The 144,179-nt window shown below is 37.8% G+C and overlaps 1 protein-coding gene across 1 annotated transcript; it reads left to right on the forward strand.

The window, feature by feature from the left end:
• Positions 1–25,510: 25,510 nt before the first annotated feature.
• KLF12 (KLF transcription factor 12) lies at positions 25,511–117,150 on the forward strand. Its single transcript, XM_053455408.1, has 6 exons — positions 25,511–25,625; positions 72,199–72,285; positions 92,074–92,605; positions 96,541–96,679; positions 104,656–104,813; positions 116,864–117,150. Exons 2-6 carry the CDS (start codon positions 72,220–72,222, stop codon positions 117,043–117,045), a joined length of 1,077 nt encoding a protein of 358 aa, XP_053311383.1. The 5' UTR covers positions 25,511–25,625; positions 72,199–72,219; the 3' UTR covers positions 117,046–117,150.
• Positions 117,151–144,179: the final 27,029 nt, after the last annotated feature.

Consider the following 144,179-nt stretch of genomic DNA (forward strand, 5'->3'; position numbering starts at 1 on the left):
TAAATGCCCATGGGGTGTCTAGTTTTTAAAAATGTATGATTTGATGGGGAAAATTGAATTGGCCCAGTTCAAAGATGTCCTAAAAATAGGACATGGACACAGACTGACCAGATGGCCAAATTCCCCCTTTTACCTCCCAAATAACCCAACATACTCAGGGGATGTAGCTGAACACATATTGAGGAGTTGTTTGACAGTAACATATGCCAGGAGCTGTAAATTCATACCAAAAGTAAAATGTGTCTGAAAAAAGTCGCAAAACAATTACTACCACAAAATTTGAGTACAGCTGATAGTAGACTTAGAATTGGAAATGGCTAAAATACCAGTATTTTAAATACCCTGGGGTGTCTAGTTTTCAAAATTATATGGTTTGATGGGGGTAATTGCATTGGCTGGCTTCAAAGATGTCCCAAATAGCACAAAAGGGCAGAATGACCAGATTTGATAAAAATGGTTTTGAAATAGCGAAACGCTATAATGTGCAATAACGTGCTATAACGTGGAAAAAATGTGAAAACATGAAAACACTCGGTATTTCTAAACTCATGACAAATAGTATAATGTATTTAGCAGGTTTTTTCAATAGCTTTTGCAGAGTAAAATACTTTTCAAGTAAAAGTCAGAAAAAAACTTTATAGTTATATGGTACAATCTAAAGAAAGCCCTTCTTGTCCTTAAAAAAATAGTAAGTAAATATATATATATATATATATATATATATATACCGTATTGGCTCGGATATAGGCCGCCCCCTTTTTCTTTAAAAAAGCACCAAAAAAACATGCTGCCACTCTGTCCCCCCCGAGATATGCTGCCACTGTCCTCCTCCCCCCCCGAGATATGCTGCCACTGTCCTCCCTCCCCGAGATACGCTACCACTGTCCTCCCTCCCCGAGATATGCTGCCACTGTCCTCCCTCCCCAAGATACGCTACCACTGTCCTCCCTCCCAGAGATATGCTACCACTGTCCTCCTCTGCCCCCCCCCGACTTACCGGAGCAGACTCCCGTGTGTCCCCCGCCGGCCCCGCCGGCCCCGCAAGACACCCGGGAGTCTGCTCCGGTAAGCGCTTAGACAACCTCCCGTGCCGGCACCCCCCCGTGGGAAGTGCTGGCAGGGGAGGCTGTCTGAGCGTATCGGGGAGTAGGATGCAGGTCCCCTGCACAGCTGCGGGGGATCTGTATCCTGACCCCGCTGCCTGCCCGGCGCCCGGGACTGCATGTCCCGGGCATCGGGCGCTAGACCCCGAATATAGGCCTATATTCGAGCCAATACGGTAAATATATAACTTATGTGGCTTCAGTAAATGAGAAAGAAGAAAATTACACTAAACATGAGCACCGCAGAAATGTTAAAACAGCCATTGTCATGAAGGGTAGATAAAATCAGCCATTTTTTAGACAGACCTCCAAAACATACATATGTAATCCTAGAAATGGTAAGCCAATATTTGATCTAAATGTATTAGTCCAAGGGAAGATGGAGTCTTTATTCATGGGCGATGCCTTTCATTGGACCAAGAAAGAAAAATATAGTGTCACATAAGCTTTTGGAACCTCACAGGTCACAAAATAATAACAGATAAAAGTGTAAAAATAACAAAAAGGGCTTATCTTTATATGATGTTTGCTAAAAGACAACAAATACATATGTGTGTTATTTTTTTGTTACATACCTACCTTTTGTCTCTGTGAGGTCAACTCAGCTTGCATTGCAAAACCTCACTCAATGCATTGTTTAAATATAATGCGCAATGCAATCCTTTCTGAGAAAAGATTCCAGTAAAGGGAAACTTATTGACATGACGATATTCTAGTAATGCAACATCTTTTTGGCAATATGACCGTATCATTTAAAGTTATTTAAGGTTATCATTACACAGTTATAGGATAATGCCATCTACTGGAGATGGACTTAAATCCATCAACATTTTAAAATACCAACTAAGACACTTTGTTATAATAAATTGCTGATTATCTTTATATAATTATATGTTTTCCTACAGGGATGTAAAACACTTATTGATATAACATTTAAAGGACACGTCCGCATTTTACTACATATTATAGGTGAGCATCAAATTTAAACCTTTGTTTTTTAGAAGGGCCCATTATAATGTCCTCGATGCATTTGCGGTAGTGATCATGTCTGCATACTCATCTTTAGCCAAACATCTCCAGCGCTGGCTTGCCCAAGAGACTTGCACAGTCAAAACTGTTGTGAAATGCTAACAGAGGTAAAGAGTACATATTGAAGATTTGCATTGAATAAATATTGGTTTTATTTAATTGTGTTCCAAGATACTCCCAGATAATCGTGTGACAACCCAGAGGGCAGATTTTTTTTTAATGTTCTCAGACAGTTGTCCATATTTGTGCTCTCTTTCCCTAGCCTGAATCCAATAACCTAGAATATGATTATATCAGGTAAGTGAATCACGGATTTGTCAGGCCTGTGTTCTGTATTTCTTTTTCTGTGGGTTACCTCTCTATATGAGCAACCCATTGTTAACGGGGCATTCCTAGTGGCAGCTACCCACTGAGACTTTAAGGTCATGCTGATAATTTTTGCTTTAGAACTGTCATGTTTCTAGTTTTTTTTTTCATTTTAAATATGACATAAAGACATTTTAAAAAGCCTTTCATTTTATCGGTACTTATTCGACTACTTATGTGTCTAGACTCCCATCTAGAAATAAAAAAAGGCGAAACTAAGACGAAAGAGAATGTTCCATAGGTTATTAATAAGCCGAAATGTCCTTGGTAGGCCAGAGCTGTTGGAATCTATAAGATATAGTAAATGTTCTCCATAAAAGCCATTTTGCTATTGGCCACAATTAAAGGCCAATGATAAAACTATGGCTTATATATTTTTAAACATTTAATGTTATATTTTAGAGGCATAAAAAATCTCATATGACCTGTTCTTTCTTTTGATAAGAATAACTTGTACCAAAGGTGTGACATTGACAGCTACAATGTGAAAAGCTACTTCTGCTTAAGAAGCAACATTGTATTTGTTATGATGGCCTAAACGTTACTGCGTTCAGTCTAGAAAATGATCTGTTCTACAATCAGAATCAATATTTCATGTTCACTTCTAAATATTATCAAAGAAAAATACCAGGGAATCAGACCAGATAAACATTTCGTACTGATGTTAAAAAATGTCATCCACAGAAAATGCATTACTCTGATTTGAAGTGTCATGTAAAATAGAACAAGGAGCTCTGTGAATTACACTGAATAACATTTATTGTGGCAAAGAAAACAATACTTTTAAGTGACACTAAAATAGGAAAATGTTTTGTTTTTTGCCATGTCCCAATACAGCCCAATGCTGGAGGTTAACGGGCTGCTAGAATCTTTAATTAATTATTAATTATTGTTAATATGAAAACTTTCCCATGCTATGTAAAACATTTAAAGACAAATACAATTATTAAAGGGACAGTTCCAGTCTTACCAATTGTTAAATTAGACAAACTAAAACAAAGCAGAAGGTACTTTAATATGCACCTTTTATGTTCTTAATAAGTTAAGAGATAAAGCCTACATTTCAGTCCCATTGCTGTCAGCTTTTCTCTTTTCGTAATCGTTTCTGCTGCTCATTCAACCACTCTTGAGCAAACCGCTCCCATTGATTTTAAATGGAGTAGCAAATGAATCATAGTGATCCTGTCTGACCCATCTAAATGGGTGCACTTAGACGACCTGGAGGCTTTGCAAAGCAGGTAGGCAGATCATGTATAAACTGTTATAAGCAGGAGAATCAAGGGGCTGGAGCAAAAAAATGAAAGATATATATAGAGATTGAGTATTCTCATGAATCCCTCTGTCTATTCACTAAAGGAGACTTTGTAGGAGAGTATTCACTATACACCATAAAAGGCCAACCCCAGTGAGCTTCTACTGCAGAAAGAGCTTGCCTTGTTCTATATAATGTATAGTCTAATCAGCGGGGCTTATTCAAAGCCTCCTTACCAACTATACTACGCATTATACAAGGACAGCTCAGACCTTCTTGCTAGAGAAACTTACAATGAACAGTGGTGTGTGAGAGTTAAAACTTCAACTCTTCTGCCAACTTAGCCTTTAGAGAATAGACGTGTATGTATCTACATGCAACAAAAAACAGCATACCGTTAACACTTAGCTTTGATATGCATAAAAGTCCATTTGTAGATTTTAGTGGACCTTTAAGAAATAAAGAAATTAGTGATAAATTAATTGGGACCAATATAGGGAATAAAACTATGGTGATCCTAAAATAGAAGGATCTAAAAAACACAAATGTTCAATCCATAAGAACAACAGAGCTGTCACCCTTGGAATAAAGTAGAAAGAGAGACTTGTGCATGGCTTGATTTCCCTCTAGCAATATAAATGCTACAGCTTAATGATAACCGTACTGTTTCCTATATCAATCTCTTTTTTTGCCAATACGCCTCCTATAAAATTTTTTAGTGTTTGCATAAAAGGGATTTTGAGGCCATGTAAGGAAATATATGCTATTGAGATGGACTTCAAATAAAAACTATAGTTTACAGTGTATTTTATTATAATAAGCGTTTGCCTTTCTGATCCTACCATTTCAACACACATTTATATAGTGTGTACAATGTACTTACTGTACTTACTTACTCTAAGTTGCAGAACCAGATAAGTATTCACAGTCTAATGTTAAATTGAACCCTTTTAGTCCCTCTAATGCTATATTGACACATTCCATATGAGGTTTTATTCATTAAAGGGTGAGTAGCCAGTAGAGTGTGCAGAAGAATTTTGATTGGCCAACTATAGTAACTTTCTAAACTGAAGGTCTGAGCTACAGTAGCCCTGTAGAGTGCATAAGTCAGGAGACTTTGAAGAAACTTACAAAGACATTAATTAAGTAGTTGTATTTTATCCAACTTTGTGGCCCTTTCCTGTTCCAGCACGACTGTGCCCCTGAGTTAGGTCCATAAAGACATGATCAGGATAGCAGAGACTGGGAATTGCATTGCCCAGAGACTAACAACTGTTTTGATATTGTGCACAGGTGATACAACCAGTAACCATGTATGAGGTCTGAATTAGTAAGGGGGGCAACCTCCCTGATCTGTCATAGGCCCGCTCATTAGCCCAAGTGTCTGGACCTGGGCTAATGGCTAATGGGATTTGGGGCCCAGGTAACCCCTTTGTGGTGATTGTGTCCTTTGACCTTGTTCCAAACATTAGGGCCTAGTAGTCCTTTTCTGTAGATCGGAGACCTCTTCTGGAATGCATGATCTCTTTCCAGGCTTTAGGACCTGGTGGGCATGGGGCTGGGTATTTAGGTTTGTAGTGGACCCCAAGATTTGTGATGGCGGCCATGCTTGTGCACAATAGAAACACCTGTGGTCCATGAATATAAATCTGAGAACAGCAGCAAAGTACCGATAGTTTCTATTTATTGATGAGATCTAACAACACTGAAATCACTGGGTTTTGCCTGTTTCTATTTGCAGCTATTAAGCAGTTGCCTAGAGCCCTGCATTGGATTATATAGCCCCAAAGAATGATGGGGAGACTCCTATATGAATTTCACACAAAATCTGACAAATATTGTATTACTGTAATATAATAATAATAAAAAACAAATCTGTGTTCCTTAATTTATGCATATTATTTTTTCTATTACACTTTTTTCACAGGACCCCTAAATACCCAGAGGCAGCCTTGCTGTCCCTGAAGAAATATTAAGATTTATTACCCAGGCCAAGTCACAATTAAAATGTCTGAATACCCAGGCCATATATATTCTATTGCAGTGGATACCACATTAGTTATTCCACTCATTGATTTTTTTACAGCCAATATAACATGAAGAATATCAACCGTGACATGCTTCTCTATTGCAATTAGGTGGAAAAAGTAACTGTAGGTTAAACTAATTAACAATTAATAAAACATTTTCATTCTCTTAGAGACACGTAGGATGAATTGTTTAACAAAAATAGTAAAGATAATGTTAAAAAGGGATGCCTGCATTTCAGCTTTTAAGAATACCCCAGTAAAGCATGATTTCAGACAACATATGCAATTTCATGTGTATTAAAGTGCCTTTAAATTAATGTGTTTTTTATTTTCCTTTTTCCCCAAATACATGATAGGATTCACCAGAAAAAGCCAGGTAGCATAAAGGCAACCGGATCTCCCCTCCAGTATTGTCAATGTGTGGATTCCAACAGCAAGCCAGTGCCAATGGGGGCTCACATAAGTTTTCCAGGCGGTCTAACTGGAGCGAAGTATGGAAGGGTTAACACCTTCTGGGTCAAAGAAGCTCAGTGCCCCCTCCTCTCAATGACAAAAACTAACACATACAAACATTAACACATACTTAACATACACACACGCTTATCTTGTGCAGAACATGAGCCTGTCTTCAGAGCAGCTTGCACACTTTCTGTTACATGAACCTATTGAGCACCCCCTCCTTCGGGCCAGGCCTATTTGTAGTATAAAGACCAGCTGGGGGGGGGAGTACTTTCACTTTGAACTTCAATCTTTGCTGAATCCTATTCCACCCGATGTGTAGCAGCATCCTAGCAATTTTTTAGATATGTGCGGCAGCTACTCCTACTTGATTGATGTCACATTTTCAGAGGATGCAGAAATGTTATGTAACCCTGCCTGGTTATTTTTTTGAGTATTTATTATAGTGTGCTGAATAGTGGAATTGCAGGGAAAGTGTGAATTTTGGTCTTACTTGTAAAGTTTTCCTGTAAATCCCAGAGGCAGGGAAAAGAATAAAGGGCACACAGCTTCCCCCCAAAATATTTTGTATCTGTGTTTTTTTATAATATTGTTGTTGTTTTTTTTACTGAGATTCCACGTTTTTATTTCAAAAATAAACTTGTCCTGTGTTCAGGGCCAAGCTCATCTTGTGTGCAGAAGGGATCTACCTGGACACAGAATCCACACGAAAAAACAGAATTCACAATTTTTCTCTCCACGTGGGAACTGGGGAAGAGAAGAATTACTGATGGGTGCTCTGTGTGTGTAGTGTAAAATAAACAGAATGTTGTACAAGTGTGAGACAAGACTTTAATTGGTCATTTTATTAACTTTGCGCTTCCATCATGTTTATTTTCATTCCTGGAGGATTTGGCGCAGATAATTGTTTTAGTCTTCAAAATAACATTTCTAGAAATGTATCTTGACTACAATCAGGCAATGTAATTGTCAGGTTCTTATTTTCTTCTTCTTTTTTTTTTTCTTCAAGGAAAAAAGTAGTTTCTGAAAGGAGCAGGGTTACTATAGCAACACCCTGGCCTCTTCCTCTTTGCATCTCATAGTGAGTAATAGTGTTGATTCCCGAGGCTGGGTGGGTCTGGGAGGAGGCAGAGGAAGGTTACTTTCTACTTAATTAATATGCAAAACCACTTCCAGCATTGCTGCATAAGCACTAAATAAGTGCACACAAAGCTAAGCTTAAGCAGAAAACAAACATTTTATGTACTGTTTGTCAAGACTGTGACAGTTTGGCTTAATTGTTTATGTGAAGCTAAATATTATTTAACATATTTTACTGCGCATGTAATAGAAATTTGCAATGCTGCAGGGTATTTTAGCAAAACACAGAAACGCTCTTAAACCTGCACATAGAAGGCAAACTTTCCTAACTAGTGTATATACATATATATATACAGTATATATATATATATATATATATATATTATACCTCTCAATATTTCAAAATGTGAAAGAGGTACACTTTTTTTTAAATCTCGCGGAACTCACCAATACAAGCAATTGCACTTTAAAATGTCGCACTTGCATCGCCACTTAAAACACGATTCGTTTTTGTTGGCACAGTCACGCATATTAAAAATAACCAACACATTGAATTGAATTCCCATAAGGCTCAGCCAGACGTACTACTTCCATGATGCTGGCTGAGTGTCATGGGAAGTGGAGCAACAGTAAAGCTGTAGATGCTAGCTGTGAACTAAAATTCCTATGATTCTCAGCCAGCCAGGTGTCCACCATAATGCTGGCTGAGCATCATTGGAAGAGTAGTCCACATCAGCAGAGACCCCTACACACTACCTTTACACACACCTGCCCATAAACACACATATATACATACACTGCCTTTACATACACATATACTGCCTTAACACACACACATGTACACATACACTGCCCTTACACATACACTGCCCTTACACACACACATCTACACGTACACTGCCCTTACACGCACACATATACATGTACACTGCCCTTACACGCACACATATACATGTACACTGCCCTTACATGCACACATATACACATACACTGCCCTTAAAGAAAAATATATACACATACACTGACCTTACACACACACATATACACGGACACTGCCCTTACACACACATATACACGGAGACTGCCCTTACACACACATATACACGGACACTGCCCTTATACACACACATATACACTGCCCTAACACACATATACACTGCCCTTATACAAACACATACATGTACACTGCCCTTACACACACACACATATACATGTACACTGCCCTTTGATTTTGGAATCAAAACATTTGCTACTGCAACATTTGTTAGATGAAAAAGTTCCATTTTATTCAGTGGAACAAAACAGTGATCACATTATTCTTCACAATATTCTTGTAAGAAACTTTTATTTCTTTATTAATTCTGGCATATAGGGGGTTAAAAGGCATATCATGGGACGTCCCACGTCTCAAAAGGGGTGGGACGAAGAGTTGAAGCACAGCCATTGGGCGTTATGCTGCGTGCACTCCAGCCCCTTTAATATCATTAGGTGCCGGCGGCCGGAAGAGGCTTTCGATCTCGCTCGCAGCCGCTCAGCGGCTGTTTTGAATGTTGGTCTGCCAGCTGCCCAGCCCACCGGGACATTTCCCGGTGGGCCAGTCCAGCTCTTCCCTCACCCTTTCTCTGCCCCTGAAGAGGATGGGATGGCGAGACAGAGACCCAAAATCGGGACTGTCCCGCCTAAATCTGGACAGTTGGGGGGCATGATATATACATACAGTATATATATATATATATGTATCCCTAAATAACAGTACAATAATTACACTCAATAATCATCATAGAGTATAAGTGCAACAGTGGCCATCTTCACAATCTCTAAAATGCACTAATTTTCTTTACCAAAAGATCTCTTTATGACAGACTCATAACAAATCTGGTCTCAGAAGGTGACAAATGGCACTTACCCCGCCCTCTCTCACCTGGCATTTATGTCGATGTTCCCTGGTCCTCCGTCATCCTGCTGGGTCTGCTGTAAGTCAGGTAAGGGTCCTCTGGCATCCCAATGCAGTGCTACCCAGTCCAATACAGCCAACATTCGGCAAGTCTCTGCTCCTCCTATATGGACCCACACCCAATCTTGGCAGGAGACCCCCTGTGACTCCTGGGACACTATTTAAGATGCTGACACCTTCAGTAAGGTGCTGAGTTGTTTCTAGTCACTGCAACATAGAGTGTATTATGTATTTTTTGTCTACTTTAAGTCTTGCACTAGCCCTGAGTCCCCATCTCCCTATTTGGCTGTATATTTGGTTTGACCCGACTAGCACTGCAACATAGAGTGTATTATGTATTTTTTGTCTACTTTAAGTCGTGCACTAGCCCTGAGTCCCCATCTCCCTATTTGGCTGGATATTTGGTTTGACCCGACTAGCATTAATGGCTCACGTCTTTTGCATTACGCTCTGACACTTTGTACGTTAACACGTTAAGCTGTTGCTGACCCTGGCTTGTTCCACGATCACGCATTGATACCTGTTAACCTGTTGCTGACCCTGGCTTTGTCCACAACCACCTATCTGAAAACTGTTAAACTGTTGCTAGCCCAGTCCTCTCGCTGCTCCTTGGGATTCCTTCTGGTCTAACAACTAATCTTCCAAAAGGTTCCAGTTCGACTATTCCAGGAAGGATCCAGTGTTTCCTTTGGCTGGCTAACAGTGACATTAAACTTTTTGTCTGAGCAGGAAAGCAAGAAAGCAATATTCAATAGAATTAGGGATGAATTGCACAGGGTGCCTGCACAAGATACATAGTCAGCAAAATTTGACCACCTATGCTACAGGGAATATAAAAGCTTGAAAAAACAAGATTGCTCTTGAACTATGGGATTTGAAGAACAGGCAAGCACACCATTTTACGTTCTATCACTTATGACCACAAAAATGATGTATCCCAGTGATTATTGACACCAATTACAGGATTTAGCCCAACATGCATCATTTACAACTTTGCTCACAATACTGACAGGACCAGCCTATTCATGCAAATTAGAGGGTTGAACATTTGTTTTATGTCAAATGCTACTTTACAGCTGTCATCAAAGATCATTTCATCAGGATCCCTCTTAGCAGCCATCGAGGTAACTTACAAGAATTTCACCAACGTGGAGCCTACCTCAAATTCAGTCTAATTGTAGGTTTCCTCATCTTCACCAGCAAGCACCACAGTTAACACACTGATAAAGACATATGCCCTAGAAAAGACCATGGGTGCCTCAGGGCTTGCCTTGTACATGAGTCTTGACACATTTCACAATGTCACCGTGGCATGCTCTGCCACCACCACTTGTGAGACTTCTCTGGATCTTATACCCCTGTGGTAGTTATCATATAATCTATGTTTCAGATCTGGCTCCAAGTTCCCTAAATTTTGTATCATCCCTTTTGTCTATTCACATGAGCTAAAATAGCTTGAACTGTTTTATAGTAGTTTTGTAGAAATTAATTTCATTCTTTGTATTACGTTGCTCTGGTCAATAAAACGGAAATGAGAAAAAAAGAGTCTACTAAAGCAGACTAACAGAGCCTAATGAAAACAATGGAATAAATGATCACAACTCATAATACAAAGTGAATATGCACTTCATCTTTGATCCAGTGTTAATTGGAGTGTGGCTTGTGCAAAATCAGTGGAAGCATTTCATAATTTACAAGGATCAGTTTAATCAAATATATCTGTTGTACCATAGACTTGCCTTTTTTCACCACTGTATGTTTAATCGTGTAAAAAAGCACATACACCTTTAAAAAGTTTTTTTTTTCAGTTTCTATGGAAATAACCATCCATTTGTATTACCTGGCAATTAAGTGTTCCCTTGTGAAATTATAAATGCAACAACATTTTACATGATTCCAAAAATGATTTCTGAGAAGGGTTTGGGCATTCAACATCATTAGTAATTATGTTTCTAATACTGCAGTTAGTTACAAAAGTGTTACATTCAGCATAGAATGGTGGAACTAGCCTTTAATCCTGGGCCAGATTGTGCATTAAACATCATTTTATACAGACTCCCCTTGAAGCATCAGCACAGACCGTGTGACAGCCAACGGCATAATGTCTTACATATAAAAATATATTCTGCCAAGTTCAAAAAAGTAGGCAAATGAACTGGTCGAATTAGTACAAAGATTACATTGGTTGCTATGGTATTAAGACCACTTACAAATTTTGCACCAAACTAGCTTTTTTTTGTTATAAATCTGAATGTATCTTACAAAGAAATGTTACACATTTAAAGGTTTAACAGGCTATTAAACTACTAAATAGCTTTCGATAAATGAGCAGTAGATCATGTGATTTTATGTAAATCTGAAATTGTGAGCATTCCTTTGAACTGATTTTATTATTGTTGCGATGATCAGCATCATCAAAGGTCATGCTGTTTACAGAAAGTATAGCATTTTGTCAGTGGCTATATTCCAAAGAAATGTTTAGCTAAGGAAGTAGTGACACACCAAGATTGCCTTGAGGAACATTACAGATCCTAAATATACTCTAGCAGCTGTCATGAGAGGCTTCAGAGAGCATAAACCTGCTTGGCCTTTGAATAAAGATAATATTTTTAACACATCTGTTTATTTTTTTTTTTTTGCTTCCCTAACCAAATAATGCAAAGCAATAACACAGAAAAGTTGTATTTTATAACCATAAGCATAGTTTTATAATAAGCAAATATGAACAGAAAATAAAAACACAGTTATGTGAATTTAAATCAAATATATTTCACATCTGAAATATTTCTGTACTTTTACTGCAATAAATATTTGAAGAACTCTGGCATAACTGTTATAGGGATACAATAATCATGTACTGCATTTGTGCTATACAAGCACACAAAAGTACCATTAATACCAATAACACACACACACACACACACACACACACACACATATATATATATATATATATATATATATAAACGCAATAAAGAATCATTGCTTCCAAGAGGATCCATGACAAGCCATGCAAGAATTACATATGGGACATATGAGTATACAGTATATGAGCTATATAGTTGTATATACAACTATATGAGCTTGTTGGGCATCTTATTCTAAAACCATGGGCATTAATATGGAGTTGCCCCCACACATGCACTTGTCACCATAATAGCCTCAACACTTCTGGGAAGGTTTTTCACAAGATTTTGAAACATCTCAAATTATCTGCAAACCACCATCTGAAACCACTACATCCGCAAGTATTCACCTCATTTGGACTTTGCCAGATCTGCAAGCAAGTTTACTAATTCATATTTTGTGTTATTATGCATGTTTTCTTATATATGTACCAAATATGTATTTTTGGGACATTGTTTCTTTTTTATCCAAACGTTATTTATCTTGATTCCCAACTCAACTGATATATCTGGATATATTTGCTATGTATGTGTTAACTGCCCCAATTAAATTGTACAGCGCTGTGTAATTTGTTGACTCTCAATATTGGCACTCAATAAAGAAAAGGTAGTAATAATATATACACTATATGGACAAAAACATTGTGATACAACCTCTTAATTATTGAACTTCAATCAGACCCATTGCCACAGGTGTATAAAATCAAGCCTCCAGCTATGCATTCTGCATTTACAAACATTTGTGAAAAAAAATGGGTGGTTCTGAAGAGCTCAGTGAATTCAAGCGTGGTGCTATGATTGGATGCCACCTTTGGAATAAGTAAGTTCGTGAAATGTCATCCCTGCTAGATATTCCACAGTCAACTGTAAGTCGTATTATTGGAATGTGGAAGTGTTTAGGAACAGCCAAAACTTGAAGTAGAAGACCACGTAAAGTAACCGAGTGAGGTCACTGAGTGCTGATGCACATGGTATATCAGCACAAAAACTTTGCAGCTGGAGCTTCATGGAATAGGTTTCCTTGACCGAGCAGCTGCATGCAAGCCTCACCAAGTACAATGGCAAGCATCAGATTGAGTGGTGTAAAGCACGCCGCCACTGAACCCTGGAGCAGTGGAAACATGTTTTGTGGAGTGACAAATCATACTTGTCAATTTGGCAGTCTGATGGGCGAGTCTGGGTTTGGTGGATGCCAGGAGAACATTACCTGCCTGACTGCATTGTGTGGATGAGGAGGGATAATGGTATTGGGCTCATTTTTCAGGGCTTGGGTCCCTTACTTCTAGTGAAGGGAAATCTTAATGCTTCAGCATACCAAGTAATTTTGTATTATGCCTCCAACTTTGTGGGAACAGCTTGGGGAAGGCCCATTTCTATTCCAGCATGACTGTGCCCCAGTGCAGAAAGCAAGGTCCATAAAGACATGGATGGTTGGATGAGTTTGGTGTGGAAGAACTTGACTGGCCTGACCTCAACCCCATCAAACACCTTTGGAATTAACTTTAATGGAGATTGCGAGCCAGGCGTTCTCATCCAACATCAGTGCCTGACCTCACAAATGCTCTACTGGAATGAATGGGAAAAAATTCCCCCAGAAAGCCTTCCCAGAAGGGACCAACTACATATTAATGTCTATGTATTTAGAATGGGATGTCATAAAAGTCCCTGTTGGTGTAATATATATATATATATATATATATATATATATATATATATATATATATATATTTCTGTAATAAGTTTCCATTGTGAAGCAAACAGTACATACTTCTATTTGTGTTCTTGACGTATTCTGGTTCTTTGCTCCTGCTGTCTGGTTGGAAATATTCATTACCTCTGAAGTGTATTCTTATCTAATACAGTGTAAACTGACAGCTAAAATGCTAATGTAACTGATAGATTGAATGTCTTGCATTTTTACTTATGACTGCTAGTTTCCTGTGTATTCCTTACATTTGTCAAAATTATAAATGATCTGATTCAGATTTACTGCTTATCTAGCACGTATCTAGCAGGTTACCATTTATTTAACAGACAAATGTGCTGTGTGATTATCCTTACAACTGCGCATTGTTGCTTCTGAACATATTTACTTGTATCAGATTAGGATATTCAAGTCAAGTTCATTTCTTCTGACATATTGATTTTGTATTTATTGATGTTGATTTTTTTAAACTGATTTATTTAAAATAAATACGGCAGTCTAAACTAGACTAGCATATATGCCCATCATTAAAATAATGGCTGCTTTTTTTATCTCACTCTTCTTTTCCTTCCATCCATCCATCCTTCTTTGTCTCTTCAGTTGCCTTGCATGGGGTGCATAGACTTGAAGTATCAGTTCCAAAAAAATTGAATCCATAAAATGCTTATAATTCTCATGACGGTAATTATTTCTATAGCTTGTACTGGAATGAGGAATTATATTTTACAGTTCCTGTTTTAAAGATTTTATACCTAAGCAACTCATTTTATTCTTTTCTCTGAAGAATTCTATCACATAAAACAACATTTTTAAGAGAGTTTGAGTAGTGCTAGGAATTGTGTTACTATTGTTGTATATAGTTAAAAAGTGTTAGTTTCAGCACAGTAGGTGGAATAACAGGTATAAAATGATTGTAGAAACTCAACCAAGATATAGAAAGGATTAAAAAGGCTTCACTGAATGTGTTTATTTACGGGACGAAGCAAATGTATTCCGTATCACGCATCAGTTCTGGTACACCTGAATCATATTGATTATCTGTAAACTGGCTTTCTCTGTTAAGAATCATTGTGATTCATTGTGAAATTTAAATAATGTAATTAACAGTTCTGAATAAGCCTGTTTTTTAAACTTAAAGCCTTGGTGGACTTGGTGAAAGTTTTAATTTTGGGTACATAACAAATGTTTTCATTGATAACCCTTCTCAGCCCAGAAGGGAGACATTCAATATACTAATTAGCTATCACTTAGAACAAAATTGGAATGATATTTGCTCGGTAAACCAGTTTTCACCAACTGGAATTTACCCCATACTTCAAATAAAATTTCACTTTTATTGAAACAGCTAGAGGCTGGTTGTAGGAAGAGATCATTACAATCATCAGCCTTGTCTAGTCTATATGTATTAGTGTGATAGAGCCCATCTTAAGATCACAAGTGAGAAATGCAGTTTATGCACAACATTGTCCTAATTTGATCAATGGTTTGTTAGGACTCTGAATTGCCCCTATTATTAAAGACAATTTGGGGAATTGGGTTGTTACTGTATTTCTATACAATCTCTATATACCGTATTGGCCCGAATATAGGCCGCACTTTTTTCCCCCACCTTAAGTCTTTAAAGTGGGGGTGCGGCCTATATTCGGGGTCTAGCGCCCGACGCCCGGGACATGCAGTCCCGGGCGCCGGGCAGGCAGCGGGGTCAGGATACAGATCCCCCGCAGCGGTGCAGGGGACCTGTATCCTACTGTCTGATACGCTCAGACAGCCTCCCCTGCCAGCACTTCCCACGGGGGGACTGCCGGCACGGGCATTTTACATCCCCCCCCCGACTTACCAGAGCAGACTCCCGGGTGTCTTGCAGGGCCGGCGGAAGACATCTACGCAATACGCGTATACAACTTCCGGTGCCGGCACTTCCGCTGAGTGCTGGCACCGGAAGTTGTATACACGATGTGCATAGATGTCCCCCTCCGGCCCCGCAAGACACCCGGGAGTCTGCTCTGGTAAGTCGGGGGGGGGACAGAGTGGCAGCATATCTCGGGGGGAGGACAGAGTGGCAGCATAGGTTGGGGGGGACAGAGTGGCAGCATATCTCGGGGGGAGGACAGAGTGGCAGCATATCTCGGGGGGGGAGGACAGAGTGGCAGCATATCTCGGGGGGGAGGGACAGAGTGGCAGCATATCTCGGGGGGGGAGAGGCCAGAGTGGCAGCATGTTTTTAGGGTGCTTTTTTAAAGAAAAAAACTTTTTCTTTAAAAAAGCACCAAACTTTTAGGGTGCGGCCTATATACGGGGGCGGCCTATATCCGAGCCAATACGGTAATTAGAAATTGTGGTTTAATCGTTTCATTTGTAAACAAATTTGAATATTGAGCTCCAAAATATTGCCAATTTCTCATGATTTTTCCAGCAGGTAAACTTGAGAGGCACCATGGCCTCTTGCCAGCCCCCCCTGGTAGCTAATAAACATACTAGAAAACACACACATTCACCATATCAGACATTAACTAAAACATCCTCATTCTAACATGACACCTATCACATCACTCCCATCACACATAACACCTCATTTCCCCACATCTCTCACACATCATTTTCATCACACCTATCACACACAATACCTCACTCCCTCACATATATCACACATCACACTCATCATATCTATCCAACATCCTATCACACCACAACTATCACACGTCACTCCATCACACTTCCCACTTGACACCCTTACCTTACCCACAGACAGCTGAGTGAGCCCCCCATAATATTACAGCAGTTCACTTCACATCATGCTACGTGACCCCACTATATGCCCATCTCCAGGAGTGGGCTAACAGACCGGCCCAGTTTTAAGTCTTCAATTACATACAAAATAGGTACGATACATGCTGCAAGATTCTAAAGTACTAAAGAATAGGTTGTGAGTGAAATATAAAATATGGCTAATACAAAAAAAGATTTAAAAAAAATGGAGTATTGCCCAACATCAATTACAATGCATGCACAGATGGCATGAAGTACTTATTAAATCTGCTTAATTTAGACCACTATAAATACTTATCATGCTAAATATAGGTAAAAGTTAATGAGCCCTCAGGGGGATACTGACAAAGATCCTCCTGAGATCCAGGTCTTCAGCAATATATTATTTACCATATGCACTCTAGCAGATATAAAATAACGCCTTAATTAAGCATTGGCTGGCATCTAAAGACTCAGGCTCACACACGTGAACAGAAATGTGTAAAAAAAATATGAAGACATAAAGACATTCTTTTAGGCTAAAGATGTATATCAGATGTAAAGGGTTAATCCTCAGAAGCATTTATATGTTGTAGACTCTCCTATGACCTGTTTACCGTTACTGAACCTCTGGCCTATAACATGGACAGATGGACTCTGTATCTGCTCTAATTGTCCAGACCTACTTAACCGAACCTGATGATGGCATTGAAATCTAGCCTGGCCCAGTACCTTAGCACAAAATATTGAAATCCTCTGAGGTTCCCATTTTTCAAGCTTTAAATGCACTCTGACAATGCATCTATTGAGCTAGATGCCTACCTCATGGCTTTCTAAACCCCTCCTGTTACAGTAAGTCCCAAATGAGAAAAAAATCCCTTTTTATATATTATTTAATTAAAAAAACATTTCTTCCCATGGTTTTGTCTCAGTAGCCAGATTAAGCAGTCTCTACCTTCTATGTCTTACACTCACTAAGCAAAAATGAACAGCACACCCCGTTCATTCGGTATCATTTTGTTTCTTTATGCTTGGCCATCATTTTTCTGTACTATATCTATTGTACCCCTTTAATAGCACAACAATAAATTAATAATTTACAATGTAAATAATGGAAAGCTATACTACATGACATTTAAAAATTCCAATACATGAATGATATATCAACCTGCATCCTCTAATTGCCCCACAGTATCCCCACATGGTCAGCCGGAATACTTGCATAGATGTTAGTGGGGTAAAATCAACATTTAACTCTATTCTTCCACATTCTCAGCAAAACATCCTATTTAATTTTTATTTTCAATTTTATTTTCAATTATTATAGAAATACACCTGGTAGAAGATGGCCAAGGTAAATATTTTCATAGTACCCTCCTGATTACAAAGGGATTTACTCTCTCCAATTAAACAATACAAATCATTAAATATTATAGGATCTGAAATATAAGGAAAGAAAGCTATATAGAAAAACTAATTCTGCCAATTGTGAAAATGCACCATGCATTTTCTATTGTTTGTTGGGGGCAGGCCTTCCTCTTGTACGTTGGGTTACGTTTTTTATCTCGAATATATTTATACAGATGGTATTTTTGGCCTGCTACCCTAAACTGGTATGGGAATGGTCATTTCCATGATGTTTGACCAACCATGAATATTAACAATATGAAAGCATTCTGCTTTTCGACCCTGCTGTTTGCATATGGTGGATATGGCCAATTTCATGAACTGATTATCATGAGCAGGTACACTGTCTGTGATTTTAATACACTGACTAACCTGACCCCTGATCCATCCATTAATGGCCTTTAGGAAAATTCATTCTTCAAAGCTTCTGAAAGACGTAAGTGTTGGCTTTTAATAAAAGTTTTTGGCAGAAGACAATCTTTTATCATAATATATCGGCCCGGACTGGCCATCGGGCAACACCGAGCAAATGGATATGCCCACCAGCATGCTAAAAAGTAGCTTGTGGCCTCACATATCCAGCAGTCATCCACACCTACTTCATCCGTTGGCTGCTGGCCTTAAAGTGCCAGGGCCGCCCTGTGATTGCTAGTCTATCTCTGATAATAAAGGATGTTTTAATGTTAAAGCTATGAATTTAGAGCTACTGAATTTCTGGAAAAAAAAACAGTGTGAATTAAAATGGTTTATCATACACAACATCTTTGAACTGCATCCACATTCATTCCAAGCAATTTAATCGCATATTCCAAACCGACTCTTAAGGACATCTTTAAAATGCAAGTGCTATTTAGAATGACATGCATTATGATAAATATCATCAGTGCAGTTCAACATTTCCTCTAAGTAAGCTAAGCAAGTAGCTAATCAAATCATTATGCTCACTGATTTAATCTGAGTTGAATATTTAACAAGAAACACTGTTTATGTCAAGCACAAGACACATATTTTAAATGGGATTGGGATCATAAAATGTTAATTTGATTATTTAAAAATATCAAAAATTAATATTTTAATTTAGTTTAAGCGAGACTGATGTGACAAGAGTCAAGGAAATATTTTAATGCTGTAAACTCTCTTCATTCTTCAGTGTAAAAAATAGTTTTAACCATATGTTTTATGCCCACAGCTGTTAGCCTGAATGATTTTTAATTGGACTCTTAACAAACTGACATTTATTTAGGTGTTTCAAAGTGTAGCCATGAATCAGATGTCCTGATCAGCATTGGTACATATATACAAAATGAAAATGGTTAATTTATTGGATAATACATTAACACTGTGACAAATTAACTTTTTATCTTTTTGTTAAATGGGAAACTCTTCACACATCTTTTGCACAGACATTTTCAAAAAAGTCTGCTTGTACTCATGTAAGTGCTCCTATAAGGTCTTTTGAGGTAGGACATCAGTTGAAATACCTTTTGTAATCATGTCAAAGTAGCATTGTCAGGCAATTTGAGAACAAGATGTCTCCTGAATGCTAAAAGCGTTACCAGTGCCAAATTGCAGCTAAGTCAAATATTTCAATGCACGCTGAAGATATTTTCTGAATCCAAATCATTTTCATCCAAAGATCAGACCTAAAGTGACCATGCCATCAGAGGACCAGCCTATGAAGTTAACATCATTACGAAATATAATAGCATCTTGATCCACAATTTAAACCCCAATGAGCCTGGGACATCCTACCCCAGTAAGCAAAATCACAGTCAAAAGACTATGGGCAAAATGCAGCCTTAATAGACTGTGAAACATAGAAAAATTGAATTTGATGGCAATAAAGAACCATTTGACCCATTTAATTTGCAAATGTTTTCCTGAAATAAAGACTCAGATCCTTGTTCTTGTCTTGGATTCATGATACCTTTATACCTATCCCTATACCTGTACATTTATGTACCACCATTTCTATGAAGTTAAACTTCCTTACATCAAATTGATAAGGCTGTTGAAAAAAACGAATCTAAACACAGGGTTGTTGCTACGTCTCCAAAGGATCCGGGGCCAGAGCCCACAGTAGATTGGATAGCAGTAGAGTCCGCTTTGGGAATGTTCGCTGTGCATACTGCACATTTATCCACACAAATATGTGCAAATATTTATAAATTAACAAAATTCTAACTTCTTCGCTTCCTACAACCTTTGTGAAATATGGAATATATTCAATATTAACTCTATAATATGTACATAAGGATTTTCCCCAGCATCCAGATTGCACCCACAAGGTTTGCCCCAGCACCCAAATTGCACCCAGATTGCACCCACAGGAAATGCCCAGATTGCATCAAAAGCATTTACCCTGCACCCACAGTGGTCTCCTCTCAGAGTCTGAGGTCTCTTCTTGATCCCCTCCTTTCTTATTATCTCTTATTTTTAACACAGCTCTCCCTTTGCTCTTTAACTCTCATCTACCCTCCACAACAGTACAACATGGTCACCTAGGATGCATCCTCCTTATATATATATATATGAATTGTTTTCTCATTTATTTAAATTCATTTTGCACTATTTGTATCCACTGCACGTATCTACCCTGTTATGCTGTTTGTGTACCTCCAATGGTAGCCTGCACATAACTAGACCAAGCTTATGTGTTCTTCCATATCTTGGCTTTCATTACATATATACAGGATTTCACCTCTTCCCTGATCTCCATGAATCTACTATCTCTTAAATGTTCCCATTTTCAATGGAGAATACAAATTACTCATTTTATGTTGTATTTACATGTTTAACATCTACATTCAAAAAATCAGATCCAAAAACACTTTGAACTGGAATGATCTGGGATTTCTCAAAGTTGATTAACCAACCAAGATGCTAGAATCCTACAATTGGTAATGATGAAGCAAAGTAGTCTAATTCTGAAGGAGACAACCCAGTCTTTTTCATGCCCACCCCCAGCGCAACCCCTTTCCCAATCCCTCCCCTGCAATAATTATATTAGTGTGGCTGCTCCATCCCTACCAATGGCACTTTTACCTATTGTTTAATACACCATAACTTCCTCTAGATTGTAAGCTTGTTTACTTTTTATGTCCTGTCTACCCATTGTCCAGCGCTATGGAATTTGATGGAGCTATATAAAACAATAAATAATAATAATAACTGTAAGATTTGTCCCAAAATGGACTGCTAAGGTTAAAGAAATTAAACTTAAGCATCAAAATTTCAAAGTCTCTTGTGGACTATTTGGCTTTGGTAGAAGAGGTGTGAATCAGCAAATCTTTCTTTGAATTCTACTATATGAACAGAAAGAAAGTGAACACCTGACCACCACTTCTATATCAGCATGTTGGACATTGCATTCAAAAACCACGAACAATAATATAGAGTTGGACCCCCTTGTGGTCCCAGACCATTGTCCCTCCTCCACCAAACTTTACAGTAGGCATTACTAGCGTTCTCCTGGCATACTCCAAACCTAGATTCCTCTATTAGACTTCCAGACAGTGAAGCGTGCTTCATCACTCCAGAGAACACATTTCCACGGCCCCAGAGTCACTTGGCATTGTACATAGTGATTTTCAGCTAGTGTGCAGCTAGTGGAAGCCCATCTTATGAAGCTATGCAAAAAAATGGAACGGGAGCTCTTCTTCAGAGTATAAAAGGTAAGCTTTATTTTTCTCCAAGCATGAAATTGTAAGGGCTTTCACGGGCTTTGTCAAATGACTGTGTGTCAAATGGCCGTCTAGTACAAAAGACAAAGGTGACCATTGTTATCCTTGTTTCCAAGTACCTACCCAGAATCCCTTGCATGGTGGTACAATTTTCTGTTGGAAAGCAAGTCTTCTGGTTTGTCTGGTGGATGCAGATGAATGTTTAATAATGCCTCTGCTATTACCTATTTCTTCGTGGACGGTTTCCATAACACAACAAATATAGAATAGCATATATATATGAAAAAAAATGTTCTGCAGTTACCAGGAACACAGTGACATTGGTCCCATTACCCCATCATATACAGTCACCATTTTTTACCGTTATCCCACAATTAAAAAGCAGAGGGGATTTTTTTTCAGATACAGAAATTAAGATTGGTACTGGATATGATACCTTATCTAAAACTAGAGCATGAGAGAAGGGATTCTTGCTCATTTACATCATATCACTTCAATTGTAGAAACCCTTGCAATGCAAGGTTGTGAAGGTTATGGCATGAGAGATGCTCCCAGAGTATGATCCTCCATTTTTATTTACTTATATCATCTGGAGGTCACCTTCTCCAACAGTTTGATCAATCCTGTATGTTTGTGTAGGAATATGATGCTGATGACATAGACATGTTGTGTTGGGCGGGTTGGCAAACAGCCCGAGGTCCAATGGGTCATATAATGTCAAAAGCATGATAAGAAATATAGCATATAAAAGTCACCCAATGTTTTACATGCAAAAAAATGAGATCCAGTACGACATTTTTTATAAAACTCCCATAAAAGTCATAACCCTTGTGAAAAGTGTGGAACTTGATTCCGAAGAGTAAGAGGTTCCTCTGCATTATTCTAAATAAGTCCCATCTGATGTCTTTCCAGGCACATTTCCATTTTATAGTCTGAGGAAGCAGTTCGCATTTTTAGCAAACCCGTTCTCTTTGTCTCTTTTATGATTATATATTTTTCTTTGAATAGTACGTAACCAAATAATACATTTGTTTGCCTATAGCAAGTGAAAATGAGTGTCCACCTCGACGTAAGACACTAATGAGCTGATATGGGAATTGAAACAGATCCCCATGATTCAAACTCAAGGGCAGAATAAGTGTTCTTATCAACAGAAGTAAAGTAAAACCTGGACCAGTACACTTCATATTTAAGCACACATGAAGAATACAAGCGTGTTATGCATGAGCACAAGATAATATGACATCTGCAGAAATTGTCTTAATTACAGGTATATTAGTCAATATGTTTTGGACATTTACGAATTTAATTTTTTGTGAATGTTTTGAACTGAATCTGCAACTCGCAGTTAACTCGGGAGATTTGACACACATAGGGTTAAATGAATGCAGGCTTGGGAAGGACCATTCTGGGTGTGTATTCTCAGCATCCTGGGTCGCCATGGCAACTGCAGTCTTTCTGACATACTCCTCTGCAGCTGCAGATCCGAGGCACATCGAGTTTTCACTTCTGAATGCAGCATTGGTCTCTCTGGAAGCAGTCATTAGTCTTCTCTGGAATGGAAACTGCCTCTAGGGAAGGCTCAATTGTATTGTCTTCTAATTTTGGAATTTATCAGACACCCCATACCGCGTTTCACTCCTTTACCTAACCACAAGCTTTCAAAAAATCTAAGGAAACTGTTACGTTACCCTGCTGTGAAGCGCATAGTAAAATAGTATCATTTGATTAGAGGAAATCGCTTAATCTAATATAACTTAGTTCATGCATCTAATAAACAGAGTTTAAAATTCAGAAACTATACACTCAAAATCAGTTTTCAGGAAACATATTTGCTTCTGGTTAATGCTTACGGTCAAATGAATAATGCTGGAAGTGGATGTGCATTTAAAAAAAATAAAAAATAATAATAATAATAATAAATAATAAAAATAATAAAATAAATTAAATAAATAAAATAATATATAAAACCACCATCCACCAATTATATATATGTATATGTATATATATAATATATGACGGTTGCATGCATATACTTGGAGATGTCTAATCCACGATACTGCTTGTCTCCAGTCACTTTCCTTTACTGCTCGTGAAGGAGATGTGGAGCTTAGAAATGATTCTAGCCTGCCCAGTTTCCTTGGTAGTTCTGGGCGGAAAGCCAAGGTTGTGTTAGGAATGTCAGGGCCCCAAATGGGTCAGACATGTGCAGGCTCCTAAGTCACTAGAGAGTGAATAAGGCATTTCAATAATAATGGATGTGGCCCCATAAGGCTTGCAGGAAATGAATGTAGGTATCATGGCCAAAGTGCAAATATGCGGAATGCAGATCTGTATCACAGTGAAAAAGAGTATGGAGCTCGGCTGCGTGGGGCCCATGCACGCGTCTGCTTAACCTGGCCACAAATGCCTCGGTGTCCCATAACATGAGAAAACATTTATGTGTTACTAATTAGCAGCGTGGTCGCAACTATTAACCTGTAGGGTAATCAATTTAATGATGCTTTAACACTATGATATATATTTTAAAGCATTACATCTCAGTGCTGTGTCCAAAACGTAGATACCAGCAAACTTTTTATTTCCAGTGCACTGAATCAGAAGGGTCCCGGGCAGCAGAGCTTACAGTCTTTCTATATATCTATAAAGGGCAAGGTATGGCTTTGATATATATATACACATTTATTTTTACTTTTGTTCAAAAGTTTGGGGTCACTTAGAAATCTCCTTGTTTTTGAAAAGAAAGTGCCCATTAAAATAACATGAAATGGAAGCGGCTGATTTTTATTGGAATATCTTCATAGGCGCACAGAGGCCCTTTATCACTCTCATCACCCCTGTGTTCCAATGGTGTGTTCTGTTGGCTAAATCTAAAAGGACAATTGATCGTTAGAAAAGCCTTTAACAATCGTGTTACAAAATGTTCTTGTTTTCCATGACAACAGCTAAGGCGGTTGTGTATATTTATCATATATATTATTAAATTGGACCAGAACTTGTGTTATATATATATATATATAAATTCTATGAATCATTACTTTGTTCTTCCTTGAATGAAACGTGTATGCATTTCTATTACAGAGTCCATTGCTGTGATGATCTAGTCTTTGCTTTGCGTTGACTTTTTTTTTTTTTATCTATTACTCATATACATCCTCAGCCCTCCAAATGTAATTGTGATTTAGTCAGTGGGAGAGCAGCAATCATCTCCTTATAGTTACTTTCTAGCGCAATATTTCATTATCACTAATCATGATCTGCAAAAAAAATATACCGGTATATTAGGAAAAACTGCTTCAAAAATAGAATATTATTCTACGGGAGAGCAGCCTTGGCATCCGCAGGCAAATAACACGGGCTATCTGTAGGTGTTCCCTCTTACTCCTTAGGGTGGGAGCAGGGTGGGTCTCACTGGCCAAAAGGGGGCTTCCTAAGGGCAGCTTCGTTCTTAATCTCCCCAGATATAACATGCGGGATTCGTGTATTTTTTCTTTTTTTTTTTCTGCACGATTGCTTGTTTTACATGGTAGCCGATGCTGCGGCGATACGGATATTTTTGCACGTCCGGTCTGTATGAATTAAGGCAGGCGCGCGAGCCTCCCAAACCTCCCTTGCTGGGGGTCCCTCCCGTGTAATTCGATGCATGCTGGTAAGGCTCGCTGTATATTGTCCTCTCTTGTTTATGAAAGCCTCCACCCACTGGCCCACCCTAGATTTAGCAGATCACGTGATCCCGGTAAGTCATTTGCAAGTACAACAGTTCTCTGTGTGCCCCCATTCATTTCCTGAGAACTGCATTGAGCAGCTGAGGGACTCTCTGTATGTGTATGTGAGTAAAAGGCACAGACAGGAGATTCTGTGTAAGGCAAACGAAACCCTTTCTACTGCTCTGCAGCTTCTGTACAGGTCTGTGACTATTCCATTTCTTATGCTGTTCCATCTAACACGGTTTATTGCCCCTGGCCAGTCATCTATCTGTATTGTTCTTATCTGGTCATCTGGATAATATAGAATTGCAAGTGATGGATTGCACGTTGTGAAACATAAGTAAATTGCATCGATCTTTTATATAGAATTGTAAAAAAAAAGATGCGATCGCTGCTGTGTTAGGTCAATGGGGTATTTAAATGTGAGTATACCGCTAGATGTGTGTATCGGTCCATGCTGTCATTTGCACAGTGGCTTTAGTGACATGATCTGAAGGTGGGGGGGGATCAGGGGCTGTCTCATTAAATGCAGATTATTTGGAATGATCAGGATACTTTTTTGTTGCATTCTTTTCTTGGAAGTGGGGGTTGCAGTAGTTGATGACTTGCTTGTCCTAAGCAGCGATCCCTGCTCTACCTTGATTATTGTCTGCATGGTCATGATGTAGGAGCTGTCACTCGAATCAGCCTTGGTGTCTCATAAAAGTAGTCAGAGGGCTGGCCTATGGCAGTAATTTTCAATTAAGGTGGACCTAGCTGGAGTTGACAGGGGGTGAAGTTTGCATGTTGATTTGCCATAGACAGTACTGAAGTATCAGCAGTACAATCTGCGCTTTGTAATGAGACCATTGAGTCCTGGCTCTAGACTCTTTGCTGATCTAAAGTGCCTGTGTGTGTATGTATCTTCCTTTTATTAAATACCCATATGTCCAAATAGAACATATATAATTACAGGAGAAACACAGATCGGGACTAATAACAATCATGATTATATATATATATATATATGTATGTTTCATTAAACTTTGTTGTTTGCAAATGCAGTCATCGTGAATTAAATTTAAAATAATGTTACAAAAAAGGTATGTGTATGTATAGTGATATAATGTAGCATAATAACAGAGCAGTATAAACACAGTATATACACTCACACCTCGCATTGCAGCAAAATACATAATGTACATCTGATAAGAGATCGGCACAAAATCGGGCTGCTAATAACCCCAGCAAGCTGCATGGGCTTTGATCTGTGGCTAAGATACTGTGCGTTTTCATAGCCAATGGTGACATCACAAATATTTACCTCTGTGTGGTTTCCCCTCAACGCACAAAGCTGTGTAATTGATGATGTCATTTCAAGGTAGCTACTGTAAATTTTGGGACTGACCCTAACCGCATTGCAATGTAAGTCACACAAAGAGCGGATTCTATGTGCGCTTATGACCCAGTGTTTCTGTAAAATAAATATATTTTGACCGCAGCACTGAATGGTACGGCTCGCATTTAGCCTTTAAATGCTGCGTTCAGTTTGAAGCATTGGCACAGAGGAATCTATAATCCTTAATGGACATAAAGCATAGCTGTTCAGTTGGTCAAATAACTGCAACTATGGAGACCCTTAACCCATCAGACATTTCTGGCTAATGATCTACTAGAACCAATGCCTGTTGATAGCATGATTCTGTCTATGCTATAATTTGCTTCTTTCCGGATCAAACATAAAAGCTCACTTTACAGTGTAGACCTCCTAACCCCAATGCAGACATATGATGGTGGTACAGACGTCACCCATCTAAGCCACTTCAGGATGCCCCCTTCTGCTAATGCTTTGCGCTGAAATCCGATCGGTTATATATTTCTGTTGTGTCTCCGTATGATGCAGAACTGTGTGACGCTATTAGGTTTTGACATATACAGTCATATTGATGAATTAGGTTTATCTGGGTTACCGTAGATTTCTCTGGAAGACGGTATTTACAAAGAGTACTTCTATTTATAAAGGACCAGCCCTATGTCTGATGTAATGTTTGTTATTGTTTATCACTCAGTGTGAAAATGTGTTTTCCCTCATGCTCTGTGCTGGCTGATATGTTGGCTTTATTCACGTTCCGATTAATAAATGAAACCAGAGCGTAATAACATGCTGGGATCTTAAGAAAAGCAGGTGCGAGTTTACATGATTTGTAAGTGATGAGAAATGATATCACGGTGATTGAGGTAGCAGAACCAGACATGGTGTTCCAGTGAGAATATCATGTTTTCAACCCTTCAATAACATTTATATATAATGTGTTCATATATACTAACAATACAATAATATTGTACAGCATTTGCTGTTTTTTCCCAGCTGTTCTAAATTAAAGAGCCGCTCCAACCTACATAGTTTTCAGTGTGTTTTTCGGTATTAAAACATTATTTTAATAATGGGCGGTCACATCATGATGACTTTTCCTTATATAAAATGAGGCATCCACTATTTGATGTTGGCGTCATTGCTCACAACCCTCTCATACGCAGCGGTACGTTTACTAGAATGTAAATACTAAAATTAGATTGTCTCTTATAATAAAATAAATTAAATAGGTTAGCTTGTATGCTTTAGTATATAAAAATGTGCCGGAGTCCATTGATAGATGAACGCCAATGTGTGTTTAGAAAGTAAAGTAAATGTAGGTTCTGGAATGGCCCGTTAAGAATTCTGAATGAATAATAGGTACAATTATTTCCATTGAGACTGTCACTTTTTTTATTTGTGTTCATTGTTCTGAAATGCTAGTGTTTTTGTTTTTTTTGACAACCGTAGAGTCTTGCGTTCTTGTTTTTACACAGAAGGTGTTTTCAATAGACTTATGAAAAATGTATTTGTAGGTAACCAGAGCCAAGATTAGATTTAAAATAACTTGGAACCTTTAATACCATCAAAGTGTCCCTGTTTAGGAAGGACATTCCCTCTTTGGTTCTCTCCCATTCCCTATATATCCCTGGTTTCTAGGTGCTTGGAAAGTTGGTTGTGTACGACGGTGTTCTACAGCCCTAAAAGTCACAACACAAAATGTTTTAACACATTCATTTGTCAAAATGAAGTATATTATTGCTTGCTTAATAATAAAAATAAAAAAAGGCTATGAATCGATTACAACATTGCATTAATGGTTTTGCAAAAAGGTATTCCCTCTAAACACACTCCCACAAACAAAAGTCTCCCACTTTGACAATTTAAAATGTTGTGATATATACATGTAGTAAATTCAGGCCATTATTAATGCTTTCCTGAAATTTCAGGTATTTTTGCCAACTGCCTTGAAGTGGAAGTCATTTAAAAGGATTGCCACTCTCTCGATGGCCAATGCAAACCTAAATGACCTAAAAACAAATCCGCATTCAGTGACGCATCCCAATTTGTCTTTAAATAAGCAACCTCAAGTGTTGAAGTATAATGTAAAACCCGCAGTTGACACATTTTGACTCGCCTCGCCTTATAGCTTAATTTCATTTTGTATCGTTGAATATACTTGCGTAAGTAGAAGAATATCACTCTCTTTTCCTGAATATCACTCTCTTTTATACTTGCATAGGTAATCTGTTTCATTAAAATATACTTTTAAGTTTAAAGTTCCAAAATTAAAGCAACTCCCAAATACAAAAATGAAGTCAAACAAGCCAATCCAATTCAACAACCCAGCATTACTGATTTTTTTTTCTATTTATATTTCCTTTTTAACGATGTAGCCGATATTTTTCTACCTCAGAATCTGTTATAGGTAATATTCAAGCAAATTGACATTTTTTTTATTGTTGTACTGTATACACATCTGCGCAAATTGATTCCTATTTCCGCGTACAATCCCCGTTGAAACATTCTTATACAAATGATACGCGTTTCCCAGGACTGAAAAAAAAATATTGAGCTAAAGGAAGTTACAAGAACCTTCTTTAAAATTAAAGAACAGCTGCAGGAGGAATGTTTGGTGCTCTATGGAGTACATTGATAAAGGCATTGAGAGAGGCATAAAGGATGTGAGTATATCATGTTTACCCAAATGCACATTGGAAGTTTACTTTGATGGCAAAATCATTTTTTGGGGGGAAACTCGCTATGATTTAGCTATATGTTGCACTCATGATAATTTACTTGCTATGATTTCCAGTAGACTTTCCATGGCAATTAGCTTGCTTCAGAGTTCTTGGAGATCCTACAATTTAGGGTACCATGGTAGAGTCCCTCTAGAGGACTATTAGCAGTATCTTCTCTAATATATTTAACATAGTTACTAACCTCTCCATATTCATTTGATTAAATGGGGTGTTCGGTAATTAGCTCAAAAAGAGTATGAGGTTTGCTTTTATTACACAAGTTTTCTATCATTTTGATATGTTTTGTTATTCAAATACTGTGATGTTCGGGAGAGAACATAATTAAAATAACTTTCCTAATCGGGTGTCATGGGTCTGTTTTACGAAGATTGGTACTTGCCTGCCATTACCTCCTTCCATCCTTCTCCACACCTGTACTCCCTACAACGAGAAGACTATTTACAAAAATAAAAAAATGCTGCGTTTAAGCTGTAGCCCATTTAACAAATGTCCTGCCACAGCTATATTCTTATTGAATGTCCTACAATAAGTTGTCACAAAGGACAAGGAGGCAAAAACTATGGGTATGTTATATTGTATGTATGCTCATGTACACCATAAAAATTACAAAACTAGTAAAATGTGAGTAATGAAAGGTAATAAGTTAGTCTGTATCAGCTGTACATTCAGTAATAAATACAAATATACAACCTGGTGGCCAGTACAAACCATTAGTCCGCAAACTTTTCCTGCTGTGAAGATTTAAACCTGAATTGATCCTTGGTCTTATCTTAGATTCATTAGCCGTATACTTGTTTCAATTTATTAAGAGGAAACATAAATATTTACAGATTTTTTTTTTCTTATTCTCTTCATTATAATGCTAACCAACTTCAACCAGAATCTAATTTCAGCCAGTCTTTATGTGGATTGTTGCTATTACTTGGTTTGTATCTTGTTTTTAACCTATGTTGTGTAATATGTAAGCCACGAACTTGTCACCTCTAGTAACTGTTAACTGGAGGAGGACACAGCAAACAAGGTGAAAGGAAGAGTAAATAGAAGCTACTGTGGGTTCACATTCCCTTAGATAAAGACAGTCGCCCAGGGTAAAATAGCTCAGTATCACATAAGCGTGTTGTTGTAATAATAGTAACAATAGTAGTTTGAAAGATAATTAATTCAAATCTGTAAGTGGATATCTTTGGTAATGTCCACATAAAAGGAGCTGTAGCTGACCATACATGGTGGGCCATAGGTTGCCAGATCCATGTTTAGATTCAAACAGTATTATGTTATTTTACTGGACTTGGATTTCTGTGTCTGATCTTATGCTGGAATATTTTCTTGCATCTGTTGATGGGACTCCATACACCCTCAAATATTAACCTTTACTTGTGCTTTGATTAGGCTGTGTCCGAGGCTGTCTTCAGATTTTGTTGGAAGACCGCTAAGGGTTTTTGAATATTCATTTTGCTCAAAGTTTTACTAAGTCCGATATAAAATTGCATAGTGGAGGTATCAAACTAATGCATATTTTTATCTCGGCATCTTTAATCTGACGTAACCTTAACATTGAAAATACTGAGTGATGTCGGATGAAGTTGTAGTTCAGCAGATGAAGAGCTGATCTTAATACTTGGTTTACTCTTTATATTACATTCATTTCTATAGCATCAGCAGATGTAGCACAAGTTACAATTGTGAAATTATGTAACAAATACACTTTAATATAACAAAAACACGCATCAACCCCTTCATGACAATTGACATGCCAGGCACGTCACAGAAAAACTTCCTATTGGTGACAATTGACATGCCTGTCACGTCATGACTTTAAGTGGGTATAGATCGCTTTCTTCACCCCAACTGTGTTGCTGAAATGCCTTGATAAAGAGGCATTCAGTGACACCGAAAACAAACCCCAGGTCGCACTGTGAAAAAATTGCAGATTAGATGAGCCATTTGGTTATTTTCTGCCATCGTTATGTATGTACTATTTTCTTTCAACAGAAAAAACACAATTCTGTTAACATTTTCATAAATATGGCCCACATTATAGTTAACATTATACTTTATGGTAATAATACTTTGCCGATTGTTATGATAAATGCGGTAATTTGAACACATGAGTATTTACATTACATGCAGGACTGGCCTGGGAATGACGTGGCGCCCTAGCACATTAATGCCAGCGGCTGCCTGATGATGTAATTGCGGATGACGGCTGGATATGCGTGGCTGCCACTGTCTGCATGGTGGAGTGGCAGATTGGGTGAGTGTGTGGTGATGGGCCAGCAGCCCACCGGGGATTTGCCTTGCGTGCCAGATGGCCAGTCTAAGTCTGATTTACATGAAACATTTAAAGTCCGCTCACAAATGAGAAAGGCATTGCCTCCTTACTGTTTGTGGCACTTGGAGATACAGAGGACCATATCTCCCTATTAAATAAAAATTTGGATTTAGTTCAATTTTCTACGTTATCTGTAAATCCTTCCCTGCAGCCAAGTGATCTGTTTAACACAAGAGGCATGTGCCTTTTCCAGAAATAAGCTGTTGTGTTACCTGTCTCACTATATCCATACTGTAACCTCTACAATGACATAAGTACCCAGGGGCACACTATAGCGCAGAAGAGGCTAGAGAATAAATCACTGTTTAAACATCTTCTACAGATAACTAACCTTTCAGACATGTGCAAATATAAAAATACGCAGTTTTTTGGGGGGGTAACCATTCAAATTTTAAAACTGTCTTTATTTAAGCTCAGCTGAGCCTATTAGAGGTGGTATACAGAGTAGAAGAGGCATATTCAAAATGTAGACAAAGTGATATGCAGTCAGAAATCCACGTGGACACAAATACACGTGGTAGATGCGATGAGCGACAGTAAGGCATGAGAAATATGTATTGAAGAATACATGTGTAACATGTATCGGAGACAACTACAAACAGACAAATAACATCTAGCTTCAAACCCAACAATTGTAGTTAACTGTTGCTCAGGTGTGTCTTGTGTTTACTCTTGTGTTGTCTTACAGACAATCTCATCAGTCATGAATGTTTTTAGATTGTATTTAGTGTATTTGCTTGATTATAACAAATGCTCTGAAAAATACCCCTTCGTCTTATAACCAGACCTCAAATGAGGTCTGACTATGAGACTAAGATCCAGATCCCCCGCAGCGATGTAGGGGACCTGGATCCTCCTGTCTTATGCACCCCATTTAACAGCTCCCCCCCACACTTACAGGTGCTTCTGACTCCCTGGTGTGTAGACGTCTACGCGATTCGCGTAGGCAACTTCCGCTGCAGCCGGAAGGAGGTGCAGTTAGCAGCGGGGGTTGTCTGCGTCCATCTCGCAGACCTTCCCCGTCTGTCAGAGAGGAGAGTTCTCTCTGACAGCCGGAGGGTGTGTGGCTTGGATTAGCCTACACTAATGGTGTAGACGTCTACCCGCTGCCCTGACTGCACACCAGGGTGTCAAAAGCACTGGTAAGTTTGGGGGGAGTGTTAAATGGGGGGCATAATGTATTTCTGTAGGCAGAGTGCTCTATGATATGCCTTTTAACCCCCTTTATGCCGCTCTGCCTCCTGAAATGCCTTATACCTCCCTATATGCCACTCTGCCCCATAATATGCCTTTTAACCCCTAAATGCCAGAGTGGCATATAGGGGTATAAGGCATTTCTGGAGGCATAGTGGCACATAGGGGGTCAAAAGGCATATCATGGGGCACAATGGCATATATAGGGTTAAAAGGCATATCATGGGGCACAATGGCATATAGGGGGTATAAGGCATATCAGGGAGGCAGAGTGGCATATAGGGGGGTATAAGGCATTTTTGGGGCAGAGTGGCAAGCCTGGAGGCAGATGTACATAACTGGGGGGCAGGTTAGAAAATAAAAGGAAATTTAAAAACAATTTTTTTTTTTCTCAATCATAGGTTTTTAATCTTTAAAAAAGTTTACATGAATTAACATTTATGAGTAAAATGTTTTTCCTATAGGGTCGTCTTATATTCAGGCTTTTTCTTTTTTTTCCCTAAATTAATATTCAGATTTTGGCAACCTACCACTGGGATGAGGTTTTTCAAGGTTTTTTTCTGAATGACAGTTGAAGACATTAGTGCATCTGCCACCGACACAGATTTTAGCATCATTACATTTTTACGTGGTCCCATTCTTTTTTTATTACCAGTCAGATAACAAATAAGTTTTCAAATTTTACTGGTTCAAATTTTTAAACAGTTTTTACTTAATATGTCTTCGGAATATCCCTTAAAACCTATTGACAAGTTAAAATGGCCATCGATGGTGTACCAATAAAGCTGAACTTTTGATACATCGCATATTGGATATTTTATTATCCAATCTAAACACTTCTACCTTGGTTTATTTGTTTAATGACCTATTAAATGTGGTAGCCCAATCTTAGATCACGGAAAGCACTTTGCTTGTGGTGGCATTACAATGTACATTATGGGTGAGATAGAATCAACATGACAAAGTATATAATTTAATAGAAACGACAGACAAATTAGATTTTCTTTTATGCTTCTGAAATATGCTTCTCTTCTCTCACGGCAAGTTTTAATCATCTCTGGGTTGGGATCATTAGTTGATTAAGTTGAATGTGTGAGTGTATTTATTTCCATTGTGTGCACCTCGGAGTATATGTGGCTTTTCATGGCCGGTGGAGATAATGAGATGGAAAGGCAGTAAGAAGGGAAAGTGAGAGAGGATCTTCGGTATCCTATTTCCTGCTGCTATTCTTCAGAGAGTGTTCATTTCACCTTCTCATTTGTTCGTAACCACTGGAAATAGATCTCTTTTTAAACGGAATGACTGGTCCTTAATGAAGAATGGCTTTCTCATGGTGCTAAAATCTTCACTTGTTTTATTCTGTGTTAAACTAATAGAATATAGACGCTTATGGCACGTTTCAGCTTTAGTCTTTACGCTTCATACTTTTTACTGACATGATGAAAATGGAGTTTGCTGAATATTCATTTTGCTAATTTAGGTATATTCCCAGGTGGGGTCAGGATAGAGGCAGGAATATGTTCATCATGAGCACTTATTCTCGAAATCGGAAATGGAAATATTTTTTTCACTTAACCCTCTAGATTCCAATGCTTTCTCAACGCTAGGTTAAAAATATGTTGTTAGAATCATAGCACAATGACTGCACATTTTTATGTATGACCTATAAGGAACTCGTCTGGCATAGACAGCCTTTCTGATCCCTCTAGTTCTATCAGTATGAATCTGTAGCACCACAATACACTGATCCCATCTTCGCCACATCCATAAAACCTCACCTTTTTCACTTTATTCACTAAACAATATGGTTTATTCACTATAGGGAGAGTTGTCAATAGAGTTGTGGTTTTTAACTCTCCCAGGTCACAGTTCATTATGAAGGGCCAACACCAACAAGTTTTCCCAGCGTTAAGGGCTTAGCTGTCCTGTATAATGCATAAAATGTGTAAGCAGATGCATTTTACTTGATATACATTATACAGGGCCAGCCAAGCTGTTCCTGCAGGAGAAGCTCACTAGTGTTGGCTCTTCATAATGTATAGTGAATTCAGGGAATTGAAACCACAATTCTCTCTTTAGTGAATAAATCTCACCATGTTGTGTTGCAAAGAAAATGTTCATCTTACCTTTATATGTATGAAATGACATCATTACCTAAACCAGTCAACAGCAAACAAGAAGAGAGACGTCTAATAAAAATAAAGATGAATAATACAGATGGAGAGAGCAGAAAGCTAAGAGAGCTGCTCCCACGGTATATACAAGTGAAATTCTGATGCAACTATTTCTTATTTAGTTTATTGCTTTATTTAGTATATGCAGCTGTAAAAATGTAGGACTTACAAAGTGATGTCTCTAGTGTTTGCCTCCTGTATAACTTACAGGGTAGACAATCCACACTCAATGGAGAGTCCATTCGTTATTTTTTGTTGTTTCCTTATGATTTAATATTATCCTCATATTCAAAGCTATGGACCAATGGTCTAGTCCAGTGGTCTTTAAAAGGGAAGTAATACCCAAATATATGTTATGGTATGTGAGAGTGAGCCATATATCATTTTACAGGGTAAGTAGAGGCGATCTTATAATAATTTTATAGTTATAAAAAAAAATGTTATTTCTAGCAGAACAGACAGGTCAGCAAAAGCACCCCATTCTGCCACTGGAACTGCCCCAGGTTATTATGGTTTGCAACTGTAATTTACTTTCTGTAACATTATTGTGCATACATTTTTTTTTTTCTCCATAAGAATAACTTACATTTCAATAATCCTAAAATGGTTTTCAATTATTAATTTTCCTGTTAGAAAGGAATAATAATTTATAATAATTATTGTATTATTATTAGTAGTATTGTTATATAATTATAATTAAAAATATTTTTTTCTTTAAAGAATTTTGTTTCTAGTTTCCCAATATGTGGTCTATGACTAACAAAACATTTAAGTATATGACACTGTAATGAAAGGGGGGAATGATGATCTCATTGAAAGCCCCCCCGCCTTCAAACCTGGCTTGTGAGTCATACAAGGTTGTATGAATCATGTAAGATTATTTGCACTGTGGAAGTCATATAGAACTATTGTTTACTGGATGAGTTCATAATATATGTTCTTTATTATTTTTATTTTTTACTTGAAACCTTTATGATATGTCTTCCCATCACATCTTTTGTTTGGCTTTGCTCAGAAATATTTTGGGATCATACTGTTGCATTGCACATACTGCCTAGTCTGGAACTTTTTCATATCTTTTGAACACTTTTATAGGGAATGACAGATATTTTTTAAAAGTCCAAACAAATACCCAATTAGGGTAACCCAGAGTATGTATAATAAAATAGAAGGTTCTCACCTGGAGGCTAAGCAGCAAAGAGAGAGGAGGAGTGACCAGATGTGGAGACTTATATAGACCGTTATGTTTTTCCTGATTGGTTGTTTTCTTGTATTCTTTGTTAACTGTTTTGCTGCTGGAGGTTAACAGTAAAGAAGGTTTATGCAAAATATGAAGCCTCCTGTCTTGCAATAAAATTCTAGATTATAAGATGACAGCAGCGTTCTGTGTTTGTTGTTTAATGTAGGTGGATCTTTGTGATCTGTTATTCCATTATATACAGTACTGCTTTTCTGTAGGGTTTTCGCAACAATACTGTATGTTGTATTGCTGTGTGTGACATTTACTAATTAAGTGTGCGGCCAAATAAAGTCACAAGTACAGTTGCGGCATATAGAATTTAACTAAACTAAGTTAATATTTTTTCGCTGACAAATGACCAATACACATGCATTTTTTTTCCTATAAAAAAAAGATATTCCCTTGATAATGGAAAATCTAGGAAATAAAGAGAATGCATGTAGTGTGAACGAAGCAGTTGGCACCATAGCTACACCGGCCCAGTTGTGCCCTCTTTACTGTACAAGCCACCTGGGTCCCACATAACGCATGCTATTTTACTGCTGCATTCCACAGCCCTGGAATACTTTCACCTAGTTTAAACGGGAGCTGTTACACCTTTTGGCAAAATTTAAATTATTAAAACTACCTATTGCTTTGGAGCATTTTCCCCCTTCTTGGCAATCGGTATAACCGTTTTGGGGACATTTAGTTTCACTGAAAATGACATAGGTGGCAGGCTCATAATTATCTGATCTATTCCATATTCTGATATGCGCTTCCTTGCCCTCACCCCCTTCAATGGGGTTAACCCCTTCAGGACCGGGATTTTGATACTAACGTGTCGCTAAAGGACCAGAGCCGTTTTTGTGTTTTTGCCATGTCTTTCTTCAACTGTAATTTCTCTCTTATCAATTGGTGCACCCACACAAATCATATATTGTTTTTTTCAGCACAAGTAGGGCTTTCATTTGAAACCATATTAAGCTGGGTAGTACATTGTTTTGTTTGAAATAAACTGGAAAAAGTGGGGAAAAAATGAAAAAAAGCATTTTTTTACAGTTTTGTATACATACAAATTGTACACACATTGAACCAATGGGAAAAAATTATCCCAAATATATTCATTAAGTTGTCCTGATTTGGAAACCACCCAACATGGCCAGGATTTTTATCTATTTTGACCAGTATAGGGCAAATATTGCAAGGCATGCATTACATTTTTGAAATGTAATTTTTTTCAAATTTGGCATGGTAGTCTAATAACTGCAATAGTTGTCACAGATACTGATTATCCCCCCAAAATTATATGTTTATGAACAGTAGATAAGTCAAGGTGTACAACTAGGGTCATTTTGACACTTTTCAAACAGGGATTTTTTCGCCAATTGCTGCCAAAGTTTGAGGTATTTTTATATTTTATAAGTGCAACAGTGGAAGAAAGCACCACATTTTGTTCACCAACATCCCATGAGTCCAACAAGGCCTCACATGCATGGTTCATGCATTTTTTGAGGAAGCTATGAGGGCAAAACTGGAACATGCGCATTTACATTTTTTAAAATATTTTTTTTTATCAGATTACTTGTAAGTGACAGGTTTAGGCCGCTGACATCAATCAGGGAGACCGATCAATAATCAGCGACTTAAAATGTCACCGACAAGTGATCAGGTAATAATTATGATTTTTTTATTTATTAATAATTTGTGTTTTTTCATAATTAACCTAGATGACCCCTCTCTCTTTGTAGAGCAGGGTCATCCATGGGCTGCCATAATGATCCGATCACTCCTATTGGCTAGGAGCGATCTGATCAGCCCAGCCCAGCATTTGACCTGGAAGCACCCTGGACTTTCAGGTCAGTGCTGTTATTTTTTTTTAATTATTATTATTTTATTAATTTATTTATTTATTTTTTATTTTTTTTATTTTTCTTTATTATTATTATTATTTTTTAATTTTTTTTTAACTCTTTCAATGCTGATGCTCCATTGAAGCACAGCATTGACTGATATTTAGTCCCCACAAGCTTGTGGGGACTAATATTAACCCCTGCAATGCTGTGATGGGGGGTCATACACAATCGCAGCATTGAAGGGGTTAATTGAGGAAGAGGGGGGGGTAGGGGTTAACTGAGCAAGGGAGGGGGTGGGGGGGCTGGTCTCCACACTCATGTGGAGACCAAAGAACCCTGTCTCCCTGTCCCTGAAGCTGCCTCTGGCGGCTGGGACACAATCTCCAATAGACTGGAGATTGTAGGGGAGGAGTCTCTCTGATCAGTCCTACAGGACTGATCAGAGGACTTCTGGGGGGTCGTTTTTGCTGTTGCTGGTCTGCCTGGGCTTCCAGGCAGACCACCAGCAGCAGAGCCCCCTACAAAACGGCAATTAACCCCTTCAATGCCGCGATCGCGGCATTGAATGCCGCGATCGCGGCATTGAAGGGGTTAACGCTGCACTGACGCTCTCATGGAGCGATCAGGCAGCAGGGGGGTGTTGGATCAGGCCCCCACACTTGTGTGGGGACCCATTCAACACCCCCCCCATTCCCTGAAGCTGCCTGTGGCAGCTGAAACCGCGATTGCAGATTTTTCTGCAATCGCTGTTTCTGCCTACAAAATCACTCCGTGGGAGTGATCGTAGGCTTGGGGGCGGGCTTAGACAGGCTGTGCTGTCTGCCCAGGAGTCCTGGGCAGACAGCAGCAGCAGCGCCCCCACGATCACCGCGATTGTGGTGATGTGGGGGCGTTTTTTGGAGGAGACGTACCTGGTACGTCCCGGTCTACCGGTGACTGTTAACCAGGAAGTACCAGGTACGTCCCGGTACGGAAGGGGTTAAGATAGCTGGCCTAATGGTATAGACACAAAGTGGCCAGTACATTGCTTACTTTAATCTGTAAGCACACTCACATAGCGTGCATATTTATTTAGCGCGTTGAAGCGAAGGATTTGAGGAAATGCAGGAATTGCAAAAAGCGACAGATCTGATTCAAGCATATGCTACTATAATAAGCTCAATTATAATTTAATGTGGATTTCTATGTTTTAGCTACCGTAAATGTATCAACAGAAAGAAATGGCTGTTTCATATAAAACTACTTCCCGAAGTGGACTTAATTGACGCATCTTAATGGATCCGTATATTTAATAATGGATTATGTATTAATTTAATGCAAACATACATTAAAGCAAACCTGGCAAGTGTAATGTTCCTTTACAAGACCAGACACTGTCCCTAAACAGGGTCGCTTGAGAGATATACTCCATAGTCCATCAGAGCTGCAGCAACACAATGTCATGCTATGCAAACAACTAGACTGGCCCTGATGGTATTGGAGGTGTCAGAAGGGACGTATTGGCATCAAATAGATGGTAACTCGTAAGGCCTAAATAAATAGGGTTCTATGAAGTCCAATATAAGGACCATTTTTTTAACCTATTAGGTTGTTTTCTATCTAAAATCTTCACGATCAGCTAATAAAGGGGTTAATGTTTTGGCAAGGTTTCCAGATATGGTAATATATTTTATATCCCTCAACCTATCGATTGTACAGTTTCTTCCACTTCAAAGCTGATTTGATGGTGTGTGTATGTGTATATATGTGTGTAAATGTAATATATACAGTCCAAAGTATACAATTGCACACCAACCTTGAATTATCGGCCCGGTGCCAGGTAGCTGCAGCAGCAGCAACAGTAATGCATATAAATTCAAAAGATAGTTACCGGCACTCATAGGACTTGTTTTAAAAGATTTCCTGAAACTCCGTTTTTCTGGTTATATATATATATATATATATATATATATATATATATATATATATATATATATATATATATATATATATATATATATATATATATATATATATATATATATATATATATATATATATATATATATAAAATATTCTGTTATCCCTCATTCTGGAAATGTTCCAGGCAATAAACCTTGTTATTTTGTTTTCTTTCCTGGAATGATCTATAACCAGACATACTATTCCTTTTGGGTCCTTACAAGATACCGAGTGTTTGTTGAGTTAGCTGTTACTACCCATGCTTATTATATGACAAAATCAGATGAGACTGTTATATCCAGAATATTTAATGATGGTTTAGCATACCAACTCCAGATAGGCTATTGTCATCAAGTTTACCCGTGATCTTGTAGTTTTTAAATATTCAGTCTGGCTCATCTGTATACGTTTCTGTGACAAAGGGATCTATTCACTAAACTCAGCTTTCTATGCGTTTAAAAAAAAAAAAATATTGATACTGTTATATATAATTTTTTTATATATATATATATATATATATATATATATATATATATTTTTGAATCTGTTAAATTTGTTTCAACTACCAGCAGATTCTGTATGCATTCAATTGTTAATGGTCTGTGGTTTTTAGTTTTAACAACCATACAACCTAAATTGAACATTATCGCTCCATTATCCATTGTTAAAATGTTATTTGCCACATTGTTTCAATTTAAGTGAAAGGCTCACAAATTGTATTTTGCCTTAGCTCGTAATCGTGACCAGCAGAACTGGGTTTAGGATGAGGGCAGACAGACCATTCATGGAGAATGTATGCATGTTTTCCTAAGGTGGTTGGAATAACATGCTAAGAGACTGGAAGCTAGACCTTCTGGGATTCATCAGGACGATGGTTTTTGTTTGAAACTAGTGAAGCTGGAATGTATCTTCTGCCTATTATCACTCACTTGTGAATCTGCTGTGAGGACCAATTATAACGTCACCTGCAGCAGATATTAAATAGCTTCACGCTAAACAGATGCAACATGGGAAAGCAGATGTTGGTGAATGTAATATATCTGCACTTAAAACCCAGTTATAAACTGTTACCCAAAATTCCCTGTCAGTGGCCTATTTTGGCCTCGGCTGATGAAGCCTAGACCTAGGGTGACAGGTTAAGGGGGGAAAGTGGTAGCTCCTCTTCCATATAATAAGGAGCCAATCGTCCATTTGGGTGATCTGGCTCCCTGTAGCTCCATTAGTCAGTGGGCTAGTTGTCACTGATCCCACTAACCCCATGGAGGACTGCTGTGTCAGCACAGCCTTCATGGTTCACTTCTGCCGGCATATTGTGTTTTTGATTGTCGTAGCGCTTACATATGACACCAAGTCTTGGCCCTCAGCAGTAAGGATGGTGGGGAGGCTGGTAACTCTGCTGGTAACCAGAGTGTTGTACTGTAAGGGGGGGGGGGTTGTTTTCACCATTAACTTTGGGGGGGTGCAAATTTTTTTTGTTTTTGAAGTTAAAACAAACCCACTTTAGTGTCCCATTACTATAGTATTTTTGATCTTTTGCTCTGGTATATTGTGTGTTTTTACTGACTGTGTGTGTGTGCTTTTTTTAAACATACCAAGGGTGCTTCTGTGTAGCCACAGTTGAAACAATATTTTATAATTTAATTTGCCTTGCAGCTGCTGCAGCTAAAATCAAGTCCAAGAATGTTTAGGAGAGCTAAGTATCTTCAGGGATATTTTCTCAGTAAACATGGCAAATTCTGAATTGCGCTTAAATACCATGGCTAGGACTGTATCTAGTCTAGTTATATACAATAAATCACAAGATGTTGATGTTAACAGACTCATGACTTAGAGAACAAAATTTCATAGGTTGCTATGGTGATAAGAGTGCTTTCCAAAGTTTGGACCAGGATAATTTTTTATATATATCACCTAGTGTTTTTACAGGTCAGTACCAGTATTTCATGCAACATGATTTATAATGAGCTACTGTTATCTTTATGTTTATCCTGTTCTTTGGATGTGGGAATAGACTGCTATTTAATTTAACAATGTGTTCCATAAGTAACCGGTAAATAGAAAACTGCATTTAATGACTGAACTACTTGTGTCTTTCATTGACCTTTAAGTCATTGTGGTGCCCCCCTTGCAAATGCAGGGGGCATTTTGCAGAAGCACTCAATATGCATAACCCCTTTGCCAACCCCAAGCTATTTTCAGTGCTCTCCTGCTATGTGATATACAGTGAAGGAAAAAATGATTTGATCCCCTGGTGATTTTGTACGTTTGCCCTCTGACAAAGACATGATCAGTCTATAATTTTAATTGTAACAAAACAATCCAGAATAACGCATTTCAAATAAGTTATAAATTGATTTGCATTTTACTCAGTGAAATAAGTTTTTGATCCCCTATCAATCAGCAAGATGTCTGGCTCCCAGGTGTCTTTTATACAGGTAACGAGCTTAGATTAGGAGCACTCTCTTAAAAAGCCCTGTCAATGATCTCAAGGCAGCTGGGACAATAGTCACCAAGAAAACAATTGGTAACACACTACACTAGGGGTGTCCAATCTGCAGCCCTCCAGCACAGTGACAGACTGAAATTCTGCAGCGCCCGCAAGGTCCCCTTGCTCAAGAAAGCACATGTGCAAGCCCGTCTGACGTTTGCCATTGAATATCTGAATGATTCAGAGGAGAACTGGGTGAAAGTGTTGTGGTCAGATGAGACCAAAATCGAGCTATTTGGCATCAACTCAACTAACCATGTTTGGAGGAGGAGGAATGTTGCCTATGACCCCAAGAACACCAACCCACACTGTCAAACACGGAGGTGGAAACATTATGCTTTTGGGGGTGTTTTTATGCTAAGGGGACAGGACAACTTCACTGCATCAAAGGGACGATGGATGGGGTCATGTACCATGAAATCTTGGGTAAGAACCTCCTTCTCTCAGCCAGTGCGTTGAAACACACCCCTCCCTCCTGTGGAGACCAGCCGCGCCGCTGCCTTTCTCCTGCCATTTTGAATCCAGCACCCTATGTTTTAATGTGGGAACACAGTGAGGTGAGTGCCGTGCATTATGTCACCCCGCTGTGAGCCTCATGGCACCCACTACACCACAACCCCGCAGAAAAGCAGAGGGTGCCGGATGTCAGAAACTATGCAAAACCCTGGGTGCCAGGAAGTGGTTTCTAGTTCCCATGACGCCTGGTGCCCGGGGTTTGTCGAACCCTGTATTAAAGTATTAATACTTCAGTATGCATTCTTTTCTGGTGAGGCTGTAGGTGACATAATATCCCTTTTAAATGAATCAAACTCTCTGAAGTGCTAGATTCTCCAGAACAGACACTGGCCTGGGCGCTGTGTAAAGGCCACAACTGGAATAGGTGTATACTGCAGCATGCAAGTGATTATTGTCCCCATTGCCTGCGTGATTCATTACTGCCCTAGCCTAGCAGTTTGGATTCACCGCTTCATAATGCCCCTTTGCAGCAGCTACAAAGCTCCTTAAAATCCCATATAAACTGCCGAACATGTACACGCCATTCTCCCTATTGCTATCCCAATTACAAAAAACAAATATACATGAAAAATTTTGGTTAATAATGAGACCTTGCTAAAAACAAATAAACCAGGTGTCATAGACTTTCATGCATTTGTCTGTGTCAACCTATCGGTCTGTCTAATTATTGTTGTTATAGCTTATTATATCCTTATTGTGTTTGAATATATGTTGTATTAGAAAAATATTGGGTATAAATATTATATATAATATTTAGTGTATTTATCATAGCATTTTAATACTGTTACTTTAGATGGGTGATTATCATTATGTGGATGGTTTTGTACAAAACCTACTTCTAGTTGTTAAATCTGTACGCAGGAAATGATGTATTGATAAAACAGTGTGTTTACCAGCTATTTATATGTGCGGACATGGCTGTTGAATAGCTAGTGGCAACGCAACAGGACTGGGTGTTTCACTTGATGGCCGTTTGATCAAAGTTGACGTTCCATTGTTTGTCTCAGGTTTCATTGTCAGACTGACAATTTATTTCTGACTCCTTTAGATCATAAGTTCTAAACAACCAGGCCCACACTTTCTGCCTCTGTTTCTATATAATTGATAATATATATAGCAATAACAACTAATTACACTCATCATCCTCATCATACAGCCTCATAATATGGCATGTGATTTGCAAGTCTAAGTTTTTACATTTTTTGTAAAAAAAAATCAACAATGGAAAAATATCAGCTCTGTGTGTGAGTGTGATATATTTAAATATTGGCATTACTGGCATAGTTTATCATATGTATAAGTAAAAGCAACCCATTGAACAATGCCAGTGGTAATGTCTTTTTACCTTTCAAAGCCTGTTATTATGTAGATAATATGTCAAAGGGACACAAAATTATGTTTTGTGGTCTTGAGTAAACCCATACACATTTTATCTTCCCATGGAGAAAACAATAGACATATTCAGCCCATTGGCATTGTGTGTAAGTGAAGTCATCGGCCTGTTCTATTTTAGAACATGAGCACAGTGCTCGAGGTGCAGGCTCAAAGAAAATCCGGTGTGAAGACACAGAAGGAAACTTATTTTGCCATAGAAATGAGGACAATTAACTCTTGTGTGTTAGAGGCATGTGAACACTGCAGATGCATGCTTTGTGCCCTTTTGGGTTAAATAAACGAGTCTCAATTTAAATAGCTATGTCACACATCATGATTCTATGAATTTGTCTTGGATTGCAACAGATTAGTAATTATCCTTCAACAGAATGCCTTCTAAATTTTGTTTGGATAATCAAATAAAACTTCAGCACATAGAAGTCAGGAGCGAGGACACATATTGCATTCACTAAAAACACAGAGTCATTGAGGGTGATTGCAGAAGTTATTGGCATAAAATTGTGTTGGTGACTATGCTTTAAATAATTAAAGGCAAGTCAGAGACGCCATACTTGGTGGCTTCCCATGGTAGGCTACCTGGAGCTCTCCCTTTTCAGGTTGAATGGCTTAGCAAGCGGGCACAGTTAACCATCCTTGAAGGTTGGGTTAGCCATGCATGGAGCGGCGCTAGCTGTGCTTAAGGGCATGCTAGCCCCAGGCTGTCTAAGTGGGTAAGGATAAGTGCCGCTCCCCAGACCAAGTAAAGCGTATCAGAGTTCATAGGTATGGTCAGAGCTGAGCCAGACCCTTGGCCAGGAGTTTCCGCTAGGTCCATACAAGGCTTTCCTTATCAGCAGTGTGGAAGCCTGTTCTGGCTTTTCCTCCATGGCTAGAGCCAGCATTGACTGACCTGGAATGTTACAAACGAATTGTGCTTTGGACGCATTTTAATTTACATAATCATTGATCCATGGTCATTGGTGGCAATTTTTTTCCACCTTCTTGGTCAAAGTTTCTAAATTAGCATGAGCCTAAACAGGTGTTCAGTTTTCCTTCATGTGGAACAATGCAGCTAACAATATTTTGGAAAGACAGAATGTGAAAGAGCTTTATGTGTTTTGTACACTGTCATGTTGTTATATTGTGGTAACCGAATACAGGACCCCCCTTATAAGGATATACATGAGCCTTGTAGGAATTCTCGGCAAATACCGGTAGATTGTATGGGCACAGAAAACCATTCATATAGATGGAATACAACACCCTCATTGTATTAACCTCTACCACTGTTTTATTGTCTTCTCTTATATTTTCTGGGAGGATGTTCCACACTCTCAGTAAAGTTTCTGCAGGATCCCTTCATGCATTTGCAAGGGGACCACATGAAAATTCGAAAGGACTACTATTTGAAAGGACTAATGCAATAAAGTACAAATGATTGATGGCTCTAAATAGGAATACATGTCTTTGCATTGCAATTAAAAAATAAAACTCTGAAATTATGCTTGACTGTTCATGCAGATTTGGTGTCTCTTCACTTTGGGAAAAATAGCTATTTCCTAAAATTATAGAAATGAAGTAGATTGGTGGTTCTCGAGTGTTTTTTTTACTGCACGTTATTCCGTTTCCAAAGCTCCAGTGAATTTGCCTTGTATCATTATCAACAATCTGCTGATGTGCCGAGATGTCCAAGTAAGGATGGCAGAGCATTGGAACAAAGGTTGAAGCAGGGCAGTTTTAATAGATAATCTAGAGCAGTGAGCCAGAGCATTCTGCACATGGGTGAATGGAGTTACGGAAACTGCAGATGGAACTAGATTGGTTTCAGTGGGTAATCAAAATGGCAGACGATAAAGATTCTTGGTCCTTTCCAACAAAAAGCTGCTTAACAGTATTTTTGTTAGATCCTGTATTTAATACTTTTTTTTTTTTAACACACACACACATATAGTGTAAAAAATACATATGGAATATTATCGTTTATTTTGTAAAAATATATTAATGTTATTCTTGAATATATCTCTGGCTAAAAGAATACTAATGCATGCACACACTAATTATATTTCTTAAATATGTGAAAAGTGAATGCTAAAAATATATATAATTCTAATTAATATTCGTTGCATTTTAGCCTTCTCGGTGATAAAGGAGGTAGTTTCCCCCCCCCCCATTGTTTTATTCTTTAGGTGTTGAAAAATGTCAACTCTCATAATCCTCATCCAGATTTTTAGCTAGACCCCCCTAGTGGCTGAAAATTGCAGAGTTCCGGGTTAACTGAAAGCTCCAACAGATTCATAATATATGTGATCTCTGGGACAATATTTGGCAATTTTACATGCAGTTTAGGGTCCCAGCAGAAGGTCATGTATATTTTTAATCATGATTGGTGCTATTAAGAAATGTAATAAGACCCAGAAATTCTATGGAAATTCTGGCATATTTGCAGATTTGTGTGTGCGATATTATTATAGGCTCTTCTAGACAATGATATATAAAATGTGAGTGCATTCAAGGGTCACGAAGGGATGGCATGACTAGAACCAATTTAGTTATGAGCGTCGGGACAGGAAGCTGCTTTGTTTACAAGAAGTCAAATAACCGCAGCCCTTTAGTAAAACTTTAAAAAAAAATATTCCAGATCTACTTTCAGAATGAGTAACAAGAGGCTGGAAGCAGGTATGATTTAACACTTTAAATATTAACCCTTTGTACCCAGGTAGGATGGAAATATTAATGCTGAGTATTATGTTCCATTAAGGCATACATGGGGATTTATTCACTTAACCAAAGGCCAGTGACCCTCTTCTACTTCCAGGGTTAAAAAGGGTTAACTCTGTTAGCTCTATCTTTTTAAATAGTAAAAAATACAGATAGTAATGAAGAGTGTCCATCCCTTTCTTTCTTTTTTCCACCTCTAACAGCAAATGTTTAGACTGTTTTAGGATACGTTAGGCACGCTGCAAATAAGATTGGAAGTCACAGCTACTAGTTAAGTGGGTGTCTTATTTGAAACATATTGAAAATTGGTTACCCCCCCCGTTTAAAGACAAATGTCCGTCACTTCTGCATCTATTGTTTGATGTGTGTGTGTGTGTGGGGGTGTCATTTCTCTAGACTGTAGAGGACAGTGCAGCCATCATATGCACGATGACAGCTGTGTAGTCCCTTAACTTCCCTGTTGTCCTCCTTCCAAGTGCATGGGGGGGATTCAGAACAATCCTAAATATTTGCTGAAGCTGTTTGGTGCAGTCAACTGTCCCTTTGAGAGTTTTCACAAAGCAGTGAGGCTTCGGTTTCAATTGCTTATCTATACAGTTCAGTTTATAGTTAGATCTGCACAAAACAATCATCAAATACAATATTTTAGGGCGCACATCTTTTTTTCCATTTGCAGTCTAAGTCTACGTCTACAATAGTTCAGTAACATGAAAAATGAACCAAAGCATGCTGGTTTACCACAAGTGGTGGAATGGTGTTTGGGATCTATGTGTCTATGTGATAGTTTTGATATCTACCAGTAAATAGGGTCAGCACCAGTCATATGGATCTTTATTTGTATATGGATCTAAAAAGTGTGTGTTACGTTGTGATTATGCTTGCCAGAAAACAATGACTGGTATATGTCACTATTCCCACATCTAACATTTCTAGACAGGATATTGATTAGATAATGGTGGCAATGCGACTCTTAAACAACACCTACACTGACAAAGAAAAAAATAAAACCACAAAATAGGTCCTGTAATTGAATGATAAAAGCTGTGATAGCGACAGTTCTACTTCAAGGAGCAGAAAAAAACACAAAAACTAGTCCATCTGATTAAACTTTAAAATTTTACATTTTATCTGGCAGGGCTTGATGTGTTGGGAGGTATGTCCTGTATTGGTGTGTGTATGTACAGTGCCAGTGGTACTGTATGTTGGATAATGTGTACATGTGCATAAGAGTGTGGTGGTGCCGCCGGGTATGGTGGTGTGTTACTTTACTGTATGAATTTAGTGTGAGTGTATGTTGGCATATAGTGTTAGAGTGTATATATTAGTGTATGTTGTTATCACGCATTTGCATGAGCTTATGGTGTTAGCATGTGTGACAGTAAGGTTTTAGTGAGATGGAAACCTTTATTCCCATGATCTTTACCGAGTCTTTAACTCTCTGTTGATACTTTTTTACTATACTATGCTATTCGACAGCCATATGATAATTTATCAACAGGAGCAAAAAGTTCTACACAACTATAACACATTAAAATATCACCTAATAGGATGCCGTATCTGAAATTTAGAATTGCATATCTACTGGCTCACCCACAGCATGTTCACATACACTATGTGGACAAAAGTATTGGGACACCTGACCATTACACCAATGTAGAGGCCCAGAGAGCTATATTTTTAGGGTGAAGGATGTGGCTAATGTAATTTCTCGTGTTTATGTCTGTTACAGACTTTGAGTGGTTGTACTTACACCTAGAAATTCTCTATTTCTTGGGAATTAAACCTGCTTATTGAGCCTCCAGGGTAGCCTTTGATCTCCACGTGAGGAGAGTGGCTTTTTGGTCTACATTGTCAAAAAAAAAAAAAAAAAAAAAAATACTCTTTAAATTCACCACAAGCCCCATATTCTGGGTTGTATGTTACTAGAAAATAGTACAGATATATCCATTTACATCATGCTCCTTTCTTGGTTGAATGATTGAAATAGAGAATTGTAAAATCAATCTCTCCTATTATAAATGCCACTTGTATGTCGTTTTATATTAAAAATCCAAAATTGATGTCTCCAAACTATAGAGACCTCTTATTAAAGAATGCATTGATTCTAAAATGATCATCTGTTTTGATACGGAATCCACGCATGGGGAATCCTTAGAGACTGTATTGAGATAAATTGCATTAAAACCAGGTTTTCTGAGCACAGCCAGCAATCTCAGTGGAGAATAAATAACTGGTTCCTATCTTAATAGCATATTTTTCTAATCTCTCTCTCTCTGCCCTTTTTTTTTTTTTTTTTTTTTTTAGATGCTACATTCATTTGAATCCAATTATTTGTTTTTTCGTCATTTAATTTCCAAGACCCATTACTCGCCTGCTTATTCCGTAACCTATTAGACCAACTGTTCTGCGTCACAAGGATCACCTATGTGTGATCTCCGCTATTAAGTCATTGGGTTAGCTGCTTTGAAATTAAGCATCTTGCAACTGCGCCAGTAGATTTCTACATAAATAGTCTATAGTGGTAACAAAATGTAAGGCAATATGGTGCTCAGACACTCCATATATCAAGTTACTTTTTCTTGTTTTAGTTTTGCTGGCATTGAGCATGCGATTTTTTTTTTTTTTTTTTCTTTTCTCACTCACCTACGTTGCTTGAAAATGCTGTTGGATAATCAGCAGAGGGGTAATATTTCTTCTTATGCCTTGCAGTTCTTTTACCCCTGTGGGCTATAGACCTGACAGATCTTGGTGTTATTATAAATTATTAGCATTTACATCCTGTTAAAATGCCAAATGCAAATATACTATTACTGAGACGCCGACACTAATCTCTTTCTGTTTGTAATAAAACCTCTGTATCATGAACAAAGGAAACGTACGGTATATTTACAAGAATTCCGGCTAGGTGCAGCATGTAGTTAGGTTAGGTTAATAATAACCTCTTGTTCTAGACTAGCTGTCAGGTTCATAAGGCAAGTGGCCACTCGACTGGTACACAACATCACCTCCCACCAACCTTTAGTGTGTGGCCATACACTTGCAATTTTACCCCCAAAAAAGCCAAGGCCAATTTTGTCTTTTCAGTCCAGTAAAAAATTACATAGCAACTAGACTTGCGCATGGATGAAATTTGGATGTTTTTTTTAATTCTAAAACAAAGATGGTTGTCATCCACCCTCATTCACTCTCACAATCTCTCTTATACTCTCAATGTCTCCCTACCTTCTCTGTCTACTTTCTGTGTCCACATCATTTTTTCACCAGCTCCTCTTCTGCCTTCTGTCTTTGTCCTGGAGCGTTTCCGCAACAGATTGGAGAAATTGGGATGTTTTTCCCATGGGGCGTGCCGTGGCTACGCCCCTTTCGTGGAAGTAATAACAAAGCCAGAATAATGCACGCAGATCCACAGCGCAAGAGAAGTGTTTCTGCAACTCTTTATCCGCAAATCTGTCTACATTATTAAGGACTTTTTTTTAATTCTGCAAAAGGGGCGGAAAAGCCGCAGAGCGCACACATGGACACCCTCTTCCCGTTCCTCCAATTGGGAAGCGCTCCAAGAGACGAGATTAACGGAGCAGATAGCGGGGAGAAACGGAACAAGAAAGTAGACGGAAGAAGAAGACAAGATAAGATAAGAAGCGGAGCTGTGGAAAAGCAGACGGACACAGAAGTTGTTGGCAGAGAAGGTATCGAGACATTGAGAGAGGATGAGTGAGAGAGTAAAAAACAAAAAAACAAACAGAAATTGGGAAAACTGGTTTGTTCCATCTGTTTTGTTGGGGTTCCTCCTGATTTTCCCAATTGAACGCACAAGTCTAATCGCCCATAGAGCAGGGCTAAATAACCTTTAGCCGTTGGATTTTACTGGACTGCAACTGTTTACTCAGACAAGGTATGTTCATCAAATGTTGCAAGTTCATTGAACATTTTAAGTTTGAATGTCCCTGCCAGCCCTTATGTCACTTCTAGGACTTATAAAGAAATCCTAAGCACCATACTAAGACCTAAAGGTCCTATAAAGGTACTATGTTACAGCGCAGACCACTTTCGGCCTCTCGCGTGACTAGCCACTTGCCACACACCTCCAGTGCAAGTGTCCAAACATGTTTGGGGTCGTGCTTATGTGGATAACACATCTGAACAATGAAATAATGCTCACAACGTTACTGCGGTAGTTTGAACACCCTAAAACCTCAACCATTGTATTATTAGTTTATTATTGATTTATTGGGTTTCAGGGTACACTGCATATGCTGGGACCTGGGAGTAAATGTTCATTTTTTATTTTTACACAGGTGAACTAGTAAATCGTCCTTGTATGTATACATCTAGACAAGGGCAAAAGAGCTGTCTGTCAGTAGATTTATCACTGGACCAAATAAGGTCTATTAGGGGGTGCTTTCTTTACATCCATCTGGACCAGAGCTAAGCCAATTCCTATTCAGAATTTAGTCCTATGCTGCTGAATCTCTGTTGTGACGCGTTGTAAAATTACTACTGCAGTGGATAAGGAGACATTTTCGATTCCTATCAATGGTGCAGAGAATGCTTGCCGTGTGTAATAACATCTGTTACAGCAAGCCAACCTATGCAGCTTATATGTTTGCTTCAGTGTTCCTTTTTTGTATTTACTTGTGTACGTTTTATAAAAATATTAATACAAATAAGAACATGCCCTTAATGTGTTTCTAAACAACTAGACCCCACCCCCCCCCCCGGGCATTTAAATCTAATCGTTTAATAGTCATTAGCAGCATTATTTAGGCTGGTCTGTCAGTTCTTTCTGAAGACACACTCTTTAATGGTTGATGGTTTGACACAGTGATATTGGCGTCTCATATGTGCTAATTATTTTGTCTCTTTCAAAACTTTATTTTGGCTTGGCTTGTATATAATCTGTGCACATGGTACATTTGACATTTAAAAGTCATATAAAAATCCCTGCCAGATAATCAAATTATGTCTCATATGAGTCTAAAAGAAGCAGTTCCAGTAAAATGTAAGTATCTATTTATATTATTTTTAACAACATTTTGAAAAGGGGTAGGGAATCCCCTTATGTTGCTTCATTTGTAAATCATTGTAGGTAATTGGAGGTTATCTATAAACTTCACTTCTGGTGTGAATTTCTAACCTCTTCAGACCTGACAAAAGGACATCAGAATAATTCTCCTGTATGGTTAAATGCTTAGTTGATGCCTCTGGAAGCATTGATGCTTATAGTAAGGATCCCATATAGAAGTTGCTAAGCTCTGCGATGACCCCCCTTACACACTGATCATTGATATAGGCTGCAGAACCCTGCTTTCTGATCACTGTGAGATCAGCAGCAGGGGAGATCAAAGTGGGAAAATGGAAAATTAGTTCAGCTGCAAAACATTACAAAAAAACAAAGTTTTATATAAATTTCGTTTGTTAAAAGCTGTACTGGCTACACTTCCCTTTTTAATATTGAAATGCCAGTCTGGTATTTCATGCAAAGTTTATCATTTTTACTTGGGTTGACCTTAATATTTACTGAAAATATGACTGGCTTTTAAAATGCATTATGGTACATTCAATAATACTTCCCTTTTTGCATCAATGAGACATATCTGTATAGACAGTGAAGTTTAAAGTTACTGTTTCACTTAGGAAAGAGTGCGGTTAATGGTTTGTCTATGTTATGAAATTAAACCCTAGCAGGTGTCATTTTATTCTTAACTCCAAATCATCAATAAAGATTCCATCCAAACTTTCAAGGTTTTTTTTTCCAGTTTTTTTTAAGCAATTACCTATATGTACATTCTCTTGTGTCATGTGACAATGAAACTTCACTGGCAAAAATATTATTGAGGCAAAATGTTAGTTGTCTGGAGAATTATTTCTGCAAAGAGTTTTAGACTTCCAACAGTACCAGGAATCGTGTTTCTAATGTTGCATTTAATTACAGGGGCAGGTGGAACAGCAACTTTAGAATGGAGAACAGCAAACTGTTTGCTTATAAGATACGTACGGTTTTCTATATTAAACAGGGTTTCGTTGAGACGCTACAGATATTACAGTGTAATTCATTTGCTAAAGGTCAAATTATGCACAAGTATACCAACTGCAAGAACCTTTCAAATGACCTAGATGTGCCAGCATTAGAGAATGTGACTGCATCCGGAAACCTCATCTGACAGGGATTAGTAAGAAAGTCTCCCCCAGTCAGGAAATAGGGCTGAGGGGCATGCCATTTTCATTTAGGAGCTTCCTCTTTCTACTTTTTTTAGCTCCTTAGTGTTGCATTACATACTTGTGTATATGTCTAATGTTTTCAAGCTTTTATGTTGTATTCTTAAGACTTCAAAGAACTACAGTAAGCATTTTTAATTCACCGTACCATGAAGTGGAGTAACAGTACTATATATTAGTATTGCTTTTACCCGTTGTACAGACTAAAGCCATCAAAGTCCTTTTGCATGAAGGAGGCAGGAGAGGTACACACTTTCTCGTTTGGCTGCTTAGGTTTCCACTTGTCAGCAGTAGGAACCACATTTTTTCCCAAGTAATGGCTGATATGACCTGCACACATTCCCAATGTGCATTTAGTCAATTGACTAAGGGCACATGTGCTTGTTGAATTGTAAAAGCCTTAGAATATTATTGCTGGTACCAGCTTAATGACCAAATGTTATGAATGTCAATCTCAAGCGGCATTTTGGTCTTCAGCTGTCAGGATGTTGTCAAGATTATTAAAACACTGTTTCCCCCAAAGAATCTAGTCACTTAAAATGAATAGGTACTAAACATAGATGAACTCAGTTCCTCTTTTTTTTATAGCTGTGGATAGGCAGGACAGGATTTGTAGGCACAGGGCAAGAAGAATTTCCATGAGCCCCTTTGAACTTGGCAAGCACGACTCTGGTCTCAGTCATGCTCATGGTCTCTGCAGGTCTGACCAAAGCAGTTCTATGGGATATGACAACATATCTCAGCTTTTTGCTTCACTCAGACCTGGTGAGACCATGAGCGTAAGGGATAGCTCTAAGCAGCAGTCTATTAGAGAGCCTAAGGGCCTGAGAAATGTAGCTGAATAAGTGCTGGGAAGATAGCTCAAAAAATGCAAGGGTGTCTTTTTGCTGGACAACATCTGTGGAGGAGTGTCAGGAATGAGATATTTCAGGTACGTTTTCACTAAATATATTAACAGAACAATGATGCTTTTGGAATTAACTGTTACTAATTACATAGATATACTTTATTTTTCTCATGTTAAATCATTTTGACTGCACTAAAAGAAAATGCAATGGATATAAAATAAAAGAATGCATTTATTCACTAAATTATTATTTTTCCTGAAGTACATCATGACACATTTTCCAGTGCACAGTGTTAAGTATATGGCTTGAGAGAAGTGTACTGAACAATGAATTGGGCAGAATGCCAACTGACCTGTTATATCAGTCTCATATAAAATATGTATAAGGGCTTGATAATGGTTTTGTTTCCCCAGTTGCTTTTTTCCTTTATGCCACAATGAGCTCATCAATGCATGCCGTACATACTCACCAATCCTTGGGGCCAATGGAATGCAGTTCCTTCTTCACAGCTTAAGACCTAAAACAAGTTCCATTTTTTGGCGTAAATTCCCCTTACACATTGTCATGCTGTGTGCGACAATAGGTTATTCTGTCAAAGTATTCTTCCCTGTTTACTTAAAGGACCATCTCTTTTTAGTTAAGACTGTCAAGAGCTCTGTTCTACATGGTCACTGCATTGAAACGTATTGCTGGAAGGTTAAGGTATGTGGGGGGTACCCTTTCCTCTAACCACGCCTCTGACCACACCTCTTCCTACCTACCTTCGCGTATATCAAAATTGTCAGGCTGCTCTATTTTCAGTAATCCTTATGTGTGGCTGACAATCATGGGAGATTTAGTAGAATAACAGCTAGAGGTCTAATTGGCAGTACATTTGCAACCTTTACTACATATATTAGTTCAATACAATACGAAAGAAAGCTGCTGCAAAATTTCCATATAGAATAGATTGCAAGCTTATATGGTCTAGATTTAAATTTTATGTGTCGGCAAAGTGCCCTTAAACTGCTTACTGCTAGAATGATAAGCGTGTTGAATAGAAATGCATGCAAGGCGGAGGGGAGATGATGGTTTATGGGGTATTTATCAAGGTGAGTTGAACATACAGACACATATTGGGCTAGGACCCCAGATTAATGGCGCTATAAAATTCAGGCTAGTTTTTATTCTCGGGCCCTGCACACAGGTAGAATTTTTTTAAACGTACCAGGCTAACTTGTGGCAAACAGCACTACAAACTGGCACCCAAAGCAATGGCCCATGTTTCCTATGCAGTGGGCCAGGCCCTGACTAAAAAGTGTCCATGCATTGTTTCAAGTGTTTTGCAGTTAACCAATGAACATAACTAATTAGCATTTGACAGGGATCAGTGCAAGGGATGGAATATAAATGTATAATTCCTTCCCTCATACCTTCTGGGTAGTATGTGTCTTTGGCTCTGGTACGTGTGAAAATAAGGATTCCAAGACCACATGAAGGGACAAGATGTCAGCGAGAATTTGAATTGTGTTGACAGTGGAGTATAGCATAATATTCCTGTTAACGGATCTGTGACAGGGAAAAAGTATGAATGGAGAGGATCTGAGAATCTCAAGCAGCATTAAAGAACATTTAGAGACAGAATCTCAGGCATGGTGTATAATGTGCCAGAGGATGTTCCTCAGACAGTGTGATATATTGTTTTTCATGTGAAAGCTATAAATAGGTTACATGTATTTAATATGAAGGATTAACTAGCTCGTAATTTTTTAAAGAAATTGATAAAGTACAGCGATGCAGAATGTGATGGCCCTACATAAAGCAATACATAATAAAGTTTTGTCTTTGTTTTGCATCGTTAGTTGAGACTAATAGCCAGGGTTGAAATTCCAGCCTGAGAATAACACTTGTCTCAAACTGCCTACTACTATCGCTGTGTGGCCACCACCTTTTATTTCCCTTTCACTGCCAATGCTGACACAAACTCAAACACACTCGTAGCCACTCAGTAACACTTATTACTCTCAGCCAAAATAGCACACAGTATTCTCAAGCTCACACTCCTCACATCACCTATTTTCTGCAAAAAATCACCTTTTCTGATACATACACAATGAGGCACACCAGAAACTCGCTTCAGTGAGATTTTTTTGCCTTCTTCTGGTTCAACAGAAGGTTGAACTTGTATCTCAATTCAACCTAAATGACTTTGTTACTGTGTTACATATGCCACAGCATCCCATTTTATAAAACTACTGTAGCTTGTAATAGTGAATGGGGTGAGCAATTTCTATTAAATCAGTCTAGCAGTTACACATAAACACATACACTCTGACCATTCACCCACCCAGTGGTGTATTCTCACCTAGATCGACAGCTCCTGGGGGGCGGGTAAGTGGAAGCAAAACACTCTATTGGGTAATCAGGCTCCTCAGTGTGACGCTTATCCTTGGACTGGCTGCAGAGGTCAGAGATCTCCATTATGAATGGCTCATATACAATGGGGAGCACAGCCTCCAGAGTGACTTTAATGTGCGTGACTGGGGCACTTCGGCTTTTTAATCAGCTAATTCTAATACAATTTCTATGTTGTTTTAAGCAAGATGATGTTTCAAAGGAAACTTTCACCGCATAAATGCGTGTGTGTAATTATACAGGTCTTCGACACGCAGAGGTTAAACCCCTCACTGGTTTATACCATTGTGACAATCTCGTTTTTAATTCTTTAAATTTCCCCATTGGTCTAAGATGTCCATGTACTTGCAAAGCACAAAATGAGTGCATATATAATACACATAAGAATTGTATATACAATTATATAAGAATTTAATATTTTATCTTTTATAGAGCGCACCGTGTAGAACAAAACAGAATATCCAAGAATAATACATTAAAGTACATGCTAGGAACCGTTATTGTAACATTGAGTTTACAATCTAAATTATAAGCAATCAATGACTCCCTTGTGCATAGTCCAGATTTAATTATAGGTACTTTTTGTTATATCCTCGCCGAATCACAAATTATCAATGTTTCTCTTTTTTGACCTTTTATGCTCCTATATATCACCATTCTATAAAGCCATTAAAATTGCCTAGAATTCTGCATCTGTTTATTTTCATTCATTATATACAATGCATTTTTTTTAATTATCTGGTCGATCAGGGGTTCGTTAGCCTTAGAGACAATATATCACTTATTTTCACTTCTCATAATGTGTTAGACTATATTTTGTTGTCTGATTATCTGTGATCTGTGTTGGAAACTCAAGTGCTATATAATATGGTTTGACTTGCAAGAGCTGGGGATTGTTTTCATATTGAATGCATCTATTTTCAATACATAGTGTGACACAGTGTAATTATTAACTCCCAGTGTGAAGTTCAACATCAGCCTATGCCTATACTCTTTTGTATATCTAGCTTGCGTTAGATAATGATATACTCTCTGTGTGTGCATATGTATAATATATATACACACATGTATATGAAATATAAATACACATTTGCACATGTTGTGGGGTAGCTGAATTTGCCTACAAATGTAAAATGCGCCCACTTTCAAAGGAGTAAACTTTTTGGGGTTAGTCGCAGAGGCTGTAGGTAATCAAGGTAGTAGTACACCATAGTAGTGTCCACATCACGTCTGTTTAGTGTTATATGTCGTATGTGTCTATAGTGTTGTGTAATACATTGACATGCACTGATCACTTTTCAATTAATTCTGTCCTCATAAAAAAACAACAGCAAATCAAATAGGTGTTCGTATGTTTTATCACCGGTACTTTAGGTTCCAGCCTTTTTTCTTCAAGATGCCTGATTATATAAAATTCTTCACATTGATCCTCTACTGCTAGATCTGTGTTGTGGCTCACTAGGGGATTTCCACAACTTTCCTCTCAAAGGAGCAATGCACAAAAATGATTATATATAATATATAATATATATATATATATATATAATTACACATTTCACGCTGTATGCATGCATAAAACATAATCAAATGATATTGTAGTCACACTGAAAATAAAAATTAATGGATGGAGTAATCTGAAAACTGCTCAGTATCAATGAGACTTTGGGGACTAAGAACTTTAAATTCCTAGCACATAAAAGGTATCCAGAATGAATTACCACTTATCTGATGTGCTTCTGACCATTCATTAAATTTTCTTTGTGCAAGGGGCAGTGGCAGGTCACAATAGGGCAAGCATTCAGCTGAGAACCTGTCACGTCTTATTGATCCTCCAGTTATTTGTTTCAGCTCTGTTTGACGTTATTTCTGTAGTACCAGCTTTCCTGCAGGCTACTATATTGGCCTTACCAGCATGTCCACTGGTCCTCGTAGAAATTTTATAAGAATGGCAACTCAAACCTTCTCTCGGAAGATACGACCTAAAATAATGAGCTGTTATGAGAAGGAAATGTTTAAAGAAAACTGTGATCTGATCTGATGGGTTTCTGCTGTAGTTTCAATGGGCTTTCTCCTTACCCCTGTATACCCAAGAGTACATTCTAAAAAGACTTTGCTTTTATGGAAACAGATATTTTCTAATGAGACTAGCATTAGCAGCTACAATCCAAAATAGTGTCTGGTTCAATCATAGAGCAGACAGTAGACTCTGCTGGGCTTTGGATATTATTGATAATAATCAATAATCTTGATATTATTAGATAAAAAGTAATCAGCCACCTTTTTTCTGTGATAATATAAATGAGCACTGAGAGGGAAAAATACCTGTCCCCAGTGGTATATTTCTGTTTATGGTTATGGTTGTCACACAAGTGTATTAATATTTTTATTTTATTTTATTACTCATGGTAAACTGGACTCCATAGTTGATGCTTCCTTCCCAATCTTGTCTAACCATAGACGGTTTGTAGCTTGCTTAGTGGCAAGTGCCAGAATTTGGCTTATACCCTTTTTAAATGCTTGATTTTCAGAAACTATTTTGATGGTGTATGTTCCTTTAACAACTTCAGCACTCAGATGACATTTTGGTAATTACTAACTCAAAATGTGATCTGCTTGATTGATCTCACTTGCTGTTTATCATGTTACAGGGCAAAGTCTAGTTAATGATATCTATTACTTGGTGTACAGAAAACATTCATTTGGTCCAGAGTTTTATACAACTACAAACATAAGACAGTGTGTCAGAAGCAAAATAGAATTTCTATGCAGAAAGCCATGAGGCCTCTGTCTAGGATACAAAGAGGCTTTCTAGTTGACTGTTTTTTTTCAAATATACAGTCCTGTGAAGAAGAAAGTACACCCTCCTTGAATTCTATGGTTTTCCACCTGAAATATTACACCACGTCATGGTTTATTCTACAAAAATAAAGCCAAAATGGAAAAACCATGTGTGCAAAAAAACCCCGAGAGTTCTGGACCAATGTCCTTTGGACTGATGAGACCAAAGTAGAGATGACTGGCCATAATGCACAGCACCACATTTGAAGAAAACCAAACACAACATATTAGCACAAACACCTCATACCAACTGTCAAGCAGGGAGGTGGAGTGATTTGAGCTTGTTTTGAAGCCATAGGATCAGGGAACCTTGCAGTCATTAAGTCGACCATGAGCGCCTCTCTACACCAAAATATACTAGAGTCAAATACGTTTTGGGTTTGTTTGTGATGGATAAATCATGACGCTCTGTAATATGTCATGTGCTGTTGTTCATCTGAGGTTGCATTTTCCTAATTTTTAGACCTACTGAGAAACAGATGATTGTTATTGGGTCCTGGTATGTAAATCCATAGAATTCAAAGAGGGTGTACTTTGTTTTTCACATGACTGTATATTGAATCCCGCTAACTTTGTTGCAGTATGTTTGAGTATAATAGCATCAAATGGTTTTGATTTTTATGTAGTCGTTTGTAGCAGGGATTGAGTAAATCCGTCGAAGCGGTAGATAAACCAATACTTTAGGGATAATCATAAATCCATAACCTATGTATATCTGTCTGGTTAGTTGAGTGTCATTATTTTACAAGTAATACATTTTAGATGGTTAAACGCCTATCACACTGCATATATGCAGGTGTTATTGGACTGCATATAGAAACATAGGGTTTGATGGCATTTAACCATTCGACTCACCTAGTTTGATAATTTTTTCAGCTGTAAAGACTCGGACCATAATCAATCCTTTAGTCTTGCTTTAGATTCAGAAGAAAAAACAGATCATATAACGAGCCATGCAACTTAAAACATAATTCAAATTCACATGTAGGTATGCTAATTAATTAATATCCATTACAAGGATCAATCAGGGAAAACGTATATATTAAGAATATGTGGATGATAGGATTTATGTAACATAAAATGTTGGCTTTAGGTCACGCTGGCTGCCCCGACCATTGCAGTGAATGGCTTCTGTTCTAGCCATTGTCCGTGTATGTTTCCAGTTATCTTGCAATATGGCTTCACATGCTACCAAAATGTTTGTAATTTGGGTATAGAGCATGACCTCATGATGATGCTCACGTAGGACATCATGAATACATTGAGTCCTACTCTGCTGTGAACTTTGCAAATGCAATGTAAAATATATTTCACAAACTCTTTGTTTAAATATATACATTTGGTCAGCTTACTGGGAAAACATTGTATCATAAACATAAAGTAGAAATGTAATAAATTGCTAAAGATGTACTTTTCCCTTTTGATTAGAAAAACCCTGGTTTCAATCTTGTCTTTGTCCACCTTTATTCCAATTGGCTACTACTGCAGTAAAATTTGTTTACCTCTTATTAATACACCTTTTTATTATGGAGACTTTTTCTAATATTGATTTATTTTGATGTCAATATGCAAGTAAAAAAAAGTTTTCTATTAGGGTTGTATTGCTATTTTCAATAAGGGCAACCGTTATGTATATATTATAGTATTATAACGTCAAGGACTTGCTTGCATCTCAGACATTATGAATCCTCAACAGTTGCTTATTGTGTATAACTCCCCTGGTCACATTATTTTGAGTACTATAAATATAGGACACAGGTTCAGCTAAAGTGATACTAGCTTGGCTCAGAGGACATGGCGGACTCTATCTGGGCTAAAGTTTGGATACAGTCCAACATCAGTACAGGAGGTGAAGAAACCTGAGATGTGAACAGGATGACATTAATCCTTGAAGCTTGAGTCTCAGGGCCAGCAGACGCTCTCTTTGAAGCCACAAAGTCTTTCTTGGGAACCTGTTATTTACTAATATACAAGTTGCTTGCAAATGCAAACAAGTGCACGTGACCTTAAAATTTGCAAATTGTAAGCAGGGGAATGCAAGTTGAATGAGAACTTGTATATCCTCCTTCTTCCTGCAAAATTAGCTAACATAAAGGGATTACTAAATAATAATAATAATAATAATAAAGAAATAGGGGCATCCCCTCACCCCTAACTGTCTTGCTTTAAGTCTTTCTTTAATTATTATTTAAACATATTATTTTATTCATTATTTAAATATTATGTCACGAACAAAGTCCCACTCACACTTCCATCTTGCTAGCAACTTGTGGGTTAATGAATTTGCGAGTTGCAGGGATGTTTCAACTTGCGCTAACTTGACTCTCCTACAGGTGAGTATGTGTAAGTGTTAATTTAGTGGAAATGCAAGTTGGCCGATAAGATACCTGGAGACTTCCCAGGGTAAACTACATGGAGCTCTCCCGTATCTGGAGAAGTGGTTTACAAAGGAACAGAACTAGCTGTTTCATGTATGGTCATAGGGAATATAGTCATTCGTTTCTGTATTAGTTTGATGCAGTGTCTGTCTTCAGCGTGTTGTTGTGTTAAATAGTGAATACTTTATCACATGATAACCAATTGAATAGCTCATGTTTAAATCACATTGTTTACCATAGCAAAATTAATTGTGATCTGGCCAGTAAGATAGTTTTTCTTTATCAGTCTACAGATATTAAACTAAATGGTCCCTTAGGCTTTTGAGCAAGATGAAAGCACGGAATTGACTTGCTGTGAATTGGATTATATCATGTTTTTCAATGAGTTTTGCAGCTAACCAAAAGATAATGGACTGATTACAACCACGTGCAATCATCATACTCTCTTATGTGCGTATTAAACAAGACACTAAATTAAAAAAAAAAAGGTCATCGATACATATTTTTAGAATACATGAAGGTAATATAAAAAGAATGAAGACCACCATATGGAATTAAGTGTATTTATATTAACCCTTTATTTAAGTAGCACTTCATTGATAGGGAATTTAGGAATGTTGTACTGTTCCATTGTTGAAAGATGATTACAACAATGTTTTACAGATAAATGTTATCCAACACAGGTATGGTGTTTTATAAGAGAACAGAAACTGTATATACAACAAATGAGTTGATTTGAATTGTATTTTAAGATATAATATAGGTAGATATAATTTCCCTTATAATGAAATTGCTTAAAGTCTACCTCCAACTGTGTGTTTGTGTGTGTGTATATAAGTGAGTGAACAGAAAATCAAATTGATATTTGATGTGACCACTCTTTGCCTTCAAAACAGCATCAGTTGCACAGTCGGGGATTTTCTAGGCTTATAGTTAGCACCTGTTTTGTATAATTGTTAAATCATGCACCAAATGATCATCCATTTACCGTATTTGCTCGATTATAAGACGACCCTGATTATAAGACGACCCCCCAAAATCTGAATATTAACTTAGGAAAAAAAGAAAAAGCCTGAATATAAGACGACCCTAAAGGAAAAAAGTTTTACCAGTAAATGTTAATTCATGTAAACTATTTTTTTTAATAAAAGCTATGATTGAGAAAAATATTTTTTTTTTGTTTTTATTTCTTTTATATTTTCTATTGTATTTTCCAACCTGTCCCCCAGTTACGCACATCTGCCCCCAGGCTTGCCACACCAATATGGCACTGTGGCCCATGATATGCCTTTTAACCCTCTATATGCCACTGTGCCCCATGGTATGCCTTTTGACCCCCTATGTGCCACTCTGCCTCCAGAAATGCCTTATACCCCTATATCCCATTCTGGCATTTAGGGGGTTAAAATGCATATTATGGGGCAGAGTGGCATATAGGGAGGTATAAGGCATTCCAGGAGGCAGAGTGGCATTAAGGGAGTTAAAAGGCATTATATAGAGCACTCTGCCTCCAGAAATGCCTTATACCCCTATATGCCACTCTGGCATTTAGGGGGTTAAAAGGCATATTATGGGGCAGAGTGGCATATAGGGAGGTATAAGGCATTTCAGGAGGCAGAGTGGCGTTAAGGGGGCATTTAATAGTGCACTCTGCCTCCTGAAATGCCTTATACCTCCCTATATGCCACTCTGCCCCATAATATGCCTTTTAACCCCCTAAGTGCCAGAGTGGCATATAGGGGTGTAAGGCATTCCAGAAATGCCCTACACACACACACACACACACACACACACACACACACACACACACACACACTTACTTACTTACCGGTGCTTCCAATTTCCTGGTGTATTGCCGGGGCAGCGGGTTGACGTCTCATTCCGCGGCAGCCGGAAGGAGGTGGAGTTGGCAGCGGGGGTTTGTATGCGTCCGTCGCAAATACCTTCCCCGGCTGTCAGAGATCAGGAACTCTGGAACAATGATCTCTGACAGCCGGGGAAGGTATTTGCGACGGACGCATACAAACCCCCGCTGCCAACTTCACCTCCGGAAGCACCGGTAAGTGTGTGTGTGTGGGGGGGGCGACGACAGGAGGATCCAGGTCCCCTGCAGCGGTGCGGGGGATCTGGATCTTAGTCTCCTAATCAGACCTCTGTTTGAGGTCTGATTAGAAGACGACCCCGATTATAAGACGAGGGGTATTTTTCAGAGCATTTGCTCTGAAAAAAACCTCGTCTTATAATCGAGCAAATACGGTAATATGTAAGTTAAAACATAATCATTATTTGAAACAGACACAGCTGTGTAGTAGGAATAAAAATGGGTGAGGAACAGCCAAACTTACTAACAAGGTGCAGTTACTGAACACCATGGCAAGACTGAGCACAGCAACAAAACACAAGGTACTTATACTGTATCAGCAAGGTCTCTCCCAGGATAAAATTTCAAGGTAGACGGGTTTTCAGATGTTTTGTCCAAGCCATTTTGAAGAAACACATAGATAAGGTCAATATTGAGGACCATAGAAGCAGTGGTCGGCCAAAGAAACTTAGCGTAGCAGATGAAAGACACATTATGCTTACTTCCCCTTGCAATCGGAAGATGTCCAGCAGCACTGTCAGCTCAGCGTTAGCAAAAATAGTGGAACCTTGGTATACCCATCTAGAAGTCTTCCATGTAATCTGGTCAGAATTGGTCTTCATGGAAGACTTGTGGCCAAAACCCCATACCTCTGTTGGGGGAAACAAGACCAGGTGACTCAACTATTGACAAAAACACAGGAACTGGGGTGCAAAAAATGGCAGTATGTGTTTACAGGTAACAGTGAAGCATGGTGGAGGTTCCTTGCAAGTTGGAGACTGAATATGGAGTTGGTGATTTAGTAAGAATTAATGGTCTCCTCAATGCTTAGAAGTACAGGCAGATACTCATCCATCTTGTAATACCATCAGGGAGTCATCTAATTGACCCTCAAGTTCATTTTCCAGCATGGCAATGACCCCAGACATACAGCCAAAGTCATTAAGAACTGTCTTTATCGTGACCAAGGAGTCTTGGAAGTGATGGTATTGTCCCCACAGAGCTCCCATCTCAACATCATTGCGTCTGTCTGGGATTACATGGAGAGACGAGCAACTCAGGTGGCCTAAATCCACAGAAGAACTGTGGTTAGTTCTCCAAGATGAAATGATAAAATAAACTATTAACGTGGGTATTTTTTAAAGCATTTTTACTTTATAGTATTTTTTCACACTGCCTAAAACTTTGCACAGTACTGTGTGTGTATATGAGTTGTGTAAATTGGTGCTTTATAAATCTAATTATTATTAATGTATACACACGTACCTGGAAACAGTCTGCATTTGACCCAGAGTCTTAAGGTGAAGCGCTGCTTCCTGTGATCTATAGGTCACTTTCCTGTCTTCTCCGAGCAGAGGAGCAGTATTTGGTCATGCCCATGTCCTCTCCTACTCCCAGCTAATTTAAGGGTTTTTTGGGCTAGCCATGATCTACACAAAGCCACTATTCCAGAAGAGGGGAGTTATTTCTATGGAATTTCTGCCAGGCATACCTGCAAACATCATGTGCTATGTGACTCATAGGTGGTGTTTGGTGTTGTGATATCTCTGTGACATGGGCATAGGGCATGTGCAGTGGCCTCACAGGACAGCTGGCCAGTGGGACACCAGTCTTACTTCTGGGGACTGTCAATTAGTGTGTGCAATTACTGAGCAGCTGCTGACTTCCTCTGGCTGAATTCCTGGGAATGTTGGCTCATGAGCAATTCAGTAACAACACATTTTAGGAGTAGACTTTTAGTTATAAATTATTTGTTTTCTAGACCAGCAATCCTATGTAGAAAAAATTAATTTAGCCTTCATTGGCGTTTATATCTTATTTTCCTCAGAGCCATACATTTACCTAATTTAAATGAAAGAATTGCCACTCTCTAAATGGTCACTCGTAAAACAGATCGTTATTATACTTATTTACGCTGCATGTTAGCTGTTCTAGATTTTATACTGAATTGGCAAGTTCAGTTAGGTCAACATTACCCATGGCCAAATGTTGTTGACATTTCTATTTTTTGAGGTAGATGAGTGGGCAGGGTACTAATGGGAATGTCTGTGCCACCCTCTATACATTTAGTTGATTTTCCAATACATATATGCGGAATGCTGCTTAGTTTAGTTTATTTACTGTAAAATGTAGGGGTTTGAAAAAGTGATAAATTGTTCTGTGCACCTTGGCACTCCAGTGGTTAACTGAGAATGAATAACCTAAGGAGTGGATGTCCACATATTAAAATAAACAGTGTTAATGTAATTGTGTCCTTCCTGAGAAACAGTTGGTAGTTACTGCACGTTACACATGGAAAGATAGATGTCTGGTTTCAAGTAGATAACAGTGTTTGTGAGAATGTATTGAATTCCTGCAAATGTGGATTGACGTGGAGTCTACTGGTTTTGCCCTTGCTTTTCTCATGGAGCTTTGAGGGTCATTTCTTTTCTGATGCGCTTAATTATTGCATAGAAACATAGAATTTTGACCGCATAAAACACACAGGTCCATCTATCCTGTCCATCTAGTTCATGGTCTATTTGAATGGATACAACATAAAAAGAACCTATGCGCACACTTGTGAACAATAAGCATTTATAAGCTTAATTTAAATATGCAGCGTTTGTTTAAATCCATATAATGTGGGCCTTTGTCATACCACAAAAAAAAAAAAAAAGATGTTATGTGTAGACTAAAGCATTAGCTGCTAGTCTCATCTTGAAGGCATCCCAAAACCACCATTGTCTATTTTGTAAAATAATAATGACATATACTATTAGCCCCTACGGGGCCTTCTAAGTAGGAGATGCTTAGGAGGCCAACTATTGTGTCATGCATTATACAATCACTTTCAGTGATCCCTGAAAAAAACATATCTGTGGTGTAGTTGGTCTGCTTAGCAGTCTTCTGTTTCTTGCATCCATACCAGGACAAGGTTTGTAAAAGTTATCTAATATGAAATGTCCACCACAAAAATTGTTGATTCACGGCTTATTTTTTGAGCCCATTTAATGAAATGGGTCACCAAAATCACAGCTCACCTTGGATGGGTCTGCAACGTCTCCGGAGTTACATTTGTTACCATATGTGAAACTGCCATCAGTTTAAAAGAGGCAAAATTCACAATTACACCTTAATCAACAGTGCATCTAATTTATAAGTAACTTTTATAGAATTACAAGTACCTCAATGTTCAGCTTGTATCAAACCCCATTAGTAAAATGGACATTGCAACAGATACGTACAGATTGCATACGTACCTGTGTGGGACTTTCGGTTTAGGGTACATGTGTGTGGCGTTAATTCCACCTCACACATGGTGTATATGCACACTATGTATGTAGAGCATTAACTGGCACTCCCCCAGTGTATTTTTTATTTTATTAATATTTAGCTTTTTTTTTTTTTTTTTTTTTTACTCTTGTTTAAAATGGCTGTACACCCCAAGGTACCGCAAGCTAGAGTAATAACCAGGATGATTAATTGTATGTCAGTTAAGACTGATTGAAGCCATCATACTGTTTGTACCTTGTTGCAAAAGTAACAAAGTTGCCACTGGCCATTTTCATATGAGTGGCAACAATTTTCTGAGTAACATAAAATGTATATGCTGTGAACAGCCATTTGTAGAAGAACCCATTATACGGTGCTATGGAATATGATGGAGCTATATAAAGCAAATAATAATATTATTATAATTATTAATAATAATATTATTCCAAGATGTATTGACGGTTACTAGGGTCACCTGAGACCGTTTTTCTGATTTTCCTTTATATTTGTAAAGAGATTTTAGTGAAACTATTGATTTCTGGTGTTTTGCTGCATTAATAAACAAACTTTGTAACATGCCCTTCAAGGAAAATGTATACAGTTTTAACAGAGCTACGCAACCAGATCTGTGTTGAGTAACATGTTTCATACACATAGATTATAATGATTCTAACTGCCTTAAATACGTCTGATAAACCGATTCATATCCTAGCTGCTTTCTTATTTGAATCTTAGATCAGTGTTAGTTCTGTTATTTAGGTAAATGTATAGTTAAACACGAATTGGTGGTAAATAGCTTAAAACTGTAAAAGGCACATTAACCTCAAATCACAGGCAGTTCATTAATACCGTGATTGCTCTTTCTATTTCTCCTTCTCTCCATTATTTCACCCAAAAGCAGTGTGATCACTGTTCTATGCAGTCTAGCCTTTCTGAGGGATACACGGGGATGTCTGCTCATCCTTCTTTGTCTGGAAACTGGCCAAGCGTAAGGATATTTTATTATGGCATGTTCCTGATCTTGCAGTAAAACTTCATTGCACTTGTTAAATCACAAATAAAAAATGGCATTCGTCAAAGATAATATGTTTTTGGTCAGTTCAAATGGGAAACTACTACCGTTTTTTAAATGATATGCCCTTAACTTTTCCTAGATGGATAATTTAATGCAGCTACTAGTATTGAGGAAAACAGATAACATTGCTAGAAGGGTGGTGAAAAGGTTTTAATGTAAGGAGTATTAAGAACTGCTTGATAAAATATAAAACTTAAATAGTGTGAACAACAGTCTATCGTTTTCATTACGTTTAGTATTTTTTTGGTATTGCTACAAATACTGAACTTCCATAATCCACTACTTAAATATTCTTTAATATCTGATATGGATGTTCCAATTATTATTATTATGACAACCAACATATTAATATATTTTAATTCATGTATGGTATTCCTTTCCTAACAGTCAAAAAAATCAAATGTAATAAATACATATTACGTTACATTTAATACTATTAGTAAGGGGATAATCTGAATGATACTAATCATGTTTGTTTAATTACCTGCTTCCCTTGCAGTGAGCACCTGTTCGTTAATATGTATTAGACTCACAATGTCACCTGCACATATAGATCATGCATGTTTACTGCATCCGTGGTACAATATATAGGTTCTATGTGACACAGAGGCAAACGTACATCAGATCTCTATTTTAGGACAGACGGGCAAGGCCTTATGGCTATCAATGTATATACATTTGTTTCTCTCTAATCTTAGTCATTTTCTGGACTACTTGTTCATGTAATCGGATGTTCTCTTAGATGTTTTAAGATAAAAAAAAATGCAATGCAACGAATGCAGCCCAACCACACCAATGTCACTTGTACACAATGCCTATACAGTAGTGTAAAAAAGTGCACCCTGCTTATCAAATGCCTTTTAATTGATCATCAGCAAGTATCGACCACCTCTATAAAAGCAAGGTTTCAGCAGTTTGCTGGTCAGGAGCATTCAGGTGTGTGTGCCAACACAATGCCAAGGAGGAAAAACATCAGCAATGTACTTAGAGAAGCAAATGTATACAAAACCTCAACGAACTGATACAACATTGTAAAGAAGAGTGGGTCAAAATTCTTCCACTACTATGTGAGAGACAGATAGTCATTTAGAAAATCATTATTTCAAGTTATTGCTTATAAAGGTGATTCTACAAGCTATTGAACCATGAGGTGTACTTTTTCATGCATGGCTTCTCAATTTTGGCTTTATTTTTGTTGAATTAATCATGACATGGTGTAATATGTCATGTGGTGTTCATCTGAGGTTGTATTTACCTAACTTTCAGAATTGCTAAGGAACAGATGATTGTTATTATGTCATGGTATGTAAAACCATAGAATTCAAAGAGGGTGCACTTTCTTTTTCACATGACTGTATGTCAATGATCCTTCTCCACACAAATAGCAAAATCTGCCTAAATTGTTATGTATAAAAAGCCTTAGCTGGCTGGGCCAGAAACCAAATCTATGGATCTGCACACTAATCTGTCTTGCCATTTAACTTACTAGGCAAAGTTCCCAGATATTTTGTATTATTCAAGGCTTACTGTCCACTACTAAAAACAATCAAGTATAATGATTGCAGTAGGACTCATCCACCAAAAGCATTTAAGCTATTTGCCGATGTTGACCTTAACAAAATTTCAAGGTTCAAACTTAAATCATTAAGGGTGTTATCATTAATCACTGTTACTTGTGAGTAGGGCTGCAACAACTAATCGATAAAATCGATAATAATCGATAATGAAATTCGTTGGCAACGAATTTCATTATCGATTAGTTGAATCGATTATTATCGATTATAAAATGAGGGTTTTTTCAGAGCAAACGCTCTGAAAAATCCCCCTCATTATATAATCCGTTTAGTCTGACTCACCGTCTCACAGCAGCAGCTCCTACTTACTCCCCCTCCCTGTAATCACTGTGACAACTGGCCCCGCCCCTTCCTTCTCCAGGCCAGAACCACATGGCTGTGACACTCATCTAACTGTAAGTATATATATATATATATATATATATATATATATATATATATATATATAATGTGTGTGTGTGTGTGTATGTATATATATATATATATATATATTTGGGCTACTGAAAGTTAGGGGAGGTGGGGGTTAATTTAGGGGCAGTTATGGTTAGTGGGGTGTTTAGGGTTAATTTAGGGGCAGTTATGGTTAATTGGGTGTTTAGGGTTAATTTAGGGGCAGTTATGTTAATAGGGTGTTTAGGGTTAATTTAGGAGCAGCTGTGGTTAATGGGGTGTTTGGGGTTAATTTGAGGCAGTTGTGGTTAATGGTGTGTTTAGGGTTAATTTAGGGGATGCTGTGGTTGATGGGGTCTTTAGGGTTAATTTAGGGGATGCTGTGGTTAAGGGGGTGTTAAGGGTTAATTTAGGGGCAGTTATGGTTAATGGGGAGTTTAGGGTTAATTTAGGGGAATCTAAATCCTGGGGGCAGTGAAGTGACATATCTGGGGGTATAAGGCATATACAGTATATAAGGCATATGTGGGGAGGGCAGTGTGGCATGTCTGGGGAGGACGGAGTGGTGTATCAGGGTGTATAAGGCATATCTGGGGGTAGAGAAGTGGCATGTCTGGGAGGCAGGGTGGCATGTCTGGGGAGGATGGAGTGGGGTATCAGGGGATATAAGGCGTATCAGGCACAGTGGCAGATGTGGGAGGCAGCGTGGAGTGGCGGATGTGGGAGGCAGCGTGGAGTGGCGGATGTGGGAGGCAGCGTGGAGTGGCAGATGTGGGAGGCAGCGTGGCATATGTGGGAGGCAGCATGGCGTGGCATATGTGGGGAGGGCAGGGTGGCATGCCTGGGGAGGATGGAGTGGTGTTTCAGGGGGTATAAGGCGTATCAGGCACAGTGGCATGTGGGGGGTAGAGTGGCGTGGCAGATGTGGGAGGCAGCGTGGCAGATGTGGGAGGCAGCGTGGCAGATGTGGGAGGCAGCGTGGCGTGACATATGTGGGAGGCAGCGTGGCGTGACATATGTGGGAGGCAGCGTGGAGTGGCAGATGTGGGAGGCAGCGTGGTGTGGTATATGTGGGAGGCAGCGTGGAGTGCTGTGGTAGGCAGCGTGGCATATGTGGGGGGGCAGCATGGCATGTCTGGGAGGCAGCGTAGCAAGCTTGGGCTCAAATGTGCATATATTGGGGGGCTGGTTGGGAAATAAAGACAAGAAATGTATTATCAAAGTTTTTTTATTCTGCTGTTTGTATTTAACATCATTTGTTTAGTAAATTATTTTAAATAAATGAAAAATTTACATTCATTTTTTTTATCCGATTAATCGATTAATCGAAAAAATAATCGGCCAACTAATCGATTATTAAAATAATCGTTAGTTGCAGCCCTACTTGTGAGTATAGAACCCCACATGAAAAATTCATGATTGTAAGCTAATAGCGCAGTGGCAGAATGAGAGTGTGGATCAGAACTATTTTTTTGTGTATTTTTTTAAGCCTCTGAAATGCTAAAATGGTTAACTGTTTCATTAATTAAAGTAAGAAACCAATACAATATAATCATAAGGATTTTTATTTCAGAGGTAGAGGTAACTAGTTTTATCTGTTACTTGAATACTTTAAGAAATCCTCCATAATCATTGTGAATATGCCTCATGGTGTATGCTATCTGATGCTATTCTTGGGAGAGAAAAAAAACGTGTTTACTGTTTTAATAATTAAGAGGCATTGGTCATTTTATTGACTTCTTAAAATCATCATCGATTTGCTTTATTTGTGGAACTTTGAAATACTAACATTTTATTCCAATTTTTGTTTCTCTTAGAAAGAAGTCTTTGGAAACAGAATGTTAATGCTGGACGGGATGCCGGCAGTTAGAGTAAAAGCAAACCTATTGGAATCTGAACAAGGGGTAAGCTTATGGTTTTTAGAATTTTCCTTCCTACAGTATACCTACATGTTAACACAGTTATGGTTTGCCCAGGTCGTTATTTTAATCAATGGGAGACTCCTAAAGAAACATATTCTCATTGGGCGTCAAATGCTGTTTCTAAGTTAACATTGACGAAAAACCTGTTTTTTTATTTTTTATCTCCATTTGTTCTAAAAAAACGTTTTCTTTGTGTGCAGAACTGGAGGCTGCTATTGTTGTCAGCGGTGTTATATTTTGGTATAGTTTTTTTAATCACTACACCGAACTAATTATTTATGGCAATGCTAATGAAGTCTGTTTCTATATAGGCTTTTATTAGTTAGAATGGCTGGTTGGGAGATTAAGACTGAGCCATTCTATTGTTTAGGCGTTGTCTAGTAGATTGGGCTAAAATAACAGCACATGAAAACTGCCTAAAAACATTTTTTTACATTTTTTTCTTGAAAACTATTTTTTAATCTGATACTAATAATGCAATTTTTGGCTGTTCCCCTTTATAAATAAAGAAGTGAAAAGATGTAACGGTCACATTTTTGGGGCATCACGAAACTGTAACTTGCCTGTATATGAGGTATGAAGAGTGAAAATAACCTATAATGTCATAGTTTATACATTTTATTAAAATACCCAAATTAAATACAGTGGACAAATGTGGAAAATAAACTTCTAATGGATAGTGCTGTTTAATGTAAAGCAGGCATCTGAATCTGGAAGAGGATGCCGGTGGTAGATGAATTGCTCACACAGGATCTTTTTGTCATCTGTTTGCATTCTTTGAAGACATAAGCGTGTGATTTCCATTCACTTCCTAGAGTCCTCATTGACTCATTGCATTCTAGATGATTGCTTTAGACATACTGTCACAGTGTTACGTTTAAGAATCGCTTGCTCACCGATTCTCAAGTACATTTTTAATTTGATACATTAATAGATGTATATTCAACAGTGGTGTTTGCTTTTCTTCTCCCTTTTCTCTGCATGTGTGATATGCACACATGAAATAAGTACACAAAGAGGATAAACACAATCACTATTTACATTGAGAACTCTTATATACTAATATGCCCATTAAATATCTCTCTAAAATTATATTATATTTTAGTGTTAGACAAAGACGAAGACTTAATGTTGATAAATGTAAAATAATGCACTTGGGACGTACAAAGCCAAACACAAAATATAGCCTTGGAGTTACTGTGCTCTCAGCCACAACAGAAGAAAGATACTTGGGAGCAATTATTTCTGAGCACTTAAATGTAAGTAGGCAATGCAACAAAGTGAGTAGGATGTGGGATTGAATAGCCAGAAGCATTAGTAGTGTAAAGCGGTGGGTCGTATGCCTCACCTATCGTTTTTAGAGACCCCATTTCCAGAACAATATTGATATCCTAGAGAAAGTTCAGAGAAGGTTTACAGGATAAAAATGATCATGAAATACGAAGACATCTCAACATGTATACCTTGGAGCGGAGAAGAAAAAGAAAGTGAAATAACAGAAAAATTTAAGTTAACAGAGGGGAATTGTATTTCAAAGGAAGAGAAATGTTAGAACAAGGTCTTAAAACGATAGAATAAGAGGCTTAACTGTAACGTAGCAATGTTTTACTTTATGGAGAGGGTGGTAGATAAATGGAGCATCACTCAAAGAGAAGTGGAATTTAAACATGTATGGGTTAGGCAGAGTGGTGGGATTCATTTTTTTTAGTAACCACTTCCGAGATTTCGTACTAAAAAAATAAAAACCTCACACACACTCAGGCAGTATCTCTCTCTCTCTCTCTCTCTCTCACACATACACACAGTCTCTCTCTCTCTCACACACACACAGACTCAGGCAGTCTCTCACACACACACAGACTCAGGCAGTCTCTCTCTCACACACACACAGACTCAGGCAGTCTCTCACACACACAGACTCAGGCAGTCTCTCTCTATCACATACACACACACAGACTCAGGCAGGCTCTCTCTCTCTCTCTCACACACAGACCCATTATTTAACTCTGTCCCCAGTTTCCCATAGGCATCTTTGTCACTAAATAGATTCCCATAGTCCCATGTTTAGTGACAAACATGCCTGCGGGAAACTGGGGACAGAATTTGCCTTTGCCCCCAGTTTCCCATAGACATCTTTGTCACTAAACATGGGACTATGGGAAGCTATTTAGTGACAAAGATGCTTATAGGAAATTGGGGACAGAGTTTGCCTTTGCCCCCAGTCTCCCATAGCCATCTTTGTCCCAGCATACCACTGCCAAGCATGCCCCCAGTTACTTCAACTTACATGACCTTTGGATTCCCGCTGTCAAACATCTGTGCCATGCAGAGAACCCCGCTGCTGCTGCCGGTGGCTCCACCCATCCTCCTCACTGAACGGGGCTGGCTCCGGCCACAAAGGTCATTGAGCAGCGCTGGTGCCGCTCACAAAAGTTATTGAGCGGCGCCAGCTGAGTTGCTTCTATTTCGAATCGACAGGGGTGGCATTTTAAGAAGCCGTCCCTGTTGATCCGAAATAGAATTGAGTCAGCTGGGGGAAAGTGTGGCCTATAATAGGGTAATTAAGAAATGGTTCGCGCAAACTGATAATTTTTTAAGAAACTGTTTGTGCGAACCGGCTGAATCCCACCACTGGTTAGCCATATGGCTATCATGAATCTAAGATGAGACCAAAGACTAAAGCAGTCATATATTATGTTTCTCGTCAGCATCTTTTTAAATGTATTTAATGAGACTAAGTATTATAAATTAAAAGAAATAGTGGGCCCTAATATATGTGCAATGTGATGGGCATGCACCTTTATTAACAATAAGACATGGACCTATGAATTTCTATTTGTAAGCATATGCTCTTACTTATCTTGGCCGCTAGTAAGGCTGACTTTGGGTTAATTTATTATAAGGTCTTGACATCCTTATTATTGTAGCAATAGTTGTATTTTAAGCTTTATGTGAAATATTTCTGCTGTTTATTAAAGATATTGGTGTTTTAACATTTAGTGTTGATTTGCTGTCCTATTATGAATGAGATTTGGATTGTGGAACTTAATAATAGCATTTGCACACAGTATTATATTTTTCGATCGCTTAGCCTACAGTTTCTCTTTCTTTCTTTTTGCCGGTAAGAAAAATAAACAAATTCCCAACAATGACTTGCATTTAGATGAATGAACAACTGTCAAACACATTGGTTATAGTCCTAATATATCCTATAATAAAATATTAATCTTAATTATGTTTATTGGTACTGCACATGTAATGTTATTTGCATTGCTGTTTCTCAGCAAACCGGTGGAGCCCTAGAGCGATGTACAATACATTGATTTGTAACTATAGGTGGAAATGTATGCGTGAATACATTAATGGGGCTAATTTAAAATCTCTTCCACTACAATGACTAAATTCTTGATATTTCTAAGAATGTGGGATTTTCTACATTTTAAAATAATGAATTGTTTGGATATGGTTTCTAGAATATATGCAATAGAAAATGAATGGTTTTGTTTTGACACAAAAAACATAACCATAAAATCAGTAGCAGTCTAACTGCATATTCATATAGTAAGGTTTTTGCTTTTAACTATCTGTAATGACATTGAAGGCATTTCTTACTAAAACAGGAGTCCACCGGGAATTTAGAACTGAGCAGCAATTTTGCAGTCATTGCATTATACAGTGTGACAAGCCAACCCCAGTGTGCTTCTCCTGCCAGAAGCTCTAAGCAGGCTCTACCAAGTTCTTTGTCCAAGAGAAGCTTACTGGCTTGTTCTTTACCAAGTCCCTAGTGCAGTCTGTGAGTTGAAATAGCATTTATTGTGCAAACTACAAATACACACTTTAGTGAATAAAACCCTAAGGCTTAGTTTATAGCAGAAGATGAAGGTATTTTATCCATGGAAATGTAAACATAGGGATGTAGTCAGTCACAGTACATAAATCAATGGCAACTCACACACATACCTGGGAACTTTCTTAATTATTTGACCCTGAGACTCTTTAAATATTATCCCTGCCCATCATGCAGTAGCAACACATAAAATGTGTTAACCAAGTGACAAATAACTGTTTTCTTGGAAACCTGGACTTGTCATTACTTAACTTGAGTAACGTGTATTCAAACAGCCATCAGCCATAGCATACTATTCACAAAAAGCACGAATTATGAGTCTTTGGTCACATCAATGTATTACTAAGTCAACTCCAGACTGTGTGACCTTGAGATTTTTCACCTTCACCCTGAGACCATGAAATTGTGTCAAAAACTCTTGAGACTCAAGGTTTAAACCCTAAGAGTCAAGGGACAGTTGGCATCTTCTGGCTCGGGGGACAAGTAAAGCCAAGTGGCTACATCGGTTCCTTGACCCCCCCAGTAAGTAACTTACACACACTCTAGCGCTAACACGTACTTAAACAAACATATACACACTCATGCTACACATACTTACACATGTGTATACATACAGTTGTGCTCAAAAGTGTGCATATCCTGGCAGAAATTGTGAAATGTTGGCATTGATTTTGAAAAAAAGACTGATCATGCAAAAAACAATCTGTTATTTAAGGCTAGTGATCATACGAAGCCGTTTATTATCACATGGTAGTTTGGCTCCTTTTTAAATCATAATAACAGATATCACCCAAATGGCCCTGATCAAAAGTTTACATACCTTTTAAATGTTTGGCCTTGTTACAGACACAGAAGCTGACACATACAGGTTAAAATGGCAATTAAAGGTTCATTTCCGACACCTATGGCTTTTTAAATTGCAATTAGTGTCTGTGTGTAAATACTCAATGAGTTTGTTAGCTCTCACGTAGATGCACTGAGCAGGCTTGATACTGAGCCACGAGGAGCAGAAAATAACTTACAAAATACAAGGTAATGGAACTGTATAAAGGTGGAAAAGGTTATGAACCATTCAGAGCCTTGAAAAATGCCAGTCAGTTCTGTTCAATCACTGATTAAGAAGTGAAAAATTTGGGATCTCCTGATGCTAAGGTCAGGTATCCTCAGGAGAAATACATGAGCACAATATGACATTACTTTAGCAAAAAAAAGCTGCATGGTCAAGTTGCCAGAAAGAAGCCTTTACTGCACCAATGCCACAAAAAAAGCCCGGTTACAATATGTCCAACACATTGACATGCCTCACAGCTTCTGTCACACTGCAATTTGGACTGACACGACCAAAATAGAGCTTTAGGGTCCCTACCATAAGCTCTGTTTGAAGAGGGGTCAACAAGGCCTATAGCGAAAAGAATATATTCTCCACTGTGAAGTATGGTGGTGGCTCACTGATGTTTTTTGGGGAGTGTGACCTCTATAAAGGCACAGGGAATCTTGTGAAAATTGATAGCAAGATGAATGCAGCATGTTATCAGAAAATACTGGCAGGCAATTTGTAGTCTTCCTGCATGAAAGCTGTGCATGGGACGCTCTTGGACTCTCCAGCACGGCAATGACCCTAAGCACAAGGCCAAGTTGACCCTCCAGTGGTTACAGCAGAAAAAAGTGAAGGTTCTGGAGTGGCCATCACAGTCTCCTGACCTTAATGTCATCGAGCCGCTCTGTGGAGATCTCAAACGTGCGGTTCATGCAAGACCACCAAAGACTTTGCATGACCTGGAGGCCTTTTGCCATGATGAATGGGCAGCTTTATCACCTGTAAGAATTTGGGGCCCCATAGACAACTATTACAAAAGACTGCACGCTGTCATTGATGCTAAAGTAGGCAATACACAATATTAAGCACTAATGGGTATGCAGACTTTTGAACAGGGGTCATTTCATTTTTTACTTTGTTGCCATGTTTTGCTTTATGATTGTGTCGTTCTGTTATAACTTACAGTTGAATTTGAATCCCATAAGAAATAAATGAAATGTGTTTTACCTGCTCAATCATGTTTTCTTTAAAAATGGTACGTATTTTAACAATTCTCCAAGGGTATGCAAACTTTTGATCACAACTGTATACGCACTCATGCTAAAATGCATGCAAAAACTGATCATGCATGTGGACTCATGCTGACACATACACATTCATGCTAACACCCACTCCCTCTAATACACACACTAATTCATGCTAACACACTTACGCATGCACACTCATGCCAACACACAGGCATGCTAACACTCCCTCTTACACAGATCTATATACTCATGCTAACACACACACTTACACGTGAGGCCTCGCTCATGCAATTTATGGACCAGGGCTGATTTTAACCCTAATTTGTTTATGTAAATGATACTAATTATAATACTTATACAATTATTAAAACATTTATTTATGTTTTTAATTAGTACAGTGCTTCAGGAACACATATAATCTATGTGGCTACATTGATGACAGATGCAACCGTTGTGAATTTGATTAGTAGATACAGCATCTCTTATAAACATATTTGTGTACTATTAATGTGAGTGCATGTACAATGTGCTTATAATCTAGCATCAACCATAGTAATTGAGAGTCACTAAAACATTTATTTTCACGTTATTAGATGTCAGTGGTATGGAAGTATTATATGTATTGATGTGTAGCTAGGAAAATGGAAATTATCTACCTTGCATATGTAGTCACATTATTCTCAGCACAGTTGTTTTGAGAAATGAATTTCACCAGCTGAAAGAGGTAACTTAACTGCTTTTCATTTCTATTTGTTACAAGCTGAGAAGTAAGTGTTTTAATAAGCTATTATTTAGAGCTGACTGCCTTGATGGTTTTCCCTCTCGCCCTGTTACTTTACAGGCATATTAGAGGATTCCAGATAATTTCCTCTATAAATCGGACCCATCTATTTCAATTTTCAGTGCAGTAAATGTATATTTAAGAATTTACAGCAAGTGGAATAGACTTGGTTCTGCAGAGTAAACTCATTTCACAGCCATAGCGAAATATATTCATGCAATAGGTCTTATTCGAAGCAGAGTTTTATTACATAAAAAGGAGAAGCTAAATCATTTTATTTGATAACTGACATTTTGTTGCCATGATAATACTTTAAAAAGTTGTACTGGCAAAAAATGAAGAAGCAATGTTTCTAGACATTGGGATAAAACTATTAATAACCTGGGTTCATCCAAAATCCAGAGTCTGTTACAGGTCAATTGTAACAATTAAGCAACATTGTCACCTTAAAAAAGACTATGTATGTTTAAGTATTGGCCTTTGGAAAGATTGTCTTTAGGAATTTGACTCTTTTTGGAGGGTCAACAAATGCGTAAAACAAAGCGTAGATTAATTTAAACTTTCAAGACCTCAATAACACCTTATTTTAGATGCCAGTGCTACAATTATTGTTTCATAAAAAAATATAGATCTGGTATTGTGTTCTCTTGTAACCTATGGGTTAAACAAACAAGGGAAACATTGCTAGTAATCTATGGGTTAAACAAATAAGCAAACTGTTTAACCCCTTCACATAGAAGGTTTTTCGACACATTTTTATCCACCAAAAATGCTACGACTTAGTTCAAGAATCTTTTTTTTTATTTTTTATTATTATTTCATTAACTCATCATTTACTGCCATCAGAACACGTGACAATTATATAAAAAGATGCAGGAAGTGTGTAATCCAGGTATGGATAAGTAAATGGTCACAAAAATGTTAGTAATAGTATTGCTTCTATATAATATAGTATTATATAATTTGCTGTATGCCCTGAATGAGTATTGTGGGGAGAATCCAAGGGAATGATTGTGCTTCTAGTTAGATCTGCTAGTAAATACCGGCAAGCACAAAATCTGCTCTCTTTGAGCATCTGAAAACTTCACGGGTAGTATGATGATTTATTATGTAATTAAGCTTTACCTAATGTATCGGTTTGTCTTAATCTGTCAATTCTAGTTTTGTCAGACCCTTTGAATATATGTATTGTAAGAAGCACCGTGTAAATGGTTGGTGCTATATAAATAAAAGACAATATAATTTAATTTATGATCCTTGTCATGTGGTTTACACTGTAAAAGAACAGTCTATGATTTAATATTCTAACACGGCTATAGTGATAAAACCTGGGAAAGCTTGTCACGCCTAGTTCTCAGACTTAGCTCGACCTTTCAGGAAGATGGGAGTGCAGGCCAGAACTGAGTCTCCCCAACTCCATCTTCAGAACACTAAAGCATAAATTATGCAGTTATGGCAAGTGAACCGATTATTATTTAAATTGTGTTTAAATTGTGTGGATTACAGGCCCGCTTTAAAAGCAGTTAATAAATGTATGTTATCAAATTAGTGTTAGCAAATTGTAAATTATGCATTATGAAGTGCAAGTGTGAAGTGTATTGCTCAGTATGGTCAGTGTAACTATGCATTTTACAGGGTCAAGCAAGCTCTTCCTACTGGAGAAACTTACTGGGTTGGCCATTGATAATGCCCAGTGCAGTTGTGGAGATGGTCTTTGTTCTTTCCTGTTCTTTATGAACTTTGGGTGGCAATATCATTGGCTCCCAGAAAAACAAAGCCGTACATTTTTAATGTTAAGTCTACGGAGGCCTGCAAATTTTGTCTAAGCTTCTTAGGATCTTACTTTTGCCAAATTTACCAAGGAATCCTAGAAGTAGAACAGCAAACTCTTCATTACTCACTGGGTCTTACTGCGAATTTAGAGAGTTGTCACTGGAAGGTTTATCTCCGTTATGGCTAAGCTTTTGCAGTATAGATTTGTAGACCACAGGTGTCAGTCAGGAGCAATACAACCATATTTACTCAAACTAAGTTGCTGTGTGTATACAAACAAAAAATTTTTTAAATAAAAAAAATACTTGGATATATATAATGGAACCCATTAACTGAACCTCCCTGTGTGTCTGTGTATATGAGTTTATGTGTCTGTGTGTGAGTGTGTGTGTATATATAATATATACACACACGTCATGATGGGTTTTGTGCTTTAGCCGAGGAGATAAAGCCTTTCTGTGCTGCCTTTTCCTGTATTACGATAATGTCTAGTCTTCCAGTTCCCACAACAGAGAAACCACAGAAATTCACAGTCTGCTCCAGTAAGGCATTACGCAACTCTCATACCTCTCCATAAACTTTCAGGAATAGGCTCAGCCCGCCAAGAATTGCGAGATCTCCTCTTCTCCATGATGTAGGAGGTAGCGGCACAGAAAAGCATTTAGCTGGTAAACTGCATTAGTGCTACCAACTGTCAGAAAATGTTCATGAAATAACATGGTTTTGTGTTCAGTGCAGGTCTATAATACATGTAGATTATTATTATTTTTTTTAAATACATTCATAAAAAGAAAACATCCTACATTTTACATTGTAGCATATTTTTTCATATCTTATATTTTCATATTTCACTTTATGTAAATAAATGCTATTACTTATAATTTGCCGTTTATTTCCCGAGAAGAATATAAGCAAAATGGCATAAAAAAAAAAAGCTGCTGTGGGATTCAACCGTCATTCTTTTAAAGTTGAAGTCTCTGCAGCTTGGAGATTTGATAGCCAGGAAACTGACTGAGCACAGTTCTAGGGTGGGATTCCGTTCCCATGGAAACAAAATACTTCTTCAGCGGGAGAAAATCTGCAATGACTAAAGGGTGGGAAGCGATTCTGAAAAAAAAAAATCATATCTTGCTAGGAAAAAGAGCCACACGGTTTTAATAATCTGTATCTCCTTTGTGATTTCCAATACCTTTTGGACATAAATCTCATGTATGAAAATCTAAGTAATCCAACTCAGTTCATCAAAAATTCAGAAGCAGTTAAGGGAAAAACCGAAGGAAACCTTCAAAACTGTTTATGTCTTTTTAATAATTTATTTGCCAAAGCATGGTTTGGAATGAAATGCAGATCCCCTGTACATGTACGCATGTAGTTTTATCTTACATCTGTTTTTACGCTCGGCTTTACAAGCCAAAGTATAACACAGCAGACACAACAATGTTGTCTGGCATATGTCTGCAGCGTAAATAGATTTTACTATTCATTTCGTTTAGATAAAATCACACAGTGATGTTTATTCATTTAATTTACTAAGAGATGAAATTGCAGTATTCATCTGTGCGGTAGCGGTTACCTTCCATTAAGTATTAATTTTGTATATTTGTGTACACACATTATGATGCTATTAATAACTAAAAACATTATAATTGTTTTGTATAAGCTATGAGTAACTCACATCCAATTTTGTCTTATAGGAGATGTTGCTATGTTAATATATAACGTTGGAGTTTTTTAAAAAATATTTAATTCAGGGCAATAAAAATATATATATTTTACGTTTCTTTTGCATTAGGGGAAATGCCAGTCTCCATTTACCACAAGTAAAGGTAACATATTGAAAGTTAAGTACTATGATAGAATATGAGGGGATATGACTTACATGAGCTAAATTAACTTTGATAACTCTACTGACACCGCCAACATAGCTCTGTATTGACTGTACATCACATCACCATATGCAGTGTCTATGTTGGATATACCCCAACTACTTCTGTTTGCTTCAATTTAGCACAGTTTTAATAAAACAAGAGTAAAGTGAACCATCTATAGAATATTTATTTACTTTTTTTATTGGCTTATTTTTCAGCTGCCAATTTTCGCCATTAATCCAGTGTGTTCTGCATACTGTTATATATATATTTTTTTTAATCAACCATTTCTCAAAGTGACCAACATAATGGGTTCATCATCGGTGTGTACATCTTATAATAATATGCTCCAGATCTGAAGTAATTTCAGGAGAGAAATCACAAATTTCATTTGGCAGTAATATGTAAGCCTATTTCCATGGTAACAGAGAGGTATTTACCGACGTCTACCTAAACTTAAAGCGGTTTATTAGAGGGTGCTTGTTCTGCAGTCTGTAATTATCATCAGGTAAAAAGAGGTTGCTAACGTGGGTGGACTGTTTGGCTGGTATATTTTTGACTGATTTGTTTAGCAATGCTTTGAGAAGCAAATCCAATGAATAACATTAGTTTATTGGTTTCTTGTGGTCATTTAACCATTTATTCAAGGCCTCTTCATGAGACTGTGAAAATTGCAATGTTGCAATCCCTTCACATCATGTGGTTAGAAAAAGTAATGTATTGTTATGAAGCTGTTTTATGAATCAAGAGTTCGTTTTGAATGAATTGCATGCTCATTTTGTATTACGAAAAGCCTTGTTAATTCCATCTCATTTTAAATTACAAGAAGTTGAATTGTGAGCCGAGTTAAGGTTTAACTTGACTGATCACACCTGGCTGATGTTGCATGCCTTTCTATACTAACACTCACAAAACAACTGAAATAGTCACATATGTGGGTTGTCTGTAGGTGCCTGCAAGTTTTGTGAGTATCAGGTGAGGACATGTGGGTTGAATAAAGATTCGCCTGAAACTCCCATAATTTAGATAAACCGTAACGCCCCACAATATTACTAAAAAGGTTAAATAAAGTGTTCATGGTGGGATGGGTCACGGTAAAATTGAGTGGGGATGGTGGTTTAATTTATAGAAATATCCTATGGAAGGCATGGACCCCATCCAATTGGTGTGATGGGGATGAGGTCTCTTCCCCCTTCCTCAATCCCTGCTGCATGATTAAATTAACGAAAAATAAATACAATTTTTAAAAAAGCCCTATATACCCCCCACACACATTCAAGGTGTAACTGTAGAGTTTGAAGTTACAAGATGCATTTTTATCTTGCAAGCAAGTGAACAGAGCTTAGTGAATACACACTATTGTGCCTTAAAGAATAAGTTAGGACAGCAGGTTTCTAGAGTAACTTAGTAAAGCACATGCAGCAGAAGGTCAGCATGTTTACTATACATATGAAATAGAAAATACTATTAAATGTTAACATATAACACTACTAAAAACCAAAATTAATTTTTATGTAGCAAGCTTTTGTCATTTTTCTCACAATTTAGTGGGGGGGACACAAAAATAGTTTGAAAATCAATTTTATGCAACATTTTTAAAATGGTCTTATCACTATAGCATAGTCCAAGAATGGTCCAAAAAAAAAGGGAATGTATGACCTTCAGAACTTGATATGATCACTGCAAAACTGCTCAGGCAAAAGTACTAATATTTAATTTAGGAATGTCTATATTATCTATGCACTTAATTAAATCATATCCACAGTGAATGCTTTTACATGTCTGTCTATTTGCCTCAGATGATTTTGGGTATGGAAAGCCTACTGTAGAATTAAAGTAACTTCTCTACAAGCATTACCGTATTTAAAGTGGAGAATAACTGTTTCTCCGTGTCTAAATAATTTTTAAAATAATTTTAGCTATATGCTGTACCATAAACCACTCCTGCACATGACCGCACCTTTAATAGTTTGTTAGTTTGAAAGTTAGACTCGGTGACTTACTCTTTGATGCATAATCTGCGCCCTCTAGTGGAGTTCTATTAACAATACAGTTTACAGAACTCTTGCATCCTGCATCAGTCAGAATCCCATGACTAGTCTAGGGCAATTTAAGTGAAGAGCGATACATGGTGAAAAAAAGGTGCAATTACAGGGTCCGGGTGCTGGTACAGTGCACTTATCAGCTTAGATGTGTGGAATAAAAAAAGAACATTGCCTACACACTGCCATCACATGTGTTCTAGCACCCTGGTGTACCAATCCAGAGGGCTCTTTAAACCAGAGGGCCACGATTTCCCTTTTTCATAAGTATCCGCTTGATCCAAAAGTCTGAAGTCAATGCAACTGGGGCTTCATTGCTTTTAAAGACATGCTTCACTGCACCCTGCACCCTGTCAAACTGGACCCATCTACCATAACAATGAATTCTCTTTACTTCATGAAGTTAGGAGTTAGTATATACATTTTATGACATTGGTTAATAAGCAGATGAACAAAATTTACATAATAACCAAGCCAAGACAATAAGGTTAGACCATGTGCACCTGAATCATTACTGTTATATAAAACACATCTCTGTTTTTTAATTGATTCGAGTACTCCTTGGATATGTTGAACATTTCAACCATGTCACAGCCAGAGAACCCACTTTTTCGTTGGTAATGGTATTTAGTATTTTTATTAATGTTTTTAATTCCTATGAACTATGGTGCATACATTCTGTTTCTGGTTTATTATATTATCAATGGCTGAGCATGGATTAAAGTGCTCTACCTCCTGACTACTTAGTCAGAGCTGAATGTTCCCAGTAACCTTTTTAATCCTAGTTTGTGAATCAAAGTCTGACTGTGGTAAACTATAAATGATCTTGTGTGATGTGCTGTTTTTACCATCCGCATCGATAACTAACTGTATGACTAATATTTTATTGCATTAGCAAAATTATGCATTTGTTGTAGTTGTAGTTTGCTCATTGTGTACTATGAAAAGCCAACTAAATGTGGCTTTATAGTTGTTGTATAAATCATGACGCTGTGCATAATATATAAATATATATATATATATATATATATATATATATATATATATATATATATATATATATTCTAATTTACAAACGTGCATGCCCATATCTACCTGTATTGATATATTCAGGTGTGTGAGGTTTCCTTTCTCCTGTATGGAAATTACTATTCTAGTCTCACTAAGCGAGCTTAATAAGGGAGAAGGTTCCATTTGGGTTTAACAGGGAGACATTTGAGTGGTTGGTGGTGTTGTGTAATGTTTTTGCCGTTTAAAGTTTCTTCCCTGTGGCTAAACAAGACTTCCTATCACCCCATGGGGTCTTTATGAACCTTTCGACAATAGTCATAAATCTACTGCTTTGATAAGGACACACAGCAAGTTTATTTGCCCATTGCTCCTCATCCACAAAAATATTATATCCACCCATAGTTAGTTCCTGTCTGTCTAACCTACAAAAAGCAATCTTTCATAGTTTATCAAAAGAAAAAGGACATGGATGGATGAGAAAGGATGGGAGAGAAAACTGAAGTGAAAAAGGAGAGGAGAAAAGTAGATTGAGGAAAAAAGAAAGGTGAAGAGAGGGTGATGAGAAATGAGCAGGGAGAGAAGAGGAGTGAAAAGATAGTGAAGGGAGTGGAGACAGAAGCGGTACAATGCAGAATAGAAAAAGAAGAGGAAAGAAAGGATCATCTCCACAGTCTGCAACTCCTCAGCACAGGCACGGCTTTATACTGTAGCTCATCTTTTGTCAGGCTGGTAGGAGCGAGGTGAGGAACCCAGTACGCAGATGAGGGAAGGTTTAGTGGACAAGGCAATATCGGAGACAGTCCGAAGAGCAGGGCGAGAGAGAGCAGCGAAGTCCGTAAGGCAAGCCAAAAAAACGGGATCGGAGAAATCAGGATAAGCAAAGTACAAAGCCAAAGGTCAAAACCAGAAATCACAAATATCGGGAGCGCAAACTAAATAGCTCTGCCTGGGAAAATAACTGAGCACTGAATGAAGCTCAGTGCCAGTTTTTAAATCTTTGTTCCTGTACATCTGCACTAGCATGCATGGCAATCAACCTCCTCCTCGACACCCACCCTAAACGTGTCCTTTACACATGCATTTCATATGCATTCAAGGGCCCATTTAGCAGTACGAAGAATGTTATTTCTAATGCAGCATTTAGTAATAAAACTGTTCAAATTAGCAGAATATGTGGATCCACACTTAAATAATGGCCTGGTTTTTAAACAGTTTCAAACTTTTTAGATAATTATGATTTCATTTGATTGTTACTTTGTAAGCCGCAAATAAAATGTACCAAAATGTCAAATGGTGAAGAAGCTATTACTTCATAAATATGACATTAGTCATTTGATTGTATGAATCATCCCTAGAATATAACCTTGGAGCGTGTAATCAGTCAGACACAATCAAATTGGACTGAGAGCAAATTGAGAGTCTAATTCTAGTTGTCCTTTAAGACTTTCCTGTGCATTCTTTCTATCTATATCTGGAAATATAGGGGCATAAATCCCCATACTGTTATTGTTTCATACTGTTTTATCTCAAAGCTGGTATCTTTTGACTGTAAATGTACAGTACCAAGACTGATATGTAAAATGTACAATCAGTTATTACAAATGTATTTGAAAATAAAAAGTGCGAAAAGTGAATTGGTGAAAATCCTCAAAGTATTACTTGCTACGACACCAACAGAAGGAGTAAACTGGCCCTGCGAAATGCATAGTCAATTTGGGGGAGCTTTATTTGAAAATGATTGCTACATACCCTTTTACAATCCATGTATATAAATATTTCTATGTTCACAAAGCTACGTTTCTCTCTTTGGCTTTTCTAATGCACAGAGATAGAAACACGTCAATAATAATAATACAGTATGCATAAATGTGCACACTCAAGCGTACAGAGATCATCTTAATAATGTGCATAAGCCATGCAAGCATTCATCTTGTGCACATATGTACAACTAATTAAAATAGATGCAGTATGTTATCATTTGACTCACTCAATCCATCATACTGCTCATGGTCATTACAGCCTGGCCAAATGGTGGAGCGTTAAAATCACTCGGGAGAGTTTAATAGCGATTGTATTAGATTTGCCTTAGTTTCCAACATTTCAAATGACTTTTCATTTGTGGTGGGTTCATGTCCAGAGGTTTGGCTAGTGGCCAGGGATTTATTTTTAGTAAATGTCTCACCCACTGGCCATGTATGTGTGTATGTCCTGCATAAGTAGTAGCCTGCTCAGTTTTTGTCTTGTTCCAGGCCTGTTCATCATTTACTGACAGCTGTTTGTGTAATTACTAAAAACATAGTATTTAAAAAAAAACATACAATTATATGTCCAGCAGAATGAATGCATTAATGTGAGAACTATTATTGTAAAGCTTCAATGACCAAAAAACAAGCCAGGAATTCCGTGCATTATTAATTGGGATGCCTGTGCTCAAGTTGGAATCCCAAGAAATTATAACATGGAGTTGGGAACCATTGCCATAGGCCAGCGCTTGACAAATTTGTTGTGAATCTAGGCGCCAGGTAAAAAAGTTAGGAGCCAGGATTTTTTTAAACTAACAGTTGGTCAGGAGGGATCTGATCATCATCAGCCCACTTACTAAACTCACAGCGTTTGACCTGGAAGCACCCTGGACTTTCAGGTCAGTGCTGTTTGTTTGTTTTTTAAATACATTTTTTTCATTTTTTTAACTCTTTCGATGCTGATGTTCCATTGGAGCACAGCATTGACAGATATTTAGTCCCCACAAGCTTGTGGGGACAAATGTTAACCCCTGCAATGCCACGAATGTGTCATACACAATTGTGGCATTGAAGGGGTTAACGCTGCACTGTCGCTCTCATGGAGTGATCAGGCGGCAGGGGGGTGTTGGGGCTGGTCTCCACACTCATGAGGAGACCAAAGAACCCTCTCCCCTGTCCCTGAAGCTGCCTCTGGCAGCTGGGAAGCAATTGCTGGTCTATGGACCAGCCACTGCAGGGGGAGTCTATGATGACTGCTGTAGGCTTCTATACCTACAGGAATCATCAAAGGGCTTGTGGGGGCTCGTTTTTTTGCTGTTGCTGGTCTGCCTGGAAGACCACCAGCAGCAAAGCCCCCAAAACGGGAATTAACCCCTAAATGCCGCGATCGCGGCATTGAAGGGGTTAACGCTGCGCTGTCGCTCCCATGGAGCGATCAGGCAGCTGGGGGGTGTTGGGTGAGGTCCCCAGACTTGTGTGGGGACCCAATCAACACACAAACCCCTTCCCTGAGGCTGCCTGTGGCAGCTGAAAACACGAGTGCTGCTTTTCCAGCAACCGCGTTTTCAGCCTACAGGATCACTCCGTGGGAGTGATCTCAGGCTCGGGGGCGGGCTCGGAGTGGCTGTGCTGTCTGCCCAGACTTCTGGGCAGACAGCAACAGCGCCCCCATGTGGTGACTCAGCCTCTTACATCCACAATTTTTTCTGGATGTAAGAGGCTGACAAAACCTAGGCGCCAGGACAAAATTCTCTGTCGCCATGGCGACCTGGCGCCTGGGATTTGTCGAGCCCTGCCATAGGCCATTACTATAGTTTCCATATATCATTTGACTTGCCCTTCCTGGAACTTTTTATAACTCTGCCAATTTTTCAATCACCTCCCCATATTCGCTTTTTATACATAAACCCAATTGTTCTCATTTTAGTATCTTACTTACCAGAATAGTTTTCTTAAATAACTATGACCATCCTACGGAAAGGTTGATTTAAAACAGGGATACCTTGAATATAAAACAGAGCATATAACTGTAGTAAGAATACAAATTAATTAACTACAAAGAGCTTGTAACTCTTGCCATAAACTGTACAAAGCGATTGCGTTTTAGGTTTATGAGTGTACTTTAGGGCTAACTGGAGAGTAATTCCACAGCCATGATTATTTGAAATATAAATCATACATAACATGCTGTTTCTTGGCGAATTTCGATACTGAACGCAGACATAATATTGTGTAGACGTACATTAGTCATGGATCATTTCAGACTCTTTCCTGTGGGTATATGACTGTGAAAATAGTGCTAGTGGCATAGAGATATTTATTTAAAAAAAAAACCTTAAATTTTCATTTCCAATAAAAGTATTACAACAAAAAATGTGAAAACTGAATTGAGAGTTCTGTTTCAGGCCATATTCTGATCATTCCTGGTAAGGAGGTATGACAAGCATTAGGATATAGAGACTTTATGTGGGAGATATTCAATATTCAAACTGAAATCAGTAAAGGATTACCCCCAGTAGTGTACCTTGGGGGGGGGGGTCACCCCGGGTGCCACTCATCAGGGGAGTGCCCGGTGGGCCAGCCAAGCAGATGGCTTTGTGGCCCGATGGACGTGTAATGCAGGCCTGCAGTATACCACTGTGGAGCTCAAACACTGTGCGAGGAGCCCCTTTTCTCACCCAGGTTCCTGCTTCCCCTAGGGGAAAGAGATGCTGTACCACCATCGATCTCTGGCTTAGTGTATAGTGATGAGAGTTATGCTGTACCCTATCTGTTGTGTAATAGAATTTATTTAAACTTATGTAATTTATTTATAAGTTAATTTATTTTCTCAGATTTCTAGTCTTTTTCCAGTTGATATACAATTTACAAATTTGTGAAATATTCTTGCTAAAATTATTTTTTTGTGGATCCTTTTACATTTTAAAGTGTGTGTGTGTGTGGGGGGGTGCAACATACAGGATCCGCTTCGGGCCCAAAATACTCTAGGTATGCCCCTGATTACTATGTGACTTCATGGAGTCTCTGAGGTCTAAACTGTGTTCTTTTTTTCTTTTATAGAATCCATTTTACAGATTTATTCAATTAAGAAAGTTAAATTAAAAGTAGTAATTGTTAAAATGTTTACACAATGTAATTATGACCAGTCATGACTGCGGGTTGCTTTTAGTTAGATGGAGTGTGGATACATAATACCGTATTTGCTCGATTATAAGACGAGGTTTTTTCCAGAGCAAATGCTCTGAAAAATAACTCTCGTCTTATAATCAGGGTCGTCTTATAATCAGACCTCAAATAGGTCTGATTATGAGACTAAGATCCAGATCCCCCGCAGCGATGCAGAGGACCTGGATCCTCCTGTGTTACCCCCCCCCCCAATTTACCGGTGCTTCTGAGTCCCCGGTGCTTAGTCCGGGCTGCGTGTAGAGCTCTACGCGATATAATCGCGTAGAGCTCTACACGATACAATCGCGTAGAGCTCTACACGCTGCCCGGACTAAGCACTGGGGACTCAGAAGCACCGGTAAGTTGGAGGGGGGGCATAACACAGGAGGATGCAGGGGACCTTACCGGTGCTTCTGAGTCCCCGGTGCTTAGTCCGGGCAGCGTGTAGAGCTCTACGCGATTCGCGTGGAGCTCTACATGCTGTCCGGACTAAGCACCTGGGGCTCAGATGCAGGGGACCTGGACCCTCCTGTGTTATGCCCCCCCCCAACTCAGAAGCACCGGTAAGTTTGGAGGAGGGAGGGGGTGTTAAATGGGGGGTGTAAGGCATTTCTGGAGGCAGAGTGCTCTGTGAAATGCCTTTTAACCCCTTTAATGCCACTCTGCCTCCTGAAATGCCTTAAACCTCCCTATATGCCACTCTTCCCCATAATATGCCTTTTAACCCTCTAAGTGCCAGAGTGGCATATAGGGTTAAAAGGCATATCATGGGGCACAGTGGCATATAGGGTTAAAAGGCATATTATGGGGCACTGTGGCATTTAGAGGGTTAAAAGGCATATCATGGGGCACAGTGGCATATAGGGGGTATAAGGCACTTCTGAGGCAGATGTGCATAACTGGGGGGCAGGTTGGAAAATAGAAGGAAATAAAACCAAAATATTTTTCTCAAGCATAGCTTTTATTAAAAAAAGTGTTTAAATGAATTAACATTTACTGGTAAAACCTTTTTTCCTATAGGGTCGTCTTATATTCAGGCTTTTTCTTTTTTTCCTAAATTAATATTAAGATTTGGGGGGTCGTCTTATAATCAGGGTCGTCTTATAATCGAGCAAATACGGTATGTAGAAATAAGGATCATGATAATAACGGTAATAATTTGGCTGACAAAGAATAATTTACGATCCTGTTATACTATAACCTTTAGAGACTGTAAGCTGTTTGCATTAGGGATCAGCAGGCCTCTGGGGCAACCTTTGGTTAATAAGTGGGGTGTTATTTTTCTATTTTATTTTACTGTATGTGTGTTCCTCAAACCTAATAGATAGAAGTATTTTTTATCTGTCTATCACAGTTGGCTGGGCCTGGGTGCTAACGTTTTTCCTTTTCTTCATGTTCGGTTTTTCTCAAATTTGTTTCATTCATTGTGTAATTAGTTGCAATTCTACATTAATTCTCCCTTTTTTTCTTATTTCAGTCCCCAAAGGTTCAAAACTTTCCAGACATGGAAGCTGTACCTCTCCTTCTCAACAGTGTGAAAACAGAACCCCCTGAAGATTTACTATCTACTGACCATTTTCAAACACAAACCGAGCCTGTGGACTTGTCAATAAATAAAGCAAGATCCTCACCCAGAGCAGTATCTTCACCAGTCTCCATTACCACTTCTGCTGCTTCACCTTCCTCAAACTCCTCGTCCAGCCGTCTAGCATCATCTCCAACAGTGATAACATCTGTATCTTCAACGGCATCAGTGCCAACAGTATTAACCCCGGGACCTCTAGTAGCTTCAGCATCTGGAGTTGGAGGACAACAGTTTTTGCACATTATTCACCCAGTACCTCCTTCAAGTCCTATAAACTTGCAATCGAACAAATTGAGCCATGTTCACCGTATTCCTGTTGTTGTTCAGTCTGTTCCTGTTGTTTACACAGCAGTTAGATCACCAGGCAGTATGAATTCTACCATAGTTGTACCTCTTTTAGAAGATGGAAGAGGACATCTTAAAGGTAAAAAATAACATGGAAACTCTGGCACTTGAAAATGACAATGATGGAACTGCATGCTGTCACATATGCTTATGAAAATAACCTTAGTAGACATGAATTGTTCAAATTATTAATTGCCTAGTACCGTATTATACGGTGTATAATATGGCATGAGGAAAATATATATCCATATTATCTAATGGTAAGATAAACAAGCACTAGCACAAAAAGGTTATCATATTAATAATCTAATTTAAAAAAAAACATTTTCACCGGTGATTCAGTTCGCAGAGATGAAAATGTGTTTCATGCTATTAAAATAAACCTTTTCTACTGGTTTTTGGTTCTATGTAATTCTGTGGTGCACAAATATTAACAAGTAAAGTTTTAGTAAGTTCTTAGTTTGTAGTGTGAGGAGACTGAAACTGACTTAAAAGTGCTTGGATTTGCCAGAAAAACAAATAAGGCGTTTTATTTTGTTGATTTCGGAGAACAATATTGGAGAAATAAAATGTTTTTTTTTCCCCAATTAGTATTAAATAATATATTTTTAATATTTATTTAATTTTTTATTTAATTTCTTTATTTAATTAATAAAGTATTTTTAACTATGGCCAGCATTTTTCTGTAATGGGACTTCATACAAAAAAATAAATATGGTACCACTGTAGTTAGTTTTTTTATAGTAAACATCCTAGCTAAAGGGGTAATGTCAAAGGTTGCATGTTTATAAATGTATTTAATACATTTTGAACCTACTGCCTCCAAAACCTCAAAAAATGTATGTTTTTGAAGTCATTTATAGTCCTGCAGTTTGGTGGTAACACTTTTTGTATTGGGTACACAGCTGGAACTTGTTTGTTGCGAGGTGGCGGTTGTAGTAATGTATTTTGTTCATGCAGCCATCATAAACAAAACTGATGTTGGACTACTCACAGTGGGGGAAGAAGCAGAAGGGAACCATGGGGCTCTTTGTAGTCAGAGACTAATTAATTTGATACTGCAAGGCCATGCTGCGATGGAAAGCAGCTATAGTGCTAATTCTTGATCAATGAACAGGATGGCACACCCACTCGTATCAGTGGGTGGCTCAGAAACCACATTAGGTAGAGATTTTCCCCCTATGTATTACAATTGCAAGAATAAATTTATCATCAAATTTTGTTGTGGCTGAAAATACATAGACGAGGCGTGTAATACTGATTTAATAATAATTGATCGGTATACTGTACATAATACAGCATATTAAGTCAGAAACATAAAAAAAATAAAAAAAAAAATATATATATAAATATATATAAGGTATTTTTGTTGTAAATTATGGACAGTAATTATAATTTTTGTAGTATATTTCCAGAAAAATCCAGACAGCACAACGTGTTTATTTTTGGCTTGCGACTTGCCATCTACATTATTAATGACTCACTGTTTCTTTACTGCAGCAGAGGGAGAATGGGATGACTTCACTGCATACAGGACTACTGTATTGCAGCAGTGCTTAAATAACACAAACCAAGTGGGGTGGCCCCTTGGTCTGCGGGACAATAAGAAATAATTTATATTTTTACTCCTCCACTGTCACTTGGAGAAAGAGATGCATTTTGTGTCTCATCTGTGTGTTTTAGAAAGGTATGCTGAGCTGTGAACCTAAATGCCTGGAATATATTTTATAGTTTGGAGTTCGCAAGAAAAACCCAAGAAAAAATCCTGGCTTTTGCGGCTTCATACATTGTAACACATCTTCGTGTTTTATGGCAGTGCTATAATGTTTGCAGGAGTGGGAAGTGCTGACTAAACTCAAAACGTACTTTGGATAATTCTGTCTGCAGGTGGTAATTATCTACAGCATGAGAATGTGTTGCATTGTGTTTAGCACAGAACAAAATTTTGTAGTTCAGTTATCAGAATATTCGCCTTCGGATTAGCAGATAATATCAATAGTGCATCCTGATAAGAGTAGAAGAGTGCACTGCAGTTCTTATACCAAATAAACAGAAGGTCTTAGCAATGACATCATCATGTTGCTGAGTTATTTCACAACTGATAAAGGCAAAGTTTAATAGTATGCTATCTAAACAAGCATTATTCAATACATTACTTAAAGAGGAATACAATATACAAAAAGTATGTGGACTCCTGATCATCAGACCTATATGAGCTTGTTGGACATTCCACAAACATGGGCATTAATATAGTGCTGTCCCCCGATTTGTGGTTATAACAGCCTCCACTCTTCTGATAAGGTTTGTGGGATCTTGTGCCCTTTGAGCCAAAAGGGCATTTGTGAGGTCAGGCACTGATATTGAATGAGTAGGCATTCCATTCCATTAAAAAGGTGTTCAGTTGGGTTAGAGTCAGAGCTCCTCCTCCCCAAACGTGTCAAACCATGTCTTTATGGACATTGCTTTGTACACAGGTCAGAGCCGACCTTAAGTGTTCTGGCGCCCTGTGCGCACTACTCCTCTGGTGCCCCCCATCCCCCCAAAAAAGGAAAGAAGTCTTGTAACAAACAACTAGCTTTCATTAAAAATAGTTTATGTGCAAGTGCAAACAAGTACAGTGATATATAACTGGAAACAATAATATACATTAAATACAGGGAAAAACAGCTAATCTGCTGTAACAAATTTTTTTTTTTAAATATTGAAAAAATTGGACCCCAGAAAGCGTTTCCTTGGGCCCTGCTCCACGCTCCCTAGCATGCAATCACTCCCTCCGCTACCACACCAAATTGCCACACTGACTGCAGATTAGGAGAAGGCTGTGATAGTCAGTTCAGTCTTCCTTCCTTCTCACCCTGACGATGACTTTGAGAGGTCCTCCTTTTTTTTTTTTTTTTTTTTTAACATGGAGGATGTTAAATAAAGTTAAAAAAAACAAACAAACAAAAAAAACCCCGATGTTTTAATTTAAGTCCCGGGCAGGCGCCCCCATTGCCATGGAGCCCTGTGCGGCCGCACAGGTCGCACACCCCTAAGGCTGGCCCTGACACAGGTCATGATGGAACAGGAAAGGGACTTCCACAAAAAGGTGCCACAAAGTTGGAAGCATACAGTTGTCTAATATCTCTATATGCTGTAGCAATTAATGTTACCCTTCACCGGAGCTAAGGGGCCTAGCCCAAACCCTGAAAAACAGCCTCAGACCATTATCCCTCTGCCACCAAACTTTACGGTAGGCACTATGTATTCTGGTAAGTAGTGTTCTCCTGGCATCCACCAAACCCAGATTCATCCATCAGACTTCCAGATGACGAATGATTCCACTGTTCCAGAGTCCAGTGGCAATGTGCTTTACTCCACTCCAGCTGAAGTTTGACATTGGGCACAGTGACCTTCGGCTTGTGTGCAGAGCAGAAATTTCACAAACTGACTTGTGGCAAAGGTGGCATCCTATAACGATGCCAGATTAAAAGCCACTGAGCTCTTCAAAATGACTCATTCTACTGTCCATGTTTGTCTATAGAGATGGTATGCCTTTGTGATTGATTTGATACACTTGTTAGAAATGTATACACCTAAACACAACAATTAGGAGGGGAGTCCACATATATTTGGTCAGAGAACAAAAATTTGCACATGCTTTATTATTACTATTATTTGTTTATTTTTAAGTGATGGAGCACCAGCAGATTCTGTAGCCCTGTTAACATGAGGAAAAAATATAAATGACAATAAAAATAGATTATAACAAGAACTAACATAACGATCCCGCTCTTGCATACTATCGGCATGTTGACGCACCAAAATATAAGGCTACGTAAATTTCAGTAGCAATTATTATTAATTTATATATTAATGTATGTGTGTGTATATATATATATCTATATATATATATATATATAGACATATATATTACACACACAATTGTATGCAAGCCTTAGATTTTTATGAACTGTACATTTGACATTGCCATTTTTCTACCTTTTTTTTTTTTTTTTTTTTTTTTTTTTTTAGCACATATGGATCCAAGAGGGCTTTCTCCTAGACACCTAAAAAGTGATAGTGATGATGATGACGATCTGCCAAATGTAACCTTAGACAGTGTTAATGAAACTGGATCCACAGCACTGTCCATAGCCCGAGCAGTGCAAGAGTAAGTATTCTGTATGTGGGGCACCTATGATTGACATATCATGGTCCTATTAGTTGCATTGATAATATTAATTTGTCTGTCTATTTCCTGCTTAGAAAAAAAAAAACGCCCTTCAGCATATTTTCTAAGAATTTTTTTCAGGTTGCTCCTTATTGTGCCTCTGCAAAGATCTCCCAGGAATGTCTTCACATATAGAAGTTGCAGTTAATTATGCAGTGAAATAAACACCTCTTGTGAACTATTAAAGACACATATACGGTATATATATATATCACACACTCACTGGCCACTTTATAGGGTACACCTTGCTAGTACCGGGTTGGACCCCGTTTTGCCTTAAGAACTGCCTTCATTCCATATGGCATACTATCTACAAGAACATGATGGCATCATGCAGTTGCTGCAGATTTGTTGGCTGCACATCCCTGATGCGAATCTCCTGTTCCACCACATCCCAAAAGTGCTCTATTGGATTGAGATCTGGTGACTGTAGAGGCCATTGGAGTACAGTGAATTCATTGGCATGTTTGAGATGATGTGAGCTTTGTGACATGGTGAATTATCCCGCTGGAAGTAGCCATCAGAAGATGGGTACACCGTGGTCATAAAGGCATGGACATGGTCAGCAACTATACTCGGGTCGGCTGTCGCGTTTAAACGATGCTCAATTGGTACTAAGGGGCCCAAAGTATGCCAAGAAAATGTCCCACCAAACCATGACACCACCAGCCTGAGCCATTGATACAAGGCCCTGCCTTCTGAATGTTACAGCTGGAATCGAGACTCATCAGACCAGGCAACGTTCTTCCAGTATTCCATTGTCTAATTTTGGTGAGCCTGAGTGATTGTAGCCTCAGTTTCCTGTTCTTAGCTGACAGGAGCGGCACCTGGTGTGGTCTTCTGCTGCTGTATACCATCTGCTTCGAGGTTGAACGTGTTGTGCGTTCAGAGATGGTATTCTGCACACCTTGGTTGTAACGAGTGGTTATTGGAGTTACTGTTGTCTTTCTCTCATCTTGATCCAGTCTGCCTAATCTTCTCTGACATCAACAAGGCATTTCCGTCCACACAACTGCCACTCACTGGATATTTTCTCTTTTTCACACCATTCTCTGTAAACCCTAGAGATGGTTGTGCATGAAAATCCCAGTAGATCAGCAGTTTCGGAAATACTCAGACCAGCCCGTCTGGCACCAACAGCTATTCCACGTTCAAAGTCACCTAAATCTCCTTTCTTCCCCATTCCGATGCTCAGTTTGAACTTGTCTTGACCACATCTAAATGCATTGATTTGCTGCCATGTGATTGGCTGATTAGCTATTTGTGTTAACAAGCAATTGAACAGGTGTACCTAATAAAGTGACCAGTGTGTGTGTGTACTATATTCACCATATTTTAAATCCATATCTGTGGTTTGCTACTATACCAGCCGAGTTTAAAACCAGATACTATTTTAACTACCCACATGAGAAAAAACTCCAAGATAGATGAGTGTAGCATCTGGAATCATTTCTAGAGGAATCAATATTGGAAAGTCTCTAATTCCCTTTTGAATGTTCTCTTAATTGTGGTTATTTATTCTTCGGTTTCGCTATTGTTGGTCAAGGAGTGTTAAAATGAACATGTCACTTTAACACAACATTGCTTATAGAATACGTGTGCAAAAACTCTTAAGCGTGCCATTTTCCCCTAAATAATTAAATGTTATCAAATTCTTTTCACTTAACCCAGTCATTAACCAAAAGAAAGCCAGCTAATGGAGAAGTGGTTAACAGTTTACCCTGTGAGGGTATGCTCCCTTATCCATGATTCTTTACACCACCCATATGCAATGGAATGTGGGGGTTAAAATATAATATCCTTGTGGGGTGCTAATCATTTTATTCATGTCCATTTATTATGCAAGGTGAGATTTTATTTATATTCTCAAAATGCATTACTTTGAATTTATCCGTGTTACAAAAAAAACATACTCTATCATATACAGTATATTCCCTTACGCATACTTATGTAAAGTCCACTGTATATTTTTAGCCCTTTCTAGATAATTAATTGTTAATAGTAAGTACATTATATGCCAAAACTATGCATGTACATATGATTTAAAAGACTTTTGACTGAAGCCATAGTTTGAAAACAAAAAAGTAAAATGCAAATCTGCACAGGCATTTTTTTTAGATATTGGTGTTAGAAAATAAGACTTCTGGCTCATCCCCCAGCTATCTCTAGGTGTATAATACAAACATTCATTATGCACCATTCCATGAAACGTGTAACTTTTAGGTACCAGTAGAAAGGAAACCAAGCGCAGCAGGATTCCTTGGAAAAATGTCCCTGATTTGGTTAGAAAATCTAGAAACAGTATCTACAGATGGTATTATTTTTGTTTCTTTCTGGGGGACATCCCTCAGTAGACCTTGTCTGCCTTTTTCTTGGAGGTGGCCAAAAGGGATTTACTGAACTGCTGATATATGATATTGAGTTGTCCTAAAACTTTGTTTCATCACTTTCCTGTGTACCCTTAGCTTTTGCAAATGGAACTTTTTTGGCCAAAAGGATAAAAAGTCTGTGTATTAGCATCCATAGGTATACTGTATAGGGCAGTTTTTATATCAGACCTAGATCTACAGTATATACAGTTATGCACAGACATTATAACGGTTACTTCCCAGGCACAGGTAGGTGCCAAAAAGTGGTTTAGACAGGAAGCTCTGATTGGATCTAGTTCTGTTTTAGCCAAGTATGTTGGGTGCGCGTTTGTGTTCTATAATGGGTTTCATTTTCAATAAATGCCCCACCTCACATTGTAGTTTTGCCTAGTTCCTTAGAACAATCAATTGGTTAGAAAACCCAGAAAAAATATTTACTAATGGTATTTTTTCTGTTTTTTTCCAGTGATATCCCTCAGTAGATCTTATCTAACCATTATATCAGACCCAGACCTATATACACATCTAGACATCTAGAAAATCAACAGTCTGCATGTCACAATTAGCAGTAAATTTGATTTTATCAGGAGAGTTAATGTAAATTATAAAGGCATCAAAGTCTGAGCTTGTGCCTTCCCAGATAACAAAACAGTCGTCGATATATCTCAGCCAAGTCTTAAGGGATCCAGCAAATGGATTCTTGTTATAAATATATTTTTTGTTTAGACAAAGCCATGAATAGATTAGCATATGAGGGTGCCATATTTTCACCCATTGCTGTTCCCTGTAATCAAAATAGCTTTTAGTGAGGACAATCTCAAGTAATTGGATCAGAAAGTCAATGAAATGTTCATCTAATGCATCTTTAGAGCTTCTCTAAAGGCAGCAATACTCTCGTGATGTATAGCTGTGTATAGGCTAGATACATCCATTGTGGACATCCTGAATTTTCAAGTTTTTTATTTTCTAAATAAAATGTTGTGTCCATCAAGTAAGAGGGGTATTTCCCTACTAAAGGTTGTTGAATGTGGTCAATGAAAATCCCCAGTGACCGAAAGACAGATTGATTCAGTTTCAGCCACCATAGATGTCCTGGAGGATGTGTAGGATCTTTATGCACTTTTTGGATTGTATAGAAGACTTGGGTAATGGGATGTTGGTTAATTAGAAGTTCCCAAGGCTTCCTGATCGTTCCCCTCTTTCCACCACTGTCTCTATTATCATTAATAATATTCATAATATGTCTCGTTGAGTCAGATTTAAAGACCCTGCAATGTGTAATTCAACAAATGTCGCATAACCTCAGCATGTTAATCAGTCTTATTTTGCACTACAATTAGACCCCCCTTATCAGCAGGCTTGATAATGATATCAGAGGTCTTACTCAGTTTCTGTAGGGCTTTTACTTCATTAAGCTGCATATTGTAATGTTTAATGGGCTTATCCCATGGTGCGGCCTCAACCTGTCGCCTAGTGACATTCATAAACGTATTGAAAAAATTCAATACAGGTGGATAAAATTTACTTTTCTTTCTACAAGTACTCATACAAAGACAAAGCAGATGGTGTGAGTACGACAGCAGGCTTATCACCCCCTGCCTTTGGTGCTCTCATTGACTGGTGTTGAGGGTCTGCAAAGGAAATTTTCAAGTTTAGTGCACACATAAAAAAAACATTTTTGTAATTCCACTTGAATCTATCCCCGTTACACACAGGCACAAAATTAAGTCTTTTACTCAAAGCAGACATTTGTACAGATGTTGATAGTATATCTGAGAAGTTAAGTACCCCTTTATTCTCGGTAGTTGTGCGGTTTTGGTGCATGCGAGGAGAGCTTTGAATCTTCTTTTATCGCCTACAATTTTCTTATGTACCTGGTATCTGAATTATTTGTGTGAAGGATTTTTTTGTATTGTGCTATACATCCGTGAGGATTTTTTTTTTGCCTTTGGTTTCCATTCTGCAGATAGCTGCATGTATTACGTGTATTTTTTATACTTGCGTGGTCTGTGCACTGCTTAAGTCCATAATTTACATTCTTGTGTGCTTTAATACCCAGTGTTGGCCATTTTTGGGTTGTTTTTAAATACTTTCTTCTTCACATCTGTTGACTTGCTGGACCTTTAGCGTGGCTACTACATTGTTATATTGTTGCACCATCGGATCCCACAACAGGTCTTCAGCTTGGTTCACTTCCTTTTGTGTTTCTATGGATGCTGTTTCACGGCGCTAGGCAACATGACGCGTGATATCAATGTAGACGGGGCTTAAGCCTTTTCCATTTTCACATGTGTTTCTAAAACTGTCTTGTTCTTGTACATGGATATATTCTAGCAACTTACTGGCACACATCCTAAATATGGGGGAGCATTAAAGAAATCATTAGATTTTATCGATGTAGCACCATTTCAATTGCTTACATTGGCTGTAGGAAGCATCACAGACCCTCTAAATGCAAGTGTGCATGCACAGGCATGTGTTCATATGCTCTAAATGTATTCTCCCCTAGTGGCTGGGTTCAGGATTGAGCGAACTCCAATCAGGAACCTGCAGATTGATTCTATATACTCATATAAACTTAAGGGACATCATGATTTTAGGTCACCAGGAAATTTAATTTGTTACTAAAACTTTTCTTTGGGGGGGGTCATCATAATGTTAAGCTTAGTAACTAAGCTTTTATTTAAGTTCATCGCTTGTTAGCAAATTAAATATTTATTGTTGGCCTATAGAATTTGTGCATCCAGTATTTTAATTTAACCATGTGAACACGTTCCGTTTTGGAAATATTGAACAATGGGAGTTTAATGTCATCCTGCAGCTTTGTATAATAATTATTCATCAATTCCTTGGCAACAATGGGCAACGGCAAGGGGGATGTGGGAGGGTAACGGCTCAATGTCAGATCGAGAAACAAGATTTAATGGTCTCAGAAATGTCAAAACAGAGTTTATAGATGAATAACTGGATGTGACAAGCTCGGGATCAAGAAATTTCAGTGCACTATAATGTTATCATCTGTCGTAGACCTCTCACTTGTGAACGTACTTGGAAACTCTGTAAATTAGCTGCGTATGATGCCCCATCATATAGAATCTAATGTAGTTGCCGATTATTGATGGCAATCAGGAGGTTAATAAACTGTATTCTGAATAAATCTTTCTATATTCAAAAAAAAAATTCAGCAGTGAGAAAAGTACTAGCTGGGATGCTCCTACATCATTAACCCTTAAAACCATACTCACCAATTGAAATCTTTTCTACATATTTAGTTAACATAACTCACAATTTACTCACAGTGAATCATATCTTCAATGTAAAATAACCGCTTGTTTAAGCAGATCAAAGCACAACTCTAGGCCGCCAATTGAGTAATTGAACAATTAGGTTAAATTAAAATACATTACCCGTGAAAAAATGTGTCCAGATCCACTTAATTTACTTTTGTGTGTGTATGTATAAATATATATGTGTGTGTCTTTCAAATTATCATACTAATGTTACTGTTTTGTATACAGATCTGAGTAGTAATTAATGAATGTGTATAATATGCCAGCATATTGCAATGGTTATTTTAATAAAATATTTATTTTTTTTTAATAAGGATTTACATTTTTTTTTATATATATTTGATTTCTTAGACACTTGCTGTAATGTGTCCATGTAAAATACAAGGCGACTTGAGGTAAATCTGTACTTTAATCTGTACATTAATATATTCTAGCGACTTACTGGCAAACATCATAAAAATGGGGGAGCATTAAAAAAATATATTCTAAAGGGAAAAAACGGTTATAACCTTTTGTAATGCAGGCACCGTGATCTCTATATATACTTTTTTTCCTCTTGTTTTAGACTGTATAGACGGTATAGACAAGTCATTCTCTAATCATGTATTTTTCACTTCATTTAAATCCTGTTAAGTTTTAGATCAGTGCATTAGGTCCTATATGGTTTGTAATGTGGTTATTAAGTTGAAACAAGTCTCATTGAATTTTTCATCTTATGTATTATTTTGCACTCTAACATCCTCACATTTGCTTTAATCATTTACATTTTTAAGGAGTTCAAGTGTTAGAAACTGTCAGTCATTTGCTGTAAGTGATTTATTTTCCACTGGAGCACACGTTAAAAATAAATCAATGTGACTCTTCTTGTTACTGTACCTTAATAGTAATTTACTCAACGATATCGGTTGTAACCGGCTAACACAGGGGATTTTCGGATTTCTTCTGTTACCAGACCAAAAACAGTGACATACAGTGCTCACAATTTTCTTTGTACTGAAGGTGTTTGGTTGCAGTTGCCTTTTTTCCAGTTTCATCCAGGTGGAAAGTCTGATGATGACCCACAATAGAATTCAATCACACATTCAATGGTCATCTGGCACCCTACCTTTACTGCTGACAGTGTATAAAAGTGTGTGTGTGTGTGTGTGTGGCCATGTGTATCCCAACTGGCTGCTGGCCTTAAAGTGCCAGGACTACTTCTTTTACCATGGTAACTAAGGTGTTGATTAAAAATTATGTAGCGAAAGAGAGAGAGAGGTTACTCGTGATCACTAATCCTGGTGGGAACGCAAAGTTCCATTGGTCCTTGTTTTGATATCTGAGGACTTGTGGCCAGCTTCATGGCTAATCACACTGTTACTGTGTTAAAAGTATAAAATGGCTTTAGTAAAATGGACTAAGCATTAATGTACATGTATATTATGTATATATGTATATTATGTTAAAGAGCAGAAATCTCTGTATTTAATAACTAAGTATTAGGATACAACACTACCTAATATTTCCATTTCCGTTCGCACAGTTCATATTTTGTTGAAATAGAGTCTTGCTTATGAAAGGTAACTTTTCACCTGTAATAGAACAGGGACCACATAAACCTTTGGAGGATATTTACTGCCACCTACTGGTGTGTAATGTTTTTACAGAAACTGGAAATAATGGTAATATATTATGTATAAAGATTGTTTAGCAGATGTTATAGTAAGGATTTCTGTTCTCCCTTTCTTCTTTATGTATTGGTTCTGCATTGGTTACACGAAAATGTGGCACTTAAAAAGATAAAGATATGTAACATTCTGTCACTTATAGAGTATTCTCCAATATGGTGTCAATTTCTATTTTTCCATTCTACAATCACCTAACCCACTTTCTTTACTTCAACTCTGTATTGACTCTTTCCAATCTGGTTTCTGTCCAGAAGACTCTGCTGAGACAGCTGTCACCAAAACTACTAATTATATTCTCACCACAAAAAAAAAAAAAGGCCCTCCTTACGTATCCTCTTAAATCGTTCTGTAGCCTTTAAGGCCACCTCCTTCTGCTGCAAACCCTTTCTTCCTGTGGAATTAGTGACACGGCTCTATTCTTGACTCAAATCCTCAAATGAAACTAGCTATATTGGTCCAAGAGAAGACAGAATCTTTAATTAATTTTGATACTTCTTATTTATTATATACGTTATCTCTTCTTATACAGTATCAACTGTGCATTATTATAAATAGGATCATTTTGTTACAGTTATTACTCTGTTTTGCAGTTCAGTCTCACCCTTCAGTATCGAAAGCACAAGGCGCCAGAGAAGATCAGAATCTCCTGACTCCAGAAGACGAAGAATACACCGGTGTGATTTTGAAGGCTGTAACAAGGTCTACACAAAAAGTTCTCATCTGAAGGCACACAGAAGAACTCACACAGGTATAGTGTGTTTTGGATGGCTGTTTCCACATGGGTTCCCGTTACTGTAGGAAAGCTTCACTCATAAGCATCCTTCCAACCTTTTATGTGTTTTAATCCTACCAATATGTTGAGAAAGACTTTAAATGTAAGTGTGCATTCTGTCATAACATGCACAGTAACTACTTATCCTGGCAGTCTGCTTGCATAATCCACCTACCTACAGTGCTTAATGGGAATTTTGCATATTTTGCTTGATTTACAGTAATTCAGCAAATTGGGTTCTTTAATGCCTTCTAATTCTCTGCTTATTAATTGTGTCACTCAGCAGATAGACGTGGTTGGCCAATTAAGGACACTGAAGAACTGGGTGACTTTTCAAATACACAGGATGGGAAAAGGTCTTTAAAGGGGAATTTTAAATCTGAGATAAAACCAGAATCAAACACTGGAAAAAAACATCTAACGCTTGTATTATAATTATCTTTAATGTCCCACTAGAATGATATTTTCCTGCTCTGACATCATCACATGCATATCAATGGCACTTAATGCAAGATTTTCTTAATTTAGTGAATACTGCATTGGAATCCTACTTTCAATCCAATTAGGGAGTTGTAAAAATCTTCCTGGAAGACTGCAAATGATACAAAAGACTGTGAACAACTGTGGGAGTCTTCTCTAAAGCTAGTATCAAAGATCTCTTAGTGTAAGGCAACTATTTAAAACATATAATACACCAGGAAGATGGAAAACATAGGTGTATGAACTAAGGTCAGCACCCTTTCTCCTTTCAGGAAATTGAAAAACTGATGACATTAAGATATCAGTGTTACACAAGTGTCTGTAGGAACTCAGAGTAGACCAACAAATATTTTGGAGTTAATTATTATATTGAGACAGACACAAGACACGTTGTGCAGTTAAAGTATTAAATTTGTAATAACTTTGTGGCCACTAGATGGCGCAATAGAACAACATATTCTTCAGATATACATTATAAAAAAATATGTTGTGAAAAAAGTTTTTTGATCATATTTCCTTACATCATTGCTATTTTTACTTAATACTTCAAACGTCATTGGATTAAACCTTTACTTGGCAAAGCCTTGGGATATGTAATACATTTGAGGTTAGAGCTTTCTTGCCAGCCCATGAAAAGAAACTCTTAAAAACCGTAACTCACGTGTCCTAGTTAGTTGCCAGTTATTCATATGTTTAATAAAGTTAAAAAAAAAATGAAACAATGACCAGTTAAATGAGTTATATGCAGGCAGATTAAAGAAACCACAGTGCTTTGGTATGACTCAAACTTTTCATCTCTTCCTCATTTTTGTGAGATAAATACAGATTCAGTAAGCCTGGAGCCCTTTTAATATAATTGTTTTTTTGTAATAAAACAAGGCCTAACATCTCATGTTTCTGGAACATTGGTGCCTAAAATAGTTTTTTTTATTTTCCCAAGGATAAAGAATTGCAAACAATTATTTAATGTGCTAAAACTATGGGATAAGGCCTTTATTGTACTTTTTAATAAGCATGGAAAGGCACTCAGTGAAATAATACTAAGGGACATTTTAGTACCAATCATGCCATTGCTAATTCGGTTGTGTAGCCACACACTTGTTAGTACAGCTTAAACTCAGAATGCCGTGCAAAAAATCTAAGCACGAATTTCCTTCCTCCTGCGCAATCCTTATAAAGGATGCCAACTGTCATCAAACAATCATATTACTACATTTTACACGACTGTATATTAAAACATATGTATCTCTGTTAATGGATTAAAGTAATAGTGGAAAGATATTTAAATGTCCTGTACTCAGAATCTGCATGATTATTCCTACCCATTATGTCGTGTCTCACCTATTGTTAAATAGACACATTGCTAATCACTGGCATGACCTTGGCTGTCCAGGTTATTGTCTACAGTTTCCATTATACCTGACAGGAAGTGTGTACAACACACATAGTTTCAACTTAATTATATTACTTTATATTATAAGGCCCGAACTCTGGATACTGTCTTCTGCAAGAATAGTTTATTTGGTCCTGTATAATATATAGCCAATGGGATTTGTTAAAAGTCATCTTACAGCTGGAGCTATGCATTTTCCAGGGCCAGCTCAATCCTTTTCAGAGATGACCCCTCATAATGCAAAAGTTGTCAAGTGAATAAGTTTAACTCGCAACACTCAACTGAAATCTCCCACCTTAGCCATTAAGCCTCAATGGCAGTTCTAGCCCCAACAGGAGCTGGAGAGGTGATATTACCAGCTACTGTCTTGACAAGTTTTCAAATGCTAAACGCATAACCACATTTTTTGACTTCTTGAACTAACATGTAATCAAACAATTGTGCTCCCTAAAATATTTTGTACTGGTACCCAAAGAACAGGGTTCAAAGGCTAGATAACATATATACATGGTCATATATAGAAGTCCTCCCTTCTTACAACCCAGATCTGAAAATTCTGGCATTAAACAATGAAATATAGACTTTGACGAAAGATAAGTCTAGTCTACTATCTAGTCTAACTATTTTTCCTGATGTAAGACTCTTACATCAGTCCTTCATCATGTCTTAAATTCAATATAGTCACATGCATTTTTAAAATCCCTTACTGTGTAACCCTTTTATCATGTCTGATGGGAGGCTGTTCTATTTATCTACCAACCTCTCAGTAAAAAAACGTTTTATGCTATTTTATTATTTTAAAAATGGCATATATGCAGACTTAATATGTCAACCGTCATGGTTACAGGATGATGGTTAATGCTGCAAAAAGGGTGCACCATTCAAATATGAGGTGGAATTCCGATCTTAACTGAGAAATATGTAACCACAGTAGTTTAAAAGGATAAAAAAAAACACTTAACACAGAAAACATTTTGTATCAACTCTGTTTCATAAAAGGACCAATAGCTCTCATCAGTGTTTTCATAACCATGGGGCAAATGACATCTTATCAAGCCCTTATTTTTGAAAGGTTTATTGTGATTAACTCCTGGGTTTCCAGATATAAAAAAGCTGGTACTATGGTTGGACCAATTATCAATTGGGTTGGTTTAACATTTATAAAGTACAGCAACATGTATAGTATTAAAAATACAACAAAGGAATAACAAATGTCACCACTCTGCAAGTGAATGAGCAGAAGCAGCCCGTCCTTACCATGTAACCCACAGTCCAGACTTTTGGGGGGGGGGCATAAGTCTTCTCCAGACTTTGTATATTGCCTCACAGCCATCTTCATACCTCTCAAGTGTCCCTTGTAATATGCATGATCCTTTTTTCTTTACCTGATTTTTTTAGAAACTTGGAATGTTTGGCTGCTATGGGTATTGCAAAGCACTAAATGTCACAATAGTGTGTACAGAAATAACTACAAATATGCTTCACAATTCCACCAAAATACTTAAATAGGCAAATAAAATAATGAAGTCTTATTGTAAATTCCAAATTATGTTAATAGCTAGCTGGTGCCAATTTTGGCAAAGCTCTGCCGGTCTAAGTGTCCCTTTTTGATTGTTTGAGATGCTGGGAGCTGTGATTGCTTTTGATAAGAAGTACTACTCCTTCCTTCCAGGGTGCATACATTTGGTGGAGGTACCACTGAATCCCTGGTAACTTACATGCATGAGTCTACATGTTTCCCTCCCAACACTTCAGATTCCCAAAGAGTGATAGGGGTTTGGTTAGGGAACCATATACGGTAGAGCTTTACTGAGACTTGTTATGTTGGTAATTATTGTAGGCCATGTAGATCATACGCATGATCTGTATTTAAGATTAAGATGCCTTAACTCAAGACCTATATACTAGTTACGGCCACCGAGTGTCAAGTAGCCGTGAATAAAAATAAGATTCTCTACTGGGCACTAGTGTTAGACTTGCCCTTACTTGGGTGGATCAAGGTCACTCAATAGAATTACAACATTTATTTTGCACAATTCTGGAATTTGTTAGTCCGCAATAGGCAGATCAATTGAGCTGGTAATTGGAACACTTGAGAGAGTATTGACCCCAAGGAATCATGGAAGTCAGGAAGGGACCCACAAAGCCAGAGGAACTATCATGTAAAGCAAGTTTTTGTTCTTACACAGCTGCATGAAAGGCATGGCCGTATAAAATGGAAGTAGACCATGTGACTTACCATCAATGTTCCCTCTAATTTTTCTTAGGTGGTGTGCGCAGAAAATTTCTCTTGTGCAAAAATTTTCCCAGAGCCAAAATATTTTTGGTATAGCTCGCTCATGGTTAATAACACTACATTATATCGTGATAATGTAGTATTAGTTACACAACAGTATTAGTTACTGTAATGTTTTTTTAAAGGTGAAATTCTCACTGCATAAATAAATTATGAGCGAATCCCGAGCGGAGGCACCAGGCCGCATAAAAATTTTTTTGGGGAAAAACTGTTGTCCGCAGGGGCGTACCTAGAGTATTTGGCACCTGGGGCGGATCCTGTACGTGGGACCCCCACACACACACTTTAAAACTGCATAGCTTCTATCGTTAGGCAAACATTGACAGGGGTACAGCATAACTGTTATCATTATTTACTGAGGCAGACATTGACGGTGGTACAACATAACACCTATCACTATATACTGAGGCAGACATTGACGGTGTTACAGCATAACTGCTATCATATACTGAGGCAAACATTGACGGTGGTACAGCATAACTGCTAACATTATATACTGAGGCAAACACTGACAGTGGTACAGCAGAACTTCTATCACTATATAATGAGGCACGCACTGACGGTGGTACAGCATAACACCTATCACTATATACAGAGGCACACATTGACCGTGGTACAACATAACACCTATCACTATACATTGAGCCAGACATTGACAATAATGCAGCATAATCCCAATCACTATATACTAAGCCAAACATTGATGTGGTGTAGGCCTACCACTTTAGTGTCTGGCCTAGTATCTATATCTATATAGGGGTGCACCGAAATGAAAATTCTGGACCTGAAAATTTAGCATTCACTTGACTGAAACCGAAAATGACCCCCCCCACACGTTGAAAAACAAAAACAAACACACCAAAATTAGACAAAAAAATCAATAACAATATATATATATATATATATATATATATATATATATATATATATATATATATATATATGATTAACAGCAATCACACTCCTATCATGCCCAGGTTCTAGCATGTACTGGTTGCTTGGGCATGATAGGAGTGGGATTGCTGTTAGCAATCATATATATATTAATATTGTTATCAAATTTTTCTGTCCAATTTTGGTGTGTTACTTGCTTTTAATAAAGGTGTGGTTAACACACCAAAATTGAACAAAAAAATATATAATTGCTAACAGCAATCCTATCATGCTCAGGCAGCCAGTACATGCTGGAACCTGAGCATGATAGGAATATGATTACAGCCTCCCTATGCCATGCTATCCCCCCCACACACTTACACATTCATGCTATCACACACACAATCATTCACAAACATTCAGTTTAAACTACAGCATAACACCCATCACTCTCACACACTTACCTTTTCCTCCTCTTCGTTCTTCCTCTTCTTTGCAGTGGAGGCGGTGGGCGTGGCTTCAGTGCTGTGCGCCGGGATATGACATCAAATTCCGACGAACAGCATCAGCATCAGTTGCATCGAAAGGGAGCAGGATCGGAGGTCTGCATTTACAGACCTCCAGCTTCCTTGATTTTTTTAAAGACGGTTAGAGGGAGATCCTTGATCTCCCCAAAAGAGCTTGCTCCTCTAGCGGCGGACGTCACTGTCCGTCTCTGGAGGGGTGCTGGGCGCACAACCAGTAGCGGACCGCCCCCCTTCGGTACGCTACTGGTTGTGCGCACAATTTTTGTTCGTGTGCGCTCCCTCTGAAAGCTATGTGCGCGCACACAAGCGCACAGCTTAGAGGGAACACTGCTTACCATATGCACTTCTTATCAGAAAATTCCATGCGCAGCATTTCAAAAATACATGACACTCTACAACAAACATGCAACTTCTTCCCCGAAAGAAAAAAAAATAAGATTTATCTATTTTTTTAAATTAAAACCTGCCAAACTATTTATTACCTGTTCACAAAAACTGTCATATTTTTTTTTTCTCCTTCATTAATTTCTTAAAGCTTGCTAATTATACGATATTGTCTTTTGACCTGCAGGTATTCTTGTACAATTCTGTGTTTGCATGCATTTTAGGCAAAGACCCAAAATCTAATTAACAGATGTTTTCATGATCTGCAGTTATGCGACTCCCTGCCCAGAAGCCAAAATGCAGTATGTGAATGTGTGTGATTAGAGTTTGCTACTTAGACCTTTGTTGAACAGTGCCAGTCAATTCAGATGTGGGGGATCTAAGAATATAATAATGGACGGCTTCTTTATTATACATGTAACAGCTTTTTGTACCATGACAGGTACGGATTACCATGAAAATCTCATTTTTTTTTCTTTTTTTGTTTGTACCTGTTAATTGGTGCCAGATTAAGTTTAACTGCAGTATTTGTGTTGGTTGGTAAGCATTTAAGAGTAATTTTTAAAAGGCATTTGAATCGTATACTTCCGTGCTGTGACAGGTCGAAGAAACAGACTCTGTTTGCCTTTCTTTAATAACGCAGTAACCGCACATATGTTAAACAAAACTAAAGTGTTTAATGCAACCGAAACCAAACTTTTATTGTAAAACATGACAGTGGCTTTGTTAAGAGTTTTGAGTAACCCTTTAGTCTTTTGTGAAGAAAAGACAAAGTTTATGTGAGGCAACATCAATTTATTTAGCATTCTTTATATAGTCTATCCAATTATAAGTGATGCTGCATAGTTTTTATATTGAGCTATCACACATTACATTTTTATTTTTTTAATTGATCCACCAGAGTAAGGAAGGGCATTTAGGCGCAGGGCAGGGCAGGACAAGCTAAGCACTGGCAGACAGTTACATCCAATCCTAAAACTGATTCCCCCCTCCATATTACAAAACAAAATTGATCCCCAGGAGTAGGGAAGGGCATTGAGGCACAGTGCAGGGCACATGCCAGGCATCAGCAGACAGACACATCCAGCCACAAGACTGATCTGCCCGCCGTATTAGAAAAAAATAAGAATTGATTCCCTATTGTAAAAAAGGGCATTGAGGCGCAGGGGCAGGGAACTGGGCAGGATAGGCCAGGTATTAGCAGACAGACACATCAAGCCACAAGACCAACACCCCCATATTAGGCAAAATAAGTATTGATCCCCCAGAGCAAGGATAGTGAAAGAGGAGTAGTAGCAGGGCACTGGGCATAGGTAGGCAGCCACTAGCAGGCAAAAGGCACATGCAGCCCCTTGGAGCAGAAATTAATTTCCCCAATATTAAATATTAGATATGTTATAATGCCTGCTTTTGTCACCAATATGTCAAAGAAGAATAGTTGATAGAACAATAGATATAAAGAAGATAAACCCATACTCAGAGCATTTGTCTTAATCATACTGAAACCAAAGACTGTGGAAGGTTAAGGAAACTGATGGTTGCATAATATACAATGCGTACCTTGATAGGGGAGTTCCATCAGGAGGATACATGATTGTACTGAAGCGTGGTCTAAATTAATTATAAGTGATAGAGTCCAAGACAGGCAGGAGCAAGGTACAGATGTGTGGGGGTGGCATGTCATCTGGAGCTAATAACAAAACTGAACAAGGAAGATCTACAGGGAAACAAATGTCTGGCAGCTGTTAAGAGAGTGGGTGAGTGGGAAAGAAAATAGCTCGTTTGGGGGGTAAGTTACTGAGAAGACTTCTGGGACATGTCTCTGTGTTTCTTATGGGGCCACTAGTATAATCTGTGACTGAATGATTAATATTTGTGAAAAAGTTTTAAACTTGGATATAATGACATTAACAGTGTGTATATATATATATATATATATATATATATATATATATATATGTATGTATATATGTGTGTATATATATATATATATATATATATATATATATATATATATATATATATATATATATATATATATATATACACCCTCTTTGAATTTTATGGTTTTACATATCAGGACATAATAATAATTTGTCCTTAGCAGGTCTAAAAATTAGGTAAATAAAACCTCAGATAAACAACACATTACCAGTACACTGTGTCATGATTTATTTAACAAAAATAAAGCCATCTGTGAAAACAAGTAAAAACTTACTGCTTTCACAAGAATTAAGATGCTAAGTAGCAGACAGGTGCTGCTCATCAAATGCCCTTGAATAATTGATCATCAGTGAGTGTGACCAACTCTATAAAAGGCAAAGTTTTAGCAGTTTGCTGGTCTGGATCATTCAGGTGTGTGTTAACAGAGTGCCAAGGAGGAAAGACATCAGCAAGGATCTTAGAGAAGCACTTATTGCTACCCGTCAATTTGCTTAATTTTAAGAGGACCCTGATTAAAAGATGACCCCCCAAACTTTGGATCTTAATGAAAATATAAAAAGAAAAAACCTAAATATAAGACTACACTATTTGGGAAAAAATAAAAACCATTGTTTTTCCTGCTTACGCAAATGCACAATTACGCTCTGTCAATCACTCATGCACGCTTACACTCTGACAATCACTCATACAGTATGTACACTTACACTCATAAGTGTTATTTAAGCACATTTATGTAAGTAAAGCATGTGCAGGATCTTTTAATGACAGATAGGACTTTCTTTTGAGACCATTTTATAGATACTTAACATTTTGTTTACTGTAAAATGCAATAATGGTTGTGAAAATGAAAAAACTGGTTTTATTGTTTTTATTACTTTATTTTCAGGGACACTGTATCTCTGTCTGACACAAGATCAAAGTGTGTCAGTAAGAGAGAGAATCATCATTTATTGCATGTGATCACTGGGATTGATTTCCACAGTGATCACATGATTAAATCAAAAAAATAATGGTTGATCCTGGTTTGCTTAACTCTTACGGCAACCAGGATCAACCCATCCCATCCACCCCCATGATTTTAGATGGATTCGGATTGTTAAATCAGCAATTGTAGCACCTTTTTTTGGGGGGGGGGAATTCTGGGTTTTGGTGCGTGATTGACAGGCCTGTCATGTTCATCACTGGCTTGTTTCAAACCAGAAAAGCAAGAACCCTTTATTACAGACAGGCAGAACTATTTATCCGGGCCATGGGTCATTAACATACAATAGCACATTGAGCAGTACATGCAGTACTGCACCATTTCCTCCTCCTCCCATAACACCTTTCCTGCTGACACAGCCCTCAGCCCCATCCAAAGCAAACTGGTCACTCAAACAAGTCCCCTTTGTCTCCTGTGGTGACCGCTCCAAACCGGGGCAAAATGGGCTCAATATCAAACACACGTCATCCCCAGATAGTTTGAAACCCCTGCTATCTGTCCACCAAATTGCGCTCTCCCCGAGCAATCACCCTGGAAAGAGATATCTGATTGGTGTGTAGTTAAAGTACCGTATTTGCTCGATTATAAGACGACCCTGATTATAAGACGACCCCCCAAAATCTGAATATTAACTTAGGAAAAAAAGAAAAAGCCTGAATATAAGACGACCCTAAAGGAAAAAAGTTTTACCAGTAAATGTTAATTCATGTAAACTATTTTTTTTAATAAAAGCTATGATTGAGAAAAATATTTTTTTTGTTTTTATTTCCTTGTATTTTCCAACCTGCCCCCAGTTACGCACATCTGCCCCCAGGCTTGCCACACCAATATGGCACTGTGGCCCATGATATGCCTTTTAACCCTCTATATGCCACTGTGCCCCATGGTATGCCTTTTGACCCCCTATGTGCCACTCTGCCTCCAGAAATGCCTTATACCCCTATATCCCATTCTGGCATTTAGGGGGTTAAAATGCATATTATGGGGCAGAGTGGCATATAGGGAGGTATAAGGCATTCCAGGAGGCAGAGTGGCATTAAGGGAGTTAAAAGGCATTATATAGAGCACTCTGCCTCCAGAAATGCCTTATACCCCTATATGCCACTCTGGCATTTAGGGGGTTAAAAGGCATATTATGGGGCAGAGTGGCATATAGGGAGGTATAAGGCATTTCAGGAGGCAGAGTGCTCTATTAAATGCCCCCTTAACGCCACTCTGCCTCCTGAAATGCCTTATACCTCCCTATATGCCACTCTGCCCCATAATATGCCTTTTAACCCCCTAAGTGCCAGAGTGGCATATAGGGGTGTAAGGCATTCCAGAAATGCCCTATACACACACACACACACACACACACACACACACACACACACACACACACACACACACACACACACTTACTTACTTACCGGTGCTTCCAATTTCCTGCTGTATTGCCGGGGCAGCGGGTTGACGTCTCATTCCGCGGCAGCCGGGAGGAGGTGGAGTTGGCAGCGGGGGTTTGTATGCGTCCGTCGCAAATACCTTCCCCGGCTGTCAGCGATCAGGAACTCTGGAACTCTGATCTCTGACAGTCGGGGAAGGTATTTGCGACGGACGCATACAAACCCCCGCTGCCAACTTCACCTCCGGAAGCACCGGTAAGTGTGTGTGTGGGGGGGGGGGCGACGACAGGAGGATCCAGGTCCCCTGCAGCGGTGCGGGGGATCTGGATCTTAGTCTCCTAATCAGACCTCTATTTGAGGTCTGATTAGAAGACGACCCCGATTATAAGACGAGGGGTATTTTTCAGAGCATTTGCTCTGAAAAAAACCTCGTCTTATAATCGAGCAAATACGGTAAAACTCAGAATACATACTTTATGATGACATAGCAACTGCCCTGTAAAACTGCCATCTAAACAATAGGAACCTCTGCCCTGCAACCCTGAGTCCATTTCAGTCTTGTTAATTGCTCCGAAAATGCAGCAATTGGCGGCAACAAGGCTTTCCCGGAAGCCTCACGAATAAGTCTATCCAAGAAAAAAGATGGCGGCTGAACCACCCAATCACTGTGACAACCAGTAGTGCGAAGGGGCCATGGAGCTGAGGTCAAAATAAGACAAATTCAATATTAGCTTTATAGTTCTGTCTGAAGATAGTTCTGCCTGAAGATAGAACATTACCCTTTGTATATTTCCTCAATTTCTGTTCCCAGGTAGCGGGCTATTTTCTGCTGTATGCTCATAACATATTATAAATGTAACAATATTGATTGCTGTAAATACCATTGCTGTATGTGTGCAGGTTACTTTTATACTTTTATTGGCTGAATACTGGGAAAATTACATCTAATTTATATTTGCATATCTGTCAAATATTGGCTTACAGTCATGCAATGCCTCTACATTGCTGATTTGTGTCTAAAAATGGTCCTCTTTCCTCTTTTGCCTTCATTATTTTCTGTCTCATGCCATCCGGCTTTGCTCTTTGTATCCCTCAATTCCACATCTCTCTATTTCACAATCATGTTATCATCTATATTGCCATAAACCATCCCTCTATATCCATACCTGTGAACTTTCTAAAAGAACTGAAACTCTTGAAATATTAACCCTTTAGTAGCTCACATGAAGATTATACGTAGTGACTCGCCAAATGTGTTACCCAAATGGCTCTAATATCGGTCATTATTTTAGAGACACATTTAAACTGCATTGAAGCAGGGATAGCAACTGTAACATACTGGTAGCAAAAGTGCCAGCTCCAGTCTGTGTAACCCTGAGAATTTGCCCCTTTACCAGAAATAGGGGTGAAAACCCTGAGTGTCAAACTCTGAGAATTCCCAGGTATGTCTATAGTGCCCACATCTTCTTCAATTTATTTGTACGCTTTGTCTAGGCCAGTGACGTAATATCTGTCTGTTTACTTAACGAAAAATAGGGGTTTATGGTTATCATGTTTGGTCATATATGTAAATATAAATGTAATTATCGGAAACCGTAGTGGCCTTGCCTCAGCATCACAAACATTTGCTCTCTTTAATCTGTTATTGTTATGTGCAAGTTTTGATTCAGTGTGACCAATAATTATAGTTACTATTACCATTATATTTTTATTTCAGTTTTACTTGTAATACATTACAATTTTTCTGTTTTGTTTTCAAAAGGTGAAAAACCATACATGTGTACCTGGGAAGGGTGTACATGGAAGTTTGCACGATCAGATGAGCTGACACGGCATTACCGCAAACACACAGGAGTAAAGCCATTTAAATGTGCAGACTGTGATCGCAGCTTTTCCCGTTCAGATCATCTGGCATTGCATCGTCGAAGACACATGCTTGTGTGAGTCTTCAGTCTGTAAAAGAGCTGGGTCTCTTTTCCGTGATAAATTCAGCAGGGCTGAATCTCGTTTAGAGTGTAAGATACACAGAATGCGCCAGTCATATCCAAAGTGAAAGAATAAACCAGGACAAGGACAATATCATGTTTCTCAGAGGCTTCAAGAAAGCATTCCCAGCATGGACACTCCAGAAAATGTCTGTACCTCAGAACATCAGACAGAGGCTTTCATCCTGAGGCCCAGGCACATTTTCTAGGCCTTAACCTGCATCGTTTTAAAGTCTATTCATTTCTTTGACACTTGGACAGCGCTTTTTTTTTCAAGATTTCCTCAATTTTCAAATATAGAATGTTTGGACGAGTTCCTAAATTCCAATTGATATCCTTTTTTTCTCATAGGTAAAAATTTTTGTACAGAGGCAGAAAAGAAAAAAAGGATACTTTAGCAACTTCAAGGGAATATTTGAAGAAGTGATGACAAATGTCCATCCACTAAACGAAAAAAGAGCAGTATTTGGGGATTTTGCAATAACTGTGATGATAATTAGATCTCACATCCTAAGTCACATCAGGATAAGAGTCGGGGGGAAAATACTTTACTACTATTTTTCACTATCTGATGTATCTAATTTACATTGATGTTCGTGAAAGTATATGGGCTGGTATTTTAAGTGAAGTACTGTATGTGGTTTGTGAGTTGAATTAACCTTGCTTAAATCATTTTGTTCTGTTTGTATACAAGTTCAGTAATTTAATGTAAGTTAAACAAAAGAGAAAAAAAAATGGAAGCAAAATGTAATCCCCACCAGTGTACAGAGTACACAGAGTGCAGATCCCTAGCTGGTGAATGCCTAACAATCATAGCGCACAAACTGTGCAAAAAAGCAATAATTACCTATAAGTCTTATGAGGACTTACTGTATAGAGTACACGTATTTAAATGGCATTTTGTACCATATCACAGGAGGCCTTTAAAAAAAGAATCCTGCTAATACCATTCCCTAAAAAACTGAAAGGTCAAAAAAAGGCAAGGTACAAATAAAAAAAGGTTTGGGGATAAAACGGGGATGGCCGCAAAAAAAATTCCCCTTCTCTTTGGTTCCTTATGGAATCCGGTCAGTAGAGAATGTTCTGCTTAGGACATGGTGTTGGCTGAAGGCAAAGGGAAATTTCACCAGCTTTTAAACACAAAGCAACTTATGTTGGTTTATTCTCCATTGTTTATACAATATGAGCTGAAGCTTACAAATAATAATACACCAATCAATTTTATATTATAGATGACCCTTTTTTTAATTGGCTCTCTCCATTAGATTATAAGAAATAAAGCAATACAGGGTCTAAGAAATGAAAAACAGCACCAGTATTATTTACAAATATCCTGAACCAATTTGTATGATTTTTATTACTATGCCTTGGCCAACATCACCTTAGAAAGCACAAGATGCAATATGACTTTAAACAGTTCTGAGATATTCTGAAGCAATATAGTGACCTAGGTAATACACAGGCATACTTTTTCCATATGTAAGTAATAAATACTGTGACCTATTCTGGCGTCATCCATAGGCCTGGCCCAGTTGAGTTGAGAAAAGTGAGCCAGGGCTATGGATCCGCTTCTCCAGTTTGCCACTTTAAATGTTGGCGATTTGTAGTTTGCGTGGCCATTCTCTTTTATGCGATAGTATTATTCTGCATTATTGAGCTGTATTGTTGCAATGCTTTATTGTTGGCACCAATAGTAGATAGTAAAGTGCTCTGCATAATATGGGACAAAAAAGTTTAAAACAAAACAATGTATTGTAGGTAAAATGTGAAAATTAACTTTACAAAAATATAATTTAGAAAAGTAAAAACAGAAAAAAAATAAAAAATAAACCATAATAACATGTATATGAAATGAATAATAATGTTTCTACCAGGAACAGAATGAGATGAAAATAGGCACTTTGAGTCCAGCAGACAATAAATAACACAAGTGCGACCACACACTGCAGTGTTACATCAACTAGCTGGACTATTGCAATATGTATCCAGCCGTCAGCCGCTCACTAATTGATCGGCACAAAATGTTCCTATTGTAAGTAAAAGGCACAAAATGCAATGTCTGGGTCTGGTTTCTATGGTCTTAGCTTGCTGGTAAAGAGCTGATTAAAAAAAATATATAAATAATTTTACATGTTTATTGACATATGTTTAATTTATTAAATGAAATACCCATGGATTAATCTACCTGATAAATATGTAGGCATTTGAAGACTTTAACTGTAATTAAAATAACTTAATCCAGTATATATATTTAATACGCCTAGCAAAAGTCTGACGATATATCACATAGTTGACATAGTTATAGTTCTATTTGTTAGTGTAAAAACCCTGTTTATGGATATAAATCTAAAATCACAATTAAAAATAATGAATTATTCTATAATTTATTTTAAAATATTTTTTTCTTCCCAAGGCACATTAACAAGAACCATACTAATTATCGAAAAACATGTTATACGTTATATGGGAGACACATAAATTTAAAATATGAATTTGCTGTATTGAGTAAAAAATTATTCCCATCCCCACGCTGATGGCTTTGCAAGTAGATTTGTAGGTTTCCCTATGAACTCGTCTTTTAGCCTTTTATTACCTTTATGATTTTATATAGTGGTTTGTTGCAAAAGTACTAGACATATGATTCAGTGCAGTATAAGTAATACTGGTTACTTGAAAGATAGAAAAAAATATTGTATCAAATTGTCCCACCCCAGTATTCTTCTATTTGATGATCATGACTTGTTAATAATGATTATTTCCCTTTTTAAGCAGAAAAGTATATCGTTCAAAAGAGGCTGCCCCCTGCTCCTTTTAAACATTTTCCAAACATTTGATGTATTACTAACTTCTTTGAAATACATTGTTTTTTTTCTAGCCATTGGCCTTGGCATATATTCAGGATAGCTTTATAGCTATCCGATGCATGTTTAAATTCCATCAGTGTATTAGCCTCTACCACGTCTGATGGGAATGTATTTTCTATTCTTTGGATTTTATATTCTTTTACTTGCTATGCATGTGCATTGTTGAAATTAACAAATTTGGGATTCTGCAGAGGCGTAAAATAGAAAACAAGAACAAATGAAAGAATATTCATTTAATTATGTGATCTTCGTTAGTTAAGTTATTGTCTTTTCATGCTTTTGGATCATAGAAGTTCGAGGTGATAAAGTACATTGGTTTTCATTGAAGAAAGCACAATCTGATTCAATATAAACTAAACTGAATAATAGCAAAATTATATAAAATTACATATTTATTATACAAAAGTGAAAACAATGTGTAAAATTAGTATGCAAAGACTTAGTATACATAATAATCATGTATTTAGCAGAACCAAGTTATTAAAATAGTGCAATAATTCTGTGATTCAGTAGAAAGGGTCTTAATGCCAATGGTCCAACGTATCTCAGGAGCTGCTAACTACAAAACTTGCCCTGTGACCTTTTTCACCAGTGACCTTTTTAAACACAGCTACAGTAAATATAGCGCAATTGTGATGATTTACCAACAAAGTGCTTAAACATAAAAATAAAAGTATTGCATATTTTATGAAACAAATTAAGTCTAAATAAAAGGCATATTGCGTTGCTTGTTATCTGCCTTTACACTCTCATTCAACAAATATTAGAAAACAAACATAACAACAATACCTAATAATACAATTTTAATTAAAATAAAAATCTCCAAAAAATAATCAGAAAATGGATTTTGCTGCATAAATTAGCAACTTAAAATAGATATTGTAACTTCAACTTAAGGGTATTTTGCTTTAAAAAATTATAGTCGCACTAATTATTATACCAGATAGTGTTAATATATAGTTAGGGTTATGTTGTCTTTTGGCAAAAAAAAATAATTTTAAACTCTATAATTTTTGTCCGTCAGTCCTAAAGCACTTTCAGTGGAAAATACATGTATAATGTGAAATTATGTTAATATTATAACTGATTTATTGAAAGGAAAAAAAATTGCTTCAGCATTTTTTGGAAAATATATGTCTAATCTAGCATGTGATTTTTGTGTAATGAAAACAATTAGTATATTCTTCAAATGAATTGCTAGATATTTTGGAGATTCCTTAATCAGTGTGATCAAATGACATTAGTATATTAAGACGTTAATCCATAACTGATTTCTCCGATAAGCACACAGGAAAGTGTCATATGGATTTTAACAGTTTGTTGCCATAGACGTGAGCTTCATTTTTTAATGTGATCCCTTTTAGTACCAAATTGTTAAGGTGGAAACTATTGACCAGCATTGTGTATTAAGGAGCACATTTATGACATTTCTACATTTTTCTAGAGGCATTGCACAATGAATACGTAAAAAGCACAGATATAAATCATATGGGTGATGTTTAATATTTAAAAATAGATATCTAGAGTGTGAAGCTACCTAGGATTAAAATTACCTGCATAATAGTATGACGTAGAAATGCTGTCAGTTGCAAAAGGACAATGGGTCCGCTGACAGCACCTAGCTATTTTTTACTACAGCAATATCTGTCATATTTCTCATGAAAATATTAGCTTCAGGACAAAATAGAATTTTGTACATTGTTGTAAATAACACCAAATGTAAAAGATCTTGTAACTGCTCAAAAAGTATTGCTTTTAAATAGTAATTCACGTGAAGGAGGACCTTACAGTTCTAAAAGATAAATGTTACCCATTGGTTTGTTTCACAGATATTCTTAAAACCAAACATACATATGTCATGAGTTCCTTAAATAATGTGAATATCTCCTTCACCTTAAACTATCCTAAATGATGAGTAACCTACATAGTACCTAGTGCCACTAATGCTTTATTAAGTAACTTTTAATGTGGTCTTCTCACCATCAATGGAATTTTCTGGCCTTATTGGGAGACCCTAATCTCCATATCATGTCCATCACATCACCACATTGCTAAGAGGTCTAGCACTGATGTATTGCATCATATCCTGGATCACGGGTTAGAAGCTGGTACCCCAGAGATAAGCGATTGCTTTGGCAACACCGGGAATATACCATTTCTCACCATAGCAACAGTGGTTTCATCAGCTGGGTAATTCCATTGGTTGGTATGGTGATAAGACCACTTTCCAAGATTGCACCGGAATCACTTTTATACTCCCAATTTTATACAAAACTCAAGATATTTTATTACATGATCATGAAGGCAGATTTGTTTTTATTTCGAGTCTCAGAAAAATGTAAAGAATACCTCCATTTTAGATATGTAATGAATAATTCTAGTGCATAAAAACACTAATTAGCATGCACATATTGTGTTTCTTTGTGGTTTTTAGAAAATGACCACCTTGTCATGTTAAAACGGAATTCCCCTTATCATAAAGCAGACTTAAAAGGGTAACAGTAATTATTACTGTCAGTTAACAAAGTATAACTAACAAAGTTGCTAGAATGCTGAAAGCTTATAGGTTATAGCACTTACCAAGTATTCTTTTCCTCAGTGTTAAGTAACCCACAGCTCTAATTGGCTTGTGAACACCAGCTTCCATGCGCATAGCTTGGTAGAGAACCATGGAAGTCGTGGTTCATCATCTGAACAGAGAGCCAGAGGTATATTGCCCAAGCTCTATATGTTCTTTTTATGCATTTATTACTAGCGACATCTGCTATATGGGTTTCTTGCTCACTCTGCACTAATTTAAATGCCTACCTGTAAGGCTGTAACTGTATGGCAGTATACAATAAATATGCCCATGTAATAGCCTGTGCATTGGTCAAAATAAATGTTAACCAAGTTCACAAGTTTCTTGTAATCATACATTAAAAGAAATCTAATACATTTTTAATAATAATTCGATTCATTTCTGACAAACCATTCAGTAGAGTAATTTACAATTTTCTTTTCTTGTGCCAAATTTTATACTGGTTCTTTTTTTATGCGTGTTCTCAACCTGGATAAGAAGCTGCTATATATATATATATATATTTAATGACATAGGACACACACACATACATGATAACACAGATTCTCTTGTATACGCTATATGTCCAATGTATCGGAGAAACTATGGGGAAATAAAGCTTAAGTATAATATCAAAATAATTGCTTGTTTTAAGTTAAAAAAAAAAATATTTTTTAATTGTGTTTAATTGGTTCAATTGGGAGTCTACTATTTTGTTTTATGAAGCTGTATTTGAAGTTCAATTGGGGTTGATTTTTTTTATTTTATTAAATCTGGCCCCTATTAAAATACAGTATATACTTTTGTTTTGTGCAAGTTCCTGTATTCAGTTATACCCAGAAAAAAATACCTATATATACGTCTAATACGGTACAAGAGAAGGCAATATAAACCCCGACAACTAATATAGTTAATAGCACATGTTCATTGTAAGATTTAAAATACCAGCACAATTATGAAAGTGTACTGTTTTCAATTAAAAGAAACAAACATTTTAAATAATGTATCTTTTCCTTGCGTTTCCCCCGTTGCATTCAATACTATATAGTTGTTAGATTATTCCCCTGCTATAAGTTAAATATTATGTAAGTGTTGTTCTTGTATTTATGTAAGGTGTATGTATTGTAAATATAATGAAAGACAGTTTTTCTTTTTTTTTTTCATTTTGCCTTATTTTCCGTACAATGGTGATTTTGCCCTATGCCGCTGTATAAAATAAGACCCTTACAATGAAGTTCTGACACAGGATAAAAAAGACTTTACAGAGTGGCGAAATTTTTTTCCATGATTCAGCTCGCCTGCCTGGCAATTGAGGGGTTAAATTAAGCGTTACTGTTTTAAATATTGTCTCTTACAAATTTTGTTGGTGCTTTTGTTTTTTCTGTATTCAACTTTCCTATGGATTGAGCTGTGAACTGAAATATAGTTTAAATACTTTAAATGTATGCATTTGTATAACTATTTGAATGGAGGCATGATGGTAAATAAAGCATTTTGTATAGAATAAAAATAAGCAAATCCTTACATTTCTGCGTTTCCTGTGGTTGTTACATATCACACATTCATATATATTTAGTTAGATGTAGGGGAAGGCTAGCAAGGATGCTGGGTGAATTACCCGCTGGTCTCTCTAACTTAATGTTGGGCCACTTCCATAGGTAGTTTTCCTTGTTTCATGTATGTTGGGCCGAGCCATACACAGAGTGTATTTTGATTGTTGTGCTGTTCCCAGAACCAATTCTGTGAGGGCTACATTTTACTTGTTTAAACACCGCATCCACCGATACCTCAGTCATGTTTAATGCTTAAAGGTTGCTGTCACAGTTGGAAGCCAACATGCAAAAATCATATGTGTAACTCTACAGAATTTACCAGGAGTCCCTGGATGATGATCTGCTTCCCTGGGTCTACGGGTCCATTTGTTTCTTTATCCTGGCAGGTGAGTGGTATTTGGGCCCTCCCCAATTCTTTCCCACGCCCTGCCCACTAAATGCTCTCTGGAGCTAACCCCACCCCTACATGTGGCTAGCCCCGCCCCTTCACTAAGTCACTGCCTCAGAAAGGGGAGTGTAGGCAGGTATCCTACTCTTAGAAGTTAAGTTGTTTTTACGTGTATTAGCTAATCCGGGGCACCCCATAAGGGGCCCACTAAGGATTTCCTGTCCCTACTGGCGTAACTGAGGCCCTGACATTGCAAAGAGCCCCCAGTGCAAGTGCCACAAACCCCCCACCCCTAAAGGGCCTCTGCACAACATGTGAGGACTGATGACAACCAGGAGACTGCCCTCTCCTAGGCCATCAAAGGTAAGTCTGTGTGTAAGTATGTTTGTGTACATGGGTTTATGTATATTATTGTATGACATTGTTATTGGTGGCAATGGTGACACATTAACCCAAAGTGTAAAAACAAGCACCGTTGTGTTACCATTCAAAATAAGGTTGTTTCAGTGATATAAATTCACAAGAGTGGTGAGTTCATCTACTTCCTTATGTAAAGTGTGTGTGTGTGTGTGGAAATATGTATATATATATATAATGCCATGTGCATGCATGTAAATGTGAATTTGTGTATGTGTATATATTTAAATGAGTGTTTATGTACAGGCTAGTGTATATAAAAAAATGTAAGCCAGCATAAACGAAAATAATGACAATACATGGCTTGTAGGGCATGATAGAGGGGCTGAGGGGATATATGACTTGGGCCTCGGATTTATAATACAGGCCTGTGGGTAAAACTTATGGCAGGGGATCTGAGAGCTGGCTGGGGATATTACATGGGGACTGGGTATATGACGGCCAAGGGATATGATAGTGGCCAAAGAATCTGACAGTGGGAGATAGTGAGATGTAAAACATGAGATGAAATGGTAGGGGTTAAATTAGGACGAATAATAGTTTAATAAAATAAAAGATGGAGGAGACATAACTGAGGAAATAATAAAAAGACAAAAGGAGTAGTGAAGAAAGTTTTTTTTAAAAAAAACAAGGGAAATGTAAAATAGAAGGTGTGAATAAAGGAGAAGTACAGGGTTAATAAAAAAGGAGATGACATCAAGGAGAGGGTTAACAAATATGGATGGGGAGCAAATTTCAAGAGCCTTGTAGGAGAACTTGATAAAGAAGGCCAAAATAGCTGAGTTGGGAAAATCTCCAATTCCATTGTTATTCAAACTCTGCTGTTTTGGCCTCAGTTGTACAACTCTTTCACGTCCCTTGATATTCTCACCAATTCTTTGCTTAGTGAATAGACCGTAAAATGGTTTATGTCTTTATGTTTTATGTCTAGTTTATTACTGTAAAAAATGTAATAGAAAATCCTTTTATTATTATTTTTTAAATTTAAATACATCTTTATTTCTTGTTTAATCCATTTTTTTTTAAAATAGGGACCTACAAGCTATCTTACAGCAGGGCCCTTATCCATTGATCTAATCAGTGCACGTAGCATGGCTGAAAACATTGTTCCAGGAAACCAGCTTAGTTATGTTATTGCAAATATTGAAATACCTGTTGAAATTCATGTTTTGGATAAATGAATACATAAACTTCAGCGTTAGACCTGAGAAATTGTCAAGAATATACGGACAGAACCTCAACACAGAGTAGAAATTTATATATATATATATATATATATATATATATATATATATATATTTATATATATATTTTTATATATATATTTTTATATATATATATATATATATATATACACACACAACATTAAAAGGTTGTATTATATAGACTCACAATTGAGTTTTACTATGAGAACTGTAATTTTAATGGTTTAATTTCTCCATCGCTGGAATCTACCCACACATAATGGGAAATATCTCTAGGCTCTTATCCGCATGACAAAGATATGGCTGAAACAACAATCAAATTAAATACCTAATGTATTCCTTATGTGCTCATTTCATGTGAGTTAAACATCCCACATATGATTACTTACTTTTTTTTTTACTTACTTTTAAGCATTATAAAGATTTCTAACACTGTGGGGATTTGGTGCATGTTTAATAAATATTTCGCCCACCAGTAAATGTGATATTACTTTACTTAAAGTCGTTCTTGTCAACATTTTTTTCCCACACATACAATCTAAAAAAACTACTATAATTTGCAGCATATCCCATATCCTTGTTTTTTTTTTATTAAGTACTATATAGTTTGAGTCTGCATAGATAAAAGTTTCGAGGCTTTTTTCAATAAAATGTTTCTGTTTGCACTTTTATAGACACATCATCTAAAACCCACAATACAAAATAATATTTTTAAATTGATCCATTATATTCTATTCCAATATTTTTCTTTTTTAATTTTGCTCCTAATTTTTTTTTAATAGTTTTGTAAAACTAAAAGATAAATCAGGGAACTTATTCTAATTATAGAAAAATCAGCTCTCTAGCTATGAGCATCTACTATAATGGCACATAAAAGGTACAAAACATTACAAATGCAATAAATATAAATGATAAACATTATGCCTATGGTTATGTACACAGTATGTGTGTGACATATTTGGAAGGTTTGTATTTCTACTGTCCATTTAATTTACCATTTGAGGCTAGCATGTCTTTGACACAGGGAATTGAAAAGAGGTTCTATATGACCAACAACCAATCTGAAATATATGTCATGAATAGAAAGTTGAGCAGCACCATCTAGGATTTTTTTTCCCTTTTAATCAGTTTGTTTTCACTGGTCCCAAAATATTCTCGTATAAATTACAGATTATAATTTATATCAATATATATATATATATTATATAATATAATACTTTTTATGATTACTCTATGAATTTTTGATCCAATAAAATTATTGCAAAACTCCCAAAACTCTCTTTGACCAATATGGCAATAAGCATTTTTGTGTTTAAGATAAATCATACATTTTCATGGTGAGGATAGATTAGTTTAAACTGCTCATTTAGATACCACCCGAGGTGTTAATGAAAGCATTTCTGAATGCCTGAAAATACTGGATATGGAAATATTTTTGCCTGGAATGGAATCTAGCGCTTGTTCTAAATCTAGAGCAATCTGGAACCTACAAGACCTTTTTTTGTGGAACCACAGTAGACATTATGTCAGATTACATTATTATTTGAATTGAGTTTTCTGCTTCAGGGTTATATACTAAAGGTTTCTCTTCCAATACACCATTGCCTTAGATACTGATACACTATATTCGGTTATCAACACAATGTGACCTGAAATATAAATGTTAAATAAAAAATGATCTGAACTATTTCCAAAGTACATATTCAGTATGAATACCCTAAAACGTTATTTTCTATGATGCTAGTATGTTGATGTATCCATTACTATTGTGAGGAAATCAAATGCAACCCATAAAAGGTGTCAATTATATTGCTGTAACATTAATAACAAATATGAATATATATGAGTATATTTATTGAGACCAGAAAGTAAAAAAGTAAGTGATATCTGGAACAATCCTTTTAATCTGTCACCAGACAATTGATTCACTGCTGGGAACTTAATCCCACATACTTGTAGATAAATTGTAGGAGTTTAGTTGCGGGTGGTTTAAATTATCTAACTAACCATGTGCTTCTAGAGGTGTTTCACTGTCCCATATGTGTTTTGAAAACGTATGATGTAATGGTCCCTTTATGATTGCAACATATTAACATGAACAGGCTATTACATTTATTTTATTGTATCTTTAATATTAACTTTAAATAAACTTTATAAATAAAAAAAATAATAACACCCGGATTCAAAAATAAATCTAGATTAGTTAAGTTTATTTTCTCTTCTTTTTATTTCATTATTTAATAATACTACTTAGATTTTGTGACAATTTGTTCAAGCTTTTCAAATCATTCACATTAGTCAAACATTTCATTGCACATCAACAGAATTTCATCATTGGTTATTAATTGTACCCAGTAGCACCAACACAAAAAAATACAACACATAGGATCATTCCCTAAATCATCTTTACAGTGGTCATCTAGAGTTTATCACAATGAGTTACAGTAGCCCCTGCCATATAAAGAATGAGGTTGTTAATTCTAACAGCAACATATCTTGCCTAGAATGTTTGGAACTGGTCACTGACTAAAGCTTTCACGCCTACCTGTACAAACAGGGAAAACAAAAAATGTCGGTGCGCTAAACTAGTCACAGGCTCAAATAATACAAATGTGTAATACGAGGCCTACGAGGCCCTATTGAGAGTGTGCCTTGACGTGGCGGGTGAGCTTAATTATGCTTTGGCCAATTCATATAACCAAAAACCTCTCATTTATATTATGTCTATATATTTGTTGCCAACTTTATTAGGGTAAGAAGCGCAGACAGTTTTTGTTTCTTGTATACATTGTACAGCCAATACACTGTTTTTGCAGCATGCTTACACCTGTTTGGTAGGCCTCGTATTACACATTTGTATTATTTGAGCCTGTGACTAGCTTAGCGCACCGACATTTTTTCTTTTCCCTGTTTGCACATATTTGAGGTTGTTGGCTCCTCATCAGTCTGGTTGCAGCTTGCTGTCCAGGGGTTAATAGGGAGGAGGTTTAATTGCACCTCCCACAACACATTAATAAGGTTTTGGTGGCAGTATAAACTGCTTTGTGTGCCCACTATGTAGGAGGTTAGAGTAGGTTCTCACCCTATTGAGAGTGTGCCTTGACGTGGCGGGTGAGCTTAATTATGCTTTGGCCAATTCATATAACCAAAACCTCTCATTTATATTATGTTTATATATTTGTTGCCAACTTTATTAGGGTAAGAAGCGCAGACAGTTTTTGTTTCTTGTACGCCTACCTGTACTCCTGACTTGTAAAGGGGTCATTATTATGCAAGATGGAGATACAGGGTTGTAGGCAACTAATACTACATAATACTTAGCAAGAGATTTTCAATTCAAAGTCCTTCATGACAAAGGTCCGCCCGAAAGACAAACTCATATTATTGGCATAAAATGAGTACAACAGAAAGGACAAGGAATAAACCCAATATATATTTATATGTCCTTGCCCCATTTACTTTGTCCAGGTGTGTCGCTAGGCTCATGCATGATTTGGGGCAACAAACATTCATGGCCATACACATGGACGCTATACAAGCCACAAACCATATTTTCCAAACAATGCTCCCACACTGTATTTGGTTAAATTCTTTTATATATATTCTGCTACCTGGATACACTTTATCTGGCAGAAATTGTACAATGTAAAATGTAATCTTAATTTAAACTGTATCTGTCTGGAATTAATGTTATTTATAAAACAGGTCCCCTTTGTGATCAAACTGCTTTTTTAACAGTTGAGATTTTTTTTTTGCTTGAAAGGATATTTTGTATTAGATGTTATAATCCATTTCTTAAAATTTCAAAACAAGAACAATAATCTCATTTTGGCACCTTCTTTAACACAACAAATATATGACTTGGAAATACAACTGGCCATAGTGTACACCTGCGGTATTGTGTGCCTAGATTCTTTCCATGCTACGTTCATAATAATAAACAGACCTCCAAAGTTGTTGGTTGAAACTAAAATTTGATAAGCGGCCTGAAGGCTGAAAATTCCTTTTACACTCGTGGGCCACAATCCAGGAATTTGATCAGATTATTTATCCTAAATCTATCCTGCTTCTGTCAAAATAACTGCATTTTAATTTAACCCAGGTGATGTTTTACAAAAAAACTATTTTGTTGCAACCGGTAGTCTCTTCTTCTCGTCTTGTGAAGTCTACTGATTTGACTTTGTTTCCTTTGTTTTAAAGCAAAACATAAAAAGAAAAGGCTTGATCGTAAACAATCACAATTTGTACTGAAAATAAACAATAGTTCTTGCTGATGATTTGGATGCAATTCTGCTGCAGTCAAAATGCCAATATTTGTTCTGAAACATAGAATGCTGTTTACTGATACTGAACATTCTGCACGGATAATTTCAACCCAATTATATTAAAATCACAATTACAGAGGTTGTATTGTGAGACTTGTGGGTCTAATGACTTTAATCTCGATTCCGATAAATTGTTACTTGAGTTATTGTAATGAGGTATAACACTTAACCCCTTTGTGATAAAAGCTGTCCCTGGAGGACAGAGAACATACTGTTATGTTCGCCTGCTGTTTCGGCCTGGCAAGGAGGTATCTCTGCCACACATGCAAGGTTGACACAGACACTTACAATGTGCGAGTGCCAGAAAAAGAAGCTTGGGCAATAGTTTCCTTTTGTATGAGTGCTGACACTGCAGGAAGTGTAGAGCCTTGTATGTTTCTTGGTGAGTGGGGAGAAGATTAGGATTGAAAAGTGACGAGAGTATTGTGTAAACTGAAATGTATTCATAATGAGGCTGATACACTAAAATATTCAAATGCCGCCTAAATGAAGACTGGCCAACTCGACCCGTCAGGTGATCCAACTTGAACAAATAAGTTTCACAATGTTTCCATTTTATATTATTAGCCATCCAATGCACTGAGAGTGACCAATACAATAACTCAAAGAAGGACAGATAGGAGCCATTCTTCCCTTGCATAAGGAGAGTACATTTTTAAATGCTTCACTATTGCTGTGTTTGTGTGTGTTTCTCTATTAGTAACAGAGTATTCATTCATACACTTTACTTTCTGCAGCTACTTGCTGCAGTTACTGACAGCTTGGCAGTGTATACCTTACTATTATGTGGAAGATATCCAAGTATACTAAACACTACACTATATTTATTTTCATATTTTCTATGCTGTTTTTATCATGCTTATATTCAAGATACCCAAGGCTTCCATGATTATTTTTGGGGCCCAAGTCAAGGGGAGTTTACAGGAAATTTTTAGACCTTTTAGGAAGAGACAAGCTGGGCTCTCGGTCTTTCTCATCACACACCTGCACTATGCAAGTCTGAGATGTGAATCGCTGAGATATGTTGTCATGCTTAACTCAGACCCGGCAAGACCACAAGTATGAGGAAGAGTGGTAAGTAGCAATGCCCAGGGCAGGCAGCCTGCTCACCTCTGTCTAATGGAAAGGGAGCATACCCTTATCCCACACACTTGCATTCACATTTACATTTACATTCCCTCACTCTATTAACCAAGCGAACTGTGAGCATGACATCGAACATGAAGAACAAAAGATCTGGCTTTTTGAACCATAAATTAGGTGATATGATACAATAAAATAATTAAAAATTTAGCCTCAGCATGACTATTTCTTTATGTTGTAAGATTATTTGTTTAATTCTCATCATGTTGAAGTAATTTATTTTCTACAGAAGTGTTCTCCCCCTGCATAAAGTATGTTACATGTTTAAAACTGCAGGGATCACAACTTATCATTTAGTGAGAACCCTGTAGCTATTTACCTGGAATGAGAAAGGGACGGAGGAACAAGTGCATTATTACAAAGTTGGGAGATACAAATAAACAATCACTGTCTCTGTATTCTGTGACTAACATTCTGTATGGCTTCCAGCATAAATATTCCTTAAAAGACGGTAGTGCTTTGTAGCTCTAGCAGCTAGCGTCAAGGTTGCAAATATTTGTAACCACATCACTTACGGAACCAAACCACGTAACCTACACTCATTAAGAAGAATTGTAAAGGCTGGCATTCCAGAAATCGGGGGAAAGATCAATCACAGGATTTTGCAACAGTTGCAGTTTGCTTGTAATCATGAATGATCATAAAAGAATAAATTCTTTGTTCTGCACCGTAGTAATTCCAGAACAAAAAAATCCTATTCCTTGCAACTGCGATGGATCAAGGTTTCGACTGTGGGAATAATGATCTGTAGTGAGTTCCTGGTGTAGTTCCAAATAATGGTTTCTCACAAGCAAAGGAATGGACTGGAGACTGCTTCTTATAACATTTTCAGAAAAAAAAAAAACAATATACAAGGAGAATGGTTTTAGCTATTGTTCCAAATTATATTATCTACTTTTGTAACTAAAAACACTTGCACTTCTTGAGCTGATTATTGTTCTGTCTGATTGTATGTGATTTTCAAATACAAAAAACTAGTTTCTTCGAATATGTCTTTTTTTATGCATATTAGAATCTGGTTTCAGTTGCAGTCCTTTATGTTAACTTGGCATATTCATTTTAAGCAGATGAGCGAAGGTACGATGTAATATGTCATACCATCATCTTAATTATAATAATGAAGGGGCTAACCTGGTGGGGGGTTTTCCTATAAAACGGGTCACTGTGACTCTGCAAAATGTGCATTAAAATGCCTGAGATTATTTTAATTGATTTATCCATTCACTACAGATACCAGTTTATTGTTTATATACACATTTTTTAAACACATAAGACTGGTAATTATTATTGATTATTTCGGTTTTTTTCACTTATTGGTGTGTGGGTTTGGCTCTTGATCATTCCCCCCATCTGTGTGTTTTTTTCTTTTGGGTAATACCGGATTTGCTCGATTATAAGACGACCCTGATCATAAGACGACCCCCCCAAAATCTGAATATTAATTTATGAAAAAAAGAAAAAGCCTGAATATAAGACAACCCTATAGGAAAAAAGTTTTACCAGTAAATGTTAATTCATGTAAACTATGTGAACAATTGTTTGTTAATAAAAGCTACGATTGAGAAAAATATTTCGTTTTTATTTTCTTTTTTTTTCAACCTGCCCCCCCCAGTTATGCACATCTGCCCCCAGGCTTGCCACTCTGCCCCAGAAATGCCTTATACCCCATATATACCACTGTGCCCCATGATATGCCTTTTAACCCTCTAAATGCCACTGTGCCCCATGATACACCTTTTAACCCTCTATATGCCACTGTGCCCCATGATATGCCTTTTGACCCCCTATGTGCCTCCAGAAATGCCTTATACTCCTATATGTCACTCTGGCATTTAGGGGGTTAAAAGGCATATTATGGGGCAGAATGGCATATAGGGAGGTATAGGGCATTTCAGAAATGCCTTATGCCCCCCGTTTAACACTCCCTCCCCCTCCCTCCTCCAAACTTACCGGTGCTTAGTCCGGGCAGCGTGTAGAGCTCTACGCGATTCGCGTAGGCAACTTCCGATCTACGCGAATCGCGTAGAGCTCTACACGCTGCCCGGACTAAGCACCGGGGACTCTGAAGCACCGGTAAGTTGAGGGGGGGGGCATAGCACAGGAGGATCTGGATCTTAGTCTCATAGTCAGACCTATTTGAGGTCTGATTATATGACGACCTCGATTATAAGACGAGGGGTATTTTTCAGAGCATTTGCTCTGGAAAAAACCTCGTCTTATAATCGAGCAAATACGGTACTAAGCGCTGTATTTTTTGCTTCTATTCTAACATTTTATATACGTGCTGACTGTAACACAACATAACTAATAACACAACACACACTAATATACACACACTGTATCATACTTACACACCCACAGTAAAATACTTACACACCTATACAAGCATACACACATAAACAGTGGCATACTTACACAGAATAACATCCTTCCTTACACACACATATATCGACATACACACGTACAGCAACATACTTTCACACACAAACATACTTATTTAGTCTTTTACACACATGACCTAGCTCTGTGGGCTCAGGAGAGCATAGGTCAGTGCCAGCTTTTCTGCTCCCTCAAGGTCCTTTATGTCCAGTGCCTGAGAGCTGCGAAATGAGGTTGGCCTAGTGGTATGTCAGAGGGAGAGCTGGTGCTAGGGGCACGTGGGGGCCCCCTTTACTGCAGAGTAACATAATGCATGTAACATGACCCCCCTGGCCCTGTAAAGATGAATGTTTAGGAAGTATGGTTATACTGTATAGATTTACTGTCTTTGTAGATGTAATGTATTAGATTGATATTATATACTTTGCATACATCTATGCACTAAGGGTTGCTAATCCATGTCTAGCCTACAGCTTTCTGTATCTGAGGACAGGTCAATCTGCTGGTACAGCCTGTAGGCAAAATGTATAGATTCTTATATAGACATTTAGTAATTATAGGGCTTATGACTTTAATTACAGTATACTATATGATCAAAGATATGTGGACACCCCTCCTGTTGAGTTTAGTTGTTTCAGCCACACCCATTGCTAACAGGTGTATAAAATCAAGCACATGGACATTTCATCTCCATATACATAGGATACAACTATTAACACAAGTCAGTTTGTGAAAGCTGTGCCCTGCAAATCTTCCCCAGTCCACTGAAAATGCTATTATTGTGAATTGGAAGTTTCTAGGACTCATAGAGTGGGAGTGCCAAATGCTGAAGCATTATAAGCCTACAAATCGCCTGTCGTCTGGCGTTTCATTCACTACAGAGCTCAGGAGCCTCTGGAAGCCACATCAGCACAAGCACCGTGCACTTGGAAATGGGTTTAGTCGAAGTCGAAGTCGAAGATCACTATGCACAATGTCAAGTGTCAGCTGGAGTAGTGTAAATCACTACTGAAGTAGAGGAAATACATTCTCTGGAATAATGACTTCCACTTCACTCTCTGGAAGTCTGCTGACCAAATCTGGGTTTGGTAGAGGCCAGGAGAGCATTACTTACTGGAATGCCTATTGAGAGCCAGGCCTTCTTGTCCAACATCAGTGACTAGCCTAACAAATGTTATTTCGACTGAATGGGCACAAATTCCCACAGGCATGCCCCAAAATATTGTGGAAAGTCGTTGGTTATGTATTTTACACAATTATAAAAGGAAAATAAACAAGGAAGCTGCATCTACCTCTCCCCAAATATAACCAAATGTTGCAGGATAAGTGGATAATGCTGTGCCCCAGCAAGTTTCTACTACACTGCAAAAGAAATAAAAATAAAATAATTATCCTAGCTATTGCAGACATAAATGTCATATTTATTACCACCTTTTTTGTAACAAATAACTTCAAAACTACTGTGTTAAATTAGTAGTGGGTAAATGAATGGAACCTACTGTATGTTAAAGGATAGGATTGTTGAACATCTAAAGTCACATGGATTTACTTCAGGAATATATTGCCAAACTAATCTTATCGATTTTATTTGGATTGGATGACTAAAGTAATTGAGGGAGGTGGTGCAGTAGACACGTCCAGATCTAGATTTCAGTCTGCCTTTGACACTGTCCCACATAGATATTCCAATCACCAAAATCACTGCTTAGGGCTGTTCTGGTGACGTCATCTCTCATGAACCTCGGAAAGGAGAAGAGGACGTTACCGAAAGCACTACCATGTTGTCCTAAACGGCGCTTCCGCCAAAATGGTGGTGCTTTCGATGACTTCCTCTTCTCCAATTGGAGGATCAGGGGAGAGGATGTCACTGGAAGTGCAGCAATTTTGGCTGAAATGTTCGCATCAGGTTATGTCTGTGGAGATGAGGACAAAGATAGAAAATTAAAGAGAGAAGGTAGATGAGAGAAGAAAGTAGTGGTTGGCAGAGAAGGTAGCGAAAAATTTAGAGAGTGTGAGAGAGAGTCATAATGAGAGTAAATGCCCCTTGATTTTCATATGAACCAAAATGGCAGAGAACATAGTTCATTGGCCCATTTGCACATGTCTGCTTAGTATAGAGGGACAAGGCTTCTGTAGAGTGGTACAAGCCAAACTGACTTCAACTCCACACAGACAGGTGCATGCATGTGTGTAGAAGCATACCACAATGAGCCCTTTACTCACCTCCAAGCCAGGCATTTCTCTAAAGCCTTTATCAGCTCACCTAGCATAAATACTAAGCAGTAACTAAATACAGTACAAGCTTGGAATGATGACAATTAAGTGCTGCTGTAGCTATTTCGTGTGGTTACATCATCTGCAACAGTTGTGCTACTAAACTGTGCCAGATTAACCAAATATTCCGCTAGTATGACTGAATAAATGTCATAATTATTCTACTTATTTCATATGTCTCTTTAATTTATCGGAAATCCTCAGTTACCTTAATATAATCTCACAGGTACTTTTTTTTAGAAACTTTGTTAGTGCTTTCAGGTCTTTCATCAAGCGATGGAGAATGTATGAGAAACTTTAAAGAACTGTCAAGGCATGTTTAGTAAGTCATGCAAACTTTTATTAGAATTTATTCAAGGATTTCTATAGGTATTGTTTTATATGTATTGTTGTTTTATCTGTCTCAGTTGTACCTTTGAGGTTTTCTTATGTTACCAGAATTTCTGTTAGCTTTACTGTGTTATTGTTCAGTGCGTATTGGCTTTCTTTTTCTTTGCCACACACAGATACTCATTGTGTAAATGCCTGGCATTAGACAGCCTTCACCTAAATTCATTTATAAACAAAGTATACTCAAGGAGCTCTTGTGTAAACATTAACAGGGCCTTAATTAAAGCTAATTTTGAGGACCAGATGAAGAGAAACGATTTTCATGAAGAAGACCTCCACTAGGCTACTGTTACTTCATGACTTCAGCAAAGTCTGAATTGAACTATCATAATATACTTTAATTTCATAGATAATGGTGTAAGACATTTCTGGTATTTGTTTTAGAAGATTAGCTTTTGAAAAACCCACCATCCTAAATAAAACTCTATCCTCCTACCTGCTTTATCTTTAAAGGAACATGGATTTTAGTACATCACCGTCCCCAAAGAATTAGCATTGGAGTCTCCCACTACCATTTTGTTAAACAATCATAACACCTTGTTTAACCCCTTGATGGTCTTTTGTACAAAGCCAGAGCTTTTGCTGTTTTTAAGTTACTATGTGTTTATTCAACCATAATTCCTTTTTACAATGCTTAGAGTACACACAAACAATATATTTTTTTCAGGACAAGTAGGACTTTATCTTAATTGACATATCACACAATCCTTTTTTTGTCCATAGGACACCAATAATCATGTCATGGTGATTGGGGTCTGTACAATTATTTTTAATTGTATTACTAGTTCACTATATTTTGTTTTTCCTATTTGTAAGGGAGAAACGTGGACTTAAAACATGGCTGTCTATGATGGAAAACAAAACTTCCAGAGGTTCAGGCTTTCAAAATGCTGTTATATCTGTGAGCTTGCTGATTCAAAATGGCAAAGAAGTACTAATGGTCATTGTGACCAAATCTTGGAATTAGTAGTACATCTGTAGGGTCTAAGTTTGGTTGGCTTTGCAAGCCAACATGACTACCAAACCATTATACCTTAGATCAGTTTTGAGAAATTTACGCACACAGAAAAAACAGCACTACTGACTGATAGATGTCAATTGGCATTCACCAGCTAAAAAATAAGATGCTGAGCTTTGACAAAGGTTTATTGTAAGCCCTGCTTAAATGTAGTATCTTGCTATCTTAAGGCATTATCCCCACATTTTTACACAATTGTCCTTGTATCAGAGACAATATGTCATTGGGCAAAAACTGGCTGCTATCTTTGGCAGCAGCACAAAAGATGTCCTTGAAAGGCAGGAGGTGATGATAGTAAACGAGTATAGCTAAAGGCTCAATCAGCTGAAGTTTAGTCTGGAGAAGTTGGTGAGCCAATGGAGTGGGTTAATGGTGCTCTTGCAGCAGCATTTAACACTTTAACTATTTAGTATATCAAACATGATTTGACCTTTAAAAAGGACAGTCATACACATTTTTAAGTATCAGTGAACAAAATCCTTTTTCTTCTACCACCCCTCTTTCAGAAACATGCTACAGAACAGGGGAACTGGGGGACCTTAAAAAAAAAATTGACGTGACTGGTCATTTCATATTGAGCACTTTATAGTTTGATTTCTTTACCCATCTAAACCGGGATTCTCTTGCAAATAACACACACCCTAAAGATCAACACTCAAGCTATTTATGAGATAGAGCGACCAAGACATGTACCATACCAGGAAAGCACTGAAAGAACTTTGTCGTACACGGAAGATCCTTATATTCATGGGTAATGCAGACACCACTGTTCCACTTCACTGACAACCATTGTTTTGAAAAGGCTGAAAAGAGGAATGTAAAGTCCCTTTAATATGTAGAAATGCAGGTTGGAGTGGTTTGTGCCATTATAAATTACATAAATGGATTATGGATGACTACCACGCATAAATACATTGTTCTTATAGAATTAGTTGATAAATGACTTTCAGTTTGTTTTGTGTCTTTTGAAACAGATTAATTGCATGACTGTACAGGTTGTAGACACTTGGCAAGTTAATAATCTGTTTGCTTGGCACACACAATCAAACTGTACAGGCATCCTTTGGCATGCAGCTCTCTAAAAGCAACAAGGATAACATATAACTTTTGTACCACAAAAGCAAAGTCTTTGTGGTATAGGTACTAGTGCAATAAATTATCTAAAACATATTTTAATTATGAGCTTATTTCACTGTCATTATTTTGAAGGTATATTGCAGTAAGCTGAATCATCCCCATTCCTGGCCATAACTGGCTTATCTGGAGTGTTTATCCTTTAGCCTGATATGTGAGTCAGCTGGATCAAGTGGCAGGGTTAGCCACACATGCGGGAATGGCTAGCACATATTACATCATAAGCTCAGCACTCCCCACCCTGAGAATAAATATCTGCCTCAGAGCATCATCAGAGGCCTCATAATAACCTATGATAGACATGCATGTCCAGAGGGGAGAGGGCAAAAGGGGGCATTTATCTCCCTGCCATAAGTTCAAAGGGGCCCAGTCGAACAGCAGCAGGGAGAAACAGTATCACCCCCATGGTATTGAGCCAGCAAATGTAGGAATAGTAGCTGGTAACTGGGCTTGAGGGGGGTACTGTGTTGTATGTTCAATAAAGACAGACAGATCAGGCAGAAGCTTCTTTATTCCATGCTCTCTCTTCCTCCCTCTCTCTGCCCCTCAACTCGTTACATAACAGGACTTAAGGTAGACCATATATTAGCATTTAAGGTAGAACTTTAGAGTTTGGAAATTAACAACATTAACAGTGTAACAAATCAATATAACATTACATCACATCTCCCCCCTCAAGCATTTACGCATTTAATGTGTAACAAAGTCCTCCCATATTTTAGGTTTCAATCTGCGACCATAACTAGAGTAGGTGTCCCTTGATTCCATAGGAGTGTTCAGAGCATCCTCTCTTTCTGGAGCCGTAGAACATGCTAAACCCAGGGAGTCGGTAGTTTGATATGGTTCAGTGTTGTCCTCAGAATACGAGTCAGGCTTGTCTGTTAAGGCGGGTGTGCTGGAAACTGCAGCATCATTTGAGGTACATGTAGCAGAACTTGAAAAGTCAGGACGTAGATGACATCTGTTTCGTCTGAGTTCCTGACCCAGCCGATTCTCGATTACATATGACCTTGGGGTTTCCAATACTCGTACTATACGAGCAGGTTCCCAAGTTTTTCCATCTACTCTGTGTCTTACAGCTTGTCCTGTGGCAAATGGTGTCAGAGATTTGGCTGATTGGTTATAATATTGCTTTTGTTTGGAAATGATCTTGTTTCGTTGCGCAGCTACACGCTCGTGTGCAAGGTTCTGTGGCTGAAGTTTCTTTGGAGAAATGGGCACTGTAGTTCTCAGTGCTCTGCCCATAAGTAACTGTGCAGGAGAACATAAGCCCTCCAGAGGTGTTGCGCGATAGTTCAGAAGACCCAAATGAACATCCTGCCCGGACGATTGTGCTTTCCTTAGAATGGATTTGGCAATACCTACATATTTTTCAGCTAGTCCGTTAGCCTGTGGTAGATGTGGACTAACGGGACTGTGCTTGATGCCCCATTCGTGGAGAAAAGATTGAAATTCAGCACTGGAGAATTGTGGACCATTGTCAGAGACAAGTTCTTCACATACACCATGCCTGGCTAGTATTGATTTGAAAGCCGAAATTACAGTTGAGGACTTCAGATCCTTCAGTTGTACTATTTCGAAGTATTTACTGTAATAGTCAACAATAATCAGGTAGTGATTCCCTTCAGTATGAAAAATATCAGTAGCCAGTCGTTGCCAAGCACGAGAAGGGATACTCCAGGGGATGAGAGGTTCTTTTGTGTTTCGTCGCTGAAATTCGTTGCAGGTTTCACAAATCTTCACAAACCTCTCAATGTCAGAGTCTATGTTAGGCCAATAAATCAATTCCCGTGCCCGTCGTTTGCACAGAGCCATGCCTAAGTGTCCTTGGTGAATTTGTTCCAAAACCACTTTCCGTTGACTTCTAGGAATGAGTATACGTTCACCCATGAAGATAATGCCCTCGTTATTTGACAATTCATGTCTCACAGGCCAGAATTCCTGTAATTCTGGTGGTAGTTTTTTGCGCTTCTCCGGCCAACCATTGCACATGACCCGGCAAAGTTTTTCTAGTTGCTTGTCCAGTAACGTTTCCTTTTGAATACTTTCCAATCTGACATCTGAGACGGGTACATTGACTAAGACTGTGTGCACTTGTTCCTCCAGATCAGGTTCATCCCGTGCGTCATGTCCTGCTGGAAACACCCTGGATAGCGTGTCTGCCATTGGGATTTCTTTCCCTGGTCTGTATTTGACAGTAAGGTCATATGGTTGCAGCTTCATTACCATTCTCTGTAGGCGTGGAGGGACTAAGTTTAGTGGTTTCAGCATTATGTGTTCTAAAGGCTTGTGGTCCGTTTCCACTAATACTGGACGCCCATAGATATATTGATGAAATTTTTCACATCCATTGACAATGGCTAGCATTTCCTTTTCAATTTGGGCATAGTTGGATTGAGCTGCCGTAAGTGCCCTCGAGGCATAGGCCACTGGGTGACCTCTTTGTGTCAATACTGCACCCAACCCAAATTGTGATGCATCTACTTGAAGAATAGTATCACAGTTCACATCAAAATATTTCAAGATGGGTCCGGGCTGTTTGCTTATGGTGGCCTTTATTTTCTCAAATGTTGTTTGCATATTAGCATCCCAAGACCAGCATGCATTTTTCTTCAGTAGAGTTCGTAGAGGTGCTGTTTGTTGGGCTAAACCCTGCGAAAACTTTGACAGATAATTGAAAATGCCCAGTGCTGTTTCTAGTTCTTTTCTGGAAGTTGGTGCTTGCATTTTAATGATTGCTTGTATCTTGTTGGGATCAGGTTTTAAACCATTTTTACTGATGATGTGCCCAAAGTAGCTTACCTCCTCAACACCAATCTGCAGTTTGTTCGGGTTGAGCTTCATATTCTTCTCACGACATCTCTTAAGCAAGGCAATCAGGTTCTTGTCATGTTCTGCACGGTCTTTGCCATAGACCAATAAATCATCAATTATGACTTCCACACCCTGCAGGCCTGTAATTAGCTCGTGTGATTTTTTCTGGAACATTTCTTGAGCAGATGCTACACCAAAAGGTACTCTGGTAAATCTCCATCGTCCAACCGGGGAGTTAAACGTGGTGAGGCGACTGCTGTTCTCATCTAGACGTAGTTGCCAGTACCCAGACTGTGCATCTAGTACACTGAACACTGATGCGCCAACAAGTTTGTGTGCTATGTCCTCTAGAGTGGGTAGTCTGTAATGTTCCCTCATTATTACCTTGTTCAAATCACGTGGGTCAATGCATATACGGATTGCTCCTGTGTTTTTCTTTTCCACCACCACCATAGAGCTGACCCATTCAGAAGGTTCTGTTACCTTTTTGATCACTCCCAATTTTTCCATCCTTGAGAGTTCTTGTTCTACTTGGCTTTGCAGAGCTAAAGGAATTTTCCTTGGTGCATGTATAACAGGGTGTGCCCCTTCTTTAATCTGGATTTTGCATATCCCTGGAAGACAGCCGAGTCCTCTGAATACATCACTGAAATCATGTTTAATGCCGTGAGCTGTAAGTATGTTTTCACTCCTGTTAACTGTCATTATAATTTTGATAAGTCCAATCTCTTGGCTCGTCCGCAGACCCAGCACAGCAGGAGCCTGTGTTTCTATGACAAATATCTGTAAATTAGTTTCAGATCCTTTATAGGCACATTTTGTGTGACAATGTCCAATAACATCCAGGACCTCTCCTCCATAACCTCTTAGCTTTGGTAGCCTCTGCGTTTCGAGTTGTAATTCCTTACTGAGGAATTTGCGATATATGTGCCCTGGCACGCAATTTACCTGAGCTCCTGTGTCAATCTTAAACTTGACAGGGATCTTAGCATCCCCTAGATGTAAGGTGACCACTGCTTCATCTGCAGAGTGTTGTGTGTTCTGCACCGATGCAAGGTATATCTGTGAGCCGTCTGTGTCATCATCTGAATGGTTGTCCAAATCATCTATATTATACACTGGTCGTGACTGTGGCTTCCTGTAGCTCATTCCATTATGACACATTTTGGCAAAGTGCCCCTTTTTTCTGCATTTATTACATATTTGGCCTCTTGCAGGGCATAACATATCTTTGTAGTGTGTGTTTCCACAATATCCACAGGTTGTTTCTGTGTTCCTAGCCCTGTTTTCTCTTTTATTCCCTCTCCAGTCAGCCTTTTCTCTTATGTGACTTCTAGATTGCTTTTCAATTGCACTGACTTGTGGTTGTGGACCTCCCAGTACCTGCAGGTCTTTTCTTGACATCTCATATGCTCTCGCAATTCTGATAGCTTTTTCAAAGGTTAATTCTTCCTCTTGCAGTAACTTTTCCTGCACTTCTTTGAACTGACTGCCCATTAATATCCTGTCTTTTATCATATCACTGCTATCATGAAATGCACAGTCTTTTGCAAGCAATTGTAACTGTGTGACCCACTCATCCACTGATTCACTGCCCCCTTGGTTCCTCTCATAGAACAGCTTTCTTTGCACTGTGGTGTTTTTTCGTGGATTACAATATTCATCAAACTTTGCAAATAGTACCTCTGTCTTTTTCTTGTCCTCTGGAGCTATGTTTCCACTTGCACACCATGCTCTGCATACATCCCGGCCTGTTTGGCCCACACTGATGAGAAAGTATGCAGCCTTTTGTTGATCAGTCCATTGTGCTGCATCAGGGCCTGCATAAACCAGCTCTATCAGCTCCTTCCACTTTGCCCAGTTTTCTGATATATTTCCAGATTCTAAATCCAGGGGAGGAATGTTGCTTGTGCTGTTTGCCATTATTCTTTAGATACACTTCTGGTACCATGTGTTGTATGTTCAATAAAGACAGACAGATCAGGCAGAAGCTTCTTTATTCCATGCTCTCTCTTCCTCCCTCTCTCTGCCCCTCAACTCGTTACATAACAGGACTTAAGGTAGACCATATATTAGCATTTAAGGTAGAACTTTAGAGTTTGGAAATTAACAACATTAACAGTGTAACAAATCAATATAACATTACATCACAGGTACAATAAATCCTCAGTACAAACACTGATTGGATTTGTGATTGGAGTGACATATGATGGGTGTTTGATGGAAGTGAGGTATGGCAGGTATGAGGGAGTGAGTTGTGATGTGTGAAGAAAAAGAAGAAAGAAAGATAGAAAATGAGGGAGAAATAAAAAAGAGGAAGACACAGAACAAAGACTGTGGAAAAGAGTTAAAGATAGGGAAATAGAAGATGGGTGTAAGGTGTGATCACTGGATGTAATGGCTGGTAGGGTTGCCACCCAGTCATTATTTTACCAAGGAGGAGCCAGCGAAAAAAGAGACAGGAGAAGAAGAGGCAAAAGAAGAAGTGAAGCTTTGGCAAAGAAGACAGGGACATAAGGCAGTCAAAGGAGCAGGTAGGGAGACACTGAGAGAAAGAATGAGACCAGTGTGAGTATGAGTGTGAAAGCGTGAGGGTGAGTGAGAGTGTGAATGAAAAAGGAAAGCCACT

This window comes from Spea bombifrons, chromosome 2 (genome assembly GCF_027358695.1).
Source record: "Spea bombifrons isolate aSpeBom1 chromosome 2, aSpeBom1.2.pri, whole genome shotgun sequence".
Classification (NCBI taxonomy): Eukaryota; Metazoa; Chordata; class Amphibia; order Anura; family Pelobatidae; genus Spea; species Spea bombifrons.

Excerpts from the sequence above, each read along its gene's own strand:
- KLF12 (XM_053455408.1), top strand. The coding sequence starts at position 72,220 with ATGTTAATGCTGGACGGGATGCCGGCAGTTAGAGTAAAAGCAAACCTA. Across the intron at positions 96,680-104,655 it reads ATAGCCCGAGCAGTGCAAGA|TTCAGTCTCACCCTTCAGTA; the intron begins GTAAGTATTCTG and ends TCTGTTTTGCAG. Across the intron at positions 104,814-116,863 it reads ACACAGAAGAACTCACACAG|GTGAAAAACCATACATGTGT; the intron begins GTATAGTGTGTT and ends TGTTTTCAAAAG.